The following is a 144,179-nucleotide window of genomic DNA, read 5'->3' on the forward strand; positions in this document are numbered from 1 at the left end:
GGTTTGGTGGGGAGAGCAGGCAGCCCGAGGTCCCCCGGTATTCACGGTGGTGTGGTGGGGACAGCAAGCAGCCCGAGGTCCCGCGGTATTCGCGGTGGTGTGGTGGGGAGAGCAGGCATCCCGAGGTCCCCCGGTATTCACGGTGGTGTTGTGGGGAGAGCAGGCAGCCCATGGTGTCCCCATATCTGCGGTAGTGTGGTGGGGAGAGCAGGCAGCCCATGTTGTCCCCATATCTGTGGTGGTGTGGTTGGGAGAGCAGGCAGCCCATGATGTTCCGGTATCTTGGTGTTGTGGTGAGGAGAGCAGGCAGCCTGAGGTTCCCCGGTATCTGCGGTGGTGTGGTGGGGAGAGCAGGCAGCCCCAGGTCCCCAGGTATCTGCAGTGGTGTGGTGGGGAGAGCAGGCAGCCCGAGGTCGCCCGGTATCTGCGGTGGTTTGTTGGGGAGAGCAGGCAGCCCATGGTGTCCCCGTATCTGCGGTGGTGTGGTTGGGAGAGCAGGCAGCCCGAGGTCCCCCGGTATCTGCGGTGGTGTTGTGTGGAGAGCAGGAAGCCCGAGTTCCCCCCAGTATCTGCGGTGGTGTGGTTGAGAGAGCAGGCAGCCCGGGGTCGCCCGGTATCTGCGGTGGTTTGTTGGGGAGAGCAGGCAGCCCAAGTTGTCCCCGTATCTGCGGTGGTGTGGTTGGGAGAGCAGGCAGCCCGAGGTCCCCCGGTATCTGCGGTGGTGTTGTGTGGAGAGCAGGAAGCCCGAGTTCCCCCCAGTATCTGCGGTGGTGTGGTTGAGAGAGCAGGCAGCCCGGGGTCCCCCGGTATCTGCGGTGGTGTGGTGGGAAGAGCAGGCAGCCCGAGGTGCCCCGGTATCTGCGCTGGTTTGATGGGGAGAGTAGGCAGTCTGAGGTCCCCCGGTATCTGCGGTGGTGTGGTGGGAAGAGCAGGCGGTCTGAGGTCCCCCGGTATCTGTGGTGGCTTGGTGGGGAGAGCAGGCAGCCCGAGGTCCCCCGGTATTCGCGGTGGTGTGGTGGGGAGAGCAGGAAGCCCATGGTGACCCCATAACTGCGGTGGTGTGGTGGGGAGAGCAGGCAGCCCATGTTGTCCCCGTATCTGCGGTGGTGTGGTTGGGAGACCAGGCAGCCCGAGGAACCCCAGTATCTGCGGTGGTGTGGTGTGGAGAGCAGGAAGCCCGAGGTCCCCTGGTATCTGCGGTGGTGTGGTGTGGAGAGCAGGAAGCCCGAGGTCCCCTGGTATCTGCGGTGGTGTGGTGAGGAGAGCGGGCAGCCTGAGGTCCCCCAGTATCTTGGTGGTTTTGTGGGGAGTGCAGGCAGCCCATGGTGTCCCGGTATCTGCGGTGGTGTGGTGGGGAGTGCAGGCAGCCCATGGTGTCCCGGTATCTGCGGTGGTGTGGTGGGGAGAGCAGGCAGTCTGAGATACCCCGGTATCTGCGGTGGTGCGGTGGGGAGAGCAGGCAGCCCCAGGTGCCCCGGTATCTCCGGTGGTGTTGTGGGGCGAGCAGGCAACCCATGGTGTCCCGGTATCTGCGGTAGTGCGGTGGGGAGAGCTGGAAGTCTGAGGTCCCCCGGTATCTGCAGTGGTGTGGTGGTGAGAGAGCAGGCAACCCATGGTGTCCCGGTATCTGCGGTGGTGTGGTGGGGAGAGCAGGCAGCCCCTGGTGTCCCCGCATCTGCGGTGGTGTGGTTGAGAGAGCAGGCAGCCCGAGGTCCCCCGATATCTGCGGTGGTTTGATGGGGAGAGCAGGCTGCCCCAGGCCCCACGGTATCTGTGGTGGTGTGGTTGAGAGAGCAGGCAGCCCAAGATCCCCCGGTATCTGCGGCGGTGTGGTCGGGCGAGCAAGCAGCCTGAGGTCCTCCGGTATCTGCGGTGGTTTGATGGGGAGAGCAGGCAGCCCGAGGCCCCACGGTATCTGCAGTGGTTTGGTGGGGAGAGCAGGAAGTCTGAGGTCCCCCGTTATCTGCAGTAGTTTGGTGGGGAGAGCTGGCAGCCCGAGGCCCCACGGTATCTGTGGTGGTGTGGTGGGGAGAGCAGGCAGCCTGAGGTCCCCCGGTATCTGCAGTGGTGTGGTTGCAAGAGCAGGAAGCCCGAGGTCCCCCGGTATCTGCGGTGGTGTGGTTGCGAGAGCAGGCAGCCCGAGGTTCCCCGGTATCTGCGGTGGTGTGGTGTGGAGAGCAGGAAGCCCGAGGTCCCCCGGTATCTGTGGTGGTTTGGTTGCGAGAGCAGGCAGCCCGAGGTCCCCCGGTATCTGCGGTGGTGTTGTGTGGAGAGCAGGAAGCCCGAGTTCCCCCCAGTATCTGCGGTGGTGTGGTTGAGAGAGCAGGCAGCCCGGGGTCGCCCGGTATCTGCGGTGGTTTGTTGGGGAGAGCAGGCAGCCCAAGTTGTCCCCGTATCTGCGGTGGTGTGGTTGGGAGAGCAGGCAGCCCGAGGTCCCCCGGTATCTGCGGTGGTGTTGTGTGGAGAGCAGGAAGCCCGAGTTCCCCCCAGTATCTGCGGTGGTGTGGTTGAGAGAGCAGGCAGCCCGGGGTCCCCCGGTATCTGCGGTGGTGTGGTGGGAAGAGCAGGCAGCCCGAGGTGCCCCGGTATCTGCGCTGGTTTGATGGGGAGAGTAGGCAGTCTGAGGTCCCCCGGTATCTGCGGTGGTGTGGTGGGAAGAGCAGGCGGTCTGAGGTCCCCCGGTATCTGTGGTGGCTTGGTGGGGAGAGCAGGCAGCCCGAGGTCCCCCGGTATTCGCGGTGGTGTGGTGGGGAGAGCAGGAAGCCCATGGTGACCCCATAACTGCGGTGGTGTGGTGGGGAGAGCAGGCAGCCCATGTTGTCCCCGTATCTGCGGTGGTGTGGTTGGGAGACCAGGCAGCCCGAGGAACCCCAGTATCTGCGGTGGTGTGGTGTGGAGAGCAGGAAGCCCGAGGTCCCCTGGTATCTGCGGTGGTGTGGTGTGGAGAGCAGGAAGCCCGAGGTCCCCTGGTATCTGCGGTGGTGTGGTGAGGAGAGCGGGCAGCCTGAGGTCCCCCAGTATCTTGGTGGTTTTGTGGGGAGTGCAGGCAGCCCATGGTGTCCCGGTATCTGCGGTGGTGTGGTGGGGAGTGCAGGCAGCCCATGGTGTCCCGGTATCTGCGGTGGTGTGGTGGGGAGAGCAGGCAGTCTGAGATACCCCGGTATCTGCGGTGGTGCGGTGGGGAGAGCAGGCAGCCCCAGGTGCCCCGGTATCTCCGGTGGTGTTGTGGGGCGAGCAGGCAACCCATGGTGTCCCGGTATCTGCGGTAGTGCGGTGGGGAGAGCTGGAAGTCTGAGGTCCCCCGGTATCTGCAGTGGTGTGGTGGTGAGAGAGCAGGCAACCCATGGTGTCCCGGTATCTGCGGTGGTGTGGTGGGGAGAGCAGGCAGCCCCTGGTGTCCCCGCATCTGCGGTGGTGTGGTTGAGAGAGCAGGCAGCCCGAGGTCCCCCGATATCTGCGGTGGTTTGATGGGGAGAGCAGGCTGCCCCAGGCCCCACGGTATCTGTGGTGGTGTGGTTGAGAGAGCAGGCAGCCCAAGATCCCCCGGTATCTGCGGCGGTGTGGTCGGGCGAGCAAGCAGCCTGAGGTCCTCCGGTATCTGCGGTGGTTTGATGGGGAGAGCAGGCAGCCCGAGGCCCCACGGTATCTGCAGTGGTTTGGTGGGGAGAGCAGGAAGTCTGAGGTCCCCCGTTATCTGCAGTAGTTTGGTGGGGAGAGCTGGCAGCCCGAGGCCCCACGGTATCTGTGGTGGTGTGGTGGGGAGAGCAGGCAGCCTGAGGTCCCCCGGTATCTGCAGTGGTGTGGTTGCAAGAGCAGGAAGCCCGAGGTCCCCCGGTATCTGCGGTGGTGTGGTTGCGAGAGCAGGCAGCCCGAGGTTCCCCGGTATCTGCGGTGGTGTGGTGTGGAGAGCAGGAAGCCCGAGGTCCCCCGGTATCTGTGGTGGTTTGGTTGCGAGAGCAGGCAGCCCGAGGTCCCCCGGTATCTGCGGTGGTGTGGTCTGGAGAGCAGGAAGCCTGAGGTCCCCGGGTATCTGTGGTGGTTTGGTGGGGTGAGCAGGCTGCCCATGGTGTCCCCATATCTGCAGTGGTGTGGTGGGGAGAGCAGGCAGCCCATGTTGTCCCCGTATCTGCGGTGGTGTGGTTGGGAGAGCAGGCAGCCGGGGTCCCCCGGTATCTGCGGTGGTGTGGTGTGGAGAGCAGGAAGCCCGAGGTCCCCCGGTATCTGCGGTGGTGTGGTGGGTAGAGCAGGCAGCCCATGATGTTCCGGTATCTTGGTGGTGTGGTGGGGAGAGCATGCAGCCTGAGGTCCCCCGGTATCTGTGGTGGTTTGGTGGGGAGTGCAGGCAGCCCCAGATCCCCCGGTATCTGCGGTGGTGTGGTGTGGAGAGCAGGCAGCCCCAGGTCCCCCGGTATCTGCGGTTGTTTGGTGGGGCGTGCAGGCAGCCCGAGGTCCCCCGGTATCTGCGGTGGTGTGGTGGGTAGAGCAGGCAGCCCATGATGTTCCGGTATCTTGGTGGTGTGGTGGGGAGAGCAGGCAGCCTGAGGTCCCCCAGTATCTGCGGTGGTGTGGTGGGTAGAGCAGGCAGCCCATGATGTTCCGGTATCTTGGTGGTGTGGTGGGGAGAGCAGGCAGCCTGAGGTCCCCCGGTATCTGCGGTGGTTTGGTGGGGAGAGCAGGAAGCCCGAGGTCCCCCGGTATCTGCGGTGGTGTGGTGGGTAGAGCAGGCAGCGCATGATGTTCCGGTATCTTGGTGGTGTGGTGGGGAGAGCAGGCAGCCTGAGGTCCCCCGGTATCTGCGGTGGTTTGGTGGGGAGAGCAGGCAGCCCATGGTGTCCCCGTATCTGCGGTGGTGTGGTGGGGAGAGCAGGCTGCCCGAGGTCCCCCGGTATCTGCGGTGGTGTGGTGTGGAGAGCAGGTAGCCCGAAGTCCCCCGGTATCTGCGGTGGTATGGTGGGTAGAGCAGGCAGCCCCTGATGTTCCGGTGTCTTGGTGGTGTGGTGGGGAGAGCAGGCAGCCCATGGTGTTCCGGTATCTGCGGTGGTGTAGTGTGGAGAGCAGGAAGCCCGAGGTCCCCTGGTATCTGCGGTGGTGTGGTGTGGAGAGCAGGAAGCCCGAGGTCCCCTGGTATCTGCGGTGGTGTGGTGAGGAGAGCAGGCAGCCTGAGGTCCCCCAGTATCTTGGTGGTTTTGTGGGGAGTGCAGGCAGCCCATGGTGTCCCGGTATCTGCGGTGGTGTGGTGGGGAGTGCAGGCAGCCCATGGTGTCCCGGTATCTGCGGTGGTGTGGTGGGGAGAGCAGGCAGTCTGAGATACCCCGGTATCTGCGGTGGTGCGGTGGGGAGAGCAGGCAGCCCCAGGTGCCCCGGTATCTCCGGTGGTGTTGTGGGGCGAGCAGGCAACCCATGGTGTCCCGGTATCTGCGGTAGTGCGGTGGGGAGAGCTGGAAGTCTGAGGTCCCCCGGTATCTGCAGTGGTGTGGTGGTGAGAGAGCAGGCAACCCATGGTGTCCCGGTATCTGCGGTGGTGTGGTGGGGAGAGCAGGCAGCCCCTGGTGTCCCCGCATCTGCGGTGGTGTGGTTGAGAGAGCAGGCAGCCCGAGGTCCCCCGATATCTGCGGTGGTTTGATGGGGAGAGCAGGCTGCCCCAGGCCCCACGGTATCTGTGGTGGTGTGGTTGAGAGAGCAGGCAGCCCAAGATCCCCCGGTATCTGCGGCGGTGTGGTCGGGCGAGCAAGCAGCCTGAGGCCCCACGGTATCTGCAGTGGTTTGGTGGGGAGAGCAGGAAGTCTGAGGTCCCCCGTTATCTGCAGTAGTTTGGTGGGGAGAGCTGGCAGCCCGAGGCCCCACGGTATCTGTGGTGGTGTGGTGGGGAGAGCAGGCAGCCTGAGGTCCCCCGGTATCTGCAGTGGTGTGGTTGCAAGAGCAGGCAGCCCGAGGTCCCCCGGTATCTGCGGTGGTGTGGTTGCGAGAGCAGGCAGCCCGAGGTTCCCCGGTATCTGTGGTGGTTTGGTTGCGAGAGCAGGCAGCCCGAGGTCCCCCGGTATCTGCGGTGGTGTGGTCTGGAGAGCAGGAAGCCTGAGGTCCCCGGGTATCTGTGGTGGTTTGGTGGGGTGAGCAGGCTGCCCATGGTGTCCCCATATCTGCAGTGGTGTGGTGGGGAGAGCAGGCAGCCCATGTTGTCCCCGTATCTGCGGTGGTGTGGTTGGGAGAGCAGGAAGCCCGAGGTCCCCCGGTATCTGCGGTGGTGTGGTGGGTAGAGCAGGCAGCCCATGATGTTCCGGTATCTTGGTGGTGTGGTGGGGAGAGCAGGCAGCCCATGATGTTCCGGTATCTTGGTGGTGTGGTGGGGAGAGCATGCAGCCTGAGGTCCCCCGGTATCTGTGGTGGTTTGGTGGGGAGTGCAGGCAGCCCCAGATCCCCCGGTATCTGCGGTGGTGTGGTGTGGAGAGCAGGCAGCCCCAGGTCCCCCGGTATCTGCGGTTGTTTGGTGGGGCGTGCAGGCAGCCCGAGGTCCCCCGGTATCTGCGGTGGTGTGGTGGGTAGAGCAGGCAGCCCATGATGTTCCGGTATCTTGGTGGTGTGGTGGGGAGAGCAGGCAGCCTGAGGTCCCCCGGTATCTGCGGTGGTGTGGTGGGTAGAGCAGGCAGCCCATGATGTTCCGGTATCTTGGTGGTGTGGTGGGGAGAGCAGGCAGCCTGAGGTCCCCCGGTATCTGCGGTGGTTTGGTGGGGAGAGCAGGAAGCCCGAGGTCCCCCGGTATCTGCGGTGGTGTGGTGGGTAGAGCAGGCAGCGCATGATGTTCCGGTATCTTGGTGGTGTGGTGGGGAGAGCAGGCAGCCTGAGGTCCCCCGGTATCTGCGGTGGTTTGGTGGGGAGAGCAGGCAGCCCATGGTGTCCCCGTATCTGCGGTGGTGTGGTGGGGAGAGCAGGCTGCCCGAGGTCCCCCGGTATCTGCGGTGGTGTGGTGTGGAGAGCAGGTAGCCCGAAGTCCCCCGGTATCTGCGGTGGTATGGTGGGTAGAGCAGGCAGCCCCTGATGTTCCGGTGTCTTGGTGGTGTGGTGGGGAGAGCAGGCAGCCCATGGTGTTCCGGTATCTGCGGTGGTGTAGTGTGGAGAGCAGGAAGCCCGAGGTCCCCTGGTATCTGCGGTGGTGTGGTGTGGAGAGCAGGAAGCCCGAGGTCCCCTGGTATCTGCGGTGGTGTGGTGAGGAGAGCAGGCAGCCTGAGGTCCCCCAGTATCTTGGTGGTTTTGTGGGGAGTGCAGGCAGCCCATGGTGTCCCGGTATCTGCGGTGGTGTGGTGGGGAGTGCAGGCAGCCCATGGTGTCCCGGTATCTGCGGTGGTGTGGTGGGGAGAGCAGGCAGTCTGAGATACCCCGGTATCTGCGGTGGTGCGGTGGGGAGAGCAGGCAGCCCCAGGTGCCCCGGTATCTCCGGTGGTGTGGTGGGGAGAGCAGGCAGCGCATGGTGTCCCGGTATCTGCGGTGGTGCGGTGGGGAGAGCAGGCAGTCTGAGGTCCCCCGGTATCTGCAGTGGTGTGGTGGGGAGAGCAGGCAGCCCCAGGTCCCCCGGTATCTCCGGTGGTGTTGTGGGGCGAGCAGGCAACCCATGGTGTCCCGGTATCTGCGGTAGTGCGGTGGGGAGAGCTGGAAGTCTGAGGTCCCCCGGTATCTGCAGTGGTGTGGTGGTGAGAGAGCAGGCAACCCATGGTGTCCCGGTATCTGCGGTGGTGTGGTGGGGAGAGCAGGCAGCCCCTGGTGTCCCCGCATCTGCGGTGGTGTGGTTGAGAGAGCAGGCAGCCCGAGGTCCCCCGATATCTGCGGTGGTTTGATGGGGAGAGCAGGCTGCCCCAGGCCCCACGGTATCTGTGGTGGTGTGGTTGAGAGAGCAGGCAGCCCAAGATCCCCCGGTATCTGCGGCGGTGTGGTCGGGCGAGCAAGCAGCCTGAGGCCCCACGGTATCTGCAGTGGTTTGGTGGGGAGAGCAGGAAGTCTGAGGTCCCCCGTTATCTGCAGTAGTTTGGTGGGGAGAGCTGGCAGCCCGAGGCCCCACGGTATCTGTGGTGGTGTGGTGGGGAGAGCAGGCAGCCTGAGGTCCCCCGGTATCTGCAGTGGTGTGGTTGCAAGAGCAGGCAGCCCGAGGTCCCCCGGTATCTGCGGTGGTGTGGTTGCGAGAGCAGGCAGCCCGAGGTTCCCCGGTATCTGCGGTGGTGTGGTGTGGAGAGCAGGAAGCCCGAGGTCCCCCGGTATCTGTGGTGGTTTGGTTGCGAGAGCAGGCAGCCCGAGGTCCCCCGGTATCTGCGGTGGTGTGGTCTGGAGAGCAGGAAGCCTGAGGTCCCCGGGTATCTGTGGTGGTTTGGTGGGGTGAGCAGGCTGCCCATGGTGTCCCCATATCTGCAGTGGTGTGGTGGGGAGAGCAGGCAGCCCATGTTGTCCCCGTATCTGCGGTGGTGTGGTTGGGAGAGCAGGCAGCCGGGGTCCCCCGGTATCTGCGGTGGTGTGGTGTGGAGAGCAGGAAGCCCGAGGTCCCCCGGTATCTGCGGTGGTGTGGTGGGTAGAGCAGGCAGCCCATGATGTTCCGGTATCTTGGTGGTGTGGTGGGGAGAGCATGCAGCCTGAGGTCCCCCGGTATCTGTGGTGGTTTGGTGGGGAGTGCAGGCAGCCCCAGATCCCCCGGTATCTGCGGTGGTGTGGTGTGGAGAGCAGGCAGCCCCAGGTCCCCCGGTATCTGCGGTTGTTTGGTGGGGCGTGCAGGCAGCCCGAGGTCCCCCGGTATCTGCGGTGGTGTGGTGTGGAGAGCAGGTAGCCCGAGGTCCCCCGGTATCTGCGGTGGTGTGGTGGGTAGAGCAGGCAGCCCATGATGTTCCGGTATCTTGGTGGTGTGGTGGGGAGAGCAGGCAGCCTGAGGTCCCCCGGTATCTGCGGTGGTTTGGTGGGGAGAGCAGGCAGCCCATGGTGTCCCCGTATCTGCGGTGGTGTGGTGGGGAGAGCAGGCTGCCCGAGGTCCCCCGGTATCTGCGGTGGTGTGGTGTGGAGAGCAGGTAGCCCGAGGTCCCCCGGTATCTGCGGTGGTATGGTGGGTAGAGCAGGCAGCCCCTGATGTTCCGGTGTCTTGGTGGTGTGGTGGGGAGAGCAGGCAGCCCATGGTGTTCCGGTATCTGCGGTGGTGTGGTGGGGAGAGCAGGCAGCCCCAGGTCTCCCGGTATCTCCGGTGGTGTGGTGGGGAGAGCAGGCAGCCCCAGGTCCCCCGGTATCTGCAGTGGTGTGCTGGGGAGAGCAGGCAGCCCCAGGTCCCCCGGTATCTCTGGTGGTGTGGTGGGGAGAGCAGGCAGCCCATGGTGTCCCAGTATCTGCGGTGGTGCGGTGGGGAGAGCAGGCAGTCTGAGGTCCCCCGGTATCTGCGGTGGTGCGGTGGGGAGAGCAGGCAGTCTGAGGTCCCCCGGTATCTGCGGTGGTGTGGTGGGGAGAGCAGGCAGCCCATGGTGTCCCAGTATCTGTGGTGGTGTGGTGGGGAGAGCAGGCAGCCCGAGATGCCCCGGTATTTGCGGTGGTGTGGTGGGGAGAGCAGGCAGCCCCAGGTCCCCCGGTATCTCCGGTGGTGTGGTGGGGAGAGCAGGCAGCCCCAGGTCCCCCGGTATCTCCGGTGGTGCGGTGGGGAGAGCGGGCAGCCCTAGGTGTCCCCGTATATGCAGTGGTGCGGTGGGGAGAGCAGGAAGTCTGAGGACCCCGGTGTCTCCGGTGGTGCGGTGGGGAGAGCAGGCAGCCCATGGTGTCCCCGTATCTGCGGTGGTTTGGTGGGGAGAGCAGGCAGCCCATGGTGTCCCCGTATCTGCGGTGGTGTGGTGCGGAGAGCAGGCAGCCCATGGTGTCCCCGTATCTGCGGTGGTGTGGTGGGGCGAGCAGGCAGTCTGAGGTCCCCCAGTATCTCCGGTGGTGTGGTGGGGAGGCAGGCAGCCCATGGTGTCCCCGTATCTGCGGTGGTTTGGTGGGGCGTGCAGACAGCCCGGCCCGAGGTCCCCCGGTATCTGCGGTGGTGTGGTGGGGAGCGCAGGCAGCCCATGGTGTCCCCGTATCTGCGGTGGTGCGGTGGGGAGCGCAGGCAGCCCATGGTGTCCCCGTATCTGCGGTGGTGCGGTGGGGAGCGCAGGCAGCCCATGGTGTCCCCGTATCTGCGGTGGTGCGGTGGGGAGCGCAGGCAGCCCATGGTGTCCCCGTATCTGCGGTGGTGCGGTGGGGAGTGCAGGCAGCCCATGGTGTCCCCGTATCTGCGGTGGTTTGGTGGGGCGTGCAGACAGCCCGGCCCGAGGTCCCCCGGTATCTGCGGTGGTGCGGTGGGGAGCGCAGGCAGCCCATGGTGTCCCCGTATCTGCGGTGGTGCGGTGGGGAGCGCAGGCAGCCCATGGTGTCCCCGTATCTGCGGTGGTGCGGTGGGGAGCGCAGGCAGCCCATGGTGTCCCCGTATCTGCGGTGGTGCGGTGGGGAGTGCAGGCAGCCCATGGTGTCCCCGTATCTGCGGTGTGTCAGCGCAGGGAGAGCGAGCCAAAGCTGAGGAAATCAAGTCCTTATTGAGAGTTGCGCCAGCATGACTAAGGGTTTAAAGGTGATAATGTTGAACTTTTAACTCCATTTCTTTATTTTGTTAATTAATACCAAAAAAAGACCATAATGTATAACTTCTAACTTTGTTTCTTTATTCTTCTACTGTGTAACTAAGGTTTTGTACCTTGGTATCTTTGTACCCAAGATGACGCACTTTTCACTATACAGCTGCACCTGTGACAATAAAATGTCATCCTAATTCTAATTCAGAGTTACCTGTCTCATTTGAGTGCCAATCTGTCATGTGACTCCTGACTACCTTACTCTCCAAAGTCTGTAAGGCATGATTCAGGGCTCAGATGGATAACTGCTGAAAACGTGTTGCTGGAAAAGCGCAGCAGGTCAGGCAGCATCCAGGGAACAGGAGAATCGACGTTTCGGGCATAAGTCCTTCTTCAGGAATTCAGGAAGAAGGGCTGATGCCCGAAACGTCGATTCTCCTGTTCCCTGGATGTTGCCTGACCTGCTGCGCTTTTCCAGCAACACATTTTCAGCTCTGATCTCCAGCATCTGCAGACCTCACTTTCCCCTCAGATGGATAACTCCCCAGTTGCCTGGATGGGTGCAGCTTCAACAACACTCAGAAAGATTGACACCATCCAGGACAAAGCAGCCCATTTCATTGCTACCACATCCACAAACGTCTACTCCCCTCCACCATCATTGCTCAGTAGCAGCAGTGTGTACTATCTACACAATGCACTGCAGGAATTCACCAAATATCCTCAGACAACGCTTTCCAAACCAACAACCACTTCTATCTAAAAGGACAGGCCAGCAAATATATGGGGATACCATCACCTTCAAGTTCCCTCCACGCCACTGTCCACCCTGACTTGGAAATATATCGCTGTGCCTTCACTGTCGCTGAGCCAAAATCCTGAATTCCCTCCCTAAATGGCATTGTGGTTTTAACCCACAGCAGGTGGACTGCTACAATTCAAGAAGACATCTCCATCACCTTCATAAGCACAACTAGGGATGGGCAATAGCCAGCAATACCCACATCCCACAAACGAATTTAAACAATGACTTATGAAAGACAAAGTCTCAATGTTATTAAAAGCAATTATCTTTCCAGCTTTGTTGTTGCACATTTCACTTTAAAATCATTGTTTTTTTGGCCCTGTTCCACCTTTCTGAAACAAAATAAATTCAAAACCGCAACTTTGTAATTTCCTGCTTTTAACTTCTTTCTCAGATGACGCACCTATGAATTTAAACAAGAACCCATTTTGGAACCATGAAGTATTACAACACAGGAAATGTGATAGCTGACAATGATTCCCTGATGGATGGAATAGATAATTCATTTAATTCATGTCTCCTAGCACCTTAATCATGTAAAAGAAATCTCGCATAGCTTGCATGCTCGCTCCGAGAAGGTATGAGGAAATAATATGTACAAATTATTGGGGAAGATTACTCAACTATCAAATGTGATCATTAACATGCTTGCATAAATCTCATCCAGGTGTGAATGTTTCAACTTACAGACCTTTGTTTTACAAAGTTGGGTGGAGTGTTAATATTAAAATGACAAAAGAAGGTATCCTATATAACAATTGGTAAGGACTTGCTGAATTCAGTCATAAACGAATAAACCAGAAACAGATCTTTTCGGTTTTTTATCTTTAATACTGAGTGGTAGAAATTGGTTCAGCTGGAGACAGTCACAAGGCTGTGAGAAAACCAAATGGACTGGAAAGGCCGGGAAATGTTTCACTGGAGGTTGAAGAGTGAGCTTATCGAGGTTCATGACTTCATGAGGGGCATAGATGATGTGAATGACAAGGGTCTTTTCCTAGGGAGGGGGAGTTCGAGACCAGGGGCATGTTTTTAAGGTGAGAGGAGAAAGATTTAAGAAGGACATGAGGGGCAGCTTTTTTTTTAACAGAGTGTGGTTCATGTGTGGAAGGAGTTGCCAGGAGAAGTGGTGGATGCAGGTACCTTTAAATATGGAAAAGGCATTTAAATAATTACATGAACTGGAAAGATTTGGAGGGATATGGGCCAAATATAGGCAGGTGGGACCAACTTAGGTTGAGACCATGGTCGCAATGGAGTTGTTGGACTGAAGGCTCTGTTTCCATGCAGTATGACTCTATAATTCTATGACTCTATGACCCTGTAAAATGAACTTACTTTTCATTGGAACTGCAGGGAGACTCCCATACAGTGCAAGACCAGTTTCAACACTGTTCGCCATTAACTGATTTAAAACATGACTTAAAACTGAAACTGGATTACTGGGAAACTGAATTAAAAACAAAAATTGCTGGAAAATCTCAGCAGGTCTGTGAGAGAAATCAGAGTTAATGTTTCAGGTCCACTGACCCTTCCTCAGGACGATCACAACTCATCGTCTGACAGCAGAAATCACCATCAGGATTGCTCCTCAAGACCTTATTTTCTTATCCTGCTTCAATTCTTCATATCTCGGGCCTTACTGCCAATGCTGCAAGCTCCATAAATCTGCAGTGTGATTTCAATCCATCTGAATCGGTGGCACAGTGGTTAGCACTGCTGCCTCACAGCGCCAGGGACCTGGGTTCAATTCCTGGCTCATCCATTGTCTGTGTGGAGTTTGCACATTCTCCCTGTGTCTGCGTGGGTTTCCTCCCACAGTCCAAAGATGTGCAGGTTAGGTGAATTGGCCATTGTGTTCAGGGATGTGTAGGTTAGGTGCATTAGTCTGGGCTAAATATATGGGTAGGGGAATAGGTCTGGGTGGGATACTCTTCAGAGGGTCAGTGTGAACTTGTTGGGCCAAAGGGCCTTTTTCCACATTAGTGATTCTATTCTATGATTCTGTCACTGAATAATTTAAATGTCCCAAAGCAACATTGAAAAGCTATGGAGGAAAGTGAATGTGTAAGGTAAAGGGGACAGCATGGTGAGGCTGGTGGGATTTAGGGTGACAAATGTGGGTGGGAGGATGGGAGAATGGTGACAGACTAGTGGGGAGTGGAATGGTAGGCAGGTAAGTGAGTAAGGTGGCGAGGGGTGATAAGGTGGGTAGGTGGTTGGAGATCTACAGTAGATTGGGGGAAGTTGGGTCTGTTCATAGGGAGTTGGGTGCTGAGATTCAGTCAGGTTAGAGTCACAGGAGTGTGTTGGGTGTAGAAGGGTCATCAGCTCATATTGGGTGGCATCAGGAAGGGAGTCATGGGTGGGTAATCAGTTTTATAGTTAGCCAGGAGTTTGGGTAGCTTTTAAAGGCCCCTGTGGTACAATGGTAATATCCCTATCTCTGAGGCAGGAGGCCTGGGGTTCAAGTCCCACCTGCTTTAGAAGTGTGTCATAACCCATCTGAGCAGGTTAATTAAAAGTATCTAGAATAAGATTAATCCCTCTGACTTTTCAGAGAATCCTGACAATGTGGAAAGAAGCTATTGGCCCATCAAGTCTGCACTGAACCTCCCACCCAGACTTAGCCCCCCACCCACCCCATCACTGTAAGCCCACATTTACCATGTGGTACATGCCCACATGTAGTGCCCACACTACAGGGCAATTTAGCATGGCTGATCCATGTAACCTGGGCATCTTTAGACTGTGGGAGGGGAAACTGCAATGAGACCTGGGTCTTCCTGTGCATCAGTCATTGAAGGTAAGCATTGCAGCTGCAGAAGGTGGTAAAGAAGGTCCTAAAGGAGGTTTACATCCTAAACGTTGACGTCTCCACCTCCTGATGCTGCCTGGCCTGCTGTGTTCTTCCAGCCTCCTGTTTGTCTACCTTGGATTCCAGCATCTGCAGTTTTTATGTCTCTGTGTGGTAAGCGGGCCTTCATAGCAAGAGCACTTGAGTACAAGAGCAGGGAAGTCCTGCTACAAGTATACAGGGCCGAAGTGAGATCACACCTGGAATATTGTACACAGTTTTGTTCTCCTTATCTGAGGAAAGATGTTCTCACTGTAGAGGGAATGCAGTCAATGTTTACCAGACTAATTCCTGGGATGGTTGGACTGACTGACATCTGACTGGAGAGATTGAATAGGTTAGTAATATATTCTCTGTAATTCAGAAGAATGAGGGAGACCTCATCGAAGTCTGTAAAATTTTAACAGAGTAGATGAAAATGTTCCTCATGCTGTCCGAGTCCAGAACCAGGGGATACAAGCTAAGGAGCAAGCAAGTTCGGATTGAAATGAGGAGAAACACCTTCACACAGAGAATGTGATGAGCCTGTGGAATTCACTACCACAGGAAGCAGGAAAGGCCAGAACATTGGAAGATTTTAAGACGGAGTTTGATATAGCACTTGCTTCTAAAGAGATCAAAGGATAATGGGGAAAAGCGGGATGGGCTATCAAGTTGGATGATTAGCTGGGATCACAATAAATGGTGGACAACGTCAGAAATCACATGACACCAGGTTCCAGCCCAACAGGTTTATTTGAACTCACAAGCTGCTCCTCCATCAGGTGAATTGGTGGAGTAAGATTGAAGGGATGAGTGTCTACCCTTGCTCCTACTTTCTGTTTTTCTCTTCTCTATGTTTCTGTGTAACTTCTCCTCAGAAGACAGTTCTTCCATTCTCAGGCTCAAAGAATTCTAATCAACTAGTCAGGCGGGAACTCCCTTTTCTATTATGCATTCCGAAATGCTCTGCTATTACATCCTCTACAACATTTCCCAAATTATAAATATTAATTGGCCTACACTTACTTGTTGTTTTTGACTCATTCCCTTTCTAAACAAATGAGTTATGTTGGCAGTTTTCCAGTCCTCAGAAACTTTTCCAAAACCCCCTGAATCCTGGTAGATCACTGCAGTGCATCCATTATTTCTGCAGCTGCTGCTTTTAATATCTTAGGATGCATGCCTTCAGGTCAAGGGGCCTTATTGGACTTTAGCCCCATTATTTTCTTTAGTGTCTTTTGTACTTATTCCTGACCTGCTTTTGCCTCTAGATTGTTTTGTTATTTTTGAATATTATTGGCAACTTCCTAATGAAGAGTCCTGAGCTGAAATGTTGACTTTCCCGTTCCTCTGGTGCTGCCTGACCTGTGTGCTTTCCAGCTCCACTTTTTACTGACACTTCTACCATGAAGATTAGTGCAAAGCATTTATTCAACACATCTGCCGTTTCCTGGTTCCTGAGGGGCCTATGTTTACTCGGACTTCTCTCTTCCTTTTTGTATATTTAAAGAAGTTCTTGCTGTCTGTCTTGATACCACTTGCAAATTTAAGCTCAAAGTTAATACTCTTCCTCTTTTTTTTTGATTAGTTTATGTCGTTTTTTGAAACCTTTCCCAATCCTGTACTAATCTTTGCCACATTGTATATTTTTTCTCTCTCAATTTGATGCTATCCTTCACTTTACTGGTTAACCACACATGGCATATCCTCTTCTTAGAATCCTTTCTCGCTGGGATATATCTTTGTTGTAAGTCATGAATTATTTTCTTCAGCATCTACCATTGTTCCTCTATTGTCTTTGTTGTTAAACTCCTTTCTCAGTCCACAGTATCCAGTTCAACCTTCATTCATTTGTGTTTACATGTATTTCGGTTTAACACAGCTGTTGCCAACTCAACCATTTAAGCAACACAAACAAAACATATAGAGATTGGAGTTCTCCAAAAGTTGGCCACTTGACCAATGACTATTTTACAATCCATGATTCTTGGCTGCATCCAGCTCTCATCTACTGGAACTGGGCATCAATCAGATTCTGGCTGGGTTATAGCACTCGACACAGTTGAATATTGAAAAGCGTAAGGAAAGAATCCACCTCCTAAATGCCCTCTTCTTCTCCTTGGGAGAACAGTTCTCCCAGTTCCTCAGTATCTATCACATCACTTCATTGTCTGTTCCAACTGGGCAGAGCATGGTAAACCAGGGTGATGCAGCATACTCTGTCCATACTTCACCATGGACATCCAGTCCGTGTACACCTCCATCCCCCATCACAAAGGACTCAAAACCCTCCGCTTCATCCTTTCCCGCCGAACCAACCAGTACCCTTCCACTGACACCCTCCTTCGACTGACTGAACTGGTCCTCACCCTGAACAACTTCTCTTTCCAATCCTCCCACTTCCTCCAAACCAAAGGAGTAGCCATGGGCACCCGCATGGGCCCCAGCTATGCCTGCCTCTTCATAGGATATGTGGAACAGTCCATTTTCCGCAGCTACACTGGCACCACCCCCCACCTTTTCCTCCGCTACATCGATGACTGTATCGGCACTGCCTCGTGCTCCCACGAGGGGGTTGAACAGTTCATCCACTTCACCAACACCTTCCACCCCGACCTCAAATTTACCTGGACCATCTCAGACTCCTCCCTCCCCTTCCTAGACCTCTCAATTTCTATCTCGGGCGACCGACTCAACACGGACATTTACTATAAACCGACCGACTCCCACAGCTACCTAGATTACATCTCCTCTCACCCTGCCCCCTGTAAAAACGCCATCCCATATTCCCAATTCCTTCGTCTCAGCTGCATCTGCTCCCAGGAGGACCAGTTCCAATACCATACAACCCAGATGGCCTCTTTCTTCAAAGACCGCAATTTCCCCCCAGACGTGGTCGATGATACTCTCCACCGCATCTCCTCCACTTCCCGCTCCTCCGCCCTTGAGCCCTGCCCCTCCAATCGCCACCAGGACAGAACCCCACTGATCCTCACCTACCACCCCACCAACCTCCATATACATTGTATCATCCGTTGTCATTTTCGCCACCTCCAAATGGACCCCATCACCAGGGATATATTTCCCTCCCTTCCCCTATCAGCGTTCCAAAAAGACCACTCCCTCCGTGACTCCCTTGTCAGGTCCACACCCCCCACCAACCCAACCTCCACTCCCAGTACCTTTTCCTGCAACCGCAAGAAATGCAAAACTTGCACCCACACCTCCCCCCTTACTTCCCTCCAAGGCCCCAAGGGATCCTTCCATATTCGCTACAAATTCACCTGCACCTCCACACACATCATTTAGTGCATCCGCTGCACCCGATGTGGCCTCCTCTATATTGGGGAGACAGGTCGCCTACTTGCGGAACATTTCAGAGACACCTCTGGGACACCCAGACCAACCACCCTGTGACTCAACACTTCAACTCCCCCTCCCACTCCACCAAGGACATGCAGGTCCTTGGACTCCTCCATTGCCAGACCATAGCAACACGACGGCTGGAGGAAGAGTGCCTCATCTTCCACCTAGGAACCCTCCAACCACAAGGGATGAACTCGGATTTCTCCAGTTTCCTCATTTCCCCTCCCCCCACCTTGTCTCAGTCCCAACCCGCGAACTCAGCACCACCTTCCTAACCTGCAATCTTCTTCCTGACCTCTATGCCCCCACCCCCACTCCGGCCTATCACCCTCACCTTATCACCCTCACCTCAACCTCCTTCCACCTATCGCATTCCCAACGCCCCTCCCCCAAGTCCCTCCTCCCTACCTTTTATCTTAGCCTGCTGGACACACTTTCCTCATTCCTGAAGAAGGGCTCATGCCCGAAATGTCGATTCTCCTGCTCCTTGGATGCTACCTGACCTGCTGCGCTTTTCCAGCAACACATTTTCGGCTCTGATCTCCAGCATCTGCAGTCCTCACTTTCTCCATACTATATTAGACAGCCTCCCCAGACTAGTATGAACCTTCAGCAGCCATACTCTGCTGCACCACACTCCTGATTCAGGCATAAGTAGCATTGTATCTGATTGAGCAGGCGCCAGACTGATGACTTTGCAGCTCCCTGACAAATGATTTGCAATTCTCCTGACTACTTGTGTTGGCCATTCCCCACTGCCTATTGTCCCTCTTTCCATCCCATCAGCATCTACATCCAAAGGACCAGAAGCCACCATTTCTGCCACCTCCAACAGGATGCTAGCATCAGACACATAGTCCCCTGCCCTCCCTTGTCAGCCTTCCGCAGGGATCTCTCCCTCTGGGACACCCTGGTTCACTCCACCTTCATTCGCAACACCTCCTCACACCATCCACTTTCCCATGTAACCAGAGAAGGTGTAGCATCTGCCTGTACACCTCCTTCCTCCTCACTATCCAAGACACCCGACATACCTTCCAGGTGAAGCAGCAATCTACCTGCACTTCACACAATCCAGTCTACTATATTCACTGCTCACAGTGCAGTTTCCTCTAAACTGGGGAGATTAACACAGATTTTAAGTTTAATACTTTTAAAGGCAGAATACCTCCTGCTGTGCCCCTCACCTATCCCCACCCCTCAGACCCTGACATGACATAGCGCTGCTTTCAGCACAGTCATTTTCACCTACACTGCTTCCCATAATCCATTTTTTCTCCTTCCCGGGGCTTGCTATCAGCTTTGTTTGCCTAGCTTCCTTTCTCTCCCTCTGGACCCTGTATCCACTTATCCACTCACTCCTTTACCCCCACACCCCATCTTCAGCACATATACCATCTTTTCCTAGCTATTATCAGTTCAGGTCATAGCACTTGAAGCAAGAACCGTGCTTTCTTTCCACAGATGTTGCCAGACCTGGCAGGTTTCTCCAGCAATTTCTGTTCTGTTGCTCGATCTTTAGCTGTATTTGAACATACCCCAGATATAGTCCAAGCAATGATGTGACCATGACCAAGCCCCTGGACTATGTGTTGCTTGTGCAGTAACTAACCACACCAGAGCCCTCTGAGGTACAGTTTCCCCTGGCCCCTTGACTAGCCTGAGGATTAGTTTTGCATCTCTATTCCCTTCACCACATCCAACTTCCTCATTAACTGCTCAGCAAAGGAAACAGATTTGATCTATTCCCACTGGTCTCTGCATGCTTGTGAGCAAGAACACTATTTCAGGCCATCTTTTCTCCTGAATGACTCAGCCTTTTCACCTACTTTCTTACGTCACATATTCAACTCATTGCAAAAATCAGATTGCAAAATTCCCTCTCCATCAACACTTCAAAGTTGCAGTCAACAGAATCATGACAGATCTTAACCAACATTAAACCACAAATAGCTCAAGTAAATGACTTCACAAAGTATCTAACACCATCTGCAGTATTTTACTTTTGTAACATAAGATTAGACAATTGTTTTGCACGTTTCACTTGTCCGATCTCCACAAGTAAAACTCACCTCGTCCCATTTCCTGCCTTTTCACTATACACCTGAAAGTGTTTTGTATCTTCACATACTTATCCAATTCTCTTTCAAAAGCCTTGATTGAGTCTTCTTCCTCTTGCTTTTCTGGCAGTCCAGTCCAGATCCCAACTACTAATAGTGTAAGGAACAGTGTCTGCATGTTATTTTGTCCATCACTTTAAATCAATGTCTTCTGGTTCACAATCTTGACATCAATAGAAACAGTTTCTCTCCATCTGCCTTGCCCAGTTCCCCTGTGATTTTGAACAACTCTATCAAATCTGCTTTTCTCCAAGGAGGATAACACCAGATTATCCCAATTATTCACATTCTCGTCCCTGGAAGCATTTTTATAAAATCCTTTTTTAAGGCTGTGTTCTATCTGTGTGGTTGCTGTATAGTTTCTTTTTTTTGGATAACAATATTTCATTCTCGTACTCAAGCAAGCATTGGCTTTGTCTCTCCTTTATAAAAACATGGACATTTGGCTCAGGAATGGGTCATTTAGCCCTTCCAGCCTGCTCTGCCATTCAATATGACCATGGCTGATCATCCAACTCAATATCCTGTTTCAACTTCCACTCTTTGATCCCTTTAACCCGAAGAACCACATCAATCTCCTACATTAAAAAATTAAATGTTATGGTCTCAAAAGCTTTCTGCGGCAGAGAATTCCACAGGCTCACTACTACCCGAGTCAAGACAGTCCTCATCAGCTCCGCCCTAAATGGCCTTTCCCAAAATCTTAGATTGTTATGGACTCCCTAGTCATTGGAAACACCCTTCCTACATTTACCCTGCCCAGTCCTGTCATAATTTTATAGGTTTCTATGATATTCCTCTTCATTCTTCTAAACCCCAGTGAATATAATCCTAACTAATCCAATCTCTCTTCATCCACTGCAGCCTCCCAGCACCAGGGTCCCAGGTTTGATTCCAGCCTGGAGTGACTGTCTGTGTGGAGTTTGTACATTCTCCCCATGTCTGCGTGGGTTTCCTCCGGGTGCTCCGGTTTCCTCCCACAGTCCAAAGATGTGTAGGGCAGGTGAATTGGCCATGCTAAATTGCCCATAATGTTAGGTGCATTAGTCAAAGGGAAATGGGTCTGAGTGAGTTACTGCTCAAAGGGTCAGCGTGGACTTGTTGGGCTGATGGGCCTGTTTCCACACTGTAGGGAATCTAATCACCAATTTTGCCATCCCAGGAAGCAGTCTGGTAAACTTCTGTTGCACTCTGTCCATAACGATTATTAATTTGGTTAACTATGTTCTTTTTACCTTCCATACAATTACAATGCCTTTACTAAAGCAGGGAGTAAAAGGTGGTGGGGTGGGGGCACGGGGCACATAAACTGAAATAGAAGTCAGACAGACTACTTTATTAGTTGACATGTCAGGAACATTTTGCAACTTGGAAAAATCAAGAAATGCACAATTTTACCTCTGTAAAATTCGGTTGTTTTGCAAAGCAATGGGGAATTACTTCAAGGCAGTGGTACCAAGGGTCTGAGTTGAGGAAAGGCTGCCTGGTGACAGCTCTCTGATTGGTCAAGCTGCAGAGTCTCCCCCTCTGTGGAGTTAGAGTAGCCATGGTATCGCTCTCCTTGGTGCAAGTGAAAAAGTAAAAAGAAAATCAAGAAATGTGAGCACCTTTGAAGGAAAGGTGTTAATTGGTAATGCTATTAATATTAGAGACCCTGGTAATATTCTGCATATGTGGATTTGAATCCTGCTGTAGCAGGTTGTCAAATTTGAATTAAGTAAATATTTAGGGGTCTAATGATGACCATGAAATCATTGTCAATTCTGGGGAAAAAATCCATCTTATTTACTAATGTCATTCAGGGAAGGAAATCACAATTCCTTATTTGGTCTAGCCTACATGTAATTCCAAACCCACAGCAATGGCATTGACACTTCATGGGATGAGTAACAAATTCTTGTCTGGCCAGTGACACTAATATCATTTGAATAAATGTTTAAAAACTTATTGAAGTATGGTAGCTTCACATTGAAAAGGAGAAAAATGAAATGATATTTGTTGTGACTGACTGAGAGAAGTTTTACGAAGTGAGGAACTGTGACCTCTCCTCACGTGATCATACTTTCATGCAGAAGTTGCTTGTAAGGGCTGGTCAATGTGACCAGAAACAACACTGCGTGGGCTCTTCAGCATTCTGTGGTGATTCAAATGCTCTTGGCATATCTCTTTCCTCCCACAAGTGTTATTTTCAGATCATAATGACAGTTTATTCCAAGAACTCACTGATATTTTTATAAAACATTATGAACCATTGTATTATCATCCACCGCATAAGGCTTTCATTATATTGTTTCTCTCCTACAGCCTGGGAATTCCAAATTGATATAATGAGCCTTGGAGGTTGAAATAACTCCACAGGGGCCGGTATCCTATCAGAGGCATGGTAGCTCAGTAGCTAGCACTGCTACCTCATAGCACCAGGGATCCAGGTTTGATTGCAGCCTCAGGTGACTGTGTGGAGTTTGCACATTCCCCTCGTGTCTGCGTGGGTTTCCTCTAAGTGCTTGTCCATGCTAAATTGCACATAGTGTCCAGGGATGTGTAGACTAGGTGGGTTAGCCATGGGAAATGCACAAGGTTACAGGGACAATAGGGGAGTGGGGCTGGGTCTAGGTGGGTCGCTCTACAGAGGGTCAGTGTGGACTTGATGGGCTGAATGGTTTGCTTCCAAAGTGTAGGGATTCTATGCATAAGTCACCCCTTTATTTACACGTGCATAGTACTTGACACTGATCCAGCTACACTGATCTAGCATGGTGGCTCAGTGGTTAGCATGGCTGCCTCACAGCACCAGAGACCCGGGTTCAATTCCCACCTCGGGCAACTGTCTGTGTGGAGTTTGCACATTCTCCCCATGTCTGCGTGGGTCCCCTCTGGGTGCTCCGGTTTCCACCCAAAGTCCAAAGATGTGCAGGTCAGATGAATTGGCCATGCTAAATTGCCCGTAGTGTTAGGTGCATTAGTCAGGGGTGAATGTAGGGGAATGGGTCTGGGTGGGTTGCTCTTCAGAGGGTCGGTGTAGACTTGTTGGGCCGAAGGACCTGTTTCCACACTGTAGGGAATCTAATCTAATCTCAGAACCAGCTCTCAGAGAGAACTGAAACTCTGGCAATCCTGCTTTAATCTGTCAGCCAAGGCTCCCTGATGGGACCAGATTAACAGCCCCAAACAGGGGCTATTCTATGGCCTTGTTACAGAGGTTATCACCCCTGGTCTTTGAAGATCCATCAAGTGCACATAGTTATGAGAGAGGTTTGAACTCCCATGTAGGAGAAAGTGAGGACTGCAGATGCTACAGATCAGAGTTGAAAAGTCGAAAAGGAATTCCTGATGAAGGGCTTATGCCCGAAATGTTGATTCTCCTGCTCCTCAGATGCTGTACTTTTCCAGTGCCACACGTTTTGATCCAAACTCTTATGTAGAAAAGAATTGGTGATGTTTGCTGAAGAGCCTGCAATGAGATGCAGAATGACAGCTTTGTGTGGAACATATTTTGATAACTGCAGCATTGGAAACTTTTCTCCTTCACGTCTGTGATCAGGATGTGATACAAGTTCCGAATGGTGTGCATGCATGTCATCAGCATTATTCTTAATTCTTGTTTTCATTCATCCTCCCAGGAATGGTGGCAGTGGCCAAATCTGCATTTATTATTCACCCCCCACTGTGTTTAAATGATGTAGACAGCTAACTAGCTTATTAGAACTCTTTGGAGAACGGTTAAGAATCAACTGTAATCACTTATATATCAGACTCAGATAGGAAGGTTGGAGTCCTTCCTTCAAGGTAATAAATGAACTTGTATTTTATTATAATTCCACTGTTTTTGTTGACATCCTAATTTTATTTGAAACAAACACAGAGAATGCTGGAGAAATTCAACAGATCTGGCAGCATCCGTGGAGAGAGAAATAGTTAATGCTTTGGAGCTGGTATCACTCTTCTTCAGAACAGAAGAGTCAAGGGGCTGGGTGGGTGGGATGGTGAGGCAGGGATAGGTGAACACAGGTACAGGGTACGACCTGGGGCCTGCTCCATTGCCACAATGAATCAAACCACAAATTGGAGGAACAACACTTCATCTTCCATCCGGGTGGCCTACAGCCCGGAGGACTCATCATTGAGTTCTCCAATTTCAAATAAGCTCCCTTCTCAACACCCGATTCCCTTCCCAAGCCTTTCTCCCCTCCCTTCCATTCATCTCATCTCATCCCCTACCTGGGTTCACCTAGCCCCACCTCACCATCCTGCCCCCCCCCCACCCACCCCTTTTGTCTGCATCTAACCCACCCCCCCAGTCCTGAAGAAGGGTTACATCTGAAAGGTTGACACCTCCTGGTGCCACCTGGCTTCCTGTGTTCTTCCAGCCTTCTGCTTGTCTACCCTGCTTAAGTTACTCTGGCCGTGATAGTGTGCTAATTAAGAGTACACAATAATATTTCTCCACAGTTTCCAACATTCTGAAGTACTGGGATTCTCTGGGTCCATTGTAGACTAATTGATGGTGTTTAATTGGTATAATTAATCAATAACTCCAATATTGTTGTCCTGTCTGTCCGCCAGGATGGTAAACGGGAATGGCTTTTCAGACTTATCTGTTTAACAATTCCTATGTAAAACGAAAAAGAGCCAATACAGTTGTGGCTACCCCAAAAATACTACACTGCAAGTTTCATGCACAATCTTCATAAGTTTGTGATGCTGTAAAAATAAATACAGTTAAAAGCTTGAGGTTTGAGAAAGAACAGAAATGAGCAGTGTTTCCTGTTACTGATAGTGAGTGGCAAAGCTACTGATGTTGGTGCTACTTATATTTTGATACTTAGAACATTATAACTTTAATAAAATCAATTTAGTTGCATGGCTGTTGGTGGAGCTGAAATTGCAGGGTAATGGAAGATAGATTTGTCTTCATGTTGGGAATTAAATCCTCTGAAATTGACATCTGTTTGGGATCTACTTCCCAGTGATTTCATATCAAAGCCAAGTAGAGAATTCACTTGGATATTTCAGATGTCATTTCGGTAATTGAGTCATATTGTACTTGTACTGTTTGTGGATTATTTACCACAGCTCGGTACATTAAGTAAATTCTATATTTAGTCCCGGGATCTGATCAAGTGTATCCCAGGGTATTGTGGGAGGCTAGAGAAGAAATTGTGGAGCCCCTAGCAGAGACATTTGCATCATCAACAGCTGCAGATGAGATGCTAGAAGACTAAAGGGTGGCTAATGTTGTGTTATTATTTAAGTCTGCAAGGAAAAGCCAGGGAACTACAGACCGGTGAGCCTGACGTCAGTGGTGAGTATGTTGTTAGAGGGGATTTTGAGACACAGGGTCTACATGCATTTGGAAAGGCAATGACTGATTAAGGATAGTCAATGTGGCTTTGTGTGTGGGAAATCATGTCTCACAAACTTGATTGAGCTTTTGAAGAGGTGACCAAAAAGATAGAACAAAGCAGAGCAGTAGATGTTGTCGAAATGTTCTTTAGCAAGGCTATCAACAAGGTTTAGCATGGTTAATCAGGTTAGATCCAGGGAGAGCTCGCCGATTAGATACAAAATTGGCTTGAAGGTAGGAGACAGAGAGTGGTGGTAGACTGGAGGCCTGTGGTGTGCCACAAAGAATGGTGCTGCATCCACTATTGTTCATCATTTATAAAAACCATTTGGAAGAGAATTTAAGAGGCATTGTTAGGAAGTTTGTGGATGACACCAAAATGAGTGGATTAGTGGACAGTGAAGAAGGCTATCGAAGAGTATGATAGGATCTTGATCAAATGGGACAAAGGGCTGAGGAATGGCAGGTGGAGTTTAATTTACATAAATCAAGGCAGGATTTACGCAGTTAACGATAGGGCCATGGGGAGTGTTGTCAAACACAGAAACGTAGGGGTGCAGGTACCTAGTTCCTTGAAAGTGCATCACAGGTAGACTGGGTAGTGAGGAAAGCATTTGGTATGCTTGCCTTCATTAATCAGAACAGTGAGTACAGGAGTTGGAACACCATGTTAAGGTAGAACAAGACATTAGTAGGCCACATTGAGAGTATTGCGTACAATTCTGGTCACTCTGCTATAGGAAGAATGTTATTAAAATGGAAAAGGTGCAAAAATGATTTACAAGGATGTTACCAAGAGTGGAGGGTTTCAGTTATAAAGAGAGGCTGGATAGGCTGCAACATTTTTTCTCTGGAATGTAGGAGGCTCTGGAATGACCTTGTGGAGGTTTATAAAATCATGAGGGGCGTGGATAAGGTGAATAGCCAAGGCCTTTTCCTCAGGGTAGGGAAGTCCAAAACTAGGTTTAAGGTCAGAAAGGAAAGATTTAAAAGGTGTGACAATGCTGTCACTTTAACAAGGTTATTTTGTCCTTGTGTTTTTTTAAGAGAGGTCAAAAAGGCAGAAGTGTTGAGGGGCCTAGGAAGATTCTGGATTAGTGGTGCTGGAAGAGCACAGCAGTTCAGGCAGCATCCAAGGAGCAGCGAAATTGATGTTTTGGGCAAAAGCCCTTCATCAGGAATAAAGGCAGAGAGCCTGAAGCGTGGAGAGATAAACTAGAGGAGGGTGGGGGGTGGGGAGAAAGTAGCAGAGAGCACATTAGGTGAGTGGGGGAGGGGATGAAGGTGATAGGTCAGGGAGGAGAGGGTGGAGTGGATAGGTGGAAAAGGAGCTAGGCAGGTAGGACAAGTCCGGACAAGTCATGGGGACAGTGCTGAGCTGGAAGTTTGGAACTAGGGTGAGGTGGGGGAAGGGGAAATGAGGAAACTGTTAGGAAGAGTCTAGTTTAACAATGGCAGGGCAGTGGCCAGTTCTCCCAGTTCAGGGTTTTCAAGTTTGGTTTAGCTGTGACAGTCACAAGATGCTGGAGTCCAGGAAGGTTGCAACTTCAGCAAATGATTATTGACTGACTTTCTCTCTGAAATATTTTTGGGTGTTTTTCCCTCCTGCCTGTAAGAAACTGTGTTTCAATTTATGATTTTGCCAAGGGGTGTGTTTATGGGATGTACTGGATTGGAACAGTTCCTTAGTTAAGTTACTGTTTTGGGTCAGTTAAAATTTCCAATAGTTAAGTTATTCTCAATTCCATTTTCTTTTGTTCGTATTTCAATTGTAGTGTTCAAATAAATTTTGTTTTGCTTAAAGCCGACTGGTTTGACCAGCTGCCTCACACCTAGAATTTCCACTTAACATCTGTCTTTGAAATAAGAAAAAGTTAGGGTCTAAGCTATCTTCTTAAAATATTTTGAGAAGGTCTGGCCTGGTCCATAACAAAGGGACCTGACAGGCAACTTTTTCACACAGAGGGTGGTGAGTATATGGAATGAGCTGTCAGAGGCAGTGATAGAGGCGGGTACAATTGCAACATTCAAAAGACATTTGGATAGATGCATGGATAGGAATATTTTGGAGGGATAAGGGCCAAACATAGGCAACTAGGCCTAGTCCAGTTTAGGAAACTTGGTTGGCATAGAAGAGTTGGGCTAAAGGCTCAGTTTCCATGCTGTATGATTCTACAACCTTATCGTTTGTCTCCACATTTTATGTTCTTAAAAGTAGCTCAATTCTAATGAGTCATGCTTGTTTGGAACTTTTTGAATGGAGATTTTTTTTAACAAAACATTTATTTTATTAATTTAAACACTTGTCATTGTTTTCCATGGTGATAACAGAGTTTCTGGGTGCTAATTCCATTAAATGAAACCTTTCTGTTTTATTGCTAGATTGGACTTGTTTGCATAAGAGGTGATCGTGTCCACGAGCTGAAGATTAAGGTACGTGCTTCCCCATTGGCTCAGGAAGTCAGGGCCAATTACTATGGAGTTTGGATAGTTAATTATTTGAAGTTGTGGTTTCTGACTCCATGTGGGAGAATGCTAGAGAATCTCCATCAAGAAGCCAAGAAAGAGTCTGGGATGGAATGTAAGTCAGGGCAAGTCCACTAGGGTCAGCTAGGCAGTCCTGGGACTCTGTGGGACCAGCATGCTGTGGCGCCTGGGGACTGAAGGGCACCAACAAGAGGGCTTTCAAATGGGGTAAGGCCTTAGTTGCACATATAGTGCCCAATCTAAGGATGCACAGAAATTGCAGCCTCACCACATGGCTTGAGCATCTCCTACAGTATGGAAACAGGCCCTTCGGCCCAACAAGTCCACACTGTCCCTCCAAAGAGTAAACCATCCAGACCCCTCACTAATGCACGTAACATTACGGGCAATTTATCATGGCTAACTCACCTGACCTGCACATTTTGGACTGTGGGAGGAAACCGGAGCACCCGGAGGAAACCCACGCAGACACGGGGAGAATGTGCAAACTCCACACAGACAGTTGCCCGAGGCGGGAATTGAATCTGGGTCCCTGGTGCTGTGAGGCACCATGCCACCACTATGTGTGTGTATTTTGTGTTACTTAGAGGGGCAAACATTTATATTGTCACATTCCAGTCTGTATGTGCTAACCAATTCTGAACTTTTGTGGAATAAAGTTTGTTTTATAATGAATAGATAATTTTATGTTTATTTGAGACTGAACAAGAGGTAGGAGGAGCCCATGCTTCTGAAAAAGTGCACGAGAGACAAGGGACAACAGCTTCAGAGAGAGCAGGAGAGAGGTGGCAGCTTCTCAACAGCTCGGCAGAATCCCAAAGAGAAGAGTAGACTTGTGAGAGAAGGGCAGTCACGATGGGAGGGAAAATCCAGCTGTAGAGAACCTTCAATTTGTTACTGCCTCACAGACCCAAAGGATGATTCATGGATTCACCCAGTGCAGAAAAGGCCCTCCGGCCCATCCAGTCAGCATTGACATCACGGCCACTAAAGGTGTACTAATCCCAATCTCCGGCACTTGTCTCATGTCCTTAAATGTTATGATATTTGAAGTGCTCATCAAATATTTTTTAAAGGTTGTAAGGTTTTCAGACTCCGCAAGGCATTCCAGATTCCCACCTCCCTAAATCCTCCCTGAATCTCCTGCTCCTTACCCTAAAATTATACCCTCTCATGATTGACTCTTCAACCAAGGGAAAAGCTGCTCCCTATTCACCATGTCCATACCTCTCATAATCTGATACACCTCAATCATGTACCCCCTTCGGTCTTCTCTGCTCTAAAGAAAACAATTCAAGCCTACCTGGTCTCTCCTTATAGCTCCATTTGTCCATCCCAGAAAACATTCTGGTGAACCTCCTCTGTACTCCATTCAGTGCTACAACATCCTTCCTGTAGTGAGGTGACCAGAACTGCACACAATCCTCCAGTTGTGACCTGACCAACACTCTGTACAACTCCAACATTACCTTCCTGTTCTTTCACTCTGTGCCATGACTAATGAAATCTTCTTAACTAACCTATTCATGTGCTTCAGGGATCCCTGTCGACTTCAGGGATCTGTGAATAATTATCCCAAGTTCCTTTGAGCTACCCAGTATGCTGCCATTCTTTAAATACTCTCTCATCTGATTTCTCCTTCCAAAGTGCATCACCGCACATTTATCAGGGTTCAATACCACCAATCTGCCACTGTTCTGCCCATCTGATCATATCTTTCTGTAACCCACAACCAACTTCTTTGTTATTAACCATTCTATCAATCTTGGTGTTGTCTGCAAACTTGCTTAACATTCCCCCTACATTTACATCTCTATCATTTGTGTAGATAACAAATAATAAGGGTCTTATTACTGTTCCTTGTGGTACACCTTTGGACACCGGGCTGTAGTCCCTCGATCTATCTTTTACCACTACCCTTTGTGTTCTAATACTAAGCCAGTTTCCTATCCATCTTGCCAAGTTTTCCTCAATTCCATGTGCTTTAACCATCTCAATCAATCTCCCATGTGGGATCTTATCAAAAGCTTTTCTAAAATCCATATAAACTATATCCTCTGAGCTTCCCTCATCCTCACTTTTGATCACATGTTCAAAACTTCTAACAAATCTATAAGGCATGACCTCCTCTGACAAAGGCACGTTGACTACCCCTAATTAACCCGTGCCTTTCTAAGTGGGTATTAATTTGCTCCTTCAGAATTTTCTCCAGACGTGAGACTCACTGGTCTAATTTCATAGTTCATCTGTACAAACCTTCCTAAAATGTGGAACTCCATTTGCTTCCAGTCCTCTAGCACTTCCTCTATGGCCACAGGGGACTGAAAACGTTGTGTTAGAGCTCCTGCAATTTCCTGCCTCACCTCCCACAGCAGTCCCATGCAAGTCATTCAGGATTTGTCTAATTTTAAGCCTGACATAAGCTCCAATAGCACTCCATGTCCTATGACAAACTGTGCAAGTTCCTCACAGTCCCTTTCCCTGAATTCCATGCTTATGTTCTCCTTTTCCAGAGTGAAGACTGAAGAGAAGTCTTCATTCAACAACCTTCCAATATCCCGTAGCTTTACAAGCAAGTTGCCCTCATTGTCCGTAATGGGCCCAACTCCTTCCCCTGATTCTCCCTAGTCCTGCTTGTAACTCCTTTCTCAGGCTGCCTTTTTGCTCTTCTAATTACTTTCTTAAATTCCCTCTTACACTTCTTGAATTCCTCTGGAGTCACAGCTGAATTGCTCCTTTAGGACTTGCTAAAAGCCCTACTCTTCTTCCTTATCCAGCCCTGACATCCAGAGTTCTCTGAACTTATTGCTCCTACATGTCCCTCTAAAGGGTACGTCTTGGACCTGTATTCTATTCAGTTCCTTTCTAAATGGACCCCATTGCTTTTCTGTAGACTTACACACAAGGAGCGATTCCCAGTCTACTGTGACCAGATCCTGCTTTATTTTCATAAAATCTGCCTTCCTCCAATCCAAAGCCATCTTTTGCAGGCCATCTTTTCCCTGTTCAGATCTGTTTTGACCATGCTGTGGTTGCTATCGCCTAGACGTTTCCCCATGCCACATCAAACGCTTGTCTGGATCCTTTCTCCAGGACCAGATGCAGCACTACACCATCTTATGTTATATTTATGAACTAGGATATTACAGAAAAACTAGTGGTGATTGGTATGTGTATAGGAGGTCATGCCTTACAAATATGCTCGAGGTTTTCGAAATGTGTGGATGAGGGAAGTTCATAGAGTCATAGAGATGTACAGCACAGAAACAGACCCTTCAGTCCAACTCGTCCATGCCAACCAGATATCCCAATCCAATCTATTCCCACTTGCCAGCACCTGGCCCATATTCCTCTAAACCCTTCCAATTCATATACCCATCCAGATGCCTTTTAAATGTTGTAATTGTACCAGCCTCCACCACTTCCTGTGGCAGCTCATTCTATATTCACAGTACCCTCTGCGTGAAAAAGTTGCCCCTTAGGTCTCTTTTATATCTTTCCCCTCTCACCCTGAACCTATGCCCTCTATTTCTGGACTCCCCGACCCCGGGGAAAAGACTTTGTCTATTTATCCTATAACAGTTGATGTAGTTTATATGGATTTTAGCAAAGCTTTTGACAAGGGCTCAATGGGAGGCTGGTTGAGAAGGTTAAAGCACATGGAATTGATGGAAACGTAGTGAGATGGATCAGAAACTAGTTTAGTAATAGGACGCAAACAGTAATGTTGCAGCTGAAATGTGTGGGAGCCGGTGTGATCCACAATGGCTACATCTGCAGCAAATGCTGGCTGCTGTAGGAACACTCACTAGGAGTTGATGAGTTGTAGTCTGTGCTGCGACACACTAGTGAGGGTCAGAGGGCCCTGTCTCTGTGTTTAGTGGGCAGTCACAGCTTAGATTAAGATTGATTCCATCAAATCTGGTGAGTGGTCAGGATCAGGAGGGTGTGACTGCAGTGAGGCAAGTACTGTATCTAGATTCAGAATCTGGTTTTGGAGGAACCTTAGCCAGTGTCCAATAGATGTGAGGTTCTTGGTCAGGGTGTGGGCGAGGGCACAGATTGCAGGGAGGATGAGTAAACTAACCACAGCACCTTGGCTCAGCGCACTATTCAAGTGGGCAAGAAAAGAGAAATGTAACTATAATAACAGATAACCTACTTAGGCTAAAAGTGTCTAAGGAGTTCTTGAAGGTTTTATCAAAAAGAGTATAAGTACACATATTTGTTATAAAGCTAATTTATTATCTTAATCTAATTCAGAGATTTGTAAACTAATGAGTGAAATGACTAACTTTAACCAGATTGTTAAGGGCTAATTGGACACTATTTAATACATATTCAACAAATGGGTCTCACTGCCTTGGGCCTATCAGGGACTTCTGGGTGATGGCTGGCACTTGGAATTCTATTGCAACTTCCACATCTGGTCTCGCAAACCTCAGTCCAACAGTAAAATGTCCTAATGGTCACAAGAGCTGGGAAAAGTCCTCCGTATTAATGCTGTTTGGGGTGGCATGGTGGCTCAGTGGTTAGCACTGTTACTTTACAGCACAGGTTCGATTCCCACCTTGGGCATCTGTCTGCGTGGAGTTTGTACGTTCTCCCCGTGTCTGCATGGGTTTCCTCCAGATACTCCGGTTTCCTCCCACAATCTAAAGATATGCAGATTAGGTGAATTGGCCATGCTAAAAATGCCCGTCATGTTTAGGGATGTGTAGGTTAGGTGCATTAATCTGGGGTAAATGTAGAGTGATAGGGGAATGAGTCTGGATGTGTTACTCTTTGGACGGTCAGCACGGACCTGTTGGGCCAAAGGGCGTGTTTCCACACTATAGGGATTCCAAGATGAATCTGAGATCACATTTCATAGTACTTTTCCAAGCATTCCTGTGTGCTTGATGGTCACAAACAAATCTAGGTATCACTGCAAAACAGCCTGTTCTCAAACAAAGGTGAGGTCGTTGCCAACTGTTTTTACACTGCACCCATTTTTCATGTATTTTCCTTCAGTTGTACACTGCCATGTCAAATTAACCCTTAATAATCTGATTTGGAGATATCCAATCCATATCTTCAAAACAGGTGATCAAGACTTTACATAAACACATACTTCTCGTTCAATAGTCAACCTGTTTATTATGTGATAAAGTTGAAGACTAGTTCATGCTTAACTGGTAACAGGTTATGCATGGACTTAAAAGATTCTCCCACTCTTCTTTCACTTTTACCCATCTCATGGATATTTCTTCACTATCTCCCCCTTGGTCTCCAATTATAATTTTTACCTCCTTCTCACCACTTTTATTTCAGCTTCTTTATTGATTATGTGTCAGTGCCTTATCACTTGAACTATGTTTTTGTGTTCTTCCAGGTCACACTAACCATTTGACCAAGTAGGCATACACGTCTCAGACCTATTTTTCTGTGCATTTCAGTCATGCATTCCTGCATGTTAGCTGCTTCTGATGTAACAAACATTTCTGCACACTGATATCGGTATCCCAAGATCATGCCTTGCATTCTTGACTTTCAGGCAATCTTTTCAAATGATCAAAAGTAGGTGGAGGAGGCCCACGTACCCCACTCGCCTTGGCCCAGTGTTCCGGGTGATGGTCAAATCAACCAATTCAGTTCCCTTTCAAAAAAGTACATGGGCAATGCCTCACATATTTCCAAGAGAAAACTGTTAATTATTGAGTTACACCCAACTTAGTCATTCCTATCTCCACTTGATGCTGTGTCACTTTTTTCCTGTTACCAATCTTTTATCCTAAATGTGGGCTGCAGTAATTTCCACTTGAACTAACACAGAACTCTGTAGAAATCCCCCTGTCCACAGTGGGGAAGGAAAGAATGTATTCATAATAGCTTTAAGAGACAAGCAAACATTATCACTGCATAGTTTCAAGCATTACCAAATTTTGCCTATTTTGATCTTTCTGACAAAAAAAATATAATTTTCTCAAGGATAACTTGCCAAGATTATATTCAAATTTCCTCCTTTCAAAACTATTGTAAATTCAATATCATGCACTGTCCCTCCAATGTTTTGGGGCCATCAGGTTTCATTAGTTCTTCCCAAACAATCTATCCCATTCTTTTCTGATACAAATTGAAACCACTTGTTTCAGCCTTCATTTCAGTCAGATATAAGGGATGCTCTCCTTGTAACTGTCATGCAAACTCCAACAGAATGCAATCCAGTTTTCACAGAGGGCTTCTATACCTTCACTAGGGGATAGTGACGCATTGCTCTCTGTCCAAACTGTACTTGAGGGTCCTACCGTCTTGTCCACCCCTTTCAGGCTCATGGGTGACGTTATGCACTTGCTTTGTCTCACAACACAGGGATAGAACATGGAGGGAGATGCTGATTTCAAGGCTAGAGGATGCATTTTTAAGATGAGAGGAGAAAGATTTTAAAAAGTGCACGAGGGAGTGGTTCCTGTACGGAATAAACTTCCTGAGGAAGTGGTACAATTACCAGACTCAAAAGACATTTGGATAAGTACATGGATAGGAAAGGTTCGGAGGAAAATGGGCCAGGAGCAGGCAAGTGGGACTAGTTTAGTTTGGGATTATGTTTGGCATGGACTGATTGGACCGAAGGGTCTGTTTCCGTGCTGTATGACTTCGTACCTACATTCTCAAGGCTACCTGCCTTGGCTTGCTGCCTGAACTGCTGTGCCCTTCCAGCACCACTAATCCAGAATCTGGTTTCCAGAATCTGCAGCCATTGTTTTTACCTCGTTGTCTTGCAACATAGTAGTCCCACAGGTCGGCAAACAGATTTCTGTCTGGCTTGTTTTATTTTTATTCAATCATCCATTTCAACATCAATATCCAGTTTGTCCAATCACAATGTTGGGTCTACCTGCTGCCTATTCTTCATATTGCACATAATGGGCATTTCCTGTTGGTAATTATCGAGTCATAGAGTCATAGAGGTTTACAACATAGAAATAGGCCCATCATGTTTATCCTGCAATACTTTTACCAGTTCCCACAGCATTCTATTGTCTTTATCCAACTGTAAAGCATAAAAATGGGCACTCATGGTTAAATTATTCTGGACAGCTTCTAACTCAATTGTTCCTTTCATAACCTCTTTAGAAAGTCAATCAAGGACAATCTCATAATAACCATCACATATTTCTACCATTTTCCAATTAAGCTATTTATCAGTTGCATTTTTGAAAATGCCAGTGACATGATAACTTCACACAAAGCCTGCTGTTTCTCACATCTTCTCAAATGCAAGGCAATTCAACTGTTTCCTACTGTGAGTGAGACAAGGAAACTGCACAACTGTGAAATGTAGGAACGGTTCACCACTACCAAAGGGCAAATAGGCTGTTGGCGTGGAATGGTTTGGCGTAGCTAAAGTGATGAGGTTAGTACCTTGCTCTTCAGCCAAGGTGTTAGGGAACTCACTTTCAGTTTTCCTCTTCTTTCTCCTTCTTGAACGTTTTATGAATAGGAAGGGTTTAGAGGGATGTGGGCCAAATGCTGGCAAACAGCAGTAGATCCGTTTAGGATATCTGGACAGCATGGATGATTTAATACAATAGATCCAAACTAACGAGTGAATCTATTATCTTAAACTATTTGAGACAGATTTAACAAATGTGTCACATCACCTTCTGCCCATTGGGAATCCTGGTTGATGCCTGGCACTTTGAGTTCTGCCAGTCCTGAAGAAGGATTGTCAACCCTTTCCCAGTCCTGAAGAAGGGTTACAACCAAAACATCGACTTCTCCACCTCCTGGTGCTGCCTGACTTGCTGTGTTCTTCCAGCCTTCTGCCTGGCTAACTTAAGAGTTCTATCACTGTTTCCACGGCGCTAACCTGTGAACTCGAGTCCAATGATGAGTTTTAGAGTCGTAGAGATGTACAGCACAGAAACAGACCCTTCAGTCCAAATCGTCCACGCCGACCAGTTATCCTAACCTAATCTAGTCCCATTTGCCAGCACCCAATCCATATCCCTCCAAACCCTTCCTCTTCATATACCCATTCAGCTGCCTTTGAACTGCTGTAATTGTACCAGCCTCCACTACTTCCTCTGGAAGCTCATTCCACACACATACCACTCTCTATGTGAAAACATTGCACCTTAGGGTCCTAAATATCTTTCCCCTCTCACCCTAAACCTATGCCTTCTAGTTCTGGACTACCCCACCCCAGGGAAAAGACCTTCTCTATTTATCCTATCCATGCCCCTCATGATTTTATATGAAGATCCTGTTTTATTCTCAGGTAACCTTCTTTACTTCACTACACCTCCAATTTTGTGGTCATCTGCAAACTTACAAATCATTTATATAAATGAGGAAAAGTAGTTGACCCAGCACCGATCCCTGTGGCATTCCACTGGTCACAGGCCTCCAGTCTGAAAAACAACCCTCCACCACCACCCTCTGTCTTCTACCTTTCCGCCAGGTGCGTATCCAAATGGCTAGTTCTCCCTGTATTCCATGAGATCTAACCTTGCTAACCAGTCTCCCATGGGGAGCCTTGTCAAACGCCTTACCAAAATCCATATAGATCATGTCCACTGCTCTGCCCTCATCAATCCTCTTTGTTACTTCTTCAAAAAACTCAATCAAGTTTGTAAGACATACACAAAACCATGTTGACTAATCCTAATCAGTCCTTGCCTTTCCAAATATATGTACATCCTGTCCCTCAGGATTCCCTCCAACAACTTGCCCACCACCGAGGTCAGGCTCACCGGTCTATAGTTCCCTGGCTTGTTCTTACCACCCTTCTTAAACAGTGGCACCACGTTTGCCAACCTCCAGTCTTCCGGCATATCACCTGTGGCTATTGATGATACAAATATCTCAGCAAGAGGCCCAGCAATCACTTCTCTAGCTTCCCACTGAGTTCTCGGGTGCACCTGATCAATCACAGCCCTGATCTCACAAACTCCAGTGTGAGGATGAAAAGTCCCAAGAGCTGGGAAAAAGTTCCCAGTATTAATCTATTTGAATCTGAGATTACATCTTGCATTGCCGTTCTGAACACGTTCTCAAACATTCTTATATGCTTGGTGGTCAAAGAAGTGTGGTGCTGGAAAAGCACAGCCAGTCAGGCAGCATCCAAGCAGCAGAGAGTCAACATTTCAAGCATAAGCTCTTCAATAGGAGTATCCTCCTGAAGAAGAGCTTCTGCTTGAAACGTCGACTCTCCTGCTCCTCGGATGCTGCCTGACCTGCTGTGCTTTTCCAGCAACACACTCTTCGACTCTGATCTCCAACATGTGGAATCCCCACTTTCTCCTATGTGCTTGGTGGTCACAATCAAGTCCAGGTGTCGCTGTAAAACCAAGGCAAACAGAGCAGGCTGGTTTTACACAAAATAAAAACCAGAAGAAATGCAGATGCTGGAAATCAGAAACAAAGGCAGAAGTTGCTGGAAAAGCTCAGCAGGTCTGGCAGCATCTGCGAAGAGAAAGCCGTCCTGAGGAAGGGTCACCGAACTCGAAATGTTAACTTTGATTTCTCTTCAATGATGCTGCCCGACCTGCTGAGCTTTTCCAGCAACTTCTGTTTTAGTTTTTACACTCAGCCTGATTCTTATGTATTTTCCTACAATTGCCGATTGCCAGGCCTAAGTAAACTTTAACAATCTGGTTTGGAGATGCCATTTTTAAGCTGAATCCTACACATAATTTGGGGACTAGATATTATGCTTTGTGGAAAGCCAGAGAATCCTAAAGGCTAGGGATCCAGTTGTCATGGCACACATTGGTACCAATAACACAAGGAGAACTAGAAAAGAGGTTCTCCTCAAGAATTAAGAGTCGCTCAGGGCTAAATTAAAAAAGCAGAAACTATAGGGGTAATGATATCGAGATTGTCACCTTAGTCACTCGCAATTGGTGCAAGACAAATAGATTAAAGTTGCAATTGCTTGGCTCAAGGAATAGGGTGGAACAAATATGTTCTGATTCATTGGGCACCTGTACTAGTCCTAGGATAGAAAGAGCTGATCCATTAGGATTGGCTTCACTTGAATCATGTTGGGACTAGTGAATCATATAACTAGGATTACAGAAAGGGCTTTAAACAATTTAGTGAAAACAAAACTTCAATTGAATATAATTTCAAAAAATTAAAAAGAAACAAGAGAGCAAGGTAGTGAAGAGACAAGTGACAATCAAAGTGTGACAGGAGTGCAAAAAATATACTCCCAGACAGAGTAATAATAGTGAAAAGTCCATTTTAAGGCTGTTTTTCTGAATACACGCAGTATTTGTAACAAGATAGATGAGTTGATTGCACAAACAGAAATAAATGAATATGACTTGAAAGCTATTGTGGAGACACAGTTGCAGGATGACAAGGCTGGGAGCTCAATATTCAAGGGTAATTGATGTTCTAGAAAAGTACTCAAAAAGGAAAAGGAGGTGGGGTAGTTGTATTAACAAAAGAAGGTATCAGTGCAGTGGTAATGAGATGGATACAATAGATTATGATATGGAATCAATTTGGATGTAAACAAGAAAGAGCAGGGAAAGAATCATCTAAAGGCCTCAAAGAGTTACCTCACTGTAGGCCAAAGCTTAAATAATGGACAAAGGAAATAACAAAACCATATAATGTCACGGGTGATTTCAAAGCATTCAATGACTGAACAAATCAGGTGGGCAAGGGTGACATGGAAGATGGATGTTTAGGTTGCACCAGGAATGACTTCTTGGAGCAGTATGTTGCAGAATCTATTGGGGATCCAGCTCAAGTAATGTGTAATGAGGTAGGATAAATAAGAGATCTCATCATTAAGGATCCTCTAGGGAGGAGCGATCACAACATAGTAGAATTTCAAATTCAGCGGGAAGGGAGCAAATCAGGTCTCAAACCAACGTCCTCAATTTAAATAAGGACAATAACAAAAATGAGAAGAAAGAATTGTTGAAAGTAAATTGGGAAAGTGGACTTAGGGCTAGGTCAGTAGATAAACAGTGGCAGACATTTAAATAGATATTTCATAATGTTCAAAAAATTCAGTCAAAAAGAATAAGAAGGATGAGCCATGCCATAGTTAACAAAGATGGCCAAGGGAAGTGTACAATCAAAAACTAAGGCCTACAAAGCAGCAGGAGCTAGTGGACAGCTGGAAGATTGGGAGTGCTTCAGGAATAAGCAGCAGATGTTGCAAATGCTAATAAAATGAGAAACTTGATGGTGCAAGTAAAATGCCAAGAAATATGAAAGCCAACAGGAGAACTTCTATGATTATATGAAGAGACTAGCTCAAGTAAATGTGGGACCCTTGGAGGATACAACAGGGGAATTGATAATGAGGAACAGGGAAATGGCAAATAATTAAAATCACTGTAAGGTAATGTAACTTTTTTTTCTTTATTTCTTTATTTTATATCTAAGATCTGTACCTAGGAACTTTGTGCCTAAAATGACACGGGGAGGGGCAACATTGCAAACTGTTCACTGTATTCCTCTACTTCTGTATTTGAGTACGTGTGACAATAAAGACAGAACAGTCACCAGGACCTGATGGCTTACATCCAAGGGTTTGAAAGGAAGTGACTGCAGAAATAAAGAAAGCATTAGTCAAAATATTCCAGAATTCACTGACTTTTGGAAGGGCTCCAGTGGATTAGAAAATGGCTGATGTAATGCCCGTGTTACTGAAGGGAGGGAGACAGAAACCAGGAAACTGTCAGCCATTTAGCCTAACATTTGGGAAAATGCTAGAGTCCATTATTAAGGAAGAAATAATAAGATATTTACAAAGCTTAAAGCAATCAAGCATAGTTTTATGAAATGGAAATCATCTTGACAGATTTGCTAGGGTGCCTTGAGGGTATAATAAGCAGAGTTAATAAAGGGAAACCAGTAGGTGTATTTTCTATGGATTTTCAGAAGGCATTAAATAACATGCCACATTAAAGATTATTACACAAGATCTATGCTGATGAAGTTGGATGTAATGTATTAGCATAGATCTAGGATTACTTAACACACAGAAGACAGAGAATCAGGGAGATTAATGGCAGTTCTTCAGGTTGGAAACACGTAACTAGTGGAGTTACACAAGAATTATTCCCAAGGTTTCACTTATTTACCATCTATGTCCATGACTTGGGAGAGGTGACAGTATAATGTGATCAGATTGCTAATGATACCAAAAATAAGTGGGAGGGCATGTTGGGCTGAGGCCATACAAAATCTCCAGGAGGATATATATATATATATATATATATATATGTCGGATGAGTGAGTGGGCAAAGGCTTGGTAAATGGAGTTGAATGGAGGAGAGTGTGAAGTTTGACACTTCAGTCGGAAGAATCAAATGGCAGACTGGCATTTGGAGAAAGTCTCCAAAAACGTGCAGAGTGATCTGAGTGACTTGTGCATGAAACACTAAGGTAAGCCTGTAGGTCCAGCAAGTAAGAAGGCAAATGGAATTTTGATCTTTACTGTTAGAGGGTTTGGGGTTAAAAACAGGGAAATCTGTTACAACTGTACAGATTATTAATGAGGCCGCAGCAGGAGTATCCTGGACAGTTTGGTCACCATCTTTTAAAAAAGGAGAAACAGGCATTGGAAGCTGTTCAAAAGAGTTTTGTAAGTGATTCCTGCAGGGGTTGACTTCCCCAGACTGTCTAAATGGTTAGGCCTTTATCCATTAGAGTCTGGGTATCTCTGTTGATGCCACCAAACACTCTCAGTAGACCTGTGTGTGCACAATATCCCTGCCAGTACTGCCAGTGATGTCATTCTGCCTGCTCACTCATGTTGATTGCCAGCAAGTTTTTTTAAACTGTTATGAGACCCTGCCTTACAGTTCGGAAGAAGGAGTGGTGCAAGATTGTGAAGGGGCTTGGCATTTTTGATGTTGAAAAGAAGTGTCTATTCATGGCAGCATCTCAAACTAGGGGGTGCAGTTGCAAATAAGGGAACACTCATTTCAAACTGAGATGCAAAGGACTTTCTTGACCCAGAGGGTAGTGAAGGTGAGGAATTCTCAATCCCAGTGAGTTGTGGAGACTAGATCACTGAAAGCATTTAGAGAGGAGGAAGATTTTTGAAATCTCAGGTTGTTGATGGCTATGTTGAGCTGGCGTATGAAAGAGGGGTTTTGAGGCCATGATCTTGATGAATGGCAGGAAAGGCTTAAGGACCTCAATGGGCCTACTCCTGTTCCTATTTCTTGTGCTCTTAATTAAAGTAACCGGATTGGTGGATCTTCTCATTCGAAGTCTAATACAGAGAAATTATACAATAGGCCACATCTAGAGCAGGGTAAAACAAACTGAATATATATTGTGAACTGTGAAATAGTGTGTCTGGAGAAAGACAGAGTACTCTTTCCAGCCTCAGTCATAGCAATGGGTGTTTGTCTAGTATAATTCCCATCTGCCATGTCTCCTGTTTTTACACCTTACCACTCCCGGTTCATTCCCAACAACGTAAACTTCCAGCCACATGAATTATTACTTCAGTTCTATAATTATGTTCCTGAAACTGGTGCACATTCATTGTTTGAAAGGCTGTTCTTACTTTATTTATTGTTCTCTCTAGTTTATCCAAGCATGTCTCAGTATATGTAATAAAGCACTGACTTGTGAACTTAGTCATGAGTGTATGAGATAGACTATGGGACGGACACAACTGGTACTATAATTTTACAAATTGTCAGCACAAATATGTGATTTTTTAAACACTTTAAGACATAGCCTGTGCTTTGGAAGAACAGTGAGAAGGAGTTACATTGGTCTCAAAATGTTAACTGTTTCTCTCTCCACAGATGCATCCAGACCTGCTGAGTTCCTCCAGCACTTTCTGATTGACTCTCAGATCTCCAGCATTCGCAGTATTTTGCTTTCGTGTAATTAATTTCTTGTTTCAACTTGTGAAGAATTGAGGGAAGTGATTGCAGTGGTGTAAGGTATTGAGCAGGTACTGCTTGTAGCTTGGAATGAAACACGTAGACAGCTTTGCTCACAATTCATTATAACTTTATTGATTGTACATGAATATTTGAACATATAATTCATGTGGATAAAAAGTGAACAGATAGCATTTGAAGCAGATATTTTCCATCATCCAGGGTGGATCAATATTTGACAGACTCATATCAGGAAGTAGACAGTAATAATATTTCTCTTCCCTTTGATATATGTCTAATGTCAGATCCCTTGTTCAGATGGGAAGCTTCTGCCAGAATCAGACAGGAGAAATTACGTTTCATATAAATAATGCAGGTGTGATGTTATTTCTCATTTTCCTTTATTTATTGTTTATCCTGGTTTTCTCTACGTTGTATTCAGTGTACATGTAATAAAACACTGACTTGTAAATTCAATCATGTTTGTATGCAGTAGACTGGGTGACAAATACAACTGGAACATGACGCATCTCATTTTCCATGTTGCCGCCATGCGACCAATGAGGGGAATGTTCACATCCACTGTCTTCAGACTGAAAGAACTAGGAACATTACTTTAAATTTCCTATTAGTGTAAATGTTATGGATAGGGTTGTGACGGTGAGAGATGAATAGCAAGGGTAAAAATTGCTTGTTTGTTGCCTAAAACAAAACAGAGCAGAGTGTTTGTTGGTAATTCCCAATGAAAGCAGATCACTGAGGTCAGAAACACTGCACAGCTCAGATACACATGTGCCTGGATCCTTCAATGATTGGCAATCACTGTCAGATTGCTGTTCCGCTTGACATGTGACTAATTTGACACATTGCTTGTTTGGTCCTCTGAAAGCAGCTTCTCCAAAAATGTGGAGCGTAGCCTTGTTTGGAGAGCTCTATCGGATTACAGTCAACTTAATTGAAGAGAGTCCACATGCCTGTTTTTACACGACTGGCTGAGGTATGGTCATGCCATCCCGTATTCCCAATTCCTCCGCCTCCGCTGGATCTGCTCCCAGGAGGACCAATTCCACCACAGAACACACCAGATGGCCTCCTTCTTTAGAGACCGCAATTTCCCTTCCCATGTGGTTAAAGATGCCCTCCAATGCATCTCGTCTACATCCCGCACCTCCGCCCTCAGACCCCACCCCTCCAACCGTAACAAGGACAGAACGCCCCTGGTGCTCACCTTCCACCCTACCAACCTTCGCATAAACCAAATCATCCGCCAACATTTCCGCCACCTCCAAACGGACCCCACCACCAGGGATATATTTCCCTCCCCACCCCTTTCCGCCTTCCTCAAAGACTGTTCCCTCCGTGACTACCTGGTCAGGTCCACACCCCCCTACAACCCACCCTCCCATCCTGGCACCTTCCCCTGCCACCGCAGAAACTGTAAAACCTGCGCGGACACCTCCTCCCTCACCTCTATCCAAGGCCTTAAAGGAGCCTTCCACATCCATCAAAGTTGTACCTGCACATCCACTAAAATCATTTATTGTATCCGTTGCTCCCGATGCGGTCTCCTCTACATTGGAGAGACTGGGCGCCTCCTAGCAGAGCGCTTTAGGGAACATCTCGGGGACACCTGCACCAATCAACCACACCGCCCCGTGGCCCAACACTTCAACTCCCCCTCCCACTCTGCCAAGAACATGGAGGTCCTGGGCCTCCTTCACCTCCGCTCCCTCACCACCAGACGCCTGGAGGAAGAACGCCTCATCTTCCTCCTCGGACCACTTCAACCCCAGGGCATCAATGTGGACTTCAAAGGTTTCCTCATTTTCCCTTCCCCCACCTCACCCTAGTTCCAAACTTCCAGCTCAGCACTGTCCCCATGACTTGTCTGGACTTGTCCGACCTGCCCAGCTCCTTTTCCACCTATCCACTCCACCCTCTCCTCCCTGACCTATCACCTTCATCCCCTCCTCCACTCACCCATTGTACTGTCTGCTACTTTCTCCCCACCCCCACCCTCCTCTAGCTATCTCTCCACGCTCCAGGCTCACTGCCTTTATTCCTGATGAAGGGCTTTTGCCCGAAACGTCGATTTCGAAGCTCCTTGGATGCTGCCTGAACTGCTGTGCTCTTCCAGCACCACTAATCCAGAATCTGGTTTCCAGCATCTGCAGTCATTGTTTTTACCTCTGAGGCATGGTCATGTTTAAATGTCCAGTGGGAATGTCAGTGAATGAGTGAATGGAGAAGTGAATGAATGAGCAGATGGGTAGGGTGATAGGGTGAGTGAAAATGTGGGTCAAGTAAGTGGGAGGGTGGGTTGCTAAGCTGGCAAGTAGTAGAATGGTAGGTAGTAGGGTGGCAGATGTATGCATGGGTGGGTAGAGTGACAGGTATTGGCTGTATAAGTTGGATGGTCGGTATGATGGTAGATTAGTGAGTGGATGAGGGTTAGAAATAGTCAGCTTGGGTTGGACCACGAAGCGAAGTCAGGTTTGGGGCTAATCAGGTTAGTCCAATGGGGTAATCAGGTTTTGGGGCTAGCTAGGATTTGTTGGGGAGTTAGTTAGGTGGTTGAGGGGTAGTTGAGCCGGATGTGTTGGTAAGTGTATTAGGGGAAGTAACTGGGTGTATTGTGATGGTACTGAGGACATGGAGATGAGTGTTGGGCATTGGTCAGTGTGACCAGGGTCTGTTCTCTAAGTATCAAGGAGTTAGACAAGGTTTTATTCTAGCTAACATTCCCTGAATAATTATCCAAATCAGTACTATCAGGAACTATCTGAAGCGTCCAAATCTAGTTCAGAGTAAGAGACTTAGTTGCAGATCATGAAGACTAGGGGTATTACCCACCTGGAGTTTGAGCTTCCTGGGCAACTTTCATGAAGGTCAGTGCATCAGGACTACCATAGGGTTCCAATAAGCTTCCTGGGTCATGTGTCCAGCCTCCAGTGATCTAAATACCAGAGGGTCAGGACCCTGATATTTCCACTCAATAAATACCCCATGATTGTCAATGAAATGACCTAATCATGGGAATGAACTTGCGTTTAGCACCTTACAAATGGTTGAATTTTGAATCACTCCACTTTTGAAGTTGTGGTAAAGCCAATTACAGGAAAATCATTTGGACGGTCTCATTTATCTTTCTTGCTTTTTGAAACGTGACCATTCAGCTCAAGCATTTTAGTAATCGTCATCAAAATATTTGAATTTAGCAATGAGAGTTGAGCACATGTGTAGGGATGGACTTTAGACGTAGTTGTATATAATGAATTACAATATATCAAAAAGTAATTTCAGTTTAATTAATAATGCAAAAAGCAGTACACATAAGTTCATATGCTAACAAATAAACATGACTGCACTATTTGTGGAGCTTATTGAGAAAACCTTGCAGCAAATGTGTGACAGTAATTTAATAGTTCAAATTTCAAATATGGATTAAATAGAAAAAGATACCAATCCAGCTACTGATTAATCTTTTATACTCAATGTCCTTCTTGATCAAGTTCCAGTTGCACTGGATATAGTTTAATTAAGTACAAATAATGGAACCGCCTGATTCGAATGCAGTTTCACTGTTTTATAGACTTCATCTGTAAAGAAATCAAAACGTGTTTTTCTCTTGTTAGCGAAAATGAAAATCAGCAATTTGTAGAAAGGAAGATTGACTTAAACTTGAAAAGATTGTTCAGAGAACGCGAGAGTTTGCTTTTCAGATTCTTGCAAGTTGCGATACATTTCCTGACCCATCCTCACTATGAAGTACAAATAAAAATTAAATTATTAAAGTACATTATGGATATGTAAGTGCAGAAATATTTCAGAAGAAATAAACCAGAGCTATCTTATTTTCTGGTAATGTATTATACAGTCTAATTTTATTTTGAAAAAGTTAATGATTGTCTTAAAATATTGCACAAAAGTATTTTATGCACATATTAATCTATTACTAAAGCAAAATAAGTCCTCAAGGAACTTCAAGAAAGGAAACCATCCAAGCTTACAAATCAGGGACATGTGATCTCTATAGTATGGTCAAAAAGTAATACCAGTTTAAGTAATAATGGATAAAGGAATACTCATAAATTTGCATGCTAACAAATAGACATGTCTGCACTGTTGTGGACATTTGATAAAACCATGGCTGATCTTATTATGGTCTTAATTCTACAACTTGACTCACCCCTAAACCACTGACTCCTTGGTCAATCAAGAATCTATCTTATTTGATTTAAAAATATTCAATGACATTGCCTCCAATTCTTTCAGATTAGTGACCCCCTCAGACAAAAAAACCCTCCATATTTCTGTCACAAACAGGGGACCACATTTTTTGAAACTGTGTCCCAAAGTTCAAGTCTGTCCATTAGGATGACTCATCCTTTCAGTGAGCACCCTGTCAAATTTCCTCACGATCTGACATGTTTTAATAAGACCATCTCTCATTCTTGTAAACCTCAGTGGATACAATCTCAATGTGTCTAGACTTTCCTCAGAAAATAACTCTTTCATCCCAGGCAGGTAGGATTGCAGAAAAGGAAATGGTGACATTTTGGTAATATCACTGACGAATAAGCCTGAGACCCATGCTAATGATCCGGGATACCAAGTACATGGTAGTTTTTGAATTCAAATCCTAAATTGTTAATGGTGACCATGATAACTATCAGTGATTGTTGTAAAGACCCATTTGGATCACTAATGCCCTTGGGAAGAAACTGTGCCATCCTTACCCAATGTGACTGCAACCTGTTTAAACCTAGCTGTCCCTTGAAATGACCTAACAAACCACTCAGTTCAAGGGTAACTTGGCATGGGCAACAAATACTGGCACCACCCACATCCCATTAAAGAAAAAACAGAACTGGTCAGATGAATGCAATTAGACCCTCTCTTGAGGTAAGGAGACCAAAACCGTAGCCAATGTTCCAACCAATGTTCCCTCTGAGCTGTTGACAATTGGAATCAGTACGCCAATTGACTTTTGATTTCAGAAGTCACAACAGTGTACAAGCCTTGGAGACCTGCACAACCGGTAAGAAGATTGCAGGGAATGCTGGTTCCAACTGGACACCAATGAATGTAATACATATGATTGAATTTTCAGGTATTGATTGAATTACGTTGATTTATTTTTTGCAAAGTGGACTGTATGTTAGAATGCTGCTCCCCTTTCTGTTGGGCAATAAGGCATAACGCCAAAGGTGCAAGCATTATCCTCGACAAGATCAGACGGGGCCCCTCAATGGTGAACATCTGTGAAAAGGTGAAATGCTATCAGCGTGGAGAGGCCTGAGCACCACCGAGAGCCTCAGCACTCGAACCCAGCCAATCTGGGTGAACAAATCAAGGTGCTGTAGAATCCTGCCTGCTGAGGCTTAACAACTTTCAGCCAGCTCTAAAGAATGAAGCTATTTCGAGGTGTGAGATAACTGGGGAGGACCATCGACCCACAGCACATTAAACGATGGTCTAGCATTTGGTCTGGATTGTTGCTATTTTCTGGCACTAAAGCCCCCCCCACATACTGGGCAGAAAGCAGCCCCACCCACCAAAGGTAATATTTCTAAGATCCTGTGCTTCTTCACTGCTTGTCCAGAGCTGCAGTTTGTCTGCACATGTTTTGGAAATAGGTTTTGCTGCATTTTCACCATTGTTACTCTTTGCTTCAAAAGTCATTTAGCTCCAATTACAGGTAGGTCAGGCAGCATCCGAGAAGCAGGAGAATTGATGTTTTGAGCCTGATGAAGAGCTTTTGCCCGAAACGTTAATTCCCCTGCTCCTCGAATGCTGCCTGACCTGCTGTGCTTTTCCAGCACCACACTCGTGACTGTGATCTCCAGCATCTGTAGTGCTCACTTTCTTCTAGTCACAGATAGTCTGGGTGTGCTGCCTATGGGAATAGGGAATAAGGGGAGAGATCAGAGGGAAAAAAGGAAAAGCTGCCAGAGAAGAGGGAAGGGAAAGGATTGCAGCACTCAGGTTAACTACCCCACTTCACCGTCTGCAATTGGAAGCTTGGGGACAGCTGATTCAGATGCCGTTTACCTGAATCTATGGGAGTAAGTCTCAGAAGGCCACAACCCCCATCTGATCTCAACATTGGGAACTCAAAGCCTGTGGGGAAAATTCAGTCCCTTGTTGCTTCACATTGTCCCTGTTTTGTGCCATTTTACTGGGCGAGAAAAACAATTTTCTTACCCCTGCTGCTTAATCATGATGCAAAAATTGAAACTTACTCAGAAAGTTCAGTCAGTTTTTCTGCAGAAGCTTGTTAATTAGCTTCCTCACCCAAGAAGCTGTGTGATCCAGACAAACTCTTTGCTCAGTTTTAAGTGTGACTCTGAAAAGAAGAAGAATTGAACAATTATTTCAAGTTCTCCATTATATACTCACAATGTCAATAAACTCAATTGCTGTGCTTTTTTTATCCTGCAACTTGTTTGTATGTTTTCACTGAGGGTAAGGCAACAGAAATGGAAAATGCTGGAAATATTCACCAGTTCATGTGGCAAAGGTCCAGCTGTTTCAATGGAAAGAGCATCATGGCAGCAACATGGAATACACTTTGGGAAGATGCAGAATTCCCATCACAGTTGACCTCACAGGAACCCCTGGAGAAGTTGAAACTTTTGATGCACAATTACCTGGTATCAGGAACCCTCCAAAAATGTCTCCAACTTCAAGTGACAGTCAGAGTGAATTCAAATGGATCTGTCTCACTTACTGAATGATTATTCAGAAAAAGGGAGAGGCTTAACGCCCTTTTTCTAGCCAACTATAAAACTCTAATCATTACACTGACCCATCCACCTGATTACTTCCCTCCACATTCAACAGATACCCAAACCTCCTCCTCAAACCCAACTTGCCTCCCGACTCAGCACAGACACCTAATCCTCACTCCATGGACCTGACTTTCCCCAGATCTGTCACCCCCCCCCCCCACCAATCCAACCACCAACTCTCCCAGACCTGACACATTCTCCTTGACCTGATTACTCCAGATCTGATACTTTCCAACAACCTAGCACTCACTTCTGAAAACTTCCCAGTGTACCCAACATGTTGCCCCATCTCGATCTGACATTCACCACCCCCCCCCCCCACCTCCAGACCAACCCGAAACCCCACCAACTTCCCAGGGATTTATCCAGCCCTTGGGTATGAATGGCACTACCCCACCTTCTATCACACAAACTCACTCTCCCCCATCATCCCGATCCACAGCTACCAATTCCAGCAGATCCACATTCCGCCACAACTGTCCACTTCCACTTTGCATTCCAGAACCTGACCATCTCCTAAGCCCAATGAAGCCAACAATTCCTGATGCTAACCTCCTCTAAGACTTCACTCACCTGCCACCTTAAACCATACCCTCATGGTGCATGGATCACCCATAAATCTGACACTGGTCATCGCTCACCTGGTAACCTGACTTCGAATAATCTGTCATAAATCTGTCACCCTGCCCCCTCAGACGCTCCCAGACTCCCTATCCCCCACTTAACTTACACGTTAAAGATAAGTTCTTCTTCAAAGTTAACCTGTTCACTGGCACTCAGTTTGGGTTACAGCCTTTGCCTAAACATGAACAAACGAGCTGAATTCAAGAGGTGAAGTGAGGGTGACTGAAATTGACATCAAAGAAGCATTTGACTGGCCATGACATCAAGGAACAAAACTGGTGTTCGAAGCGAAAACTCCCCACTTGTTGGAGTCATACCTGGCACATAAGGAAGCTAACTGTGGTTGTTGGAGGTCAGTCATCTCAGCTGCAGAACATCACTGCAGGAGCTCCTCAAGGTCAAACCATCTTCATTACTGAAGTTCCCTCCAACATAAAGTCAGAATTGGTGGTAGGCAATCATCAGATTACAACACTCACCATCGCTTGCATCCCCTCAGATACTAAAGCGGACCATAATCATATGTGCAGCAAGACCTTGGTCACAGGCTAAGAGTTCTGCAGCGAGTGGACAGCATGTATAAAGAGTTGGTCATACTACAGCTCGAGGGACCAGAGGAAAAAATGGAAGGGGTGACCACCAGGCAGTCAAAGAGGAACAAACAGGCAGAGCAGGAGACCCCTCGGCTCTCACTCACAAGCTGGCTTTCCTTCTTGGAAGGTGATGAGGGCACAGACAGAGCCAGAAGCAGCCTGGCTGTACAAGACAGGAGACAGAAGAGAGCAGGAGCGACAGTGATAGAGGTTCATCATTTCGGGGAACAGTCAGGCACACCTGTGACTGCAAATGTCACTCCAGGATGGTGTGTGACCTCGCTGGAGCCACAGTCTAGGAAGCCTCTAATCAGCTGTAGGGTGTCATGAAGGGGAATAGTGCTAAACAGAGGTTGTGGTAGACATTGATACCAATGATATAGGTAGAATGAAGAATGATTAAAAAGCAGGAGATCAAAGGTTGTAATCACCGGAGTACACCTGGTGCCACAGGTCAACAAGCACAGAAATAGGAGAATAGAGCAGATGTTATAGATTCCTGAAGGACCAGCGCTCGGAACGTTACTGCTTTCAAATAAACCTGTTGGAATATAACCTGATGTTGTGTGATTTTAAAATTAGATTTCTGGGCCATTGTTAGAGAAGATGGGACCTTTTCAAGTGAAATGATCTGTATAAGTGGAATGGTCTCTACAGGTGGAAGGTCTATAAAAGTGAAATGGTCTATATAAGTGAAATGGTCTATATAAGTGGAGTGGTCTATATAAGTGGAATGGTCTATAGAAGTTAAATGGTCTTTATATGAGTGAAATGGTCTATATAAGTGGAATGGTCTATATAAGTGAAATGGTCTTTATATGAGTGAAATGGTCTATATAAGTGGAGTCGTCTATACAAGTGAAATGGTCTATATAAGTGGAATGGTCTATATAAGTGAAATGGTCTATACAAATGGAATGGTCTATATAAGTGGAATGTTCTATACAAGTGGAATGGTCTATATAAGTGGAATGGTCTAGAGAAGTGAAATGGTCCATATAAGGAAAATGGTTTATATAAGTGAAATGGTTTATATAAGTGAAATGGTCTATATAAGTGAAATGGTTTATATAAGTGAAATGGTCTATATAAGTGGAATGGTCTATATAAGTGAAATGGTCTATACAAATGGAATGGTCTATATAAGTGGAATGGTCGATATAAGTGGAGTGGTCGATATAAGTGAAATGGTCTATATAAGTGGAATGGTCTATATAAGTGGAAAGTTCGAAACAAGTGGAATGGCGTATACAAGTGGAATGGTCTATATAAGTGCAATGGTCTATATAAGTGGAATGGTCTATATAAGTGGAATGGTCTATATAAGTGAATGGTCTATATAAGTGGAAGAGTCTTTATAAGTTGAATGGTCTATATAAGTGGAGTGGTCTATATAAGTGGAATAGTCTATATAAGTGAAATGGTCTATATAATTGAAATGGTCTATATAAGTTGAATGGTCTATATAAGTGGAGTGGTCTATATAAGTGGAGTGGTCTATATAAGTGGAATAGTCTATATAAGTGAAATGGTCTATATAAGTGGAATGGTCTATATAAGTGGAGTGGTCTATATAAGTGGAATAGTCTATATAAGTGAAATGGTCTATATAAGTGGAATGGTCTATATAAGTGGAATGGTCTATATAAGTGAATGGTCTATATAAGTGGAGTGGTCTACATAAGCGAAATGGTCTATATAAGTGGAATGGTCTATATAAGTGAAATGGTCTATATAAGTGGAATGGTTTATAATAGTGGAATGGTCTATATAAGTGGAATGGTCTATATAAGTGAAATGCTTTCTCAAGTGGAATGGTCTATATAAGTGGAATGGTCTATATAAGTGGAATGGTTTATACAAGTGGAATGGTCTATATAAGTGGAATGGTCTATATAAGTGGAATGGTTTATACAAGTGGAATGGTCTATACAAGTGGAATGGTCGATATAAGTGAAATGGTCTATATAAGTGAAATGGTCTATATAAGTTGAATGGTCTATATAAGTGGAGTGGTCTATGTAAGTGAAATGGTCTATATAAGTGAAATGGTCTATATAAGGGAAATGGTCTATATACGTTGAATGGTCTATATAAGTGAAATGGTCTATATAAGTGGAATGGTCTATATATGTGAAATGGTCTATATAAGTTGAATGGTCTATATAAGTGGAGTGGTCTATATAAGTGAAACGGTCTATATAAGTGAAATGGTCTATATAAGTGAAATGGTCTATATAAGTGGAGTCGTCTATATAAGTGAAATGGTCTATATAAGTGAAATGGTCTATATAATTGGAATGGTGTATACAAGTGGAATGGTCTATATAAGTGGAATGGTCTATATAAGTGGAATGGTGTATACAAGTGGAATGGTGTATACAAGTGGAATGGTGTATACAAGTAGAATGGTGTATACAAGTGGAATGGTCTATATAAGTGGAGTGGTCTATATAAGTGAAATGGTCTATATAAGTGGAGTCGTCTATATAAGTGAAATGGTCTATATAAGTGGAATGGTCTATATAAGTGAAATGGTCTATATAAGTCAAATGGTCTATATAGGTGGAATGGTCTATATAAGTGGAATGGTCTATATAAGTGAAATGGTCTATACAAGTGGAATGGTCTATATAAGTGGAATGGTCTATATAAGTGGAGTGGTCGATATAAGTGAAATGGTCTATATAAGTGGAATGGTCTGTATAAGTGAAATGGTCTATACAAATGGAATGGTCTATATAAGTGGAATGTTCTATACAAGTGGAATGGTGTATACAAGTGGAACGGTGTATACAAGTGGAATGGTCTTTATAAGTGGAATGGTCTATATAAGTGGAATGGTCTATATAAGTGAAATGGTCTATACAAGTGGAGTGGTCTATATAAGTGGAATGGTCTATAGAAGTTAAATGGTCTTTATATGAGTGAAATGGTCTATATAAGTGGAATGGTCTATATAAGTGAAATGGTCTTTATATGAGTGAAATGGTCTATATAAGTGGAGTCGTCTATATAAGTGAAATGGTCTATATAAGTGGAATGGTCTATATAAGTGAAATGGTCCATACAAATGGAATGGTCTATATAAGTGGAAGGTTCTATACAAGTGGAATGGTCTATATAAGTGGAATGGTCTAGAGAAGTGAAATGGTCCATATAAGGAAAATGGTTTATATAAGTGAAATGGTTTATATAAGTGAAATGGTCTATATAAGTGGAGTGGTCGATATAAGTGAAATGGTCTATATAAGTGGAATGGTCTATATAAGTGGAAAGTTCGAAACAAGTGGAATGGCGTATACAAGTGGAATGGTCTATATAAGTGCAATGGTCTATATGAGTGGAATGGTCTATATAAGTGGAATGGTCTATATAAGTGAATGGTCTATATAAGTGGAATAGTCTATATAAGTTGAATGGTCTATATAAGTGGAGTGGTCTATATAAGTGGAATAGTCTATATAAGTGAAATGGTCTATATAATTGAAATGGTCTATATAAGTTGAATGGTCTATATAAGTGGAGTGGTCTATATAAGTGGAGTGGTCTATATAAGTGGAATAGTCTATATAAGTGAAATGGTCTATATAAGTGAAATGGTCTATATAAGTGGAGTGGCCTATATAAGTGGAATAGTCTATATAAGTGAAATGGTCTATATAAGTGGAATGGTCTATATAAGTGGAATGGTCTATATAAGTGAATGGTCTATATAAGTGGAGTGGTCTACATAAGCGAAATGGTCTATATAAGTGGAATGGTCGATATAAGTGAAATGGTCTATATAAGTGGAATGGTTTATACTAGTGGAATGGTCTATATAAGTGGAATGGTCTATATAAGTGAAATGCTTTCTCAAGTGGAATGGTCTATATAAGTGGAATGGTCTATATAAGTGGAATGGTTTATACAAGTGGAATGGTCTATACAAGTGGAATGGTCGATATAAGTGAAATGGTCTATATAAGTGAAATGGTCTATATAAGTTAAATGGTCTATATAAGTGGAGTGGTCTATGAAAGTGAAATGGTCTATATAAGTGAAATGGTCTATATAAGGGAAATAGTCTATATACGTTGAATGGTCTATATAAGTGAAATGGTCTATATAAGTGAAATGGTCTATATAAGTGAAATGGTCTATATATGTGAAATGGTCTATATAAGTTGAATGGTCTATATACGTGGAGTGGTCTATATAAGTGAAACGGTCTATATAAGTGAAATGGTCTATATAAGTGAAATGGTCTATATAAGTGAAATGGTCTATATAAGTGGAGTCGTCTATATAAGTGAAATGGTCCATATAAGTGAAATGGTCTATATAAGTGGAATGGTGTATACAAGTGGAATGGTCTATATAAGTGGAATGGTCTATATAAGTGGAATGGTGTATACAAGTGGAATGGTGTATACAAGTGGAATGGTGTATACAAGTAGAATGGTGTATACAAGTGGAATGGTCTATATAGGTTGAATGGTCTATATAAGTGGAGTGGTCTATATAAGTGAAATGGTCTATATAAGTGGAGTCGTCTATATAAGTGAAATGGTCTATATAAGTGGAATGGTCTATATAAGTGAAATGGTCTATATAAGTCAAATGGTCTATATAGGTGGAATGGTCTATATAAGTGGAATGGTCTATATAAGTGAAATGGTCTATACAAATGGAATGGTCTATATAAGTGGAATGGTCTATATAAGTGGAGTGGTCGATATAAGTGAAATGGTCTATATAAGTGGAATGGTCTGTATAAGTTGAATGGTCTATACAAATGGAATGGTCTATATAAGTGGAATGTTCTATACAAGTGGAATGGTGTATACAAGTGGAACGGTGTATACAAGTGGAATGGTCTTTATAAGTGGAATGGTCCATATAAGTGGAACGGTCTATATAAGTGAATGGTCTATAAAAGTGGAGTGGTCTATATAAGTGAAATGGTCTATATAAGTGAAATGGTCTATATAAGTGGAATGGTCCATATAAGTAAAATCGTCCATATAAGTGAAATGGTCTATATAAGTTGAATGGTCTACATAAGTGGAATGGTCTATATAAGTGAAATGGTCTATATAAGTGGAATGGTCTATATAAGTAAAATGGTCCATATAAGTGAAATGGTCTATATAAGTTGAATGGTCTATATAAGTGGAATGGTCTATATAAGTGAAATGGTCTATATAATTGAAATGGTCTATATAAGTTGAATGGCCTATATAAGTGGAGTGGTCTATATAAGTGGAATGGTCTATAAAAGTGGAATGGTCCATATAAGTGAAATGGTCTATACAAATGGAATGGTCTATATAAGTGGAATGTTCTATATAAGTGAAATGGTCTTTATATGAGTGAAATGGTCTATATAAGTGGAATGGTCTATATAAGTGAAATGGTCTTTATATGAGTGAAATGGTCTATATAAGTGGAGTCGTCTATATAAGTGAAATAGTCTATATAAGTGGAATGGTCTATATAAGTGAAATGGTCTATACAAATGGAATGGTCTATATCAGTGGAATGTTCTATACAAGTGGAATGGTCTATATAAGTGGAATGGTCTATATAAGTGAAATGGTTTACATAAGTGAAATGGTCTATATACGTGGAATGGTTTATACAAGTGGAATGGTCTATATAAGTGGAATGGTCTATATAAGTGGAATGTTCTATATAAGTGGAATGGTCTATATAAGTGAAATGGTCTATATAAGTTGAATGGTCTATATAAGTGGAATGGTTTATATAAGTGGAATGGTTTATTCAAGTGGAATGGTCAATATAAGTGAAATGGTCTATATAAGTGGAATGGTCTATATAAGTGGAATGTTCTATATAAGTGGAATGGTCTATATAAGTGGAATGGTCTATATAAGTGAAATGGTCTATACAAATGGAATGGTCTATATAAGTGGAATGTTCTATACAAGTGGAATGGTCTATATAAGTGGAATGGTCTATATAAGTGAAATGGTCTATATAAGTGGAATGGTCTATATAAGTGGAGTGGTCGATATAAGTGAAATGGTCTATATATGTGGAATGGTTTATACAAGTGGAATGGTGTATATAAGTGGAATGGTCTATTCAAGTGGAATGGTCTATATAAGTGGAATGGTCTATATAAGTGGAATGGTCTATATAAGTGGAGTGGTCGATATAAGTGAAATGGTCTATATAAGTGGAATGGTCTATATAAGTGGAAAGTTCTATACAAGTGGAATGGTGTATACAAGTGGAATGGTCTATATAAGTGCAATGGTCTATATAAGTGGAATGGTCTATATAAGTGGAATGGTCTATATAAGTGAATGGTCTATATAAGTGGAATAGTCTATATAAGTTGAATGGTCTATATAGGTGGAGTGGTCTATATAAGTGGAATAGTCGATATAAGTGAAATGGTCTATATAATTGAAATGGTCTATATAAGTTGAATGGTCTATATAAGTGGAGTGGTCTATATAAGTGGAGTGGTCTATATAAGTGGAATAGTCTATATAAGTTGAATGGTCTATATAAGTGGAATGGTCTATATAAGTGGAGTGGTCTATATAAGTGGAATAGTCTATATAAGTGAAATGGTCTATATAATTGAAATGGTCTATATAAGTTGAATGGTCTATATACGTGGAGTGGTCTACATAAGCGAAATGGTCTATATAAGTGGAATGGTCTATATCAGTGAAATGGTCTATATAAGTGGAATGGTTTATACTAGTGGAATGGTCTATATAAGTGGAATGGTCTATATATGTGGAATGGTTTATACAAGTGGAATGGTCGATATAAGTGAAATGGTCTATATAATTGAAATGGTCTATATAAGTTGAATGGTCTATATCAGTGAAATGGTCTATATAAGTGGAATGGTTTATACTAGTGGAATGGTCTATATAAGTGGAATGGTCTATATAAGTGGAATGGTTTATACAAGTGGAATGGTCTTTACAAGTGGAATGGTCTACATAAGTGAAATGGTCTATATAAGTGGAATGGTCGATATAAGTGAAATGGTCTATATAATTAAAATGGTCTATATAAGTTGAATGGTCTATATAAGTGGAGTGGTCTACATAAGCGAAATGGTCTATATAAGTGGAATGGTCTATATAAATGGAATGGTCTATATAAGTGGAATGTTCTATATAAGTGGAATGGTCTATATAAGTGGAATGGTTTATATAAGTGGAATGGTCTATATAAGTGGAATGGTTTATACAAGTGGAATGGTCAATATAAGTGAAATGGTCTATATAAGTTGAATGGTCTATATAAGTGGAATGGTTTATACAAGTGGAATGGTCTATATAAGTGGAATGGTCTATATAAGTGGAATGGTCTATATAAGTGAATGGTCTATATAAGTGGAATAGTCTATATAAGTTGAATGGTCTATATAAGTGGAATAGTCTATATAAGTTGAATAGTCTATATAAGTGAAATGGTCTATATAAGTTGAATGGTCCATATAAGTGGAATGGTTTATACAAGTGGAATGGTCTATACAAGTGGAATGGTCGATATAAGTGAAATGGTCTATATAAGTGGAATGGTTTATACAAGTGGAATGGTCTATATAAGTGGAATGGTCTATATAAGTGGAATGGTTTATACAAGTGGAGTGGTCGATATACGTGAAATGGTCTATATAAGTGGAATGGTCTATATAAGTGGAAAGTTCGAAACAAGTGGAATGGCGTATACAAGTGGAATGGTCTATATAAGTGCAATGGTCTATATAAGTGGAATGGTCTATATAAGTGGAATGGTCTATATAAGTGAATGGTCTATATAAGTGGAATAGTCTATATAAGTTGAATGGTCTATATAAGTGGAGTGGTCTATATAAGTGGAATAGTCTATATAAGTGAAATGGTCTATATAAGTGGAATAGTCTATATAAGTTGAATGGTCTATATAAGTGGAATAGTCTATATAAGTTGAATAGTCTATATAAGTGAAATGGTCTATATAAGTTGAATGGTCCATATAAGTGGAATGGTTTATACAAGTGGAATGGTCTATACAAGTGGAATGGTCGATATAAGTGAAATGGTCTATATAAGTGGAATGGTTTATACAAGTGGAATGGTCTATATAAGTGGAATGGTCTATATAAGTGGAATGGTTTATACAAGTGGAGTGGTCGATATACGTGAAATGGTCTATATAAGTGGAATGGTCTATATAAGTGGAAAGTTCGAAACAAGTGGAATGGCGTATACAAGTGGAATGGTCTATATAAGTGCAATGGTCTATATAAGTGGAATGGTCTATATAAGTGGAATGGTCTATATAAGTGAATGGTCTATATAAGTGGAATAGTCTATATAAGTTGAATGGTCTATATAAGTGGAGTGGTCTATATAAGTGGAATAGTCTATATAAGTGAAATGGTCTATATAATTGAAATGGTCTATATAAGTTGAATGGTCTATATAAGTGGAGTGGTCTATATAAGTGGAGTGGTCTATATAAGTGGAATAGTCTATATAAGTGAAATGGTCTATATAAGTGGAATGGTCTATATAAGTGGAGTGGCCTATATAAGTGGAATAGTCTATATAAGTGAAATGGTCTATATAAGTGGAATGGTCTATATAAGTGGAATGGTCTATATAAGTGAATGGTCTATATAAGTGGAGTGGTCTACATAAGCGAAATGGTCTATATAAGTGGAATGGTCGATATAAGTGAAATGGTCTATACAAATGGAATGGTCTATATAAGTGGAATTGTCTATGTAAGTGGAATTGTCTATATAAGTGGAGTGGTGGATCTAAGTGAAATGGTCTATAAAAGTGGAATGGTCTATGTAAGTGGAAAGTTCGAAACAAGTGGAATGGCATATACAAGTGGAATGGTCTATATAAGTGGAATGGTCTATATAAGTTGAATGGTCTATATAAGTGAAATGGTCTATATAAGTTGAATGGTCTATATAAGTGGAATGGTCTATATAAGTGGAATGTTCTATATAAGTGGAATGGTCTATATAAGTGGAATGGTCTATATAAGTGAAATGCTTTATACAAGTGGAATGGTCTATATAAGTGGAATGGTCTATATAAGTGGAATGGTTTATACAAGTGGAATGGTCAATATAAGTTAAATGGTCTATATAAGTTGAATGGTCTATATAAGTGGAATGGTTTATACAAGTGGAATGGTCTATATAAGTGGAATGGTCTATATAAGTGGAATGGTTTATACAAGTGGAATGGTCTATATAAGTGGAATGGTCTATATAAGTGGAATGGTTTATACAAGTGGAATGGTCTATACAAGTGGAATGTTCGATATAAGTGAAATGGTCTATATAAGTGAAATGGTCTATATAAGTGAAATGGTCTATTTTTGTTGAATGGTCTATATAAGTGAAATGGTCTATATAAGTGGAATGGTCTATATAAGTGGAGTGGTCTATATAAGTGAAATGGTCTATATATGTGAAATGGTCTATATAAGTGGAATGGTCTTTATATGAGTGAAATGGTCTATATAAGTGGAGTCGTCTATATAAGTGAAATAGTCTATATAAGTGGAATGGTCGATATAAGTGAAATGATCTATACAAATGGAATGGTCTATATAAGTGGAATGTTCTATACAAGTGGAATGGTCTATATAAGTGGAATGGTCTATATAAGTGGAATGGTGTATACAAGTGGAATGGTCTATATAAGTGGAATGGTCTATATAAGTGGAGTGGTCGATATAAGTGAAATGGTCTATATAAGTGGAATGGTCTGTATAAGTGAAATGGTCTATACAAATGGAATGGTCTATATAAGTGGAATGTTCTATACAAGTGGAATGGTCTATATAAGTGGAATGGTTTATATAAGTGGAATGGTCTATATAAGTGGAATGGTTTATACAAGTGGAATGGTCAATATAAGTGAAATGGTCTATATAAGTTGAATGGTCTATATAAGTGTAATGGTTTATACAAGTGGAATGGTCTATATAAGTGGAATGGTCTATATAAGTGGAATGTTCTATATAAGTGGAATGGTCTATATAAGTGAAATGGTCTATATAAGTTGAATGGTCTATATAAGTGGAATGGTTTATATAAGTGGAATGGTTTATACAAGTGGAATGGTCAATATAAGTGAAATGGTCTATATAAGTGGAATGGTCTATATAAGTGGAATGTTCTATATAAGTGGAATGGTCTATATAAGTGGAATGGTCTATATAAGTGAAATGCTTTATACAAGTGGAATGGTCTATATAAGTGGAATGGTCTATATAAGTGGAATGGTTTATACAAGTGGAATGGTCAATATAAGTTAAATGGTCTATATAAGTTGAATGGTCTATATAAGTGGAATGGTTTATACAAGTGGAATGGTCTATATAAGTGGAATGGTCTATATAAGTGGAATGGTTTATACAAGTGGAATGGTCTATACAAGTGGAATGGTCGATATAAGTGAAATGGTCTATATAAGTGAAATGGTCTATATAAGTGGAATGTTCTATATAAGTGGAATGGTCTATATAAGTGGAATGGTCTATATAAGTGAAATGCTTTATACAAGTGGAATGGTCTATATAAGTGGAATGGTCTATATAAGTGGAATGGTTTATACAAGTGGAATGGTCAATATAAGTTAAATGGTCTATATAAGTTGAATGGTCTATATAAGTGGAATGGTTTATACAAGTGGAATGGTCTATATAAGTGGAATGGTCTATATAAGTGGAATGGTTTATACAAGTGGAATGGTCTATATAAGTGGAATGGTCTATATAAGTGGAATGGTTTATACAAGTGGAATGGTCTATACAAGTGGAATGGTCGATATAAGTGAAATGGTCTATATAAGTGAAATGGTCTATATAAGTGAAATGGTCTATTTTTGTTGAATGGTCTATATAAGTGAAATGGTCTATATAAGTGGAATGGTCTATATAAGTGGAGTGGTCTATATAAGTGAAATGGTCTATATATGTGAAATGGTCTATATAAGTGGAATGGTCTATATAAGTGGAGTGGTCTATATAAGTGAAATGGTCTATATAAGTGAAATGGTCTATATAAGTGAAATGGTCTATATAAGTGGAGTCGTCTTTTAGTGAAATGGTCTATATAAGTGAAATGGTCTATATAAGTGGAGTGGTCTATATAAGTGAAATCGTCTATATAAGTGAAATGGTCTATATAATTGGAGTCGTCTTTTAGTGAAATGGTCTATATAAGTGAAATGGTCTATATAAGTGGAATGGTGTATACAAGTGGAATGGTGTATACAAGTAGAATGGTCTATATAAGTGGAACGGTCTATATAAGTGGAATGGTGTATACAAGTGAAATGGTCTATATAGGTGGAATGGTGTATACGAGTGGAATGGTCTATACAAGTGGAATGGTCTATATAAGTGGAATGGTGTATACAAGTGGAATGGTGTATACAAGTGGAATGGTGTATACAAGTGGAATGGTCTATATAAGTGGAATGGTGTATAAAAGTGGAATGGTGTATACAAGTAGAATGGTCTATATAAGTGGAACGGTCTATATAAGTGGAATGGTGTATACAAGTGAAATGGTCTATATAGGTGGAATGGTGTATACGAGTGGAATGGTCTATACAAGTGGAATGGTCTATATAAGTGGAATGGTGTATACAAGTGGAATGGTGTATACAAGTGGAATGGTGTATACAAGTGGAATGGTCTATATAAGTGGAATGGTGTATAAAAGTGGAATGGTGTATACGAGTGGAATGGTGTATACAAGTGGAATGGTCGATATAAGTGAAATGGTGTATACAAGTGGAATGGTGTATACAAGTGGAATGGTCTATACAAGTGGAATGGTGTATACAAGTGGAATGGTCTATATAAGTGGAATGGTCTATACAAGTGGAATGGTGTATACATCTGGAATGGTCTATATAAGTGGAATGGTGTATACAAGTGGAATGGTCTATATAAGTGGAATGGTGTATACAAGTGGAATGGTGTATACAAGTGGAATGGTGTATACAAGTGGAATGGTGTATACAAGTGGAATGGTCTATATAAGTGGAATGGTGTATACAAGTGGAATGGTCTATATAAGTGGAATGGTGTATACAAGTGAAATGGTGTATACAAGTGAAATGGTCTATATAAGTGGAATGGTGTATACAAGTGGAATGGTGTATTCAAGTGGAATTGTCTATATAAGTGGAGTGGTCGATATAAGTGAAATGGTCTATAAAAGTGGAATGGTCTATATAAGTGAAATGGTCTATATAAGTGGAGTGGTCTATATAAGTGGAATGGACTATATAAGTGAAATGGACTATATAAGTGGAATGGTCTATATAAGTGAAATGGTCTATATAAGTGAAATGGTCTATATAGGTTGAATGGTCGATATAAGTGGAGTGGTCTATATAAGTGAAATGGTCTATATAAGTGGAGTTGTCTATATAAGTGAAATGGTCTATATAAGTGGAATGGTCTATATAAGTGAAATGGTCTATATAAGTCAAATGGTCTATGTAGGTGGAATGGTCTATATAAGTGGAATGGTCTATATAAGTGAAATGGTCTATACAAATGGAATGGTCTATATAAGTGGAATGGTCTATATAAGTGGAGTGGTCGATATAAGTGAAATGGTCTATATAAGTGGAATGGTCTGTATAAGTGAAATGGTCTATACAAGTGGAATGGTGTATACAAGTGGAACGGTGTATACAAGTGGAATGGTCTATATAAGTGGAATGGTCTATATAAGTGGAATGGTCTATATAAGTGGAATAGTCTATAGAAGTGAAATGGTCTATATAATTGAAATGGTCTATATAAGTTGAATGGTCTATATAAGTGGAATGGTCTATATAAGTAAAATGGTCCATATAAGTGAAATGGTCTATATAAGTTGAATGGTATATATAAGTGGAATGGTCTATATAAGTGAAATGGTCTATATAATTGAAATGGTCTATTTAAGTTGAATGGCCTATATAAGTGGAGTGGTCTATATAAGTGGAATGGTCTATAAAAGTGGAATGGTCCATATAAGTGAAATGGTCTATACAAATGGAATGGTCTATATAAGTGGAATGTTCTATATAAGTGAAATGGTCTTTATATGAGTGAAATGGTCTATATAAGTGGAATGGTCTATATAAGTGAAATGGTCTTTATATGAGTGAAATGGTCTATATAAGTGGAGTCGTCTATATAAGTGGAATGGTCTATATAAGTGGAATGGTCTATATAAGTGGAATAGTCTATATAAGTGAAATGGTCTATATAATTGAAATGGTCTATATAAGTTGAATGGTCTATATAAGTGGAATGGTCTATATAAGTAAAATGGTCCATATAAGTGAAATGGTCTATATAAGTTGAATGGTCTATACAAGTGGAATGGTCTATATAAGTGAAATGGTCTATATAATTGAAATGGTCTATTTAAGTTGAATGGCCTATATAAGTGGAATGGTCTATATAAGTAAAATGGTCCATATAAGTGAAATGGTCTATATAAGTTGAATGGTCTATACAAGTGGAATGGTCTATATAAGTGAAATGGTCCATATAAGTGAAATGGTCTATATAAGTTGAATGGTATATATAAGTGGAATGGTCTATATAAGTGAAATGGTCTATATAATTGAAATGGTCTATTTAAGTTGAATGGCCTATATAAGTGGAGTGGTCTATATAAGTGGAATGGTCTATAAAAGTGGAATGGTCCATATAAGTGAAATGGTCTATACAAATGGAATGGTCTATATAAGTGGAATGTTCTATATAAGTGAAATGGTCTTTATATGAGTGAAATGGTCTATATAAGTGGAATGGTCTATATAAGTGAAATGGTCTTTATATGAGTGAAATGGTCTATATAAGTGGAGTCGTCTATATAAGTGGAATGGTCTATATAAGTGGAATGGTCTATATAAGTGGAATAGTCTATATAAGTGAAATGGTCTATATAATTGAAATGGTCTATATAAGTTGAATGGTCTATATAAGTGGAATGGTCTATATAAGTAAAATGGTCCATATAAGTGAAATGGTCTATATAAGTTGAATGGTCTATACAAGTGGAATGGTCTATATAAGTGAAATGGTCTATATAATTGAAATGGTCTATATAAGTTGAATGGTCTATATAAGTGGAATGGTCTATATAAGTAAAATGGTCCATATAAGTGAAATGGTCTATATAAGTTGAATGGTCTATACAAGTGGAATGGTCTATATAAGTGAAATGGTCTATATAATTGAAATGGTCTATTTAAGTTGAATGGCCTATATAAGTGGAGTGGTCTATATAAGTGGAGTGGTCTATATAAGTGGAGTGGTCTATATAAGTGGAATGGTCTATAAAAGTGGAATGGTCCATATAAGTGAAATGGTCTATACAAATGGAATGGTCTATATAAGTGGAATGTTCTATATAAGTGAAATGGTCTTTATATGAGTGAAATGGTCTATATAAGTGGAATGGTCTATATAAGTGAAATGGTCTTTATATGAGTGAAATGGTCTATATAAGTGGAGTCGTCTATATAAGTGGAATGGTCTATATAAGTGGAATGGTCTATATAAGTGGAATAGTCTATATAAGTGAAATGGTCTATATAATTGAAATGGTCTATATAAGTTGAATGGTCTATATAAGTGGAATGGTCTATATAAGTAAAATGGTCCATATAAGTGAAATGGTCTATATAAGTTGAATGGTCTATACAAGTGGAATGGTCTATATAAGTGAAATGGTCTATATAATTGAAATGGTCTATTTAAGTTGAATGGCCTATATAAGTGGAGTGGTCTATATAAGTGGAATGGTCTATAAAAGTGGAATGGTCCATATAAGTGAAATGGTCTATACAAATGGAATGGTCTATATAAGTGGAATGTTCTATATAAGTGAAATGGTCTTTATATGAGTGAAATGGTCTATATAAGTGGAATGGTCTATATAAGTGAAATGGTCTTTATATGAGTGAAATGGTCTATATAAGTGGAGTCGTCTATATAAGTGAAATAGTCTATATAAGTGGAATGGTCTATATAAGTGGAATGGTCTATATAAGTGGAATGGTCTATACAAGTGGAATGGTCTATATAAGTGGAATGGTCTATATAAGTGAAATGGTCCATATAAGGAAAATGGTTTATATAAGTGAAATGGTTTATATAAGTGGTGTAGGGGGTGGTGTAATTTTTAAATCATTAACTGCTGTAGTAAGCACATAGTAAGTACAAAGCCACCATTTTAGTCTTCTCTACCTTGTAGTAAGCACGAGCAGACACTCCCCCAGATTTTCATGAATGGAACAATGGAAACAGCTTTCCTCGTGGCTGAGGGACCGCCCACAAACACGGCTGTACGTCATCATCCATATAAGGGAGAAGCGGGGAACTCGAACACTGATTGGCTGGGTGAATAACCAAATAACCTCATCCATCAGGAGGACAGTGGGGAACTTTAACACTCATTGGCTGAGACAGTAGAAGGCCCCGCCCACTCCTACATATATATAACGTGCGGGGATTACAATCTGTGTGTGTGCCTCATGGGAAGCCATTGAGGTAACACCCGGTTCTGCAGAATTGAATAAATAGTTTTGGACGAGCTCCTCCGTGTCTTTGTTCTTGGGAAGGGAAGCAGAGTGCCTGATGGGGGGTCGCAGAGTCCCCTATCCTGCACAATTGGGGGCTCTTCCGGGATGCAATAATTTTGCCGGGGCTCTCTTCGGCTCGTGGATCAAGTCTGATACAAAAAGACGCGTCTGGTATATATTTATACTGCTCACTGGATCGGCTTGGTCCGTCAGCCGTCGGCCAAGAGAGTGACCCGGCTCATTAAAATAATTTTGAATCCTGGAAACGGAACACACGGACGAGTGCTGGGACGACCGGTTAGTGACTATACGTGGGGGTACACACATTTAAAAAGGCCAGACAACTCCGTGCACGGATCAAGGTAAGAGTTTCTTTTGTTCTTCCTTGTTGGCCACGTGGTTTTGACGGTCATCTGTGAGAACGCTTTAAGCGTTTAAGACCAGGACTGAAGATAGACCATGGGAAATTGTGGTTTTGACGGTTATCTGTGAAAATGCTTTAGGCGTTTAAGACCAGGACCGAAGATAAACCATGGGAAATTGTGGTTTTGACGGTTATCTGTGAAAATGCTTTAGGCGTTTAAGACCAGGACCGAAGATAGACCATGGGAAATCAGACTTTCAGGTCCACTAAGGACAAGTCAGGGAGGACTGTAAATGGAAAAGAAATACCCCCCGATAGTCCACTAGGTCGGAAATTGAGTTTATGGACGGAAAGCAGTAGGACAAAGGACTTAAAGAAAGAGACCATGATAAAATATTGTTGTTTTATATGGACAAAAGAACCTATCCGCGCCCCCTCAGTAGTTTGGCCCGAGTATGGGTCTGATGAAGACTGGGTGTGTCAACTCCTAAATATATATATGTTAACAGAAAACAACCGTTTGACCCAGAAGAGAGCAAATACGCCACCGCCTGGTTGGCGAGTGACTGCGGGGACCCCACAAGTCTCTATCCTCTGATTCCCCAAACAGACCCGAGAAAGCCCCAGAAGTCTTGGGATGTCCTCACCGACGGTTTGCCCCCTTCTGCCCGCCCCCGTATGTACAACCCGCGCACGGCCAGGCGTCCAGCACGGACCTCCCTCCTGCGTCGGATAATCCCGGTTCCCGGCAGGTCATGCTCAGTGAGGGAGAGCCTGCTGGGGGGGGGACACAGGAAGGGAAGAAGAGCCCACCCCAGGCATTAGGAGATCAGCCCGAATTGAGATGCGGAGAGATCAAGAAGAGAGATTGGGTGCTGAGAGGGTTAACAATGTTGAACAGATGAACCCTTTACGAGAGGTGCCGTTTGGGAACGAACGGACCGGATTCGTAGTACAACCTTTAAATTCTGGGGAAATCCGACAACTCTGTAATGAACTACCCCGTCTACTGGATGACCCTGTCAGTGTGGGAACACAATTAGATCAATTTCTGGGGCCCAGTATATACACATGGGCCGAATTGCAGGCCATGATGAGAATACTATTTAATTACAATGAAATTGTCATGATCCGGAATAGTGCAATGGCCATTTGGGATAGGGAGCATCAGGACGGCCCTCAGCGTGGAGAGCAGAAGTACCCCTTAGGGGACCCCCGGTGGGATCATAATGACGAGGGGGGACGGGCTAATATGACAGACCTCAGAAACCTTATAATCAGGGGAATCAAAACCTGCGTGCCTAAACAGCGGAATTTAGCGAAAGCATTCGAAGTTGGACAGAAAAAGGATGAATCCCCGAGTGAGTTTTTAGACCGTTTGCGGGAGTCCATGCGAAAGTATTCAGGTTTAGACCCCGATGGGGAAATAGGCAAGGGCATGCTTAAGGTGCACTTTGTGACTAAGTCATGGCCTGACATTCAGAAGAAATTACAGAAAGTGGAGGATTGGGCTGAAAAAGATGTTGCAGAATTATTACGGGAAGCACAGAAGGTGTACGTTCAGAGGGATGTAATAAGGGAGAAACAGAAGACAAAAATGATGGTGGCAGCCGTACGGGAAGCTTGTAAATCCACCGGAATGGGGGAAGAAGGTTATGGGATGGAAAGAGGAAGGTCGAGGGAAAGTTGGAGAGGGAGAGGAGTGAGACGGGGCAGAAGTGGGAGAGGAGGATCTTATGGAATCGAACGGCCTCAGGCGGCCGGATGTTACCATTGCGGGAAACTGGGACACTTCAAGAGGGATTGTCCCGATTTTAAAAGGGAGCGAGAAGGGATGTATGAAAAGGAGCGCGAACAAATGGATTAGGGAAGTCAGGGGAGGATCGGAACACGGGCCTACCAAGAACCCCTGGTAAATTTACGGGTGGGCCCATTTAGACAAGATGTTACTTTCTTAGTTGTCACAGGCGCCGGCAGGTCCTCAATCCCCCTCCATCCTAGGGGGGTTGGCTTCCAGGCTAAAATATTAAACATTTCAGGAGTAAAGGGTGGGGTTTTCAGTGCAAGAATATTTGAACCACAACCCTTGCGGCTGGAGGAGGAGGAGCTCTAAGTGGAACTCCTTCACCTCCCGCACCTTCCCTATGGGTTGTTGGGACGGGATTTAATAGTCCGTTTCGGACTACAAATAGAAGTAGGAGAAGAGGAAGAATTAGCCATTACCATGTCATACCTTAGTGAGTCCCGATTGACAGAGATAGACCCTAGAGTTTGGGTCGCCAAAGGGAACCGGGGGGGGGCTCGCAATTCGACCTGTGGAGGTAAAATTAAAGCCCCAGAGCCCCGACGTCAGAGTGCACCAATACCCCATCTCTTGGGAAGGGAGGCAGGGCCTGAAGACAGTTACCAAATGCCTACCCCTCGCCCTGTTGCAAATTCGCACCCAGCCAAGACGGGATTTGGGCATCTCCCCTTACGAAATGCTGTTTGGCCTCCCGTTCCATGGGCCGAAGGGAGAACCTCCCTTATTCGAGTCTCGGGACATGTTTGTGCAAAAATATGTGGTGGCTCTGGGGTCTGCTCTATCTCGTTTACGCCAACAGGGACTTTTGGCACAGACGCCGCCCCTCGAGTTTGCGGTGCACACCGTCAAGCCGGGTCAGTGGGTCCTGATTAAAAGCTGGAAGCAACGCACCCTCGAACCAACTTGGGACGGTCCCTTCCTAGTACTTTTGACTACCGAAACGGCTGTCCGCACGGCCGAAAAGGGCTGGACACATTATACTCGGATCAAGGGACCGGTGCCACAACCGACGGAGGACAAACAAACCTCTCTGACAGAGGCATCTAAGGAACAGAGACCCTGAGAACAGACTAATTGGACTTTGGCGAGTTTAAAGGACTGTGTCCTCCGGCCGGACACGAGTGTTGCAACAAAATGCAGTCAATCGTATTGTTAACTTGCTTTGCCATTATCCTTCGGCTGGGTCATAGTGTGCGTGTTACCCAATTCGGCCTCTGGGAAAAAAACAGGCAGAGGACCGTCGGTGGCTCTCCATCTCCGTTCCCGTCAACAAGCCAACACAGACACTTAGTTTAGACCTATGTGGGTTGGTGCCCTGTGCGACTAAAAGTGAACTGAATCAGACTAAGCGTAACCTAGAGAGAGAAAGGGGATTCCAGGGTCAGACGTTAGTATTACAGTTGCATGGCAAAGAAGGCATCAATAGGCCTCCGGCCCCCGGGGTCCAGGCTATGGTGTCAGTTGTCCGTGATCCCATCACCCCTGGGCGGAATTGTGAGCAGAATCAGTGCAATCCACTCTATCTGACCTTAAAGACCTTGGGGAACAACGGGACGAGCCTTAATGGAACGATCCTGGGTATTAGGGTTGGGGGCCAGGCAGGACAGAAGGGGTTGCAGCTGTGCTGCACAACCATCACGGTCATTGAAGCTGGGTCTGGGGCCTCATCCACCCCCGATGAGCAGGAAAAGGTTAGGATAATTGAGGTGATGGACTTGGAAAGGACCTTTGAAATAGAGACGGGATACGGGGAGGCGAATGCCTGGATGGAATGGGTCAAATATACGGTAAGGAGCATGAGAAAGAGTGATTGCTACGGGTGCCCGTCCTAACCCTCAGGTGGTGCCATTCCCGCTGGGATGGGAGAAACATCCACAAGCCTTGGACTGCATGGTAAGGCTGTACCAGGACCGAGAGGCCTGGAACGACCCCACTTGTCGACCCTTAAGTTTGAAGTTTCCTCCCGTCAGGTCTAAAGGGGCGCCCCGCCCTTCGTCATTCACAGGGGTAACGGGTACGCACCAAGCCTGCGTCTCTCGGACGGGACCGCAATGGGACAATGATGTGGGGACATTTGACAAGTGCAGCGGATCAATTCGGCGGGTCAACGAAACTACCGGGGGCAGGAATTACTCCCACATTCATGTGCCTAGGGCAGACCTCTGGTGGTACTGTGGTGGGAGGATTCTGCGACCGACCCTGCCCCAAAAATGGGCGGGCACTTGTGCAATCGTTCAATTGGCCATCCCATTCACCGTGGCATTCGAAAAACAAGAGCAACCCCGTTCCAGTAGAAGAACTAAGGGCTTTGGAGACCTCTTTCGATGATAACATATATTTAGATGCCATAGGGGTCCCCAGGGGTGTTCCTGATGAATACAAGGCTAGGAACCAGATAGCGGCGGGTTTTGAGTCGTCACTGTTCTGGTGGGTTACCATCTACAATCAGCAGAGGTTCATTAATTATACTCGGGATGCAGTGAAGGGAATAGCAGAACAACTAGACGCCACTAGCAGAATGGCGTGGGAAAATAGGTTGGCCCTGGACATGATGTTAGCAGAGAAGGGGGGTGTTTGTGTCATGATAGGCACTCAGTGCTGCACTTTCATCCCCAACAACACAGCCCCTGATGGGTCCATCACCCGCGCCCTGGATGGGCTCACCACATTGGCGGATGAACTCGCGAAAAATCGGGCATCGATTCTGGCCTCACGGGTTGGTTGCAAGCTTGGTTCAGTAAATGGAAGGGGGTGGTCGTTTCCTTTCTCGTCTCATGTATAGTGGTGGCAGGGGTACTAACTGCCCTCGGGTGTTGCATCATTCCCTGCGCCAGGGGGTTAACTCAGCGACTGATCGAAACCGCCCTTACGAAGAGGGATGTTCCCTATGGGCAGGTCGAAAAGATGAACCTCGAGATAGAACAGTCTGAATCCCTCTTGGGCGGGGGTAGCATTAGAGACGGGCAGCTTGATAAACAAGCTCGGGAGCTATTGGACGCCCTGGAGAAGAAACTCCCAGTTTAAAAATTACAAACCGTAAGAAAAGACACGGGGGATTTGTAGGGGGTGGTGTAATTTTTAAATCATTAACTACTGTAGTAAGCACATAGTAAGTACAAAGCCACCATTTTAGTCTTCTCTACCTTGTAGTAAGCACGAGCAGACACTCCCCCAGATTTTCATGAATGGAACAATGGAAACAGCTTTCCTCGTGGCTGAGGGACCGCCCACAACCACGTCATCCATATAAGGGAGAAGCGGGGAACTCGAACACTGATTGGCTGGGTGAATAACCAAATAACCTCATCCATCAGGAGGACAGTGGGGAACTTTAACACTCATTGGCTGAGACAGTAGAAGGCCCCGCCCACTCCTACATGTATATAACGTGCGGGGATTACAATCTGTGTGTGTGCCTCATGGGAAGCCATTGAGGTAACACCCGGTTCTGCAGAATTGAATAAATAGTTTTGGACGAGCTCCTCCGTGTCTTTGTTCTTGGGAAGGGAAGCAGAGTGCCTGATGGGGGGTTGCAGAGTCCCCTATCCTGCACAGTGGAATGGTCTATTCAAGTGGAATGGTCTATTCAAGTGGAATGGTCTATATAAGTGGAATGGTACGTTAGAGCCCGGGTGTCCTTGGAGAAGGAGCACGCGGCGTCGACCAACACCCTGGAGTTGTTCAGGGAGAGGTGGGCGCCGCAGGGAGTGGAGTGCATCATTTCTCCCTCCAATTCTATTTTGATTTAGTCCCTACCCTCCCCTTCACTGTTTTGATCACACAGCACTGTCCTTTGATGTGAAGGGCAGTGTTTGTCACTGGCCACCCGGGTGTTTTCCTGTCTTCCTGGTGGTGGAAACTGAATAAAGATTCGTGCACTTTGTGTCTTTCACAGTGTCTTACACCTGCACACACACACCATGGGTGCTGGGGATAAAATAAGCACTACCGCAGTTAGGTGGTAGTGTAGGGTAAAGAAAAAAATAAAATAAGGGAAAAAAAAAAAAAAAAAAAAAAAAAAAAAAAAAAAATATAAGTGGAATGGTCTATATAAGTGGAATGGTCTATATAAGTGGAATGGTCTATATAAGTGGAATGGTCTATATAAGTGGAATGGTCTATATAAGTGGAATGGTCTATACAAATGGAATGGTCTATATAAGTGGAATGGTCTATATAAGTGGAGTGGTCGATATAAGTGAAATGGTCTATATAAGTGGAATGGTCTATATAAGTGGAAAGTTCTATACAAGTGGAATGGTCTATATAAGTGGAATGGTTTATACACGTGGAATAGTCTATATAAGTGGAATGGTCTATATAAGTGGAATGGTCTATATAAGTGGAATGGTCTATATAAGTGGAATGGTCTATATAAGTGGAATAGTCTATATAAGTGGAATGGTCTATATAAGTGGAATGGTCTATATAAGTGGAATAGTCTATATAAGTTGAATGGTCTATATAAGTGGAATGGTCGATATAAGTGAAATGGTCTATATAATTGAAATGGTCTATATAAGTTGAATGGTCTATATCAGTGAAATGGTCTATATAAGTGGAATGGTTTATACTAGAGGAATGGTCTATACAAGTGGAATGGTCTATATAAGTGGAATGGTTTATACACGTGGAATGGTCTATACAAGTGGAATGGTCTACATAAGTGAAATGGTCTATATAAGTGGAATGGTCTATATAAGTGGAATGGTCTATATAAGTGGAATGGTCTATATAAGTGGAATGGTCTATATAAGTGGAATGGTCTATATAAGTGGAATGGTCTATATAAGTGGAATGGTCTATATAAGTGGAATGGTCTATATAAGTGGAATGGTCTATATAAGTGGAATAGTCTATATAAGTTGAATGGTCTATATAAGTGGAGTGGTCTATATAAGTGAAATGGTCTATATAATTGAAATGGTCTATATAAGTGAAATGCTTTATACAAGTGGAATGGTCGATATAAGTGAAATGGTCTATATAATTGAAATGGTCTATATAAGTTGAATGGTCTATATCAGTGAAATGGTCTATATAAGTGGAATGGTTTATACTAGAGGAATGGTCTATACAAGTGGAATGGTCTATACAAGTGGAATGGTCTATACAAGTGGAATGGTCTATACAAGTGGAATGGTCTATACAAGTGGAATGGTCTATACAAGTGGAATGGTCTATACAAGTGGAATGGTCTATACAAGTGGAATGGTCTATACAAGTGGAATGGTCTACATAAGTGAAATGGTCTATATAATTGAAATGGTCTATATAAGTTGAATGGTCTATATAAGTGGAGTGGTCTACATAAGCGAAATGGTCTATATAAGTGGAATGGTCTATGTAATTGGAACGGTCTATATAAGTGGAGTGGTGTATACAAGTGGAGTGGTGTATACAAGTGGAGTGGTGTATACAAGTGGAGTGGTGTATACAAGTGGAGTGGTGTATACAAGTGGAGTGGTTTAAGGGCAGTGTTTGTCACTGGCCACCCGGGTGTTTTCCTATCTTCCTGGTGGTGGAAATTAAATAAAGATTCGTGCACTTTGTGTCTTCCTCTGTGTCTCACACCTGCACACACACACCATGGGTGCTGGGGAAAAAAAATAAGCACTACCGCAGTTAGGTGGTAGTGTGGGGGTTAAAGGAAAAAAAAAGAAAAAAAAAAGAAAAAAAAATAAGTGGAATGGTGTATACAAGTGGAATGGTGTATACAAGTGGAATGGTGTATACAAGTGGAATGGTGTATACAAGTGGAATGGTGTATACAAGTGGAATGGTGTATACAAGTGGAATGGTTTATACAAGTGAAATGGTTTATACAAGTGAAATGGTTTATACAAGTGAAGTGGTCTATACAAGTGGAATGGTCTATACAAGTGGAATGGTTTATACAAGTGGAATGGTTTATACAAGTGGAATGGTTTATACAAGTGGAATGGTTTATACAAGTGGAGTGGTCTATACAAATGGAGTGGTCTATACAAATGGAGTGGTCTATACAAATGGAGTGGTCTATACAAGTGGAGTGGTCTATATAAGTGGAGTGGTCTATATAAGTGGAGTGGTCTATATAAGTGGAGTGGTCTATATAAGTGGAGTGGTCTATATAAGTGGAGTGGTCTATATAAGTGGAGTGGTCTATATAAGTGGAGTGGTCTATATAAGTGGAGTGGTCTATATAAGTGGAGTGGTCTATACGAGTGGAATGGTCTAAGGGCAGTGTTTGTCACTGGCCACCCGGGTGTTTTCCTATCTTCCTGGTGGTGGAAATTAAATAAAGATTCGTGCACTTTGTGTCTTCCACTGTGTCTCACACCTGCACACACACACCATGGGTGCTGGGTAAAAAAAATAAGCACTACCGCAGTTAGGTGGTAGTGTGGGGGTTAAAGGAAAAAAAAAAGAAAAAAAAATAAGTGGAATGGTGTATACGAGTGGAAAGGTCTATATAAGTGGAATGGTCTATATAAGTGGAATGGTCTATCTAAGTGAAATGGTCCATATAAGTGAAATGGTCTATATAAGTGAAATGGTCTATATAAGTGGAATGGTCTATATAAGTGGAATGGTCTATATAAGTGGAATGGTCTATATAATTGGAATGGTCTATACAAGTGGAATGGTGTATACGAGTGGAATGGTCTATACAAGTGGAATGGTCTATATAAGTGGAATGGTCTATATAAGTGGAATGGTCTATATAAGTGAAATGGTCTATATAAGTTGAATGGTCTATATTAGTGGAATGGTCTATATAAGTGGAATGGTCTATATAAGTGAAATGGTCAAGAAAGTGGAATGGTCTATATAGGTGAAATGGTCTATATAAGTGAAATGGTCTATATAATTGAAATGGTCTATATAAGTGAAATGGTCTATATAAGTTGAATGGTCTATATTAGTAGAATGGTCTATATAAGTGGAATGGTCTATATAAGTGAAATGGTCAAGAAAGTGGAATGGTCTATATAGGTGAAATGGTTTATACAAGTGGAATGGTTTATACAAGTGGAATGGTTTATACAAGTGGAATGGTTTATACAAGTGGAATGGTTTATACAAGTGGAATGGTTTATACAAGTGGAATGGTCTATATAAGTTGAATGGTCTATATTAGTGGAGTGGTCTATATAAGTGAAATGGTCTATATAAGTGGAATGGTCTATATAAGTGAAATGGTCTATATAAGTGAAGTGGTCTATATAAGTGGAGTGGTCTATATAAGTGAAATGGTCTATATAAGTGAAATGGTCAAGAAAGTGGAATGGTCTATATAAGTGGAATGGTCTATATAAGTGAAATGGTCTATATAATTGAAATGGTCTATATAAGTTGAATGGTCTATATAAGTGAAATGGTCTATATAAGTGGAATGGTCTATACAAGTGGAATGGTCTATATAAGTGGAGTGGTCTATATAAGTGGAGTGGTCTATATAAGTGGAGTGGTCTATATAAGTGGAGTGGTCTATATAAGTGGAGTGGTCTATATAAGTGAAATGGTCTATATAAGTGGAGTGGTCTATATAAGTGAAATGGTCTATATAAGTGAAATGGTTGCCCCAGAGGTGGTCGAAAGTTGCTGAGGGTGGTTAGTGAAGCCGGAAGGTGGGTAGGCTGTCCTGACTGCTGTCGCCCTGGGCGGGTACCAGGGCGGGCTGTCCTAGAGGTGGTCGAAAGGTGTGTCAGGGCGGACTGAGAACTGGAAGGGGCATGGGGTGGACCGAGAACCAGAAGGTGGGTAGGGGCGGGCTGCCTTAGAGTGGTCGGAAGGTGGGAGGGATGGGGGCTTGCTGGGTCTGTATTGTCTGCACTTTGTATGTAACAGTATTGTCTAATGTACAAATGTCATTGTCACTGTCTTGCCATAAATGGAACTGGGATTTGAGGTTTGTCCTCATCTCCCTGTAAAATGGTTGAATGGTAGGGTTTGGGGCCTAGCTTTGCTGCTCCTCTCCTTTGTAACATTGCTGTCTCTTATGTACAGCTGTAAATGTTTTTTGTAAACTGTTTGTTTGTAATTTGTTTAATAAAATATAAATATAAGTGAAATGGTCTATACAAATGGAATGGTCTATATAAGTGAAATGGTCTATGTAAGTGGAATGGCCTATATAAGTGAAATGGTCTATATAAGTGGAATGTTCTATACAAGTGGAATGGTCTATACAAGTGGAATGGTCTATACAAGTGGAATGGTCTATACAAGTGGAATGGTCTATATAAGTGAAATGGTTTATATAAGTGAACTGGTTTATATAAGTGGAATGGTTTATATAAGTGGAATGGTTTATATAAGTGGAATGGTCTATATAAGTGGAATGGTCTATATAAGTGGAGTGGTCTATATAAGTGCAATGGTCTATATAAGTGCAATGGTCTATATAAGTGGAATGGTCTATACAAATGGAATGGTCTATATAAGTGGAAGGTTCTATATAAGTGGAATGGTGTATATAAGTGGAATGGTGTATATAAGTGGAATGGTGTATATAAGTGGAATGGTGTATCCAAGTGGAATGGTGTATCCAAGTGGAATGGTGTATCCAAGTGGAATGGTGTATCCAAGTGGAATGGTGTATCCAAGTGGAATGGTCTATCCAAGTGGAATGGTCTATATAAGTGGAATGGTCTATATAAGTTGAATGGTCTATATAAGTGAAATGGTCTATACAAATGGAATGGTCTATATATGTGGAATGGTCTATATAAGTGGATTGGTCTATATAAGTTGAATGGTCTATATAAGTTGAATGGTCTATATAAGTGAAATGGTCTATACAAATGGAATGGTCTATATATGTGGAATGGTCTATATAAGATGAATGGTCTATATAAGTGAAATGTTCTATATATGTGGAATGGTCTATATAAGTGGAATGGTCTATATAAGTGGAATGGTCTATATAAGTGGAATGGTCTATATATGTGGATTGGTCTATATAAGTGAAATAGTCTATATAAGTTGAATGGTCTATATAAGTGAAATGGTCTATACAAATGGAATGGTCTATATATGTGGAATGGTCTATATATGTGGAATGGTCTATATATGTGGAATGGTCTATATAAGTGGATTGGTCTATATAAGTTGAATGGTCTATATAAGTGAAATGGTCTATATAAGTGAAATGGTCTATACAAATGGAATGGTCTATATATGTGGAATGGTCTATATAAGATGAATGGTCTATATAAGTGAAATGTTCTATATATGTGGAATGGTCTACACAAGTGGAATGTTCTATATATGTGGAATGGTCTATATAAGTGAAATGGTCTATACAAGTGAAATGGTCTATACAAGTGAAATGGTCTATACAAGTGGAGTGGTCTATACAAGTGGAGTGGTCTATACAAGTGGAATGGTCTATATATGTGGAAAGGTCTATATTAGTGTAATGGTTTATACAAGTGGAGTGGTCTATATAAGTGGAATGGTCTATATATGTGGAAAGGTCTATATTAGTGTAATGGTTTATACAAGTGGAGTGGTCTATATAAGTGGAATGGTCTATATATGTGGAAAGGTCTATATTAGTGGAATGGTCTATATAAGTGAAATGGTTTATACAAGTGAAACACCCTGAACAAGTGGAAAGGACCAGAATGGGACCAACATCCTTGCGGAAAGATTTGCTCATGCTTTTGGGATGAGTTTAAACTAGTCCAGCAGGGCAGGGCTCACAGTGCATTCGTTCAATAATAACAGAATATCATAGAAACGGAACCAGGCAGAGCCCATTCAGCCGTGTGATGTCTTAAAGGAGTGTAATGAGGATGAATGGCCACTAATGTAAAGCAACAAGTGTCATAGGCAATGCAGATAAGTTATGGGGATGGATTAACATGTGGAATTGCAATGTTTTTGCCATCACAGAGACATAGTTAGAGTCATAGAGTTATAGAGTAATACAGCATGGTAACAAGGACTTCAGCCCAAACTGACCATGGTGCCCACTCAGTGAGTTCCAGTTGCTGCACTTAGTCCATCTCCCTCTCAACCCTTCCCATCCATGTACCTAACTAAATGTTTTTAAAACATTGCTATTGTACCTGCTTTAACCACTTTCTATGGCAGCTCATTCTATATACTCACCACTCTCTGTGTGAAGAAATTGCCTCTCAGGTCCTTCCTAAATCTTTCCCCTCTCACCTTAAACCCTGCCCTGTAGTTTTCAATTTCATAAAACTGGAAAAAAGACCAAATGTATTTATCCTATCTATGCCCCTCATGATTTTATTCACTTCACTAAGGTCACCCTTCATTCTCCTATGTTCCAAAGAATACAGTCCTATCCTGGCCAACCTCTCCCTATAACTCAGGCCTACTAATCCTGGTAATATTCTTACAAATCTTCTTCTCACTTTTCCCAGTTTTACTATGTCCTTTCTTTAACCAAAACTGTACCCAATACTCCAAGTGTGGCCTCACCAACGACTTATACAACAGTAACATAACGTCCCATTTCCTCTACTCAATGCCTCAACCGATGAAGGCCAACATGCTAAATGCCTTCTTCACCACCCTGTCTATCTGTGGAGCCATTTTCAACTAACTATGTATTTGTATTCCTAGGTCCTTCTGTTCCACAACACTCCTCAGGACCTTACCTTTTACTGGAAAAGTCTGATTTTGGTTTTGACTTTCCAAAGTGCAACACCTCACACTTATCATATTGAATTGCATTTGCAAATCTTCAGCCCACTTCCCCATCTCATTAAGATCTCTGTTCCTTAGTACCATCTCCAAAAACATTGCCTACCACTGATGTCAGGCTCACTGGCCTGTAGTTCTCTAGTTTGTTTATGCTATCTTTCTTAAACAATGGATCAACTTTAGCCATCCTCCTGACTTCTGAAGCTTCGCCAGTGGCTAAAGATGAAGCAAAAATCTCTGCAATGGCCTCTACAATTTCTTCCCTAGCCTCCCACAACATCCAAGAATGAGCTTGATCAGGCCCAGGGGATTGATTCATCTTAATATGCTTTAAGGTTGCAAACACTTCCTGTCTGATAATATGTATGCAGTCCAAAACACCTCCACTTGTTTCCCTTCTTTCCGTAGCATCCATGATTCTCTCCTCAGTAAACACTGAGGAGAAATATTCATTAAAAATCTTCCCCATCTCCATTGGATTGACATATAGTCGGCCACGCTAATCTTTAATCTCTCCCTAGCTACCTTTTTATGCTGAATAGAGCTATAGAACCTCTTCGGATTATCTTTAACCTGGTCGACCAGCTCCATCTCATACCCACTTTATGCTTTTGTGATTTTGGTTTTATCTCTGCTCCTACACTATTTATAGTTGTCAAAGGGATTCACTTGAGTATGACAGCTTCAAGCCAATGCATGCTTCTTCTTTTTCCTGACCAGAACCTCAATATCCCTCGTCAACCAGGGATCCCTGAACGTTGAGGAAGGGACAGGATTGGCAACTCAACATTCTGGACCTTCAGGCAGGACAGGGGGAGGATCAGTAGAAGGCAGAGGGTGGGCAATAAGATATAGGAGCATAATTACACATTCAGTTTATCGAGTCGAAAGTGCCATTCCATTATGGCTAATATATTTCTCAACCCCATTCTCCTGCCTTCGTCCTGTAACCCTGACTAATCACGAACCCATCTATCTCAACTTTAAACACACTTAAGGACATGGCCTCCACAGCTTCCTGTGGCAATGTATTCCATAGATTCACCTGAAGAAATTCCCCCTCATCTCAGTATGAAACGTTACCCTGTGACTCTTCCCTCAGGTCCTAGTCTCTCTTATTAGTGGAAACATCTTTGTCGTGTTCATTCTATCTAAGCCTTTCAGCATTCTGTAAGTTCCAATGAGATGCCCCCCTCATCTTTCTAAATCCTATTGAATAAAGAACCAGAGTCCATAACTGGTTCTCATATGAGAAGCCCTTTAACTCCAGGATCAAACTCCTCCTGTGGGGACCACCTCCAATGCTAGCACACCCTTCCTTAGATACAGGTACAAATCTGCTCACAATATTCCAAATGCGGTCTTACCACAGTCTTAAACAGCCTCGGCTATACATGCATGCTCTTGTATTTTAACCCTCACAACATGGATGCTAACATATACCTTCCTCATCTCAAATGAACCTGCATTCAAATCTTAAGAGAATATTGAACTAGGATTCCTAAGTCCCTTTGAGCTTCAGATTTCCAAACCATTTCTCCATTTAGAAAATAGTCTACACCTCTGTTCTAGGAGAAAGTGAGGACTGCAGATGCTGGGACTCTCCTGCTCCTCGGATGCTGCCTGACCTGCTGTGCTTTTCCAGCGCCACACTCTCGCCTCGACACCTCTATTCTTCCTACCAAAGTGCATAATCCCACATTTTGCCACATTGTCGTCCATCTGCCACTTCTTTGACCATTCTCCTAGTCCAAATCTTTCTGCAGCCTCCCTGCCTCCTCAACACAACCTATCTCTCCACCCATCTTTGTGTCATCTATAAATTTGGCAACAATACCCTCAGGCCCTTTGTCCAAATTGTTAATGTATAATGCGAAAAGTTGTGGCCTGCAGTTCTCCTTAGTCACCAGCTGCCATCCTGACCAAGATCCTTTTATCCTGAACTGTCTGCCTGCTGCCAGTCAGCCAATCCTCTATCCATGCCCCAACACCATGGGTTCTTATCTTATTTATCAGCCTCATGAGCAATACTCTGTCAAAGGCTTCTAGAAATCCAAATAGATCATGTCCACTGGCTGTGCTTCATCTAACTTGCTTGTTACCTCCTCAAAGAATTCAAACAGATTCGTTAGGCTGGTTTCTCGCAGTGTACCACAAGGATCAGTTCTGGGTCCCTTAACGTTCATGGTGTACATGAACAATGTAGTTGACAATTTGAGGTTGATAAGTTTGCTGATGACACAAAGATTGGCCAGGTGGTTAATAGTGAGGAAGGAAGGAGAGGATATGTACGGGATTGGTTGGATGTGCAGATGAGTGGCAGGTGGAGTTTTACCCTGATAAATGTGAGGAGGTCCAATTTGGAAGAAGTAACAATCAAGTGAGTACTCAGTGCATTATGGGACGTTAGGAAGCTCAGAGGAACAGAGGGATCTCGAGGTGCTTGTTAACAAATCCCTGAAAGTGGCAGGAGAGTTTAATAAGGTTGTTAAGATGGCAAAAAGGGCACTTGCCTTTATACGTCATGGCTTAGAATTTAAGAGCAGGGAGGTTATGTTAGAGCTGTACAGAACTTTGATTAAAGTATTGCTGGAGTACTGTGCAGTTTTGGTCACCACACTATAGGAAGGATGTGATTGCACTGGAGCAGATGCAAAGGAGATTCAGAGGAATATTGGAGCATGTCAGCTCAGAAGAGAGGCAGGATATGCTCAGGAAGGATCACAGGTTCTAAACCTGTGATCAATACCACTTCAAAGGATAAGGGTAGCAGATACATGTGAACACCATGACCTGCATGTTCCCTTCCCAGCCACACCCAATTCTGACTAAATACTATACCACCCTTTCTTCACTGCTGCTGGGTCAAAATCCCTGAAGCAAACCTTCCTAACAGCATATTTCACACACCTAGCCCACACCAACCCTTACGACAGCAATTAAAGAAAACAGCTCACCACCACCAGGACAGTTAGGGACTGTCAAGCCAATTATTCTCACATCCCATCAATTAATTCTAAAACAACTTCCTTTCTCTCAGTGACTGTGAAAGTGGCTTCATATGTTTTGGGCTTTCATATGCATTTCAGGTTGATTATCTTTCATCAGTCTGGAAAATGAATAAATTTTCCCCTTCCTCAGAGATAGAGAAGGAAGGAGGAGAGATGAGAACAGAAGTGAAGGTTTGTGAGTGAGTGGAAGGCGTGTGATACCAATTGACAAAAAAGAGTGACAGTGCAAAACAAAAGTGAGTACAAACTGGACGAGTAAATCAGAAAATGTGCTCCATGTCTTTTGTTAAAACTGTTTACAAGGTCAGTGTCAGAGTGGGAGCAGGACAGAGAATTACAATGAGAAGTCATATTTTTCCAATTCTGATGGAAGGTGTTTGATCTGAAACACTGAGCAGGATTTCTCAATTTCCAGTGGGATGAGGCAGTTCATGACCCCAACACCAACAACATCCACCCCCTCAACCATTTAGCACAGAGGGTGAAGTGTTAACCAGCCAATCAGTGGCTGCCCACAAGGTAGTCAGTTAGTGCTGGGAAAGTCATTGTGCAGGCCTGGATGCCCAGCGTGAGTGTCCTGATGCTGGGACCCAGAAATCAGGAATGACCACCTATTGGATGACACGGTGGTGTCGGGTTGGGGGCAACTTTCTGAGAAATCCATGTTTGGTGACAGCACTCTCGGAAGATGGCAGCACCCAGGACCGAGCCTGGAGCAGTGCAGCTCTAGCAGCACGAGCATATTTTTACATTTTGTGGACGTTTGTGCCATTAGTGTCTCATTCAGAACTTTTGCCAAAGAGGAAATAACATCTGGGAAGAGCCATTCCATTTCCTTTCTGAATAAGAAGTGTTGAAGCGATATATTCTATTTATTCTATTTGTACTTGTATCTCCACCAGGCTGAAAGTCCATTATTCCACATGATGGAGGGAGTGGATGCTTGTGGATGTGGTGGGGATGGTCGCTGGTGATTACACAGTGTTCAACACTGTTCATGACTTCTCAAATACTGAAACAGTCCATATCCAAATGCAACAAGATCTGGACAATATCCAAGCTTGGGCTGACAAGTAGCAAGTAACATTCACGTCATACAAATACCAGGCTGTGACCATCTCCAATCAGGTACAATATAACCACTGCTAATCATTAATGTTACCGTCACTGAATCAACCTTGTATCATCTTTGGAATTACTGAAATTCACTGAACTCATTATATAAACATAGTGACTGCAAGAGCTGGTCAGAGGCTGGGAATACTGTGGCAAGCAACCCATCTCCTGATTCCCCAAAGGCTGTCCATCATCTACAAGGCCCAAGTCAGGAGTATGATGGAAAATGTCCCACATGCCTCGATGGGTGCAGCTCCAACAATACTCAAGAAGTTTGAGACCATCCAAGTCAAAGCAGCTCACTGGACTGGCACCATAAACATCCAGTTCCTCCATCTACTCAGAGAAGCTATGTACAAGATACCCTACTGAAATTCACCAAAGATCCTCAGATCTCCCCTTCCAAACCAATGAACACTTCCATCAGAAGGACAGGGTCAGCAGAAACGGGAACACCACCAACTGCAAGTTCCCTTCTAAGTCACTCACCATCTTGTCTTGGAAGCATATTGCTGTTCCTTCACTGTCACTTGGTCAAAATCCTGGAATTCCCTCCCTTAGGGCATTGTGGCTCAGCCCACAGCAGGTGGACTGCAGTAATTCAAGAAGGTGACTCACCACCACCTTCTTAAGGATAACTCGGGACGGACAATAAATGCTGGCCACATCCTCCAAATGAAATCAAAAAAATATTCCCAGACCTGCTGAGTACTTCAATGTTTTTCTGTTTTCATTTCAGATCTTCAGCATCTACAGTGTGATTTTCTGTCAGTGGAGAAGGGAACTTGCTGCATTTCATGTCAAAGAGTCATAGCATCATAGAGATGTACAGCATGGAAACAGATGCTTCAGTCCAACCCGTCCATGCCGACCAGATATCCCAACCCAATCTAGTCCCACCTGCCAGCACCCGGCCCATATCCCTCCAAACCTTCCTATTCATATACCCATCCAAATACCTCTTAAATTTTGCAATTGTACCAGCCTCCACCACTTCCTCTGGCAGCTCATTCCATACACGTACCACCCTCTGCGTGAAAAAGTTGCCCCTTAGGTCCCTTTTATATCTTTCCCCTCTCACCCTAAACCTATGCCCTCTAGTTCTGGACTCCCCCACCCAGGGAAAAGACTTTGTCTATTTATCCTATCCATGCCCCTCAAAATATTAACAATGTACCAGAGAACCCCAGTACAATACAAGCCATGTTACATAACTGAATTTCTGTCTTCATTATAATCCCTAAGTCAGCCCCCAGAATATGTAGATTATTGTTCTTGATCTAAAAGTATTATTGTTTATTTTGTACTCAGACATTTACCATTCTCACTCCCCGGTTGATATCAAGCAAATCCCAACCGAGATTTATGGCCTCCTTCCAGAACTTTCCAACTTCCAATTGTTAAGCTTTCCCGCCTTGCTTTCCTTTCCACACTCGATTGCTTCATTTCTCTCCATCTTGTCCCAGTCCCCACCCAATGATTCAATATCTTGGTCATACCCCGAAATGGCCATGATCAATAGTAAAATAAATACATTAACATTATAAATACCACAATGAACACAAACAGGTTGTTTAAAAATAAGACTTACATTACTTCTACATGTGGACAATGGGGAGAAGCTGGAATTATATCAATATCTCTCATTAGCCTTCGATTGATTACGTGAGATGTATTATTGATGCATTGGCAGCGTGGATTCACTAATATAGGTATCCTTCCTGCAGATACATCTGTAACAAAGAAGTATTACAGACCATTAAGGATTATAATAAGTTTAGATTAGATTACTTACAGTGTGGAAACAGGGCCTTCGGCCCAACAAGTCCACACCGACCCGCCACCCACCCATACCCCTATATTTACCTAACACTACAGGCAATTTAGCATGGCCAATTCACCTGACCTGCACATCTTTGGACTGTGGGAGGAAACCGGAGCACCCGGAGGAAACCCATGCAGACATGGGGAGAATGTGCAAACTCCACACAGTCAGTCGCCTGAGGCGGGAATTGAACCCGGGTCTCTGGCGCTGTGAGGCAGCAGTGCTAACCACTATGCCACCGTGCTGCCCACTAAGTATTTTAGTTACACTTATTTTTCTGCTTTTGAGGAAATCCAGGAGTGTAGTTTTATTATAAAGTCAGGAATTGCCAATTCAACGTCACAGTCTTGCCTCCATTCTGGCACTGCGGCACAGGTCGGATTCCTATCTCTCAGAGGACAAGATAACCTGAAATGAGAGAAAATGATAGGCCAATACTGAGGCCGATAGGTTGAAAGATCTGCCTTTGTTCGCAAAAGAATTGTTCCATTTGTGGAGATCAGCATAACCCTCAGCTTCTGATCTATTCCCATTTACCCACCTCAGCCCTTCACTTCTACATGTTATCACCATTACCCTGTTCCCCAGACACCCATCATCACCATATCCCATCCCTCCCCACCCTCTCCTACTCTCAATCCCCCAGACAGCTCACCCAATATCTACTTTACAAACACAAGAGCAGAAGAACATAAGAAACAGGAGCAAGAGGCAGCCATCCAGCCCATCAACCTTGCTCCACTATTCAATAAGATCAAGACTGATCTTTTTATGGACTCAGTTCCTCACCTATCGACTCACCGTAACCCTTAATTCCTTTACTTATCAAAACTCTATCTTTGTCTTAAAAACATTTAATGAGGTAACTTCAACTGCTTCACTGGACAGGCAATTCACAGATTCATAACCCTTTGGATAAAGAAATTCTTCCTCAAACCAAATTCACAAGACTACAATAGCATTACAAAGTCTTTGAGAAGCTCATAAGTCTGTCAAAAGAAGTAAACTCAAATTTCCCATGGCAGTTGTGCCGACAGACTCAGCAGATTGGAAACCAATAGTAATTTTCAAGGCAGCCAAGTCATCAAACCCATATTTCCCAAGAAAGCTGTTGTAAAGAGTACATTAATGCTTTTGAAGTCTAACAAAATCTCAAACTTTGATCAAGCTAACAAACTGTCATACTCAGCCAATGATCGGCAAAGACTGAAATGTTTAGATATCTTTTAAACTTTTCAGCAGCCGCACAGGTAGCTGAGCTGATATTCAAAGAAGGCATGAATGCTCAACCAACTGTCAAAACTTTTAAATGGACAAACAGATGGCTGAGCTAATCTGTTACGAATGAGTGAGAACAAAGGGGTATGTTTCAACTGTGAGAACTCTGTTTCTCACATTAGACTAGCCTTTCAATATTGAACAATTCAGAATAGCATTTTATTCAATGATAAACGAGCCTAAAGCATCTGAATACTTTTCTATCTTTACCTTTGCTCTTCCACTTATTGTTGGAAGGGACAGTCTGGCAGGCACTATTTAATAGTCACGAACTATTTCCATCACAGCACTGTCCTCACTAACTATAGAAAACACAGATATAACTCAGGGTACAGCATTATCATGAGGAATTGTAGAGGAGACAATAACCCTTTTACTCAACTTTTATACATTTCCTGTCTTCAATCTGTGGCCACTTGCAGTTAAGATTTAGAAAGGTTTTCAAAATACAGTCACTTTGCTTAAAACTGCATAACTTCTGAAATAGTTATTTCCAAAACGACAGCAGAAATTTTAGTGAAGTAATATGTAGGGCTTAACAAGCCCCCTTTTTATACCACTGAAACTTGCCAGCACTGAAAATAAGGACAGGACCTTCACCTTTGTCATTTATTAGCCATTTTTCAACTCTAGTACTTGCTGTTCTGAAATGGGAGTGCAAAGTTCAGTCCATACCATGCTTTGAACACAAACCCTCTTCTTTCTTCCCTAAGGAGTTGTCTCAGGGATATGGTCACCCATTGTATTTTATATAATGGCTTGATGCCCAGCTAATTTCACACTCAAAGAAAATCCACATTCTTTTAATATTCCCTCTTATTGATTTCTTGTTTTATGTAACTTGTGCATTTAAAACCTTTTTTTTCCCAACAGGATTATCCCAAATGGGACAACTTGTGAGCAGCTTGAGCAGTACATTTTGAGCTTGCTCCATTAAACACACACAAGGATGCAGTCACACATTGGTTAGGCCACTGTTGGAATATTGTGTGCACTTCTGGTCTCCTTTGTATAAGAAAGATGTTGTGAAACTTGAAAGGGTTCAGAAAAGATTTACAAGGATGTTGCCAGGGTTGGAGGATTTGAGCTATAAGGAGAGGTTGAATAGGCTAGGGCTGTTTTCCCCGGAACGTCGAGGCTGAGGGGTGACCTGATAGAGGTTTATAAAATCATGAGGGACATGGATAGGATAAATAGACAAAGTCTTTTCCCTGGAGTGGGGTGTTCGGAACTAGAGGGCATAGGTTTAGGGTGAGAGGGGAAAGATATAAAAGAGACCTACGGGGCAACTTTTTCACGCAGAGGGTGGTACGTGTATGGAATAAGCTGCCAGAGGAAGTAGTGGAGACTGGGACAATTACAACATTTAAGAGGCATTTAGATGGGTATATGAAGAGGAAGGGTTTGGAGGGATATGGGCCAGGTGTTGACACTTGGGGCTGTTTTCATTAGAGAAAAGAAGGTTTAGGGGTGACTTGATTGAGGTGTACAAGATGATTAGGGGGTTAGATAGGGTTGACAGTGTGAACCTTTTCCCGCGTATGGAGTCGGGTATTACAAGGGGGCATAGCTTTAAATTAAGGGGGGGTAGATATAGGACTGAAGTTAGGGGTAGGTTCTTCACTCAGCGAGTCGTAAGTTCATGGAATGCCCTGCCAGTAGCAGTGGTGGACTCTCCCTCTTTATGGGCATTTAAGCGGGCATTGGATAGGTATATGGAGGATAGTGGGTTAGTATAGGTTAGGTGGGCTTGGATCGGCGCAACATCGAGGGCCAAAGGGCCTGTACTGCGCTGTATTCTTCTATGTTCTATGTTCTATATAAATGGGACTAGATTGGGTTGGGATATCTGGTTGGCATGGATGGATTGGAGCAAAGGGTCTGTTTCCCTGCTGTACATCTCTATGACTCTATATATTCAAACACAAGCATTCATACACACACACACACGCACTGTGGGATATGGCATGGGTTAGCATGACACTAGGCACACGGACACATAAGAGGTAAAAACAATGACTGCAGATGCTGGAAACCAGATTCTGGGTTAGTGGTGCTGGAAGAGCACAGCAGTTCAGGCAGCATCCAAGTAGCTTCGAAATCGACGTTTCGGGCAAAAGCCCTTCATCAGGAAACCCGAAACGTCGATTTCGAAGCTACTTGGATGCTGCCTGAACTGCTGTGCTCTTCCAGCACCACTAATCCAGAACATGGACACATAAGTAGGCCGCTGAGCCATAAGTTGGCCACTTGACACACACAATAGCTGCCAGGCCACAATATGGAGAGAGACAGCAGAGCAAACATAGACACTGCCTGGGACCACCAGAATGCCACCCCAATGCACTCACAACCTGGTTGATTAGTTTAAGGGGAATGGGGGAGAGAATACACAAGAGTAGTGTATACTGCCTGCTGAAGTGTCTCGGTCCAGCCAACACCTTTGACAGAAATGCTAACTGTTTGATACAGACTCAATACAAAGTGCTAACATCCAGGGCTGCAGTAATTGTCCTTCTCAGGAAGAATGATTAGTGCCCACTACTACGGTAATGGAATTCCCCTCAGACACTGAAATTGACAATGTCTGTGCTGAAACTGACAACGACCGTGCTGAAATTAACAAAGGCTGCGCTGGAACTGCCAATGATTGCATCGAAACTATCAATGACTCTGCAATGTAAACAACAAACAAACTATTTTGCAGAGACAAAAACCTCACTGACCTATTATATTACAAAATGTATAAAAGTATCTTGACACGTGCTCTGGGTTGAGAGAAGACTCACAGCTGCCCACTGTGCTGTTGGTATCTCTCTCCCAGGAGCTCCGGTATTTTCTTGTGCAATAAACTCTGTCGTTGAACCCCGACTCTGACTCAGAGGCTGGCGATTTTCCCCACAACACATACACACTCAAGTATCCACATGTACATTCATCCCAACACACATATTCATTCATGCACTTGTATAGCACTAAACTTCACTTCCAGGCTGATCAATAAAATGGGAAATGGCATGGGATTCCCAACTGAGTAGTTAGGTGAGATGAGGAAGTAGCAGTTAAAGGTATAGTAGAACTCTAAATAACATCTTACCTTTTGTAGTTATCAGATATAGCAGAAAGAGAGAGATAATAATGCCAGGAGCTTTGCGGTCCATTGTGATGTTGCTGTATGGTGTCCTTTCCTTCTTTGCTATTGGGCTGCTGTAAACTTTGCCTCACTCCCAACTGTTCTGTTTACCTCGAGTCAGACTTTCTTAGCTTCAGTACAGAAATTTGTGCAATCTTTAAGGCAAAACTAATAAACAAAGCGTTAATTATTAACTGATCAGATGAAAATTCTTGTTTACCAGTCAAACAGTCAGTGAAATTAAAGCCTTCAAGTTAATAACACAGACCACATCAATCTCTGACTACATCAAGCTCAAGGTAAAGGAGGTTTCAAGCTTCTTTTCCTGTCCCTTACCAAGGCTGTTACTTCCTCAGAACACCCTAAGATTTGTGTCCAACTTGACTTCCTTTTCATAAATATGTGTTGACTGTCTAAAAATAGGATTAGCAAAGTGCTGGAACAAGCCAGGGCAGCGTATTCAAACAAAATTAGGGTGGCGGGACTAGAGTTTACCATGTGAAATTTAGATGGGGAAAGATGTTAGGAAGGGACAACTGAAACTTGTAGTCTGTTCTATGTCAGATATGCTAAAAGTTGGAGGATACAAAGCCAGATGTTGCTTGGGCCTTATCTTGTGTCAGAGTTGCAGTTCGAGCATGGCCGATGGCTCTTACATTGTGCAATAATGAAAATGCCAAAATATTTATTCCATCCGGGAATTCACACAAGATGACGGGATTGAGAAAAGGGGCAGTGAACTTTTATTGCAACAACAGTGTAAAGAATGCAAATTGTCTGCTCAAAGCCTTAAAAAGTGAGACAGTTACTGCCAAACGTTAAATAAAAATTAAGCTAGCTAATCATTTTCTAACTTGGCAATATTTGTAACATTAATATGTTGGTATTATAAAAACTGAAACAGTTTCACATTATGCCTAAATGATTTAAGAGCAGCAGCAGCAATAACAATTACAGCACAAAGATAAGAGAAATATAAATATCAATAAACAATGTCAGCATTTAGACGATAATAAGCAGATAAACGTTAGCAGCCTTGTCCCCTCACAGAACGTGTCTAAAGTTCATTACTGACTGTCTGATCAATATTACATGGACTTTTAGTGAGGGGCTTCTTTCATCCCGTAATTTACCTGCTCCCATGAATGAATACTCTTGTGCCAAAGGTACAACATCTTTGTGTGGTGCCACTGGGACTTGGGAGCTGCTGCTCCAAGGGATAAAGGAGACAGGTTTGTTAGGAGTGATGTAGTGCCAGTTGGAAGGAGCTGGAGATGATCGATAGCTTCAAGCAGAAATTCAATAACTCTTGAGAGAACTAATCTTACAGAATTAGAGATAGAGCAGGGGAATGGGTTGAAGATTCTGTTTCCATGCTGTACATCCCTATGACTCTGTGACACTCTATGACTGATTGCTCTATACAGAGAGCCAGCTTAATGGGCTTTGTGACTTCTGCAGAGGAACCTGTGGATGCATGTTCATACATTCACAAGATGCTAGGGCAGGATGATAGGGAAGCTAAGAAAGCATCATGGATACGTATTTTTAAATAGGGGTATTGAATGTAAAAGAGAGGAAATTCGACTAAATGTTTAAAAATGAACTCAAATCAAAGAAGGGTATCCATGAGGTATTATGGGCCATCCAACAGCAGTAGAACTGTATTCAACCATAATTTATAACCTCATAACAGAGCATGTTCTTCACTCAACCTGGGGAATCAACCCTGGGTTAAATGAAGACCACGAGAGCACACGGCAGAACAGGTGTACCTAAGAATGAAGCATCAACCTGATGAAGCTACAACACATTGTAACTACTTGCATGCTAAGCAACATTAGCAGCGTCTGATTGCCAGGGCTAACAAATGGATCCGATCTAAGCTCTGTAATCCTGCTGTATCCCAACATTAATGATGGTTGACAATTTAGCAACTCACTAAAGGAGGAGACAAATATAAACCCATCCTCACACATAGCATTGCCATTGACTAGAACCCGAACTGAATCAATTATATAACCACTAGCAGGTCAGAGGGTAGGAAATCTGCAGCAAATAACATACTCATGACTCCTCAGTGCCTATTACCATTTACAAGGCTTGAGTCAGAAGTCTAATGAAATATTCCCCACTTGTGTAGGAATCTCCAAAACAGTCAACAAGGTCAACACCATCCAGGACAAAACTACTCACTTGATCAACATCCTACTCACCACTTTCAACAGTCAACCCCTGCATCACCAAAGCACAATGGCAGCAGGGGGGTACTTCACAGATATTCGCTTAGCAGCTCACCAAGGCTCTTTTGTCAATTTCTTCCAAACCTGAGACGTCTCACAGCCAAAAAGACAAAGGTAGTGGATATATAGATCGCCACTACTGACAAGTTTCCCTCCAAGCCACACATAGGCTGATTTGGAACTATGTTGGTGTTCCTCACTGTTGCTTGGTCAAAATCCTGGAATATTTTTCCAAACAGCATTGTGGGTGTATCTATTCCCCGTGGACTGCAGCAGTTCAGAGAAGAAGCTTATCACCTCATTATCAAGGGCAAGTAGGAATAAGCAATAAAGTGCTGGTCTACCCCTGAACGTGAACAATTCTTTTTCAAAAAAGTCACTGATTAGGCTTCAGCTGGAGTATCGCAAACAATTCTGGGCACAATACTTGAGAGATGCTGTTAAGACCTTAGAGGTAGTGGGATAGGGTTTATACTATAAAGGAGGTTTAGAAGGATGTAATTTGCCAATTATGCAAATGTTTAGGGAACCTGGGATTGGTACCTGCTGGTGGAGATTTAGATTCCCTATAGTAAGGAACCAGGCCATTTGGCCCAACAGGTCTACACTGACCCTCCGAAGAGTAACCCACCCAGACCCATCCCCCTCCATTTACCTCTGACTAATGGACCTAACACTCTGGGCAATTTAGCACGGCCAATTTACCTGATCTGCACATCTGTATATTGTGGGAGGAAACCAGAGCACCTGGAGGAACCCCAAGCAAACATGGGGAGAGTGTGCAAACTCCACACAGACAGTTACCCGAGGCTGGAATCGAACCCTAGTCCCTGGCGCTGTGAGGCTACAGTGCTAACCACTGAATCACTGTGCCTATGGGTAACCTAATAGAGCTGTTCAAAATTGTTGAATGAAGAATTTAGATTATGTATTGTCTCGGAGTTGTTTTCCTTAGTGAGAGGATATAGATTTATAATTATTGGCAAAAGAACTAGAAGAGAAATGAGAAGAGTTTTCACACATGGGGCTATTATGCTTTGGAACACACTATCTGAAAAGCAGGTGAAAACAAAATGTATAGAACCTTCCTTCACTAGAAATCCTCACTTTAACCAGTACTGCCTATCTATGAAGGATGGGTGCAACACCAGGCAGAGCTACAGTAACTTGACTTGATGTTTATAAGCAGCTGCTCAGATACTGACAGTACACATTGGAGGGTTGCATAGAGGCTACAAGAATATGTGGTAAGTTACCCAGTGCCAGTTGGCTGCAACCTACTGTTGAGAGGCTAGTGTTGTATCCCCTTGCAAGAGGGTATCATCACACATGAGTTCTCCAACAAAACCTTAAATTAGTAATGTACAGGAGACTGCAGAGAGATAGGATAGTGAAGAAGCTGTTGGTATGTTTTCCTTTATTGGACAGAGCACTGAGTATAGAAGTTGGGAAGTTGAGGTCATGTTGCGGCTATACAGGATATTGGTTAGGTCGCTTGGGGAATATTGTGTCTCCCTCCTATTGGGAGGATGTTGTGAAACTTGAAAGGGTTCAGAAAAGATTTATGAGGATGTTGCCAGAGTTGGAAGATTTGATCTACAGGGAGAGGCTGAATAGGCTGGGGCTGTTTTCCCTGGAGCTTCGGAAACTGAGAGGTGACCTTATAGAGGTTTATAAAATCATGAGGGGCATGGATAGGATAAATAGACAAAGTCTTTTCCCTGGGGTGGGGAAGTCCAGAACTAGAGGGCATAGGTTTAAGGTGAGAGGGGAAAGATATAAAAGAGACCTAAAGGGCAACTTTTTCATGCAGAGGGTGGTACGTGTATGGAAGAGGAAGTGGTGGAGGCTGGTTAAATTATAACATTTAAAAGGTATCTGGATGGGTAGATGAATAGGAAGGGTTTGAAGCGAAATGGGCAGGTGTTGGCAAATGGGACTAGATTAGGTTAGGATATCTGGTCAACATGGACAAGTTGGACCATGCTGTATATCTCTATGACTCTATGAGTCTATTTTAACATATGCTGAAAATGTGTTGCTGGAAAAGCGCAGCAGGTCAGGCAGCATCCAGGGAACAGGAGAATCGACGTTTCGGGCATAAGCCCTTCTTCGATTCTCCTGTTTCCTGGATGCTGCCTGACCTGCTGCGCTTTTCCAGCAACACATTTTCAGCTCTGATCTCCAGCATCTGCAGTCCTCACTTTCTCCTATTTTAACATATGCGCGGAAGTAGATCTGACAAGGAGTAAGGAGGAGCCCAGCTTCCAAGCTTTCATACCCATACCAAAGCCCGATTATGGTGGCTTGCTCCACCAGTGCTCTTGTGGAGCTGACCATATTGTACTGTCTGATGGCTGATGTTGCAGACTATATCGCCGCACAGCATCTCAGTGCTGCCGTGGATAATCAGACCGAGACTGTGAAATCCATACTTGCTGCTATGCAAGCTGAGGTTATTGGCACCACGGCTGTAAATAGAATTGTTTAAAGTGATAGGCAGGATCCCTCAGTAGCCCAGCAATTTGTTTTCTGACAGATCAAATGATGACTGAAGGCTCTCCCATGAGAAAGGCAGTAACTCTGCCGTACTGAAAGTGATCGTCTCCTCTCTTCGTACCACTGCTCCTCGACCAGTGCATTTGCTATTGCCTGGCAGCCAGTCCGATCAGTCTCCTGCTGCCCATACAGAAATGGTGCAGGTTGCAGCTTCAACACCCAGTTGTTTGAGATGTCTCTCCATTCAGATTAGATTAGATTAAACAGGCCCTTTGGCCCAACAAGTCCACACTACCCCGCCGAAGCGCAACCCACCCATATCCCTACATTTACCCCTTACCTAACACTACGGGCAATTTAGCATGGCCAATTCACCTGACCTGCACATCTTTGGACTGTGGGAGGAAACCGGAGCACCTGGAGGAAACCCACGCAGACACGGGGAGAATGTGCAAACTCCACATAGTCAGTCGCCTGAGGCGGGAATTGAACCCGGGTCTCTGGCGCTGTGAGGCAGCAGTGCTAACCACTGAGCCACCGTGCCGTCCCCCCCCATTCTCCCCCACTTACCATGCTCCAGCTATGGAGCAGAACCATGAGACTAGACTAAGTCACCCACAAGCCGCACACTGATCACAGAATCCCACCAGAGCAGAAAGAGGCTATTCAGCCCATCTAATCAGCACCAACCCTCCGAAGAGCTTTTCACTCAGACCTAGCCCATGACCTTATGCCCATAAACCCACACTTACCGTGGCTAACCCACCTAACCTACACACCTTTGGATGGTTGGAAGAAATTGGAGCACTTGGAGGAAACCCATGCAGATTGTTGTGGTTCTGTTCGCCGAGCTGGGAATTTGTGTTGCAGACGTTTCGTCCCCTGTCTAGTGACATCCTCAGTGCTTGGGAGCCTCCTGTGAAGCGCTTCTGTGATCTTTCCTCCAGCATTTATAGTGGCCTGCCCCTGCCGCTTCCGGTTGTCAGTTCCAGCTGTCCACTGCAGTGGCCGGTATATTGGGTCCAGGTCGATGTGTTTGTTGATAGAATCTGTGGATGAGTGCCATGCCTCTAGGAATTCCCTGGCTGTTCTCTGTTTGGATTGTCCTATAATAGTAGTGTTGTCCCAGTCGAATTCATGTTGCTTGTCATCTGCGTGTGTGGCTACTAAGGATAGTTGGTCGTGTCGTTTCGTGGCTACTGACAACCGGAAGCGGCAGATTCAAACCACTATAAATGCCGGAGGAAACAACACAGAAGCGCTTCACAGGAGGCTCCCAAGCACTGAGGATGTCACCTAGACAGGGGACGAAACGTCTGCAACACAAATTCCCAGCTCGGCGAACAGAACCACAACAACGAGCACCCGAGCTACAAATCTTCTCCCAAACTTTGAACCCATGCAGATAGTTACCCAAAGCTGGAACTGAACCCAATTCTCTGTGCAGCAAGGCAGCAAGACTAAACATTGAGTTACTGTACCACCCCTAAGCAGCTGTACAAGCTTCACTTTTGTATGCATTATGAGGAGGCTTTGAATAAATAGTTTTTAGTAGCTTTTGGGGGGGATGCATGTTACATCAGGATTTTGGTCAAGGGATTGTCTGATGGTTCACAGCAGAATGGAAAAAAAAATCGAAAATTGTGAACCGGTGGTGATTTAATAATTAGTGTTTCAAGATTGTGTCATCTCATTAGTCACTCCTGGACAGCTCATTATAATGAAATATGTTTACACGTACCTGTACTAACATCTTTTTTTTAAGAGTTTGGATTTTAAGCCGACTTGCAGAGCTATTTTGTGAAGGCATTTAGTAATTAACTTAGTCAGTTTTTCCAGAATTATGATTTTAAACCAGCACGTGACAGACAGTTAATGATGAAGATCTCCTGGAGTGTTAATAGTGGTTTATATTTTGGGGATTTAGGACGGGAGAGAGAAACATTGGAAGACATTGGCTTGCTTTTGCGTTTTGAATCATCAAGGATTGATTGTAGCTGAGAAAAATCCCAGAATTTGGAAAGCGTTCAGGCAGTTTGAAAAAGACTTGGCTGGGGTCAGATCCAGTGTCGTCTCCTCTAGTCAAAGAAAATTATTCAGAGCAGTTAAGAATTAAGTAACTTTGGTGGAAAAAAAAGTTTAACCTGTGAAATTTTCAGACCAGAAATGTTGCTTTGAAATCTACATTGGTTATTCAAAGCTGAGAAAATCTAAAATCTCAGTTGCATGAAGACTCAAGGAAAACGTTTCACAGCTCACAGGACAGGAACTGAGAAACAAACAGTGAAAGTCAAACCTACAGATTGAACAGGAAAGGAAAATTTCTGTTTTTGTGAGTAATTGAAATGTGATGGAGTTGGAGAGTAGATAGGATTTGGATTTGCTGCGTGTTTGAAATTTTTCAATGTGTTATAGTTAGGTAATTTGGTTTCTTTTATTATATTTTTATTTCTATTGCATAATAAACTTATGTTTTATTGTTGAAACTAAATCTGCAGCCTTTTGTATTTGCTTCAGTGAAAGGTCAACATGTTCATTTTAAAAATACTTCAAGCCAGAATTCATTCTGGGATTGGCTTGTTCTGTAGTAGCACCAATTGATATTGCAACACTATCTGGTTCAATGGCTCCATGCCGCCTCCCCGCTTCCTTCCTCCTTCTTGTCCTCGAAGCTCCTTCTGTTGGACCTGCCTCTCACTTGCTGCTCTTCCTCCTCAGGTACTCACTAAAGCCCTGGTGGCACAGGCTGTGCACTCATGAGAATCAGGTTATGCAAGACGCAGCGGACCAGCACAAATCTGCAGACATATTCTGGTAAATCCTGGCTTTTTTCATGCAATGGGACTATTGTTTTCGAACAGTGTTGGTTTGCTCCCTTACATTCCTGGTGACAGAATTACTCTTTATGTATATGGTTATCCACAAATATTCAGGTGGGGTTGGGAGCTATGAGCTACATCGCTAGCAAGCAGCAAGTCACTCATTTTTTGTGAGGTCTAAAAAGAACGGTTGACTGGTTATAGAGTGAAAGCGTTGTGGGTCCTGCCATGGTATTGAGTATTCGCTAATCTGGGATGGATTTAATCACCTCTTACCAATACGTTTAGATGCAGTGGAGTGATTCATGAAATAAAACGAGGGGGGAGAGGGGGTGGGCTATTTCATTACTTTCCCACCAGCCTGACCTGTTAGTGGTGAGAACAGAGTCACATTGCCTGCCTATCCTTATTGAGAGCCCTAAGTGGTCAATTCTGACACATTCTGTGCTTCATTCCACCTCTGCCTGTTTTAAATAATGCTGGGGAAAAGAGGAGAACTTTAATCACCTGTTCTCTTTCAGGCAGGAAGTGGGTGGACCTCCTTTCGGGGCTGGGAGTCTCTGTACCCACCAGAGGAACACCAACCCCAATATCATAACTCTTCCCTCCAAGCCTCTGAAACCAATCCCCTCACTGGCGTCTGCTCGTCTGCTTGTCCAAAATCTCTCCTTGAGGTTTGTCCCGTATTAATTCTTTTTAGGAAGTGTCTGTAGACCAGAAGGCCATGACTTGATCCTGGTATCATTGGGACTTCAATCTGAATGGCCAAAACTCCTGAGGTTGAGATCTCCCTCTCAAACAATTATGGGCACAGAAAACCACCAACTAGAATGGATTGATACCTTTTGGCAGTTCTGGTACATCTTGACTTCAATATCTTCCTGAGCGAAGCCCCCTTTGTCATTTTGTCACTCTGGCAAAGAGATGCAGCTGAAAATGTGTTGCTGGAAAAGCGCATCAGGTCAGGCAGCATCCAAGGAACAGGAGAATCGATGTTTCGGGCATAAGCCCTTCTTCCTGAAGAAGGGCTTATGCCCGAAACATCGATTCTCCTGTTCCTTGGATGCTGCCTGACCTGCTACGCTTTTCCAGCAACACATTTTCAGCTCTGATCTCCAGCATCTGCAGTCCTCACTTTCTCCTAAAAGAGATGCAGCTGCCCTCTGTTTAGAGAACAGGCGATAATTCCTTCTCCGAGTGTAGAGCTTCTACAGTTACTTCTCTGATACACCAACGTCTGGGTAAATGGTACTATGTTGGCAATCTCATGGGCTCAAGCCTGGAAGGATTCTAAAGCTTAGAAACTGAGGACCACAGTAAATTTCACAGCTAGTGGGAGCATCGTTCCAACCCCACTCTATGGCAGCAGGCCTATTTGGAGGAAAGGGTACAAGTTAGTGGCCATTTTGTTGAATTTTCTTTGTCAGATTTGGCACTGCTCTTTGCTGAAGTGTGTGTAAGAGAACCATTGATGGGCAGAACCCTGAAGAACTTGTTATGGCTTCATCTTGACTGGTTCCCATTTTTGCTGCAAAAAGGAAATTGCTGGAGAAACTCAACAGGTCTGAAAGCATCTGTGAAGAGAAAGTAGAGTTAACGTTTCAGGTCCAGTGACCCTTCCTCAGACCTAGAACTTGCCTTGTCCAGTCCCTTTCTAATAACATCACGATTGTTTACGTCAGTTTCAGAGTTTACAATTCGCAGGCACTAGCCACCTCCTCCTCACCACCCTTTACTCACCAACACACCTGCTCCTATCAGGATGGTCTTAGGGCTTTCCAATTCTTCCAGGAGAGAAGGCCCGAACCATCCCATCCACCACCATCTCGCCCGGCCAAACTCATCTGTGTCCACTGACCTACACCCCACAATCGATGGGCTAAATGGTCTCTTTCTGTGCTGTAGGGATTCAATGTACGGATTTTATGATTCAAAATGTTAACTCTGCTTCTTCTCCATATATGCTATCAGACCTTCTGAGTACCTCCAGCAATTTCTGTTTTAGCTTCAGATTTCCATCTTCTGCAGGTCTTTGCTTTATTTATGTGTATCATCTCTTCCATTTTGAGGAATGGTCATTGGACCTGAAATGATAACTGTGATTTCTCACCACAGATGATTGAAGACCTACTGAGCTTTTCCAGCAATTTCTGTTTTTGTGTCCCATCTCTGTTGCCTGTGTTCCATCCCCTTTTATAGCTCAGGAAGCAAATATAATCTTCCACCAGTGATAACAGATCTTTTTTGCTGTTATGAAGATGTACTTTAAGAGAGTTAAAAGCAGCAGAACTACTGGACACAGCATCAAGTATACTCAGAAGGACAACAGTGTAACATTGGGTCAAATAACTTGATTAGTTTGTTGCTTGGAAACAAAAACAAATTCAAATTCGGCCAATCAGGTTAAATTATACCCGAAACGTATCAAACTCCAATCAAGTTTGAATTGAGTGTATTGACAATCCTGAGGGCCACTGATGCTCTGGAGTATAAGTAGGGAAAATTGAACAGTTGAGAGGAGAACTGCCAGAGTCTAGCATGTAAACAGACTGCCTGAAAAATAGCTCTCTAAAAAAGGCACCTTTTCAATCAATAACCTGTAAAGCAGAAATTCCTAACCAGAGGAAAAGACAACAGAGGAAGAACTGAAGACAAGATCCTACACCTGCCTGGTTTCGAAATAAGAAGTGTTGTTTTATAAATCTTAATTGGGAGTTTTATTAGACTAGTATTATAGAAGGGAAGGTAAAAGACAGGTTAGAGAAAGAAATTGTAAATAGTAGTTAGTTATTCTCTGTTATACTATAAGAAATAAAGTTGTTAATTTTTACTTTACATACTTCTTGGCCATTCAATTTTTATAGATTACTGCATGGGATAAATAGTTTCTGTGTTGCTGGTTTTAAATTAAGCAGGAGGGTTTACCACATGTCGTAACTGCACTGACATCTAAAGTCATAGAGTGATAGAGATATACAGCACCGAAACAGACCCTTCAGTCCAACTCATCCATGCTGACCAGATATCCTAAATTAATCCAGTCCCATTTGCCAGCACTTGGCCCGTATCCCTCTAAACCCATCCAGATGCCTTTTAAATGTCGTAATTGTACCAGCCTCCACCACTTCCTCTGGCAGCTCATTCCATACATGCATCACCCTCTGTGTGAAAACGTTGTCCCTTAGATTCCTTTTAAATCTTTCTCCTCTCACTTTAAATCTCTGGCCTCTAGTTTTGGACTCCCCTACCCCATGGAAAATATCTTGGCTATTCATCCTAACCATGCCCCTCATGATTTTATAAACCTCTAAGTCATAAATTGATCGTCCACTTGATTCACAACCTAAGACAAGAGTGACACCTCTCCCATTTACTGTCCACTCCAATTCCCTGGCCTGCCACAAAAACATAAAATCAAACCTGAGAATTACTAGAGAATAAATGAATCCTTCACTCAAAAGCTATGCTCAAAGGATTAATTTATTTGCACACATAACTATAAATTTAAAATAATTACAAACAAAAGCTCACAGAAAGTGATTATGCATTTTATAGGCTTGAGAAAGAAGATAAAAGAACGTAATAAAAAAAATTAACCCATCTCCCTCTGAACAGACTGCTCTGTGCTCTCGGATCCAATCCTGACTTTATCATCAAACCTGCCAATAATGGTGGTGAAGTAGGGCAAAACCAGGAAATTAACATAACACAGGCATAACATCCAAATCCTGAGCACCACATTGTGCAACAAGCTACTAGGCATGAGATTGTTCCATTAGCAGTTGTCATTATGTGTAAAGGTGCATGAGTGGCCAGGAGACTTAATAGTTTGCTGAGATTCGTCTCTGTACATTCTCCCAGCAAATTCTTTGAATAAACTGTGCTACTGAACTACACTCACGGTTTGATCTCTGAGAGGTGAGTTGAGGTGGCATTCTCCCATAAAGAGTGATGCTGTTGTCTGGCGTACTGCTCTCTACACGGTGGATGCTAAACACCAACTCTTAGACACCTCCCTGGACCATGACCCCATCATCGAGTGTCAGGGTCATTCTATTCACAACGGTCAGTAACCTTACCTCATTTGGGGCTCTACTCTCACAGCCTCCTCTGTGATAGAAACCCGACCTTGATACCTACTTCTCCTTTCTCCCCAAAATTTACAAATCAGACTGCTGGCACGGCTATTGTTTCTGCCTATCCTTGCCTCGTTGAACTTATTTCTTCCTACCTTGACTCAGTTTTCTGTGCTCCTGTCAGTACCTCACCACTCACATTCAAGATTCATCTCCCACTTTATATCAATATTAAACTTTCCAGTTTGCAGGCATCAGCTGCCCCCTCTGCACCATGGAGATGCATTTCCTTTTACAACATCCAGCCCCCCATTGGGATGTTGTTGAGGCTGTCTGGGAAAACAGGCCTGAGGTGTCTCCACCCTCCTTTGCCTTAACAAGCTCATCCTTGCTTTGAACAACTTCCCATTTAATTTCTGTTACTTTCTTCAGATCAAAGGTGTGGCCAAAGGTGCCCACATGGAACCCAGTTATGCCCGTCACTTTGGTGGCTACATGAATAAAGAGGAACCTTGATTATCTGGCATTTGGATCACTCGAACAAGATGGCAAGATCCTGATGTGTGGTTAACAATGTTAGCCAGCATCGAAAATCCAACATTCGATTAACCACAGCGGAATAATCCCTGCCCGTGTCCTTCAGATAATCGAGGTTCCTCTGTAATTCTTGTTCCAGTCCTACTCGGGGACCCGACCTGCAACTCTTTCTCTGGTACATTGATGACGTCTTCGGTGCAGCTTCCCTCTCTCCTTTCGGATTATAAGAATTGATCAATTTCCAGCCTGCTCTCACCTTTACCTGGTCCATCTCTCAATACTTCCTGCTCTCTTGACATTTGTTTCCTTTCCAGGGATGGGCTGTCAACTGATTTCCATTACGCACCTAACGATTCCCACAGTTACCCAGACTATTTATCATGTATGGACCCCATTCCATCTCGGAACTTTTCCATCTCCATTGAATCTGTTCTGAGGATGCTACCTTCTGTGAGGGGGCCTCAGAAATGTCCACCTTTTTCTACAACCAAGGATTCCCCATCACATTGGTCGATAGGATAGCGCCCACCCCATCCTCACTTACCATCCCACCAGCCTCTGCATCCAGAGGGTCAGAATCTGTCATTCCCATTACCTCCAAAAGGATCCCACCAGCACACACACATTCTCCTCCCTTGTCCTGTCAGCATTCCACAGGGACCTTATACTCCTCCACTCCCAGCACCTCCCCATGGTATCATCCCAGGCAATCACAGAAAGTGGAATGCTGAACCTTTTACCTTCCCCTTCCTGGCTATCCAAGACTCCATACGTACCTTCTGGATGAAGCAATAATTTACTTGCACTTCATTCAGTCTAGTCTCCTGTATTTACTGCTTACAAAGTGGCTTCCTTTTCATTGAGAAGATGAAATGCAGACTGAGTGACTGCTTCGCAGAGCCCCTAGGTTCTATCTGTAAGCTGATTCTGAGCTCCCGGTTACCTGCCACTTTGACATACCACCATGTTCCCATGCCAACATTTCTGTCTCAAGCTTGCTGCAATGTCCAAGAAAGCCTCAGCGCAAGCCCGAAGGACAGCATCCAATCTTTCACTTCGGGGCCCTGCAGCCTCTGTGACTCAATCATTTTCGATGCTAATTATGTCTTTCCACGCTGGACCCACTCCCACAGTTTGGTCCTGTCATGACATGGGTTGCTTTCAGCAGAACCTACCCATTCTCTCCTACTCTCATTATCACTGATTCAGTTTCTCTTCTTGCTTGGTTTGCCAACAATAATCCTGTTGTCTACCTATTCCTTTCTTATCTCTCTCCAGACTCCTGCTCCACCTATCCACTCATATCTCCCCTCACTCCCTCCTCCACCTATCCACTCATGTCCCGCCCCATCCCCCTCCTCCACCTATCCACTCATGTCCCGCCCCATCCCCCTCCTCCACCTATCTACTCATGTCCCTCCCCACCCCCCCTTCTCCACCTATCCACTCATGTCCCTCCACTCCCTTCCTCTGTCTTCAGAACTGTTAGGAAGGTGCAGGAGTGTACTGTACCTTTAAGAGAGTTAAAAGCTAGCAGAACTATCAGACAGCACCATGTGCTCTGAATAAGATACAATGTAACCTGTTGCTCCAGCAGCTAGGGTAGCTGGTTGCCTGGAGAGAAGAACAAAGTTGAATTAGGCCAATCAGTTTAAATTATAGCCCAAAAAACCCCAAACTCCAATCCAGTTTGAATTGAGTAGATTGACAATATTAAAAGCCAATGACACAATCCGATGCCTTGGGGATATAAGACCAGGGAAGACATGAACGTTGAAACAGAACTGCCAAAAGGCCAATAGTTGTAGACTGCTGGTCAGAACTCCCTGAGAGGTACCTGTCTAGAGAAGGAGTTTGCACACAGAGAAACATCAATACAGACCTAGAGAGCAAATCGACAGAGGAGGATAGAAAGAGAAGATTCGACAGCTGGCTGGTTTTGAAATTTGAATTTTTTGGTAAATCTTACTCGGGAGGTTGTATTGGTCTAGAAGTGTAGAAGAGAAAGTAAAAGATAGGTTAGAGAAAGGAGTTGGAAATAGTTGTTAGGTAATTATCCTCTGTTAGATTTAAAAAAAATAAAGGTGTTAATTTTTACTTCAACTAGTGACTTTTGAAAGCAGTTCCTTCCCTCTCAAGTTTTGACCAATTCCCACACGGGGTAAATCTTTTCTGTGTTGCTGGTTTAAATTAGTAGAGGAGTTTACCCGGTGTTGTAACTGAACAAATACCACTATTTGCCAGCTGCTTGTAGTTCTGATGAAGAGTCATGGAGTTCAGGAGCTAACTCTGCTTTGTTCCCACAGATGCTGCCAGACCTGCTGAATGTTTCCAGCAATGTGTTTACTGTTTCAGATCTCCAGCATCCACAGTTATTGTTTTATAACAATAAAGGGTATTCTTCGCTTAGAAACTGGATGCATCAACAGGACTGGGCACTGCGCTGAGCACTGCAATGATCAGTTAGATTGCCAATTAATAATAGTGTTCGTCAGCTTCTATCGATTGCAGACTCAACTCTACAAACTCAATTTGCTTCCACTACACATTTGAGTTTACTGTTTCCTCAACTGCAGTGCTGGTCTCATCCAACTGCAGTGCTGGTCTCATCCAACTGCAGTGCTGGTCTCATCCAACTGCAGTGCTGGTCACATCCAACTGCAGTGCTGGTCACATCTAACTGCAGTGCTGGTCCCATCCAACTGCAATGCTGGTCCCATCCAACTGCAGTGCTGCTCCCATCTAACTGCAGTGCTGGTCCCATCAAAATGCAGAGCTGCTCCGATCCAAATGCAGTGTTGGTCCCAACAAACTGCAGTGATGGTCCCATCTAACTGCAGCGCTGCTCCCATCCAACTGCAGTGCTGGTCTCTTCTAACTGCAGCGCTGCTCCCATCCAACTGCAGTGCTGCTCCCATCCAACTGCAGTGCTGGTCCCATCAAAATGCAGTGTTGGTCCCATCTAACTGCAGTGCTGGTCCCATCTAACTGCAGTGCTGCTCCCATCCAACTGCAGTGCTGGTCCCATCCAACTGCAGTGCTGGTCCCATCAAAATGCAGTGCTGGTCACATCTAACTGCAGTGCTGGTCCCATCTACCTGCAGTGCTGGTCACATCTAACTGCAGTGCTGGTCTTATCCAACTGCAGTGCTGGTCCCATCCAACTGCAATGCCAGTCCCATCCAACTGCAGTGCTGGTCCCATCCAACTGCAGTGCTGGTCCCATCTAACTGCAGTGCTGGTGTCATCCAACTGCAGTGCTGCTCCCATCCAACTGCAATGCCAGTCCCATCCAACTGCAGTGCTGGTCCCATCTAACTGCAGTGCTGGTCCCATCCAACTGCAGTGCTGGTCTTATCCAACTGCAGTGCTGGTCCCATCCAACTTCAGTGCTGGTCTCATCCAACTGCAGTGCTGGTTCCATCTAACTGCAGTGCTGGTCCCATCCAACTGCAGTGCTGGTCTCATCAAAATGCAGTGCTGTTCACATCCAACTGCAGTGCTGGTCACATCTAACTGCAGTGCTGGTCACATCTAACAGCAGTGCTGGTCTCATCAAAATGCAGTGCTGTTCACATCCAACGGCAGTGCTGGTCCCATCCAACTGCAGTGCTGGTCACATCCAACTGCAGTGCAGGTCACATCCAAATACAATGCTGGTCCAATCGAACCGCAGTGCTGGTCACATCTAACAGCAGTGCTGGTCACATCCAACTGCAGTGCTGGTCGTATCCAACTGCAGTGCTGGTCCCATCTAACAGCAGTGCTGGTCACATCTAACTGCAGTGCTGGTCACATCCAACTGCAGTGCTGGTCGTATCCAACTGCAGTGCTGGTCCCATCTAACAGCAGTGCTGGTCACATCTAACTGCAGTGCTGGTCACATCCAACTGCAATGCTGGTCACATCAAACTGCAGTGCTGGTCGTATCCAACTGCAGTGCTGGTCCCATCCAACTGCAGTGCTGGTCGTATCCAACTGCAGTGCTGGTCCCATCCAACTGCAGTGCTGGTCACATCCAACTGCAGTGCTGGTCCCATCCAACTGCAGTGCTGGTCTCATCCAACTGCAGTGCTGGACACATCCAACTGCAGTGCTGGTCTTATCCAACTGCAGTGCAGGTCTTATCCAACTGCAGTGCTCGTCACATCTAACAGCAGTGCTGGTCTCATCCAACTGCAGTGCTGGTCACATCCAACTGCAGTGCTGGTCTTATCCAACAGCAGTGCTGGTCACATCTAACAGCAGGGCTGGTCTTATCCAACTGCAGTGCTGGTCCCATCCAACTGCAGTGCTGGTCACATCTAACTGCAGTGCTGCTCCCATCCAACTGCAGTGCTGGTCCCATCCAACTGCAGTGCTGCTCCCATCAAAATGCAGTGCTGGTCACATCTAACTGCAGTGCTGGTCCCGTCTAACTGCAGTGCTGGTCACATCTAACTGCAGTGCTGGTGTCATCCAACTGCAGTGCTGGTCCCATCCAACTGCAGTGCTGGTCCCATCTAACTGCAGTGCTGGTCCCATCCAACTGCAGTGCTGGTCTTATCCAACTGCAGTGCTGGTCCCATCTAACTGCAGTGCTGGTCTCATCCAACTGCAGTTCTGGTGTCATCTAACTGCAGTGCTGGACTCATCTAACTGCAGTGATGGTCCCATCTAACTGCAGTGCTGGTCCCATCTAACTGCAGTGATGGTCCCAGCTAACTGCAGTGCTGGTCACATCCAACTGCAGTTCTGGTGTCATCTAACTGCAGTGCTGGTCCCATCTAACTGCAGTGATGGTCCCATCTAACTGCAGTGATGGTCCCAGCTAACTGCAGTGCTGCTCCCATCCAACTGCAGTGCTGGTCCCATCTAACTGCAGTGCTGGTCTCATCCAACTGCAGTTCTGGTGTCATCTAACTGCAGTGCTGGACTCATCCAACTGCAGTGCTGGTCCCATCTAACTGCTGTGCTGGTCCCATCTAACTGCAGTGATGGTCCCAGCTAACTGCAGTGCTGGTCACATCCAACTGCAGTTCTGGTGTCATCTAACTGCAGTGCTCGTCCCATCTAACTGCAGTAATGGTCCCATCTAACTGCAGTGCTGGTCTCATCCAACAGCAGTGCTGGTCCCAGCTAACTGCAGTGCTGGTCTCATCTAACTGCAGTGCTGGTCCCATCCAACTGAAGGGCTGGTCCCATCTAACTGCAGTGATGGTCCCATCCAACTGCAGTGCTGGTCCCATCCAACTGCAATGTTGGTCCCATCCAACTGCAGTGCTGGTCCCATCCAACTGCAATGTTGGTATCATCCAACTGCAGTGCTGGTCCCATCCCACTGCAGTGGTGGTCTAATCCAACTGCAGTGCTGCTCCCATCCAACTGCAGTGCTGCTCCCATCCCACTGCAGTGGTGCTCCCATCCAACTGCAGTGCTGGTCTCATCTAACTGCAGTGCTGGTCTCATCCAACTGCAGTGCTGGTCTCGTCTAACTGCAGTGCTGGTCTCATTAAACTGCATTGCTGGTCTCACCCAACTGCAGTGCTGGTTCCATCCAACTGCAGTGCTGGTCCCATCCAACTGCAGTGCTGGTCCCATCCAACTGTACTGCTGGTCGCATCCAACTGCAGTGCTGGTCGTATCCAACTGCAGTGCTGGTCCCATCCAACTGCAGTGCTGGTCCCATCTAACTGCAAATTTGGTCCCATCCAACTGCAGTGTTGGTCCCATCCAACTGCAGTGCTGGTCCCATCCAACTGCAGTGCTGCTCTCATCCAACACCAGTTCTGGTCCCATCCAACTGCAGTGCTGGTCTCATCTAACTGCTGTGCTGGTCCCATCCAACTGCAGTGATGGTCTCATCTAACTGCAGTGCTTGTCCCATCCAACTGCAGTGCTGGTATCATCTAACTGCAGTGCTGGTCTCATCTAACTGCAGTGCTGGTCTCATCCCACTGCAGTGCTGGTCTCCTCCAACTGCAGTGCTGGTCCCATCCAACTGCAGTGCTGGTCTCATCCAACTGCAGTGCTGGTCCCATCCAACTGCAGTGCTGGTCCCATCGAACTGCAGTGCTGGTCCCATCCAACTGCAGTGCTGGTCTCATCTAACTGCAGTGCTGGTCTCATCCAACTGCAGTGCTGGTCTCATCCAACTGCAGTGCTGGTCACATCCCACTGCAGTACTGTTCCCATCCAACTGCAGTGCTGGTCTCATCCAACTGCAGTGCTGGTCCCATCCAACTGCAGTGCTGTTCCCATCCAACTGCAGTGCTGGGCCTATCTAACTGCAGTGCTGGTCCCATCCAACTGCAGTGTTGGTCCTATCTAACTGCAGTGCTGATCCCATCCAACTGCAGTGCTGGTCCCATCCAACTGCAATGTTGGTCCCATCCAACTGCAGTGCTGGTCCCATCCAACTGCAATGTTGGTATCATCCAACTGCAGTGCTGGTCCCATCCCACTGCAGTGGTGGTCTCATCCAACTGCAGTGCTGCCCCATCCAACTGCAGTGCTGCTCCCATCCCACTGCAGTGCTGCTCCCATCCAACTGCAGTGCTGGTCTCATCTAACTGCAGTGCTGGTCTCATCTAACTGCAGTGCTGGTCTCATCAAACTGCATTGCTGGTCTCACCCAACTGCAGTGCTGGTTCCATCCAACTGCAGTGCTGGTCCCATCCAACTGCAGTGCTGGTCCCATCCAACTGTACTGCTGGTCGCATCCAACTACAGTGCTGGTCCCATCCAACTCCAGTTCTGGCCCCATCCAACTGCAGTGCTGGTCCCATCTAACTGCAAATTTGGTCCCATCCAACTGCAGTGCTGGTCCCATCCAACTGCAGTGCTGGTCCCATCCAACTGCAATGTTGGTCCCATCCAACTGCAGTGCTGCTCTCATCCAACACCATTTCTGGTCCCATCCAACTGCAGTGCTGGTCTCATCTAACTGCTGTGCTGGTCCCATCCAACTGCAGTGCTGGTATCTTTTAACTGCAGTGCTGGTCTCATCTAACTGCAGTGCTGGTCTCATCCCACTGCAGTGCTGGTCTGCTCCAACTGCAGTGCTGGTCTCATCCAACTGCAGTGCTGGTCCCATCCAACTGCAGTGCTGGTCCCATCGAACTGCAGTGCTGGTCCCATACAACTGCAGTGCTGGTCTCATCTAACTGCAGTGCTGGTCTCATCCAACTGCATTGCTGGTCTCATCCAACTGCAGTGCTGGTCACATCCCACTGCAGTACTGTTCCCATCCAACTGCAGTGCTGGTCTCATCCAACTGCAGTGCTGGTCCCATCCAACTGCAGTGCTGGTCTCATCCAACTGCAGTGCTGGTCCCATCCAACTGCAGTGCTGTTCCCATCCAACTGCAGTGCTGGTCCTATCTAACTGCAGTGCTGGTCCCATCCAACTGCAGTGTTGGTCCGATCTAACTGCAGTGCTGGTCACATCCAACGGCAGTGCTGGTCTCATCCAACTGCAGTGATGGTCCCATCTAACTGCAGTGATGGTCCCATCTAACTGCAGTGATGGTCCCATCCAACGGCAGTGCTGGTCTCATCCAACTGCAGTGATGGTCCTATCTAACTGCAGTGATGGTCCCATCTAACTGCAGTGCTGCTCCCATCCAACTGCAGTGCTGGTCCCATCTAACTACAGTGCTGGTCTCATCCAACTGCAGTTCTGGTGTCATCTAACTGCAGTGCTGGACTCATCTAACTGCAGTGATGGTCCCATCTCACTGCAATGTTGGTCTCATCCAACTGCAGTGCCGGTCCCATCCAACTGCAATGTTGGCCCCATTCAACTGCAGTGCTGGTCCCATCCAACTGCAATGTTGTTATCATCCAACTGCAGTGCTGGTCCCATCCCACTGCAGTGGTGGTCTCATCCAACTGCAGTGCTGCTCCCATCCAACTGCAGTGCTGCTCCCATCCCACTGCAGTGCTGCTCCCATCCAACTGCAGTGCTGGTCTCATCTAACTGCAGTGCTGGTCTCATCCAACTGCAGTGCTGGTCCCATCCAGCTGCAGTGCTGGTCCCATCCAACTGTACTGCTGGTCCCATCCAACTGCAGTGCTGGTCCCATCCAACTGCAGTGCTGGTCCCATCCAACTGCAGTGCTGGTCCCATCTAACTGCAAATTTGGTCCCATCCAACTGCATTGCTGGTCCCATCCAACTGCAGTGCTGGTCCCATCCAACTGCAGTGCTGCTCCCATCCAACTGCAGTGCTGGTCTCATCCAACACCAGTTCTGGTCCCATCCAACGGCAGTGCTGGTCTCATCTAACTGCTGTGCTGGTCCCATCCAACTGCAGTGCTGGTCTCATCTAACTGCAGTGCTTGTCCCATCCAACTGCAGTGCTGGTATCATCTAACTGCAGTGCTGGTCTCATCTAACTGCAGTGCTGGTCTCATCCCACTGCAGTGTTGGTCTCCTCCAACTGCAGTGCTGGTCCCATCCAACTGCAGTGCTGGTCTCATCCAACTGCAGTGCTGGTCTCATCCAACTGCAGTGCTGGTCCCATCCAACTGCAGTGCTGGTCCCATCGAACTGCAGTGCTGTTCCAATCCAACTGCAATGCTGGTCTCATCTAACTGCAGTGCTGGTCTCATCCAACTGCAGTGCTGGTCTCATCCAACTGCAGTGCTGGTCACATCCCACTGCAGTACTGTTCCCATCCAACTGCAGTGCTGGTCTCATCCAACTGCAGTGCTGGTCCCATCTAACTGCAGTGCTGGTCTCATCCAACTGCAGTGCTGGTCCCAACCAACTGCAGTGCTGTTCCCATCCAACTGCAGTGCTGGTCCTATCTAACTGCAGTGCTGGTCCCATCCAACTGCAGTGTTGGTCCTATCTAACTGCAGTGCTGGTCACATCCAACTGCAGTGCTGGTCTCATCCCACTGCAGTGCTGGTCCCATCCCACTGCAGTGCTGCTCCCATCCAACTGCAGTGCTGGTCTCATCCCACTGCAGTGCTGGTCTCATCCAACTGCAGTGCTGGTCTCATCCAACTGCAGTGCTGGTCCCATCCAACTGCAGTGCTGGTCACATCTAACTGCAGTGCTGGTCTCATCTCACTGCAGTGCTGGTCCCATCCCACTGCAGTGCTGCTCCCATCCAACTGCAGTGCTGGTCCCATCCCACTGCAGTGCTGGTCTTATCCAACTGCAGGGCTGGTCAGATCCAACTGCCGTGCAGGTCTCATCCAACTGCAGTGCTGGTCTCATCCAACGGCAGTGCTGGTCTCATCCAACTGCAGTGATGGTCCCATCTAACTGCAGTGATGGTCCCATCTAACTGCAGTGATGGTCCCAGCTAACTGCAGTGCTGCTCCCATCCAACTGCAGTGCTGGTCCCATCTAACTGCAGTGCTGGTCTCATCCAACTGCAGTTCTGGTGTCATCTAACTGCAGTGCTGGACTCATCTAACTGCAGTGATGGTCCCAGCTAACTGCAGTGCTGGTCACATCCAACTGCAGTTCTGGTGTCATCTAACTGCAGTGCTGGTCCCATCTAACTGCAGTGATGGTCCCATCTAACTGCAGTGATGGTCCCAGCTAACTGCAGTGCTGCTCCCATCCAACTGCAGTGCTGGTCCCATCTAACTGCAGTGCTGGTCTCATTCAACTGCAGTTTTGGTGTCATCTAACTGCAGTGCTGGACTCATCCAACTGCAGTGCTGGTCCCATCTAACTGCTGTGCTGGTCCCATCTAACTGCAGTGATGGTCCCAGCTAACTGCAGTGCTGGTCTCATCCAACAGCAGTGCTGGTCCCAGCTAACTGCAGTGCTGGTCACATCCAACTGCAGTTCTGGTGTCATCTAACTGCAGTGCTGGTCCCATCTAACTGCAGTAATGGTCCCATCTAACTGCAGTGCTGGTCTCATCCAACAGCAGTGCTGGTCCCAGCTAACTGCAGAGCTGGTCTCATCTAACTGCAGTGCTGGTCCCATCCAACTGCAGGGCTGGTCCCATCTAACTGCAATGTTGGTCCCATCCAACTGCAGTGCTGGTCCCATCCAACTGCAATTTTGGTCCCATCCAACTGCAGTGCTGGTCCCATCCAACTGCAATGTTGGTATCATCCAACTGCAGTGCTGGTCCCATCCCACTGCAGTGGTGGTCTCATCCAACTGCAGTGCTGCTCCCATCCAACTGCAGTGCTGCTCCCATCCCACTGCAGTGCTGCTCCCATCCAACTGCAGTGCTGGTCTCATCTAACTGCAGTGCTGGTCTCATCCAACTGCAGTGCTGGTCTCATCTAACTGCAGTGCTGGTCTCATCAAACTGCATTGCTGGTCTCACCCAACTGCAGTGCTGGTTCCATCCAACTGCAGTGCTGGTCCCATCCAACTGCAGTGCTGGTCCCATCCAACTGTACTGCTGGTCGCATCCAACTGCAGTGCTGGTCCCATCCAACTGCAGTGCTGGTCCCATCCAACTGCAGTGCTGGTCCCATCTAACTGCAAATTTGGTCCCATCCAACTGCAGTGCTGGTCCCATCCAACTGCAGTGCTGGTCCCATCCAACTGCAATGTTGGTCCCATCCAACTGCAGTGCTTGTCTCATCCAACACCAGTTCTGGTCCCATCCAACTGTAGTGCTGGTCTCATCTAACTGCTGTGCTGGTCCCATCCAACTGCAGTGCTGGTCTCATCTAACTGCAGTGCTTGTCCCATCCAACTGCAGTGCTGGTATCATCTAACTGCAGTGCTGGTCTCATCTAACTGCAGTGCTGGTCTCATCCCACTGCAGTGCTGGTCTCCTCCAACTGCAGTGCTGGTCCCATCCAACTGCAGTGCTGGTCTCATCCAACTGCAGTGCTGGTCGCATCCAACTGCAGTGCTGGTCCCATCCCACTGCAGTGCTGGTCTTATCCAACTGCAGGGCTGGTCAGATCCAACTGCCGTGCAGGTCTCATCCAACTGCAGTGCTGGTCTCATCCAACGGCAGTGCTGGTCTCATCCAACTGCAGTGCTGGTCGCAGCTAACTGCAGTGCTGATCTCATCCAACTGCAGTGATGGTCCCATCTAACTGCAGTGATGGTACCATTTAACTGCAGTGATGGTCCCAGCTACCTGCAGTGCTGGTCACATCCAACTGCAGTTCTGGTGTCATCTATCTGCAGTGCTGGTCCCATCTAACTGCAGTGATGGTCCCATCTAACTGCAGTGATGGTCCCAGCTAACTGCAGTGCTGCTCCCATCCAACTGCAGTGCTGGTCCCATCCAACTGCAGTGCTGGTCTCATTCAACTGCAGTTCTGGTGTCATCTAACTGCAGTGCTGGACTCATCCAACTGCAGTGCTGGTCCCATCTAACTGCTGTGCTGGTCCCATCTAACTGCAGTGATGGTCCCAGCTAACTGCAGTGCTGGTCACATCCAACTGCAGTTCTGGTGTCATCTAACTGCAGTGCTCGTCCCATCTAACTGCAGTGCTGGTCACATCCAACTGCAGTTCTGGTGTCATCTAACTGCAGTGCTGGTCCCATCTAACTGCAGTAATGGTCCCAGCTAACTGCAGTGCTGGTCTCATCTAACTGCAGTGCTGGTCCCATCCAACTGCAGGGCTGGTCCCATCTAACTGCAATGTTGGTCCCATCCAACTGCAGTGCTGGTCCCATCCAACTGCAATTTTGGTCCCATCCAACTGCAGTGCTGGTCCCATCCAACTGCAATGTTGGTATCATCCAACTGCAGTGCTGGTCCCATCCCACTGCAGTGGTGGTCTCATCCAACTGCAGTGCTGCTCCCATCCAACTGCAGTGCTGCTCCCATCCCACTGTAGTGCTGCTCCCATCCAACTGCAGTGCTGGTCTCATCTAACTGCAGTGCTGGTCTCATCCAACTGCAGTGCTGGTCTCATCTAACTGCAGTGCTGGTCTCATCAAACTGCATTGCTGGTCTCACCCAACTGCAGTGCTGGTTCCATCCAACTGCAGTGCTGGTCCCATCCAACTGCAGTGCTGGTCCCATCCATCTGTACTGCTAGTCGCATCCAACTGCAGTGCTGGTCCCATCCAACTGCAGTGCTGGTCCCATCCAACTGCAGTGCTGGTCCCATCTAACTGCAAATTTGGTCCCACCCAACTGCAGTGCTGGTCCCATCCAACTGCAGTGCTGGTCCCATCCAACTGCAATGTTGGTCCCATCCAACTGCAGTGCTGGTCCCATCTAACTGCAGTGCTGGTCTCATCTACCTGCTGTGCTGCTCCCATCCAACTGCAGTGCTGGTCTCATCTAACTGCAGTGCTTGTCCCATCCAACTGCAGTGCTGGTATCATCTAACTGCAGTGCTGGTCTCATCCCACTGCAGTGCTGGTCTCCTCCAACTGCAGTGCTGGTCTCATCCCACTGCAGTGCTGGTCTCCTCCAACTGCAGTGCTGGTCTCATCCCACTGCAGTGCTGGTCTCATCTAACTGCAGTGCTGGTCTCATCCCACTGCAGTGCTGGTCTCCTCCAACTGCAGTGCTGGTCCCATCCAACTGCAGTGCTGGTCTCATCCAACTGCAGTGCTGGTCGCATCCAACTGCAGTGCTGGTCCCATCCCACTGCAGTGCTGGTCTTATCCAACTGCAGGGCTGGTCAGATCCAACTGCCGTGCAGGTCTCATCCAACTGCAGTGCTGGTCTCATCCAACGGCAGTGCTGGTCTCATCCAACTGCAGTGATGGTCCCATCTAACTGCAGTGATGGTCCCATCTAACTGCAGTGATGGTCCCAGCTAACTGCAGTGCTGCTCCCATCCAACTGCAGTGCTGGTCCCATCTAACTGCAGTGCTGGTCTCATCCAACTGCAGTTCTGGTGTCATCTAACTGCAGTGCTGGTCCCATCCCACTGCAGTGCTGGTCGCATCTAACTGCAGTGCTGGTCTCATCCAACAGCAGTGCTGGTCCCAGCTAACTGCAGTGCTGGTCTCATCTAACTGCAGTGCTGGTCCCATCCAACTGCAGGGCTGGTCCCATCTAACTGCAATGTTGGTCCCATCCAACTGCAGTGCTGGTCCCATCCAACTGCAATGTTGGTATCATCCAACTGCAGTGCTGGTCCCATCCAACTGCAATGTTGGTATCATCCAACTGCAGTGCTGGTCCCATCCCACTGCAGTGGTGGTCTCATCTAACTGCAGTGCTGGTCTCATTCAACTGCAGTTCTGGTGTCATCTAACTGCAGTGCTGGACTCATCCAACTGCAGTGCTGGTCCCATCTAACTGCTGTGCTGGTCCCATCTAACTGCAGTGATGGTCCCAGCTAACTGCAGTGCTGGTCACATCCAACTGCAGTGCTGGTCCCATCTAACTGCAAATTTGGTCCCATCCAACTGCAGTGCTGGTCCCATCCAACTGCAGTGCTGGTCCCATCCAACTGCAATGTTGGTCCCATCCAACTGCAGTGCTTGTCTCATCCTACACCAGTTCTGGTCCCATCCAACTGCAGTGCTGGTCTCATCCAACTGCAGTGCTGGTCCCATCTAACTGCTGTGCTGGTCCCATCTAACTGCAGTGATGGTCCCAGCTAACTGCAGTGCTGGTCACATCCAACTGCAGTTCTGGTGTCATCTAACTGCAGTGCTCGTTCCATCTAACTGCAGTGCTGGTCACATCCAACTGCAGTTCTGGTGTCATCTAACTGCAGTGCTGGTCCCATCCCACTGCAGTGCTGGTCGCATCTAACTGCAGTGCTGGTCTCATCCAACAGCAGTGCTGGTCCCAGCTAACTGCAGTGCTGGTCTCATCTAACTGCAGTGCTGGTCCCATCCAACTGCAGGGCTGGTCCCATCTAACTGCAATGTTGGTCCCATCCAACTGCAGTGCTGGTCCCATCCAACTGCAATGTTGGTATCATCCAACTGCAGTGCTGGTCCCATCCAACTGCAATGTTGGTATCATCCAACTGCAGTGCTGGTCCCATCCCACTGCAGTGGTGGTCTCATCTAACTGCAGTGCTGGTCTCATTCAACTGCAGTTCTGGTGTCATCTAACTGCAGTGCTGGACTCATCCAACTGCAGTGCTGGTCCCATCTAACTGCTGTGCTGGTCCCATCTAACTGCAGTGATGGTCCCAGCTAACTGCAGTGCTGGTCACATCCAACTGCAGTTCTGGTGTCATCTAACTGCAGTGCTCGTCCCATCTAACTGCAGTGCTGGTCACATCCAACTGCAGTTCTGGTATCATCTAACTGCAGTGCTGGTCCCATCTAACTGCAGTAATGGTCCCAGCTAACTGCAGTGCTGGTCTCATCTAACTGCAGTGCTGGTCCCATCCAACTGCAGGGCTGGTCCCATCTAACTGCAATGTTGGTCCCATCCAACTGCAGTGCTGGTCCCATCCAACTGCAATTTTGGTCCCATCCAACTGCAGTGCTGGTCCCATCCAACTGCAATGTTGGTATCATCCAACTGCAGTGCTGGTCCTATCCCACTGCAGTGGTGGTCTCATCCAACTGCAGTGCTGCTCCCATCCAACTGCAGTGCTGCTCCCATCCCACTGCAGTGCTGCTCCCATCCAACTGCAGTGCTGGTCTCATCTAACTGCAGTGCTGGTCTCATCCAACTGCAGTGCTGGTCTCATCTAACTGCAGTGCTGGTCTCATCAAACTGCATTGCTGGTCTCACACAACTGCAGTGCTGGTTCCATCCAACTGCAGTGCTGGTCCCATCCAACTGCAGTGCTGGTCCCATCCATCTGTACTGCTGGTCGCATCCAACTGCAGTGCTGGTCCCATCCAACTGCAGTGCTGGTCCCATCCAACTGCAGTGCTGGTCCCATCTAACTGCAAATTTGGTCCCATCCAACTGCAGTGCTGGTCCCATCCAACTGCAGTGCTGGTCCCATCCAACTGCAATGTTGGTCCCATCCAACTGCAGTGCTGGTCCCATCTAACTGCAGTGCTGGTCTCATCTACCTGCTGTGCTGGTCCCATCCAACTGCAGTGCTGGTCTCATCTAACTGCAGTGCTTGTCCCATCCAACTGCAGTGCTGGTATCATCTAACTGCAGTGCTGGTCTCATCCCACTGCAGTGCTGGTCTCATCCCACTGCAGTGCTGGTCTCCTCCAACTGCAGTGCTGGTCTCATCCCACTGCAGTGCTGGTCTCCTCCAACTGCAGTGCTGGTCTCATCCCACTGCAGTGCTGGTCTCATCTAACTGCAGTGCTGGTCTCATCCCACTGCAGTGCTGGTCTCCTCCAACTGCAGTGCTGGTCCCATCCAACTGCAGTGCTGGTCTCATCCAACTGCAGTGCTGGTCGCATCCAACTGCAGTGCTGGTCCCATCCCACTGCAGTGCTGGTCTTATCCAACTGCAGGGCTGGTCAGATCCAACTGCCGTGCAGGTCTCATCCAACTGCAGTGCTGGTCTCATCCAACGGCAGTGCTGGTCTCATCCAACTGCAGTGATGGTCCCATCTAACTGCAGTGATGGTCCCATCTAACTGCAGTGATGGTCCCAGCTAACTGCAGTGCTGCTCCCATCCAACTGCAGTGCTGGTCCCATCTAACTGCAGTGCTGGTCTCATCCAACTGCAGTTCTGGTGTCATCTAACTGCAGTGCTGGTCTCATCTAACTGCAGTGATGGTCCCAGCTAACTGCAGTGCTGGTCTCATCTAACTGCAGTTCTGGTGTCATCTAACTGCAGTGCTGGTCCCAGCTAACTGCAGTGATGGTCCCATCTAACTGCAGTGATGGTCCCATCTAACTGCAGTGATGGTCCCAGCTAACTGCAGTGCTGCTCCCATCCAACTGCAGTGTTGGTCCCATCTAACTGCAGTGCTGGTCTCATTCAACTGCAGTTCTGGTGTCATCTAACTGCAGTGCTGGACGCATCCAACTGCAGTGCTGGTCCCATCTAACTGCTGTGCTGGTCCCATCTAACTGCAGTGATGGTCCCAGCTAACTGCAGTGCTGGTCACATCCAACTGCAGTTCTGGTGTCATCTAACTGCAGTGCTCGTTCCATCTAACTGCAGTGCTGGTCACATCCAACTGCAGTTCTGGTGTCATCTAACTGCAGTGCTGGTCCCATCCCACTGCAGTGCTGGTCGCATCTAACTGCAGTGCTGCTCTCATCCAACAGCAGTGCTGGTCCCAGCTAACTGCAGTGCTGGTCTCATCTAACTGCAGTGCTGGTCCCATCCAACTGCAGGGCTGGTCCCATCTAACTGCAATGTTGGTCCCATCCAACTGCAGTGCTGGTCCCATCCAACTGCAATGTTGGTATCATCCAACTGCAGTGCTGGTCCCATCCAACTGCAATGTTGGTATCATCCAACTGCAGTGCTGGTCCCATCACACTGCAGTGGTGGTCTCATCCAACTGCAGTGCTGCTCCCATCCAACTGCAGTGCTGCTCCCATCCCACTGCAGTGCTGCTCCCATCCAACTGCAGTGCTGGTCTCATCTAACTGCAGTACTGGTCTCATCCAACTGCAGTGCTGGTCTCATCTAACTGCAGTGCTGGTCTCATCAAACTGCAGTGCTGGTCTCACCCAACTGCAGTGCTGGTTCCATCCAACTGCAGTGCTGGTCCCATCCAACTGTACTGCTGGTCGCATCCAACTGCAGTGCTGGTCCCATCCAACTGCAGTGCTGGTCCCATCCAACTGCAGTGCTGGTCCCATCTAACTGCAAATTTGGTCCCATCCAACTGCAGTGCTGGTCCCATCCAACTGCAGTGCTGGTCCCATCCAACTGCAATGTTGGTCCCATCCAACTGCAGTGCTTGTCTCATCCAACACCAGTTCTGGTCCCATCCAACTGCAGTGCTGGTCTCATCTAACTGCTGTGCTGGTCCCATCCAACTGCAGTGCTGGTCTCATCTAACTGCAGTGCTTGTCCCATCCAACTGCAGTGCTGGTATCATCTAACTGCAGTGCTGGTCTCATCTAACTGCAGTGCTGGTCTCATCCCACTGCAGTGCTGGTCTCCTCCAACTGCAGTGCTGGTCCCATCCAACAGCAGTGCTGGTCTCATCCAACTGCAGTGCTCGTCTCATCCAACTGCAGTGCTGGTCCCATCCAACTGCAGTGCTGGTCCCATCGAACTGCAGTGCTGGTCCCATCCAACTGCAGTGCTGGTCTCATCTAACTGCAGTGCTGGTCTCATCCAACTGCAGTGCTGGTCTCATCCAACTGCAGTGCTGGTCACATCCCACTGCAGTACTGTTCCCATCCAACTGCAGTGCTGGTCTCATCCAACTGCTGTGCTGGTCCCATCCAACTGCAGTGCTGGTCTCATCCAACTGCAGTGCTGGTCCCATCCAACTGCAGTGCTGTTCCCATCCAACTGCAGTGCTGGTCCTATCTAACTGCAGTGCTGGTCCCATCCAACTGCAGTGTTGGTCCTATCTTACTGCAGTGCTGGTCACATCCAACGGCAGTGCTGGTCTCATCCAACTGCAGAGCTGGTCTCATCCAACTGCTGTGCTGGTCACATCCCACTGCAGTACTGTTCCCATCTAACTGCAGTGCTTGTCCCATCCAACTGCAGTGCTGGTATCATCTAACTGCAGTGCTGGTCTCATCTAACTGCAGTGCTGGTCTCATCCAACTGCAGTGCTGGTCCCATCCAACTGCAGTGCTGGTCCCATGCAACTGCAGTGCTGGTCTCATCCAACTGCAGTGCTAGTCTCATCCAACTGCAGTGCTGGTCCCATCCAACTGCAGTGCTGGTCCCATCGAACTGCAGTGCTGGTCCCATCCAACTGCAGTTCTGGTCTCATCTAACTGCAGTGCTGGTCTCATCCAACTGCAGTGCTGGTCTCATCCAACTGCAGTGCTGGTCACATCCCACTGCAGTACTGTTCCCATCCAACTGCAGTGCTGGTCTAATCCAACTGCTGTGCTGGTCCCATCCAACTGCAGTGCTGGTCTCATCCAACTGCAGTGCTGGTCCCATCCAACTGCAGTTCTGTTCCCATCCAACTGCAGTGCTGGTCCTATCTAACTGCAGTGCTGGTCCCATCCAACTGCAGTGTTGGTCCTATCTTACTGCAGTGCTGGTCACATCCAACGGCAGTGCTGGTCTCATCCAACTGCAGAGCTGGTCTCATCCAACTGCTGTGCTGGTCACATCCCACTGCAGTACTGTTCCCATCCAACTGCAGTGCTGGTCTCATCCAACTGCAGTGATGGTCTCCTCCAACTGCAGTGCTGGTCCCATCCAACTGCAGTGCTGGTCTCATCAAACTGCAGTGCTGGTCCCATCCAACTGCAGTGCTGGTCCCATCCAACTGCAGTGCTGGTCTCATCTAACTGCAGTGCTGGTCTCATCCAACTGCAGTGCTGGTCTCATCCAACTGCAGTGCTGGTCACATCCCACTGCTTTACTGTACCCATCCAACTGCAGTGCTGGTCTCATCCAGCTGCAGTGCTGGTCCCATCCAACTGCAGTGCTGGTCTCATCCAACTGCAGTGCTGGTCCCATCCAACTGCAGTGCTGTTCCCATCCAACTGCAGTGCTGGTCCTATCTAACTGCAGTGCTGGTTCCATCCAACTGCAGTGTTGCTCCTATCTAACTGCAGTGCTGGTCACATCCAACGGCAGTGCTCTTCTCATCCAACTGCAGTGATGGTCCCATCTAACTGCAGTGATGGTCCCATCTAACTGCAGTGATGGTCCCAGCTAACTGCAGTGCTGCTCCCATCCAACTGCACTGCTGGTCCCATCTAACTGCAGTGCTGGTCTCATCCAACTGCAGTTCTGGTGTCATCTAACTGCAGTGCTGGACTCATCTAACTGCAGTGATGGTCCCATCTAACTGCAGTGCTGGTCTCATCAAAATGCAGTGCTGCTCCCATCCAACTGCAGTGCTGGTCCCATCTAACTGCTGTGCTGGTCCCATCTAACTGCAGTGCTGGTCACATCCAACAGCAGTTCTGGTGTCATCTAACTGCAGTGCTGGTCCCATCTAACTGCAGTAATGGTCCCATTTAACTGGAGTGCTGGTCTCATCCAACAGCAGTGCTGGTCCCAGCTAACTGCAGTGCTGGTCTCATCTAACTGCAGTGCTGGTCCGATCCAACTGCAGGGCTGGTCCCATCTCACTGCAATGTTGGTCCCATCCAACTGCAGTGCTGGTCCCATCCAACTGCAATGTTGGTATCATCCAACTGCAGTGCTGGTCCCATCCCACTGCAGTGGTGGTCTCATCCAACTGCAGTGCTGCTCCCATCCAACTGCAGTGCAGGCCCCATCCCACTGCAGTGCTGCTCCCATCCAACTGCAGTGCTGGTCTCATCTAACTGCAGTGCTGGTCTCATCCAACTGCAGTGCTGGTCTCATCTAACTGCAGTGCTGGTCTCATCAAACTGCAGTGCTGGTCTTACCCAACTGCAGTGCTGGTTCCATCCAACTGCAGTGCTGGTCCCATCCAACTGCAGTGATGGTCCCATCCAACTGTACTGCTGGTCGCATCCAACTGCAGTGCTGGTCCCATCCAACTGCAGTGCTGGTCCCATCCAACTGCAGTGCTGGTCCCATCCAACTGCAGTGCTGGTCCCATCCAACTGTACTGCTGGTCGCATCCAACTGCAGTGCTGGTCCCATCCAACTGCAGTGCTGGTCCCATCCAACTGCAGTGCTGGTCCCAGCTAACTGCAAATTTGGTCCCATCCAACTGCAGTGCTGGTCCCATCCAACTGCAGTGCTGGTCCCATCCAACTGCAGTGCTGGTCTCATCTAACTGCAGTGCTTGTCCCATCCAACTGCAGTGCTGGTATCATCTAACTGCAGTGCTGGTCTCATCTAACTGCAGTGCTGGTCTCATCCCACTGCAGTGCTGGTCTTCTCCAACTGCAGTGCTGGTGCCATCCAACTGCAGTGCTGGTCTCATCCAACTGCAGTGCTGGTCTCATCCAACTGCAGTGCTGGTCCCATCCAACTGCAGTGCTGGTCCCATCGAACTGCAGTGCTGGTCCAATCCAACTGCAGTGCTGGTCTCATCTAACTGCAGTGCTGGTCTCATTCAACTGCAGTGCTGGTCTCATCCAACTGCAGTACTGTTCCCATCCAACTGCAGTGCTGGTCTCATCCAACTGCAGTGCTAGTCCCATCTAACTGCAGTGCTGCTCTCATCCAACTGCAGTGCTGGTCGCATCCAACTGCAGTGCTGTTCCCATCCAACTGCAGTGCTGGTCCCATCCAACTGCAGTGCTGGTCCCATCTAACTGCAAATTTGGTCCCATCCAACTGCAGTGCTGGTCCCATCTAACTGCAGTGCTGGTCCCATCCCACTGCAGTGCTGGTCGCATCTAACTGCAGTGCTGGTCTCATCCAACAGCAGTGCTGGTCCCAGCTAACTGCAGTGCTGGTCTCATCTAACTGCAGTGCTGGTCCCATCCAACTGCAGGGCTGGTCCCATCTAACTGCAATGTTGGTCCAATCCAACTGCAGTGCTGGTCCCATCCAATTGCAATGTTGGTATCATCCAACTGCAGTGCTGGTCCCATCCAACTGCAATGTTGGTATCATCCAACTGCAGTGCTGGTCCCATCCCACTGCAGTGGTGGTCTCATCCAACTGCAGTGCTGCTCCCATCCAACTGCAGTGCTGCTCCCATCCCACTGCAGTGCTGCTCCCATCCAACTGCAGTGCTGGTCTCATCTAACTGCAGTGCTGGTCTCATCCAACTGCAGTGCTGGTCTCATCTAACTGCAGTGCTGGTCTCATCAAACTGCAGTGCTGGTCTCACCCAACTGCAGTGCTGGTTCCATCCAACTGCAGTGCTGGTCCCATCCAACTGCAGTGCTGGTCCCATCCAACTGTACTGCTGGTCGCATCCAACTGCAGTGCTGGTCCCATCCAACTGCAGTGCTGGTCCCATCCAACTGCAGTGCTGGTCCCATCTAACTGCAAATTTGGTCCCATCCAACTGCAGTGCTGGTCCCATCCAACTGCAGTGCTTGTCTCATCCAACACCAGTTCTGGTCCCATCCAACTGCAGTGCTGGTCTCATCTAACTGCTGTGCTGCTCCCATCCAACTGCAGTGCTGCTCCCATCCCACTGCAGTGCTGCTCCCATCCAACTGCAGTGCTGGTCTCATCTAACTGCAGTGCTGGTCTCATCCAACTGCAGTGCTGGTCTCATCTAACTGCAGTGCTGGTCTCATCAAACTGCAGTGCTGGTCTCACCCAACTGCAGTGCTGGTTCCATCCAACTGCAGTGCTGGTCCCATCCAACTGCAGTGCTGGTCCCATCCAACTGTACTGCTGGTCGCATCCAACTGCAGTGCTGGTCCCATCCAACTGCAGTGCTGGTCCCATCCAACTGCAGTGCTGGTCCCATCTAACTGCAAATTTGGTCCCATCCAACTGCAGTGCTGGTCCCATCCAACTGCAGTGCTTGTCTCATCCAACACCAGTTCTGGTCCCATCCAACTGCAGTGCTGGTCTCATCTAACTGCTGTGCTGGTCCCATCCAACTGCAGTGCTGGTCTCATCTAACTGCAGTGCTTGTCCCATCCAACTGCAGTGCTGGTATCATCTAACTGCAGTGCTGGTCTCATCTAACTGCAGTGCTGGTCTCATCCCACTGCAGTGCTGGTCTCCTCCAACTGCAGTGCTGGTCCCATCCAACTGCAGTGCTGGTCTCATCCAACTGCAGTGCTGGTCTCATCCAACTGCAGTGCTGGTCCCATCCAACTGCAGTGCTGGTCCCATCGAACTGCAGTGCTGGTCCCATCCAACTGCAGTGCTGGTCTCATCTAACTGCAGTGCTGGTCTCATCCAACTGCAGTGCTGGTCCCATCCAACTGCAGTGCTGTTCCCATCCAACTGCAGTGCTGGTCCTATCTAACTGCAGTGCTGGTTCCATCCAACTGCAGTGTTGCTCCTATCTAACTGCAGTGCTGGTCACATCCAACGGCAGTGCTCTTCTCATCCAACTGCAGTGATGGTCCCATCTAACTGCAGTGATGGTCGCATCTAACTGCAGTGATGCTCCCATCCAACTGCACTGCTGGTCCCATCTAACTGCAGTGCTGGTCTCATCCAACTGCAGTTCTGGTGTCATCTAACTGCAGTGCTGGACTCATCTAACTGCAGTGATGGTCCCATCTAACTGCAGTGCTGGTCTCATCAAAATGCAGTGCTGCTCCCATCCAACTGCAGTGCTGGTCCCATCTAACTGCTGTGCTGGTCCCATCTAACTGCAGTGATGGTCCCAGCTAACTGCAGTGCTGGTCACATACAACTGCAGTTCTGGTGTCATCTAACTGCAGTGCTGGTCCCATCTAACTGCAGTAATGGTCCCATCTAACTGCAGTGCTGGTCACATCCAACTGCAGTTCTGGTCTCATCTAACTGCAGTGCTGGTCCCATCTAACTGCAGTAATGGTCCCATTTAACTGGAGTGCTGGTCTCATCCAACAGCAGTGCTGGTCCCAGCTAACTGCAGTGCTGGTCTCATCTAACTGCAGTGCTGGTCCCATCCAACTGCAGGGCTGGTCCCATCTCACTGCAATGTTGGTCCCATCCAACTGCAGTGCTGGTCCCATCCAACTGCAATGTTGGTATCATCCAACTGCAGTGCTGGTCCCATCCCACTGCAGTGGTGGTCTCATCCAACTGCAGTGCTGCTCCCATCCAACTGCAGTGCAGGCCCCATCCCACTGCAGTGCTGCTCCCATCCAACTGCAGTGCTGGTCTCATCTAACTGCAGTGCTGGTCTCATCCAACTGCAGTGCTGGTCTCATCTAACTGCAGTGCTGGTCTCATCAAACTGCAGTGCTGGTCTTACCCAACTGCAGTGCTGGTTCCATCCAACTGCAGTGCTGGTCCCATCCAACTGCAGTGATGGTCCCATCCAACTGTACTGCTGGTCGCATCCAACTGCAGTGCTGGTCCCATCCAACTGCAGTGCTGGTCCCATCCAACTGCAGTGCTGGTCCCATCCAACTGCAGTGCTGGTCCCATCCAACTGTACTGCTGGTCGCATCCAACTGCAGTGCTGGTCCCATCCAACTGCAGTGCTGGTCCCATCCAACTGCAGTGCTGGTCCCATCTAACTGCAAATTTGGTCCCATCCAACTGCAGTGCTGGTCCCATCCAACTGCAGTGCTGGTCCCATCCAACTGCAGTGCTGGTCTCATCTAACTGCAGTGCTTGTCCCATCCAACTGCAGTGCTGGTATCATCTAACTGCAGTGCTGGTCTCATCTAACTGCAGTGCTGGTCTCATCCCACTGCAGTGCTGGTCCCATCCAACTGCAGTGCTGGTCCCATCGAACTGCAGTGCTGGTCCAATCCAACTGCAGTGCTGGTCTCATCTAACTGCAGTGCTGGTCTCATTCAACTGCAGTGCTGGTCTCATCCAACTGCAGTACTGTTCCCATCCAACTGCAGTGCTGGTCTCATCCAACTGCAGTGCTAGTCCCATCTAACTGCAGTGCTGCTCTCATCCAACTGCAGTGCTGGTCGCATCCAACTGCAGTGCTGTTCCCATCCAACTGCAGTGCTGGTCCCATCCAACTGCAGTGCTGGTCCCATCTAACTGCAAATTTGGTCCCATCCAACTGCAGTGCTGGTCCCATCTAACTGCAGTGCTGGTCCCATCCCACTGCAGTGCTGGTCGCATCTAACTGCAGTGCTGGTCTCATCCAACAGCAGTGCTGGTCCCAGCTAACTGCAGTGCTGGTCTCATCTAACTGCAGTGCTGGTCCCATCCAACTGCAGGGCTGGTCCCATCTAACTGCAATGTTGGTCCCATCCAACTGCAGTGCTGGTCCCATCCAACTGCAATGTTGGTATCATCCAACTGCAGTGCTGGTCCCATCCAACTGCAATGTTGGTATCATCCAACTGCAGTGCTGGTCCCATCCCACTGCAGTGGTGGTCTCATCCAACTGCAGTGCTGCTCCCATCCAACTGCAGTGCTGCTCCCATCCCACTGCAGTGCTGCTCCCATCCAACTGCAGTGCTGGTCTCATCTAACTGCAGTGCTGGTCTCATCCAACTGCAGTGCTGGTCTCATCTAACTGCAGTGCTGGTCTCATCAAACTGCAGTGCTGGTCTCACCCAACTGCAGTGCTGGTTCCATCCAACTGCAGTGCTGGTCCCATCCAACTGTACTGCTGGTCGCATCCAACTGCAGTGCTGGTCCCATCCAACTGCAGTGCTGGTCCCATCCAACTGCAGTGCTGGTCCCATCTAACTGCAAATTTGGTCCCATCCAACTGCAGTGCTGGTCCCATCCAACTGCAGTGCTGGTCCCATCCAACTGCAATGTTGGTCCCATCCAACTGCAGTGCTTGTCTCATCCAACACCAGTTCTGGTCCCATCCAACTGCAGTGCTGGTCTCATCTAACTGCTGTGCTGGTCCCATCCAACTGCAGTGCTGGTCTCATCTAACTGCAGTGCTTGTCCCCTCCAACTGCAGTCCTGGTATCATCTAACTGCAGTGCTGGTCTCATCTAACTGCAGTGCTGGTCTCATCCCACTGCAGTGCTGGTCTCCTCCAACTGCAGTGCTGGTCCCATCCAACTGCAGTGCTGGTCTCATCCAACTGCAGTGCTAGTCTCATCCAACTGCAGTGCTGGTCCCATCCAACTGCAGTGCTGGTCCCATTGAACTGCAGTGCTGGTCCCATCCAACTGCAGTGCTGGTCTCATCTAACTGCAGTGCTGGTCTCATCCAACTGCAGTGCTGGTCCCATCCAACTGCAGTGCTGGTCACATCCCACTGCAGTACTGTTCCCATCCAACTGCAGTGCTGGTCTCATCCAACTGCTGTGCTGGTCCCATCCAACTGCAGTGCTGGTCTCATCCAACTGCAGTGCTGGTCCCATCCAACTGCAGTGCTGTTCCCATCCAACTGCAGTGCTGGTCCTATCTAACTGCAGTGCTGGTCCCATCCAACTGCAGTGTTGGTCCTATCTTACTGCAGTGCTGGTCACATCCAACGGCAGTGCTGGTCTCATCCAACTGCAGAGCTGGTCTCATCCAACTGCTGTGCTGGTCACATCCCACTGCAGTACTGTTCCCATCTAACTGCAGTGCTTGTCCCATCCAACTGCAGTGCTGGTATCATCTAACTGCAGTGCTGGTCTCATCTAACTGCAGTGCTGGTCTCATCCCACTGCAGTGCTGGTCTCCTCCAACTGCAGTGCTGGTCCCATGCAACTGCAGTGCTGGTCTCATCCAACTGCAGTGCTAGTCTCATCCAACTGCAGTGCTGGTCCCATCCAACTGCAGTGCTGGTCCCATCGAACTGCAGTGCTGGTCCCATCCAACTGCAGTGCTGGTCTCATCTAACTGCAGTGCTGGTCTCATCCAACTGCAGTGCTGGTCTCATCCAACTGCAGTGCTGGTCACATCCCACTGCAGTACTGTTCCCATCCAACTGCAGGGCTGGTCTCATCCAACTGCTGTGCTGGTCCCATCCAACTGCAGTGCTGGTCTCATCCAACTGCAGTGCTGGTCCCATCCAACTGCAGTGCTGTTCCCATCCAACTGCAGTGCTGGTCCTATCTAACTGCAGTGCTGGTCCCATCCAACTGCAGTGTTGGTCCTATCTTACTGCAGTGCTGGTCACATCCAACGGCAGTGCTGGTCTCATCCAACTGCAGAGCTGGTCTCATCCAACTGCTGTGCTGGTCACATCCCACTGCAGTACTGTTCCCATCCAACTGCAGTGCTGGTCTCATCCAACTGCAGTGATGGTCTCCTCCAACTGCAGTGCTGGTCCCATCCAACTGCAGTGCTGGTCTCATCCAACTGCAGTGCTGGTCCCATCCAACTGCAGTGCTGGTCCCATCCAACTGCAGTGCTGGTCTCATCTAACTGCAGTGCTGGTCTCATCCAACTGCAGTGCTGGTCTCATCCAACTGCAGTGCTGGTCACATCCCACTGCTTTACTGTACCCATCCAACTGCAGTGCTGGTCTCATCCAACTGCAGTGCTGGTCCCATCCAACTGCAGTGCTGGTCTCATCCAACTGCAGTGCTGGTCCCATCCAACTGCAGTGCTGTTCCCATCCAACTGCAGTGCTGGTCCTATCTAACTGCAGTGCTGGTTCCATCCAACTGCAGTGTTGCTCCTATCTAACTGCAGTGCTGGTCACATCCAACGGCAGTGCTCTTCTCATCCAACTGCAGTGATGGTCCCATCTAACTGCAGTGATGGTCCCATCTAACTGCAGTGATGGTCCCAGCTAACTGCAGTGCTGCTCCCATCCAACTGCACTGCTGGTCCCATCTAACTGCAGTGCTGGTCTCATCTAACTGCAGTGATGGTCCCATCTAACTGCAGTGCTGGTCTCATCAAAATGCAGTGCTGCTCCCATCCAACTGCAGTGCTGGTCCCATCTAACTGCTGTGCTGGTCCCATCTAACTGCAGTGATGGTCCCAGCTAACTGCAGTGCTGGTCACATACAACTGCAGTTCTGGTGTCATCTAACTGCAGTGCTGGTCCCATCTATCTGCAGTGCTGGTCACATCCAACAGCAGTTCTGGTGTCATCTAACTGCAGTGCTGGTCCCATCTAACTGCAGTAATGGTCCCATTTAACTGGAGTGCTGGTCTCATCCAACAGCAGTGCTGGTCCCAGCTAACTGCAGTGCTGGTCTCATCTAACTGCAGTGCTGGTCCGATCCAACTGCAGGGCTGGTCCCATCTCACTGCAATGTTGGTCCCATCCAACTGCAGTGCTGGTCCCATCCAACTGCAATGTTGGTATCATCCAACTGCAGTGCTGGTCCCATCCCACTGCAGTGGTGGTCTCATCCAACTGCAGTGCTGCTCCCATCCAACTGCAGTGCAGGCCCCATCCCACTGCAGTGCTGCTCCCATCCAACTGCAGTGCTGGTCTCATCTAACTGCAGTGCTGGTCTCATCCAACTGCAGTGCTGGTCTCATCTAACTGCAGTGCTGGTCTCATCAAACTGCAGTGCTGGTCTTACCCAACTGCAGTGCTGGTTCCATCCAACTGCAGTGCTGGTCCCATCCAACTGCAGTGATGGTCCCATCCAACTGTACTGCTGGTCGCATCCAACTGCAGTGCTGGTCCCATCCAACTGCAGTGCTGGTCCCATCCAACTGCAGTGCTGGTCCCATCCAACTGCAGTGCTGGTCCCATCCAACTGTACTGCTGGTCGCATCCAACTGCAGTGCTGGTCCCATCCAACTGCAGTGCTGGTCCCATCCAACTGCAGTGCTGGTCCCATCTAACTGCAAATTTGGTGCCATCCAACTGCAGTGCTGGTCCCATCCAACTGCAGTGCTGGTCCCATCCAACTGCAGTGCTGGTCTCATCTAACTGCAGTGCTTGTCCCATCCAACTGCAGTGCTGGTATCATCTAACTGCAGTGCTGGTCTCATCTAACTGCAGTGCTGGTCTCATCCCACTGCAGTGCTGGTCTCCTCCAACTGCAGTGCTGGTGCCATCCAACTGCAGTGCTGGTCTCATCCAACTGCAGTGCTGGTCTCATCCAACTGCAGTGCTGGTCCCATCCAACTGCAGTGCTGGTCCCATCGAACTGCAGTGCTGGTCCAATCCAACTGCAGTGCTGGTCTCATCTAACTGCAGTGCTGGTCTCATTCAACTGCAGTGCTGGTCTCATCCAACTGCAGTACTGTTCCCATCCAACTGCAGTGCTGGTCTCATCCAACTGCAGTGCTAGTCCCATCTAACTGCAGTGCTGCTCTCATCCAACTGCAGTGCTGGTCGCATCCAACTGCAGTGCTGTTCCCATCCAACTGCAGTGCTGGTCCTATCTAACTGCAGTGCTGGTCCCATCCAACTGCAGTTTTGGTCCTATCTAACTGCAGTGCTGGTCACATCCAACTGCAGTGCTGGTCTCATCCAACTGCAGTGCTGGTCTCATCCCACTGCAGTGCTGGTCCCATCACACAGCAGTGCTGCTCCCATCCAACTGCAGTGCTGGTCCCATCCAACTGCAGTGCTGGTCTCATCTAACTGCAGTGCTGGTCTCATCCAACTGAAGTGCTGGTCTCATCCCACTGCAGTGCTGGTCTCATCCCACTGCAGTGCTGGTCTCATCCCACTGCAGTGCTGGTCTTATCCAACTGCAGTGCTGGTCCCATCCAACTGCAGTGCTGGTCCCATCCAACTGCAGTGCTGGTCCCATCTAACTGCAGTGCTGGTCTCATCCAACTGCAGTGCTGGTCCCATCGAACTGCAGTGCTGGTCCCAATCCAACTGCAGTGCTGGTCTCATCCAACTGCAGTGCTGGTCTCATCCAACTGAAGTGCTGGTCCCATCCAACTGCAGTGCTGGTCCCATCCAACTGCAGTGCTGGTCTCATCCAACTGCAGTGCTGGTCCCATCCAACTGCAGTGCTGGTCCCATCCAACTGCAGTGCTGGTCCCATCCAACTGCAGTTCTGGTCCCATCTAACTGCAGTGCTGGTCCCATCCCACTGCAGTGCTGGCCCCATCCAACTGCAGTGCTGGTCTCATCCAACTGAAGTGCTGCTCCCATCCAACTGCAGTGCTGGTCTCATCCAACTGCAGTGATGGTCCCATCCAACTGCAGTGCTGGTCCCATCCATCTGCAATGCTGGTCTCATCCAACTGAAGTGCTGATCCCATCCAATCGCAGTGCTGGTCCCATCCCACTGCAGTGCTGGTCCCATCTAACTGCAGTGCTGGTTCAATCTAACTGCAGTGCTGGTCACATCCAACTGCAGTGCTGGTCACATCCAACTACAGTGCTGGTCCCATCTAACTGCAGTGCTGGTCCCATCTAACTGCAGTGCTGGTCCCATCTAACTGCAGTGCTGCTCCCATCTAACTGCAGTGCTGGTCACATCCAACTGCAGTGCTGGTCACATCCAACTGCATTGCTGGTCACTTCCAACTGTAGTGCTGGTCACATCCAACTGCAGTGCTGGTCGTATCCAACTGCAGTGCTGGTCCCATCTAACTGCAGTGCTGGTCACTTCTAACAGCAGTGCTGGTCACATCCAACTGCAATGCTGGTCACATCCAACTGCAATGCTGGTCACATCCAACAGCAGTGCTGGTCGTATCCAACTGCAGTGCTGGTCCCATCCAACTGCAGTGCTGGTCACATCCAACTACAGTGCTGGTCACATCCAACTGCAGTGCTGGTCTCATCTAACTGCAGTGCTGGTCTCATCAAACTGCATTGCTGGTCTCACCCAACTGCAGTGCTGGTTCCATCCAACTGCAGTGCTGGTGCCATCCAACTGCAGTGCTGGTCCCATCCAACTGTACTGCTGGTCGCATCCAACTGCAGTGCTGGTCCCATCCAACTGCAGTGCTGGTCCCATCCAACTGCAGTGCTGGTCCCATCTAACTGCAAATTTGGTCCCATCCAACTGCAGTGCTGGTCCCATCCAACTGCAGTGCTGGTCCCATCCAACTGCAATGTTGGCCCCATCCAACTGCAGTGCTTGTCTCATCCAACACCAGTTCTGGTCCCATCCAACTGTAGTGCTGGTCTCATCTAACTGCTGTGCTGGTCCCATCCAACTGCAGTGCTGGTCTCATCTAACTGCAGTGCTTGTCCCATCCAACTGCAGTGCTGGTATCATCTAACTGCAGTGCTGGTCTCATCTAACTGCAGTGCTGGTCTCATCCCACTGCAGTGCTGGTCTCCTCCAACTGCAGTGCTGGTCCCATCCAACTGCAGTGCTGGTCTCATCCAACTGCAGTGCTGGTCTCATCCAACTGCAGTGCTGGTCCCATCCCACTGCAGTGCTGGTCTTATCCAACTGCAGGGCTGGTCAGATCCAACTGCCGTGCAGGTCTCATCCAACTGCAGTGCTGGTCTCATCCAACGGCAGTGCTGGTCTCATCCAACTGCAGTGCTGGTCCCAGCTAACTGCAGTGCTGATCTCATCCAACTGCAGTGATGGTCCCATCTAACTGCAGTGATGGTCCCATTTAACTGCAGTGATGGTCCCAGCTAACTGCAGTGCTGGTCACATCCAACTGCAGTTCTGGTGTCATCTATCTGCAGTGCTGGTCCCATCTAACTGCAGTGATGGTCCCATCTAACTGCAGTGATGGTCCCAGCTAACTGCAGTGCTGCTCCCATCCAACTGCAGTGCTGGTCCCTTCTAACTGCAGTGCTGGTCTCATTCAACTGCAGTTCTGGTGTCATCTAACTGCAGTGCTGGACTCATCCAACTGCAGTGCTGGTCCCATCTAACTGCTGTGCTGGTCCCATCTAACTGCAGTGATGGTCCCAGCTAACTGCAGTGCTGGTCACATCCAACTGCAGTTCTGGTGTCATCTAACTGCAGTGCTGGTCCCATCTAACTGCAGTAATGGTCCCAGCTAACTGCAGTGCTGGTCTCATCTAACTGCAGTGCTGGTCCCATCCAACTGCAGGGCTGGTCCCATCTAACTGCAATGTTGGTCCCATCCAACTGCAGTGCTGGTCCCATCCAACTGCAATTTTGGTCCCATCCAACTGCAGTGCTGGTCCCATCCAACTGCAATGTTGGTATCATCCAACCGCAGTGCTGGTCCCATCCCACTGCAGTGGTGGTCTCATCCAACTGCAGTGCTGCTCCCATCCAACTGCAGTGCTGCTCCCATCCCACTGCAGTGCTGCTCCCATCCAACTGCAGTGCTGGTCTCATCTAACTGCAGTGCTGGTCTCATCCAACTGCAGTGCTGGTCTCATCTAACTGCAGTGCTGGTCTCATCAAACTGCATTGCTGGTCTCACCCAACTGCAGTGCTGGTTCCATCCAACTGCAGTGCTGGTCCCATCCAACTGCAGTGCTGGTCCCATCCATCTGTACTGCTGGTCGCATCCAACTGCAGTGCTGGTCCCATCCAACTGCAGTGCTGGTCCCATCCAACTGCAGTGCTGGTCCCATCTAACTGCAAATTTGGTCCCATCCAACTGCAGTGCTGGTCCCATCCAACTGCAGTGCTGGTCCCATCCAACTGCAATGTTGGTCCCATCCAACTGCAGTGCTGGTCCCATCTAACTGCAGTGCTGGTCTCATCTACCTGCTGTGCTGGTCCCATCCAACTGCAGTGCTGGTCTCATCTAACTGCAGTGCTTGTCCCATCCAACTGCAGTGCTGGTATCATCTAACTGCAGTGCTGGTCTCATCCCACTGCAGTGCTGGTCTCCTCCAACTGCAGTGCTGGTCTCATCCCACTGCAGTGCTGGTCTCATCTAACTGCAGTGCTGGTCTCATCCCACTGCAGTGCTGGTCTCCTCCAACTGCAGTGCTGGTCCCATCCAACTGCAGTGCTGGTCTCATCCAACTGCAGTGCTGGTCGCATCCAACTGCAGTGCTGGTCCCATCCCACTGCAGTGCTGGTCTTATCCAACTGCAGGGCTGGTCAGATCCAACTGCCGTGCAGGTCTCATCCAACTGCAGTGCTGGTCTCATCCAACGGCAGTGCTGGTCTCATCCAACTGCAGTGATGGTCCCATCTAACTGCAGTGCTGGTCTCATCTACCTGCTGTGCTGGTCCCATCCAACTGCAGTGCTGGTCTCATCTAACTGCAGTGCTTGTCCCATCCAACTGCAGTGCTGGTATCATCTAACTGCAGTGCTGGTCTCATCCCACTGCAGTGCTGGTCTCCTCCAACTGCAGTGCTGGTCTCATCCCACTGCAGTGCTGGTCTCATCTAACTGCAGTGCTGGTCTCATCCCACTGCAGTGCTGGTCTCCTCCAACTGCAGTGCTGGTCCCATCCAACTGCAGTGCTGGTCTCATCCAACTGCAGTGCTGGTCGCATCCAACTGCAGTGCTGGTCCCATCCCACTGCAGTGCTGGTCTTATCCAACTGCAGTGCTGGTCCCATCCAACTGCAGTGCTGGTCCCATCCAACTGCAGTGCTGGTCCCATCACACAGCAGTGCTGCTCCCATCCAACTGCAGTGCTGGTCCCATCCAACTGCAGTGCTGGTCTCATCTAACTGCAGTGCTGGTCTCATCCAACTGAAGTGCTGGTCTCATCCCACTGCAGTGCTGGTCTCATCCCACTGCAGTGCTGGTCTTATCCAACTGCAGTGCTGGTCCCATCCAACTGCAGTGCTGGTCCCATCCAACTGCAGTGCTGGTCCCATCTAACTGCAGTGCTGGTCTCATCCAACTGCAGTGCTGGTCCCATCGAACTGCAGTGCTGGTCCCAATCCAACTGCAGTGCTGGTCTCATCCAACTGCAGTGCTGGTCTCATCCAACTGAAGTGCTGGTCCCATCCAACTGCAGTGCTGGTCCCATCCAACTGCAGTGCTGGTCTCATCCAACTGCAGTGCTGGTCCCATCCAACTGCAGTGCTGGTCCCATCCAACTGCAGTGCTGGTCCCATCCAACTGCAGTTCTGGTCCCATCTAACTGCAGTGCTGGTCCCATCCCACTGCAGTGCTGGCCCCATCCAACTGCAGTGCTGGTCTCATCCAACTGAAGTGCTGCTCCCATCCAACTGCAGTGCTGGTCTCATCCAACTGCAGTGATGGTCCCATCCAACTGCAGTGCTGGTCCCATCCATCTGCAATGCTGGTCTCATCCAACTGAAGTGCTGATCCCATCCAATCGCAGTGCTGGTCCCATCCCACTGCAGTGCTGGTCCCATCTAACTGCAGTGCTGGTTCAATCTAACTGCAGTGCTGGTCACATCCAACTGCAGTGCTGGTCACATCCAACTACAGTGCTGGTCCCATCTAACTGCAGTGCTGGTCCCATCTAACTGCAGTGCTGGTCCCATCTAACTGCAGTGCTGCTCCCATCTAACTGCAGTGCTGGTCACATCCAACTGCAGTGCTGGTCACATCCAACTGCATTGCTGGTCACTTCCAACTGTAGTGCTGGTCACATCCAACTGCAGTGCTGGTCGTATCCAACTGCAGTGCTGGTCCCATCTAACTGCAGTGCTGGTCACTTCTAACAGCAGTGCTGGTCACATCCAACTGCAATGCTGGTCACATCCAACTGCAATGCTGGTCACATCCAACAGCAGTGCTGGTCATATCCAACTGCAGAGCTGGTCCCATCCAACTGCAGTGCTGGTCACATCCAACTACAGTGCTGGTCACATCCAACTGCAGTGCTGGTCTCATCTAACTGCAGTGCTGGTCTCATCAAACTGCATTGCTGGTCTCACCCAACTGCAGTGCTGGTTCCATCCAACTGCAGTGCTGGTCCCATCCAACTGCAGTGCTGGTCCCATCCAACTGTACTGCTGGTCGCATCCAACTGCAGTGCTGGTCCCATCCAACTGCAGTGCTGGTCCCATCCAACTGCAGTGCTGGTCCCATCTAACTGCAAATTTGGTCCCATCCAACTGCAGTGCTGGTCCCATCCAACTGCAGTGCTGGTCCCATCCAACTGCAATGTTGGCCCCATCCAACTGCAGTGCTTGTCTCATCCAACACCAGTTCTGGTCCCATCCAACTGTAGTGCTGGTCTCATCTAACTGCTGTGCTGGTCCCATCCAACTGCAGTGCTGGTCTCATCTAACTGCAGTGCTTGTCCCATCCAACTGCAGTGCTGGTATCATCTAACTGCAGTGCTGGTCTCATCTAACTGCAGTGCTGGTCTCATCCCACTGCAGTGCTGGTCTCCTCCAACTGCAGTGCTGGTCCCATCCAACTGCAGTGCTGGTCTCATCCAACTGCAGTGCTGGTCTCATCCAACTGCAGTGCTGGTCCCATCCCACTGCAGTGCTGGTCTTATCCAACTGCAGGGCTGGTCAGATCCAACTGCCGTGCAGGTCTCATCCAACTGCAGTGCTGGTCTCATCCAACGGCAGTGCTGGTCTCATCCAACTGCAGTGCTGGTCCCAGCTAACTGCAGTGCTGATCTCATCCAACTGCAGTGATGGTCCCATCTAACTGCAGTGATGGTCCCATTTAACTGCAGTGATGGTCCCAGCTAACTGCAGTGCTGGTCACATCCAACTGCAGTTCTGGTGTCATCTAACTGCAGTGCTGCTCCCATCTAACTGCAGTGATGGTCCCATCTAACTGCAGTGATGGTCCCATCTAACTGCAGTGATGGTCCCAGCTAACTGCAGTGCTGCTCCCATCCAACTGCAGTGCTGGTCCCTTCTAACTGCAGTGCTGGTCTCATTCAACTGCAGTTCTGGTGTCATCTAACTGCAGTGCTGGACTCATCCAACTGCAGTGCTGGTCCCATCTAACTGCTGTGCTGGTCCCATCTAACTGCAGTGATGGTCCCAGCTAACTGCAGTGCTGGTCACATCCAACTGCAGTTCTGGTGTCATCTAACTGCAGTGCTGGTCCCATCTAACTGCAGTAATGGTCCCAGCTAACTGCAGTGCTGGTCTCATCTAACTGCAGTGCTGGTCCCATCCAACTGCAGGGCTGGTCCCATCTAACTGCAATGTTGGTCCCATCCAACTGCAGTGCTGGTCCCATCCAACTGCAATTTTGGTCCCATCCAACTGCAGTGCTGGTCCCATCCAACTGCAATGTTGGTATCATCCAACTGCAGTGCTGGTCCCATCCCACTGCAGTGGTGGTCTCATCCAACTGCAGTGCTGCTCCCATCCAACTGCAGTGCTGCTCCCATCCCACTGCAGTGCTGCTCCCATCCAACTGCAGTGCTGGTCTCATCTAACTGCAGTGCTGGTCTCATCCAACTGCAGTGCTGGTCTCATCTAACTGCAGTGCTGGTCTCATCAAACTGCATTGCTGGTCTCACCCAACTGCAGTGCTGGTTCCATCCAACTGCAGTGCTGGTCCCATCCAACTGCAGTGCTGGTCCCATCCATCTGTACTGCTGGTCGCATCCAACTGCAGTGCTGGTCCCATCCAACTGCAGTGCTGGTCCCATCCAACTGCAGTGCTGGTCCCATCTAACTGCAAATTTGGTCCCATCCAACTGCAGTGCTGGTCCCATCCAACTGCAGTGCTGGTCCCATCCAACTGCAATGTTGGTCCCATCCAACTGCAGTGCTGGTCCCATCTAACTGCAGTGCTGGTCTCATCTACCTGCTGTGCTGGTCCCATCCAACTGCAGTGCTGGTCTCATCTAACTGCAGTGCTTGTCCCATCCAACTGCAGTGCTGGTATCATCTAACTGCAGTGCTGGTCTCATCCCACTGCAGTGCTGGTCTCCTCCAACTGCAGTGCTGGTCTCATCCCACTGCAGTGCTGGTCTCATCTAACTGCAGTGCTGGTCTCATCCCACTGCAGTGCTGGTCTCCTCCAACTGCAGTGCTGGTCCCATCCAACTGCAGTGCTGGTCTCATCCAACTGCAGTGCTGGTCGCATCCAACTGCAGTGCTGGTCCCATCCCACTGCAGTGCTGGTCTTATCCAACTGCAGGGCTGGTCAGATCCAACTGCCGTGCAGGTCTCATCCAACTGCAGTGCTGGTCTCATCCAACGGCAGTGCTGGTCTCATCCAACTGCAGTGATGGTCCCATCTAACTGCAGTGCTGGTCTCATCTACCTGCTGTGCTGGTCCCATCCAACTGCAGTGCTGGTCTCATCTAACTGCAGTGCTTGTCCCATCCAACTGCAGTGCTGGTATCATCTAACTGCAGTGCTGGTCTCATCCCACTGCAGTGCTGGTCTCCTCCAACTGCAGTGCTGGTCTCATCCCACTGCAGTGCTGGTCTCATCTAACTGCAGTGCTGGTCTCATCCCACTGCAGTGCTGGTCTCCTCCAACTGCAGTGCTGGTCCCATCCAACTGCAGTGCTGGTCTCATCCAACTGCAGTGCTGGTCGCATCCAACTGCAGTGCTGGTCCCATCCCACTGCAGTGCTGGTCTTATCCAACTGCAGGGCTGGTCAGATCCAACTGCCGTGCAGGTCTCATCCAACTGCAGTGCTGGTCTCATCCAACGGCAGTGCTGGTCTCATCCAACTGCAGTGATGGTCCCATCTAACTGCAGTGATGGTCCCATCTAACTGCAGTGATGGTCCCAGCTAACTGCAGTGCTGCTCCCATCCAACTGCAGTGCTGGTCCCATCTAACTGCAGTGCTGGTCTCATCCAACTGCAGTTCTGGTGTCATCTAACTGCAGTGCTGGACTCATCTAACTGCAGTGATGGTCCCATCTAACTGCAGTGCTGGTCCCATCTAACTGCAGTGATGGTCCCAGCTAACTGCAGTGCTGGTCTCATCCAACTGCAGTTCTGGTGTCATCTAACTGCAGTGCTGGTCCCGTCTAACTGCAGTGATGGTCCCAGCTAACTGCAGTGATGGTCCCATCTAACTGCAGTGATGGTCTCAGCTAACTGCAGTGCTGCTCCCATCCAACTGCAGTGCTGGTCCCATCTAACTGCAGTGCTGGTCTCATTCAACTGCAGTTCTGGTGTCATCTAACTGCAGTGCTGGACGCATCCAACTGCAGTGCTGGTCCCATCTAACTGCTGTGCTGGTCCCATCTAACTGCAGTGATGGTCCCAGCTAACTGCAGTGCTGGTCACATCCAACTGCAGTTCTGGTGTCATCTAACTGCAGTGCTCGTTCCATCTAACTGCAGTGCTGGTCACATCCAACTGCAGTTCTGGTGTCATCTAACTGCAGTGCTGGTCCCATCCCACTGCAGTGCTGGTCGCATCTAACTGCAGTGCTGCTCTCATCCAACAGCAGTGCTGGTCCCAGCTAACTGCAGTGCTGGTCTCATCTAACTGCAGTGCTGGTCCCATCCAACTGCAGGGCTGGTCCCATCTAACTGCAATGTTGGTCCCATCCAACTGCAGTGCTGGTCCCATCCAACTGCAATGTTGGTATCATCCAACTGCAGTGCTGGTCCCATCCAACTGCAATGTTGGTATCATCCAACTGCAGTGCTGGTCCCATCCCACTGCAGTGGTGGTCTCATCCAACTGCAGTGCTGCTCCCATCCAACTGCAGTGCTGCTCCCATCCCACTGCAGTGCTGCTCCCATCCAACTGCAGTGCTGGTCTCATCTAACTGCAGTGCTGGTCTCATCAAACTGCAGTGCTGGTCTCATCTAACTGCAGTGCTGGTCTCATCAAACTGCAGTGCTGGTCTCACCCAACTGCAGTGCTGGTTCCATCCCACTGCAGTGCTGGTCTCCTCCAACTGCAGTGCTGGTGCCATCCAACTGCAGTGCTGGTCTCATCCAACTGCAGTGCTGGTCTCATCCAACTGCAGTGCTGGTCCCATCCAACTGCAGTGCTGGTCCCATCGAACTGCAGTGCTGGTCCAATCCAACTGCAGTGCTGGTCTCATCTAACTGCAGTGCTGGTCTCATTCAACTGCAGTGCTGGTCTCATCCAACTGCAGTACTGTTCCCATCCAACTGCAGTGCTGGTCTCATCCAACTGCAGTGCTAGTCCCATCTAACTGCAGTGCTGCTCTCATCCAACTGCAGTGCTGTTCGCATCCAACTGCAGTGCTGTTCCCATCCAACTGCAGTGCTGGTCCTATCTAACTGCAGTGCTGGTCCCATCCAACTGCAGTTTTGGTCCTATCTAACTGCAGTGCTGGTCACATCCAACTGCACTGCTGGTCTCATCCAACTGCAGTGCTGGTCTCATCCCACTGCAGTGCTGATCCCATCCCACTGCAGTGCTGCTCCCATCCAACTGCAGTGCTGGTCCCATCCAACTGCAGTGCTGGTCTCATCTAACTGCAGTGCTGGTCTCATCCAACTGAAGTGCTGGTCTCATCCCACTGCAGTGCTGGTCTGATCCAACTGCAGTGCTGGTCTCATCTAACTGCAGTGCTGGTCTCATCCCACTGCAGTGCTGGTCTTATCCAACTGCAGTGCTGGTCCCATCCAACTGCAGTGCTGGTCCCATCCAACTGCAGTGCTGGTCCCATCTAACTGCAGTGCTGGTCTCATCCAACTGCAGTGCTGGTCCCATCGAACTGCAGTGCTGGTCCCAATCCAACTGCAGTGCTGGTCTCATCCAACTGCAGTGCTGGTCTCATCCAACTGAAGTGCTGGTCCCATCCAACTGCAGTGCTGGTCCCATCCAACTGCAGTGCTGGTCTCATCCAACTGCAGTGCTGGTCCCATCCAACTGCAGTGCTGGTCCCATCCAACTGCAGTGCTGGTCCCATCCAACTGCAGTTCTGGTCCCATCTAACTGCAGTGCTGGTCCCATCCCACTGCAGTGCTGGCCCCATCCAACTGCAGTGCTGGTCTCATCCAACTGAAGTGCTGCTCCCATCCAACTGCAGTGCTGGTCTCATCCAACTGCAGTGATGGTCCCATCCAACTGCAGTGCTGGTCCCATCCATCTGCAATGCTGGTCTCATCCAACTGAAGTGCTGATCCCATCCAACCGCAGTGCTGGTCCCATCCCACTGCAGTGCTGGTCCCATCTAACTGCAGTGCTGGTTCAATCTAACTGCAGTGCTGGTCACATCCAACTGCAGTGCTGGTCACATCCAACTACAGTGCTGGTCCCATCTAACTGCAGTGCTGGTCCCATCTAACTGCAGTGCTGGTCCCATCTAACTGCAGTGCTGGTCACATCCAACTGCAGTGCTGGTCACATCCAACTGAATTGCTGGTCACTTCCAACTGTAGTGCTGGTCACATCCAACTGCAGTGCTGGTCGTATCCAACTGCAGTGCTGGTCCCATCCAACGGCAGTGCTGGTCACTTCTAACAGCAGTGCTGGTCACATCCAACTGCAATGCTGGTCACATCCAACTGCAATGCTGGTCACATCCAACAGCAGTGCTGGTCGTATCCAACTGCAGTGCTGGTCCCATCCAACTGCAGTGCTGGTCACATCCAACTACAGTGCTGGTCACATCCAACTGCAGTGCTGGTCTCATCTAACTGCAGTGCTGGTCTCATCAAACTGCATTGCTGGTCTCACCCAACTGCAGTGCTGGTTCCATCCAACTGCAGTGCTGGTCCCATCCAACTGCAGTGCTGGTCCCATCCAACTGTACTGCTGGTCGCATCCAACTGCAGTGCTGGTCCCATCCAACTGCAGTGCTGGTCCCATCCAACTGCAGTGCTGGTCCCATCTAACTGCAAATTTGGTCCCATCCAACTGCAGTGCTGGTCCCATCCAACTGCAGTGCTGGTCCCATCCAACTGCAATGTTGGCCCCATCCAACTGCAGCGCTTGTCTCATCCAACACCAGTTCTGGTCCCATCCAACTGTAGTGCTGGTCTCATCTAACTGCTGTGCTGGTCCCATCCAACTGCAGTGCTGGTCTCATCTAACTGCAGTGCTTGTCCCATCCAACTGCAGTGCTGGTATCATCTAACTGCAGTGCTGGTCTCATCTAACTGCAGTGCTGGTCTCATCCCACTGCAGTGCTGGTCTCCTCCAACTGCAGTGCTGGTCGCATCCAACTGCAGTGCTGGTCCCATCCAACTGCAGTGCTGGTCTCATCCAACTGCAGTGCTGGTCGCATCCAACTGCAGTGCTGGTCCCATCCCACTGCAGTGCTGGTCTTATCCAACTGCAGGGCTGGTCAGATCCAACTGCCGTGCAGGTCTCATCCAACTGCAGTGCTGGTCCCATCCCACTGCAGTGCTGGTCTTATCCAACTGCAGGGCTGGTCAGATCCAACTGCCGTGCAGGTCTCATCCAACTGCAGTGCTGGTCTCATCCAACGGCAGTGCTGGTCTCATCCAACTGCAGTGCTGGTCCCAGCTAACTGCAGTGCTGATCTCATCCAACTGCAGTGATGGTCCCATTTAACTGCAGTGCTGGTCACATCCAACTGCAGTTCTGGTGTCATCTATCTGCAGTGCTGGTCCCATCTAACTGCAGTGATGGTCCCATCCAACTGCAGTGCTGGTCACATCCAACTGCAGTTCTGGTGTCATCTATCTGCAGTGCTGGTCCCATCTAACTGCAGTGATGGTCCCAGCTAACTGCAGTGCTGCTCCCATCCAACTGCAGTGCTGGTCCCATCTAACTGCAGTGCTGGTCTCATTCAACTGCAGTTCTGGTGTCATCTAACTGCAGTGCTGGACTCATCCAACTGCAGTGCTGGTCCCATCTAACTGCTGTGCTGGTCCCATCTAACTGCAGTGATGGTCCCAGCTAACTGCAGTGCTGGTCACATCCAACTGCAGTTCTGGTGTCATCTAACTGCAGTGCTCGTCCCATCTAACTGCAGTGCTGGTCACATCCAACTGCAGTTCTGGTGTCATCTAACTGCAGTGCTGGTCCCATCTAACTGCAGTAATGGTCCCAGCTAACTGCAGTGCTGGTCTCATCTAACTGCAGTGCTGGTCCCATCCAACTGCAGGGCTGTTCCCATCTAACTGCAATGTTGGTCCCATCCAACTGCAGTGCTGGTCCCATCCAACTGCAATTTTGGTCCCATCCAACTGCAGTGCTGGTCCCATCCAACTGCAATGTTGGTATCATCCAACTGCAGTGCTGGTCCCATCCCACTGCAGTGGTGGTCTCATCCAACTGCAGTGCTGCTCCCATCCAACTGCAGTGCTGCTCCCATCCCACTGCAGTGCTGCTCCCATCCAACTGCAGTGCTGGTCTCATCTAACTGCAGTGCTGGTCTCATCCAACTGCAGTGCTGGTCTCATCTAACTGCAGTGCTGGTCTCATCAAACTGCATTGCTGGTCTCACCCAACTGCAGTGCTGGTTCCATCCAACTGCAGTGCTGGTCCCATCCAACTGCAGTGCTGGTCCCATCCATCTGTACTGCTGGTCGCATCCAACTGCAGTGCTGGTCCCATCCAACTGCAGTGCTGGTCCCATCCAACTGCAGTGCTGGTCCCATCTAACTGCAAATTTGGTCCCATCCAACTGCAGTGCTGGTCCCATCCAACTGCAGTGCTGGTCCCATCCAACTGCAATGTTGGTCCCATCCAACTGCAGTGCTGGTCCCATCTAACTGCAGTGCTGGTCTCATCTACCTGCTGTGCTGGTCCCATCCAACTGCAGTGCTGGTCTCATCTAACTGCAGTGCTTGTCCCATCCAACTGCAGTGCTGGTATCATCCAACTGCAGTGCTGGTCTCATCTAACTGCAGTGCTTGTCCCATCCAACTGCAGTGCTGGTCTCATCCCACTGCAGTGCTGGTCTCCTCCAACTGCAGTGCTGGTCTCATCCCACTGCAGTGCTGGTCTCCTCCAACTGCAGTGCTGGTCTCATCCCACTGCAGTGCTGGTCTCATCTAACTGCAGTGCTGGTCTCATCCAACTGCAGTGCTGGTCTCCTCCAACTGCAGTGCTGGTCCCATCCAACTGCAGTGCTGGTCTCATCCAACTGCAGTGCTGGTCGCATCCAACTGCAGTGCTGGTCCCATCCCACTGCAGTGCTGGTCTTATCCAACTGCAGGGCTGGTCAGATCCAACTGCCGTGCAGGTCTCATCCAACTGCAGTGCTGGTCTCATCCAACGGCAGTGCTGGTCTCATCCAACTGCAGTGATGGTCCCATCTAACTGCAGTGATGGTCCCATCTAACTGCAGTGATGGTCCCAGCTAACTGCAGTGCTGCTCCCATCCAACTGCAGTGCTGGTCCCATCTAACTGCAGTGCTGGTCTCATCCAACTGCAGTTCTGGTGTCATCTAACTGCAGTGCTGGACTCATCTAACTGCAGTGATGGTCCCATCTAACTGCAGTGCTGGTCCCATCTAACTGCAGTGATGGTCCCAGCTAACTGCAGTGCTGGTCTCATCCAACTGCAGTTCTGGTGTCATCTAACTGCAGTGCTGGTCCCATCTAACTGCAGTGATGGTCCCATCTAACTGCAGTGATGGTCCCATCTAACTGCAGTGATGGTCCCAGCTAACTGCAGTGCTGCTCCCATCCAACTGCAGTGCTGGTCCCATCTAACTGCAGTGCTGGTCTCATTCAACTGCAGTTCTGGTGTCATCTAACTGCAGTGCTGGACGCATCCAACTGCAGTGCTGGTCCCATCTAACTGCTGTGCTGGTCCCATCTAACTGCAGTGATGGTCCCAGCTAACTGCAGTGCTGGTCACATCCAACTGCAGTTCTGGTGTCATCTAACTGCAGTGCTCGTTCCATCTAACTGCAGTGCTGGTCACATCCAACTGCAGTTCTGGTGTCATCTAACTGCAGTGCTGGTCCCATCCCACTGCAGTGCTGGTCGCATCTAACTGCAGTGCTGCTCTCATCCAACAGCAGTGCTGGTCCCAGCTAACTGCAGTGCTGGTCTCATCTAACTGCAGTGCTGGTCCCATCCAACTGCAGGGCTGGTCCCATCTAACTGCAATGTTGGTCCCATCCAACTGCAGTGCTGGTCCCATCCAACTGCAATGTTGGTATCATCCAACTGCAGTGCTGGTCCCATCCAACTGCAATGTTGGTATCATCCAACTGCAGTGCTGGTCCCATCCCACTGCAGTGGTGGTCTCATCCAACTGCAGTGCTGCTCCCATCCAACTGCAGTGCTGCTCCCATCCCACTGCAGTGCTGCTCCCATCCAACTGCAGTGCTGGTCTCATCTAACTGCAGTGCTGGTCTCATCAAACTGCAGTGCTGGTCTCATCTAACTGCAGTGCTGGTCTCATCAAACTGCAGTGCTGGTCTCACCCAACTGCAGTGCTGGTTCCATCCAACTGCAGTGCTGGTCCCATCCAACTGCAGAGCTGGTCCCATCCAACTGTACTGCTGGTCGCATCCAACTGCAGTGCTGGTCCCATCCAACTGTAGTGCTGGTCCCATCCAACTGCAGTGCTGGTCCCATCTAACTGCAAATTTGGTCCCATCCAACTGCAGTGCTGGTCCCATCCAACTGCAGTGCTGGTCCCATCCAACTGCAATGTTGGTCCCATCCAACTGCAGTGCTTGTCTCATCCAACACCAGTTCTGGTCCCATCCAACTGCAGTGCTGGTCTCATCTAACTGCTGTGCTGGTCCCATCCAACTGCAGTGCTGGTCTCATCCAACTGCAGTGCTTGTCCCATCCAACTGCAGTGCTGGTATCATCTAACTGCAGTGCTGGTCTCATCTAACTGCAGTGCTGGTCTCATCCCACTGCAGTGCTGGTCTCCTCCAACTGCAGTGCTGGTCCCATCCAACTGCAGTGCTGGTCTCATCCAACTGCAGTGCTAGTCTCATCCAACTGCAGTGCTGGTCCCATCCAACTGCAGTGCTGGTCCCATCCAACTGCAGTGCTGGTCCCATCCAACTGCAGTGCTGGTCTCATCTAACTGCAGTGCTGGTCTCATCCAACTGCAGTGCTGGTCTCATCCAACTGCAGTGCTGGTCACATCCCACTGCAGTACTGTTCCCATCCAACTGCAGTGCTGGTCTCATCCAACTGCTGTGCTTGTCCCATCCAACTGCAGTGCTGGTCTCATCCAACTGCAGTGCTGGTCCCATCCAACTGCAGTGCTGTTCCCATCCAACTGCAGTGCTGGTCCTATCTAACTGCAGTGCTGGTCCCATCCAACTGCAATGTTGGTCCTATCTTACTGCAGTGCTGGTCACATCCAACGGCAGTGCTGGTCTCATCCAACTGCAGAGCTGGTCTCATCCAACTGCTGTGCTGGTCACATCCCACTGCAGTACTGTTCCCATCCAACTGCAGTGCTGGTCTCATCCAACTGCAGTGATGGTCTCCTCCAACTGCAGTGCTGGTCCCATCCAACTGCAGTGCTGGTCTCATCCAACTGCAGTGCTGGTCTCATCCAACTGCAGTGCTGGTCCCATCCAACTGCAGTGCTGGTCCCATCCAACTGCAGTGCTGGTCTCATCTAACTGCAGTGCTGGTCTCATCCAACTGCAGTGCTTGTCTCATCCAACTGCAGTGCTGGTCACATCCCACTGCTTTACTGTACCCATCCAACTGCAGTGCTGGTCTCATCCAACTGCAGTGCTGGTCCCATCCAACTGCAGTGCTGGTCTCATCCAACTGCAGTGCTGGTCCCATCCAACTGCAGTGCTGTTCCCTTCCAACTGCAGTGCTGGTCCTATC

The 144,179-nt window shown here is 47.1% G+C and overlaps 1 protein-coding gene and 1 long non-coding RNA gene across 4 annotated transcripts; one reads left to right on the top strand and one right to left on the bottom strand.

The window, feature by feature from the left end:
• Positions 1-11,876: 11,876 nt before the first annotated feature.
• LOC148139943 (uncharacterized) lies at positions 11,877-41,880 on the top strand. Its single transcript, XR_015753363.1, has 3 exons — positions 11,877-11,978; positions 27,452-27,502; positions 41,341-41,880. It is a non-coding gene; the product is annotated as an uncharacterized LOC148139943 (long non-coding RNA).
• Positions 41,881-44,707: 2,827 nt separating this feature from the next.
• On the bottom strand, positions 44,708-88,740 carry LOC148139944 (interleukin-8-like). 3 transcript variants are annotated; one of them, XR_015753361.1, is made up of 5 exons: positions 88,726-88,740; positions 88,195-88,398; positions 83,586-83,727; positions 47,667-47,770; positions 44,708-45,182 (listed from the first exon to the last, which is right to left on the bottom strand). XR_015753361.1 is itself a non-coding variant. In XM_087980157.1 (4 exons), exons 1-3 carry the CDS (start codon positions 88,256-88,258, stop codon positions 47,680-47,682), a joined length of 297 nt encoding a protein of 98 aa, XP_087836283.1. In that variant the 5' UTR covers positions 88,259-88,392; the 3' UTR covers positions 44,708-45,182; positions 47,667-47,679. The 3 variants fall into 3 exon arrangements, 1 of the variants encoding a protein (XP_087836283.1); XR_015753362.1 differs by lacking the exon at positions 88,726-88,740 and adding an exon at positions 88,499-88,513; XM_087980157.1 differs by lacking the exon at positions 88,726-88,740 and having other exon boundaries at positions 88,195-88,392.
• Positions 88,741-144,179: the final 55,439 nt, after the last annotated feature.

Source organism: Chiloscyllium plagiosum, unplaced genomic scaffold (genome assembly GCF_037043375.1).
Source record: "Chiloscyllium plagiosum isolate Xiang-an unplaced genomic scaffold, Cpla_swu_hap1 HiC_scaffold_36, whole genome shotgun sequence".
In the NCBI taxonomy this organism is placed as follows: domain Eukaryota; kingdom Metazoa; phylum Chordata; class Chondrichthyes; order Orectolobiformes; family Hemiscylliidae; genus Chiloscyllium; species Chiloscyllium plagiosum.

What these genes read in the sequence shown, in the direction of transcription:
- LOC148139944 (XM_087980157.1), bottom strand. Translation starts at nt 88,258, where the DNA reads ATGGACCGCAAAGCTCCTGGCATTATTATCTCTCTCTTTCTGCTATAT. An exon ending in ATATCTGATAACTACAAAAG is followed by an intron (nt 83,728 to 88,194) that starts GTAAGATGTTAT and finishes TCTTTGTTACAG; the next exon opens with ATGTATCTGCAGGAAGGATA. An exon ending in TGTCCACATGTAGAAGTAAT is followed by an intron (nt 47,771 to 83,585) that starts GTAAGTCTTATT and finishes TCTTCTTTTCAG; the next exon opens with AGTCACACTTAAAACTGAGC.